The sequence below is a fragment of the Anser cygnoides genome, chromosome 5 (assembly GCF_040182565.1).
Source record: "Anser cygnoides isolate HZ-2024a breed goose chromosome 5, Taihu_goose_T2T_genome, whole genome shotgun sequence".
In the NCBI taxonomy this organism is placed as follows: Eukaryota; Metazoa; Chordata; class Aves; order Anseriformes; family Anatidae; genus Anser; species Anser cygnoides.
Window position 1 is genome coordinate 57,512,584 of NC_089877.1, and position 122,240 is coordinate 57,634,823.

Below are 122,240 nucleotides of genomic sequence, written 5' to 3' on the forward strand. Positions count from 1 at the left end.
GCAGTAATCTGTCCCCCCAGCGCAGCTACCATATGCACTCTGTGCTCGTGCTTTAATGCGATTAGAAGCCCAGGCAAGCCTGCTTTCTTGGGATGCTGTAGCTGAGCTGAAATCACAGGTGGCCACAGCAAAACAAGATCTGAAATGACACTCTCATATTTTTAGCCGAAGTATGCGCTCACAAGCGATGCAGAAAGGACAGATCTGAAGGCTGAACTGCTCCCCTCGCAAAGCAGGTACAGCAGGGCAGCGCTGCCAGGCATCACCCACTGGGGTGGCTCCTCCTGGACAGGGCTTGAACAGGGACACAGTCCTGTGATCACTGAAAATAGGTGTGCAGGTTGTAATGGACAGGCAAAATGCAGCCATTGATCCATAGTTCTCAGTACTCTGAAGAGCAGGCAGGATACAGATAAAATTTATTTTTCGTCTGGAAGAAGCGTTTGTAAAGCTAAAATACTAATAAAAATAATAATAATAATAATAATAATAATAATAACAATAACAACAATAATAATAATAATAAAAGAATGTTAAAGGCAGCACTTCAATATAATCCTGTGGGCATATTTCATCAACCAAAAGAGAAAATCTTTATTTTTACAGAAACAACACAGTCAAAAGACACGTATTTTGTGCAAAATCCTGTTTCCTTTTTGCAAAATAAAAGATACTTTACTGGAAGTTTTCAGGCAGCACCAGCACTTTATCCAAAAAGGAAACAAACAGCACATGTGCAGGAAATGCTTGCTTATTTAAATAATTTCATTTCTTTCTTCTTCCTTCTATGCCCTCCAAAGAAGGATGTGCCTGTGGCGGACTCCGAAGGCCGCAGACGTGCCCTATCGTGCGATGGAAGTAGCCAGGCTTCCTGCCTGCCAGCAGCGCCTCCTCACTGCGGGGTCTTTGGGACGAGGACAGCCTCTGTGCGAAGCAGCACCTCTGGATCTCGTGCCCAGAACCACGCTGGCTCTGCTCTCGCTCACGCTGCCCACCCGGTCTGTGGCTCCCTGCCCACCGGGACACCCGGCTCCTGCCCCGCAGAGCTCTCCCGCACTGTGCCCGGGCTGGTGCCAGCCAGGGGCTCGCTGCGGGTCCGCTCTGCCCCATCACCCAGGTCAGCAGTGGAGATGTGCAACAGCTCCAGCAGCGGGTCCCAGGGAATGCTGCTGGTGGTCAGCTGCTGGCTGTGTGTTTCCTTGCCTCGCCCAGATTTTTGCATCATCTATTAGGTGATATCAGCAATAGTTATGATAAGTTTGCCAGGCTCAACCCAATGCCTCCACCTGCCTGCAGGACAATGATATGCCCCAGAATTAAAAACTCACCAACAGGACCCAGCCCATGGTAATTAGCTCACCCACACCATGAGAAGATGGATACTTCTTTGAGCAATCACTAACGACCAAAATGAGCCCAGGTTGTCGTCTCTGAGCATCTTGTTTGCTGCATGGAAATGGTCAGCCTGTTAAATCACTGCTCTGGCAGCTCTGAACATCTATAATTCAGTTATCTTCCTTGGGAGCAGTGAAAAATCATCCAGAAGGCAGGTCTTACTCTTTTGTCTTTGCCTGTCTGCATGCACATGCCATCAGCCAGGTCTGCTGTATCCTCCTGGGCCCCACTGGCCGCAGGGGCTCAGCACCACTCAGCATCGTGCTCATTTGGTTTTCTGAATATTTTCTTCAGCTAAGAAAACACTCTTTGCTGGTCTCAGATACACACTGTGTGGCATTTGGAGTAAACACCTGCAGCTGCCTTTTTTTTTTTCTCCCTCCTCTCCTTTTCCTGGTAACATTATGTTCTCCTAGGGAGGAAAAACATTAGCTTGCTGCTTGGGATGATTCAATTACTCAGCAGTAGGTCAGAGAAAAAACAAACACTGGATGCTGCTTCTTGCATCCGCTGAGCAAAAGCCTGGCTGGAGCTCTGATGAACTGGAGTCTCAGGTAACACCTTACTGGGAAGGACCAGTAAGAGCTACTGAGCTACTGAAGTAGTTTGTACCCTTCCTTAACACCTTTTGTTGAAATAAGAGATCAATAAACATCCTGTGGCTGTGCATTAATCTTCTTCAAAACCAGCTGGACTCATTAGTCTTATTACAATGCCTAACTATTTTTCCCCACTGCTTGGAAGGACGTGTGAAGTTCAGCTAACACACACAAATCCCAAGTTTCATAAACAGTCGTGACTGCTTTTAAAGAATCGCATTCTCCTGTCACATTCTGGATAAACTAGAGGCGGCTATGGACATCTCCTGTGACGCCCTTCCTGGGGATTAAACTGTCTTCATGTGATTTCCTTCGAAGGAAGGCTGCGTGGCAGCATTTGCTACCCCAGCTTTACACTTTCCCTGGATGTTGGCACACACGAAGCATTGCAAAAGCTGGTGAGAAGTTGTTTTCACAGAAACTTTCACACCAGATGTATCTGTGCTGTCATCACACTATAATAGGAGAGGGAAAGCAAGGAACAGAAATAATGCTCAGGCAATTAGTCAGAGGAGATAAATAATGAAGTAAAAATAACACACTTCTAAGAAGCGTGGCACACATTAACACGTAGTAAGGACAGGGAGCTGAACCGTGTCAGAGAATGTGGAATTGATACAACAAAGGATTTAAGCTGCAAAACCGAAGTGACAGCTCAAGCAAGTCCTCTCAGTTATTACCTGGCCACAGAAACGCCCAGACTGCAGCCATGCCAGACTTTCTTCTTTAGCACTTCTGAGGCACCGGCTCTCAGACTCAGTGCCTGGGCATGTCAGGATTAAGAAACCCAGCGTTTCACTCAGATCTGCGAGACAGGCTCAGAAACAACCTCCTGCTTGTGTGCACCGACAGAACGAGCAGGCTGACTGCCCACCTTCCCAACCTGCAGGTACAGCTGCCCGAGTGTGGCCGCCTTTGGGTTTTGGTACCTACAGCATGAGCCAGGAAGCTAAGGGAATCTCCTCGTGTCTTAGCAGAATGACACAGCTGTCATGCTGGGGGTTACTGGAGGCTGCTTACCCTGTCTGGTCCAGCTCCTTGCTCTGAAACCCTTGGTTTCTGCTGGAGGTGCCAAGAGGGAGGTGGACTCGGCAGCACACAGCCAGTGGAGAGGCACAAGCAGGGCACTGCTCTCCTGCTGTCGGCAAGGCATCCCACTGCCACGTTCCCCTGGCTATCTCTGTCCCCCTTGGGACAGCTCCTGGGAATGGAGGATGGATCTCAGTGTCTGCAATGCAGCCAGCCCTTGGTCTTGACTGGGATGTAAGCACACAGAAGGATGTGGTCACCAAAAAGCCCTTTGCTGAGGCGTACATGCAAAGTGCACTTTGGGAATAGTCTGAACAAAATCACTCTCCCCTGAAGTTCCTTCAGAGAAGACGACTTGATTATTCTTGTAAACGTCTGGACTGCTAGAGATAACAACACCCAAAATACCAATCATTGCTGTAGCAGGTCTTCCCATGGTGTAAGGAGCCCAAGCAATGGTGAATCTGTCACAGCTCCCAGTTTTGGCAGTACCAAGCGTAATAATCTGTCCCCGTCCAGAGCTACTGCAAGGTTTCTGGCTGAGTTTTTAAGGTGCCCAAATCAGCATGTTTGCATTGGCATATTTCCAGTGTGGGACCAACAGTGCAGTCCCATAACTGACCTGTGTATGAACTTTTAGGATAAAGTTAAGCTATCTGGGAGCTCCCAGATTGCAGCCACTCCCAGTTCACTATCAGAGCTGGACGTGGGCAGGGGCCAGCCCTCCCCTCCCTTTACTATCGTGCTCTGCATGCACTGGAAAAGTGCATCGATGGGTGCATTGGCCAGAACAAGCTGCAACAGGGGGCAAGTGTGAACAAGTGACCCAAGACCCCAGAGCAATAAGACAGTCCAGGCCGATGCAACCTTAGATGCCTCTTCTAAGACAGACACAAAACACTTGTGTGTGTGTGACAAGGTGACTTTTGGACTGTTTTGCCTGATTTTCTGTGTGGATCAAATTCCCTTCACGTGAACAGAAAACTTTTCAGAAATTTCCATAGGAACTGAATCAGCTTTTTTAAATTTGTGAACAGTAGAAAATACAGAGATCATCAGAAAGATGGTATATTCTATAAAGATCCTAATTTCTACTTCCTTACTTGTAATTTAAAAAAAAAAATGGAGGAAGTGTTTTCTTAGGGAGGTAAACTTCTTGTCAGGATTTCACAAGATTCACAGTACAGAAGCGATAGTTATGTTGAAATTCAACAACTGGTGGCTTATTTCACTGCTGCTACATCTTAAATCAAGTGGGATAAGAACCCAGGCAAAGATACTGCCTGAGAACTGAGATAGCTCCTCCTCTTCAGATACCTGCAGTTTCAAAGCGTGCTCAGTGGGATTTGCAGATACGGGCTATCTAATCACGTTAGTGGACTGGTGCCTATCTGCAAGAACACCGGTTTGTGTTCTTTGCTTTGGACTGAACCTGTGTGGTAGGACTGGTTCAAGGAAGGTTACTGTATGATAACCTTGGTTTTGTTCCTTACAACTTTTCAGATAGCCGTTGTTTGGGCTGGAGTTTTATCTACTGTGTACCCAGACCAAACAACTGGACATCGAGTCTGGCTTTCAGAAACACGGCAGAAAGGAATTTAGCTCTTAGCAACAGCAAGTCGAAGGTGGAGGAAATGTTGCTTTGCCCACGCAAAAACCAAAATTTTCTTTCTCACTTGGTTTAGGAACAAGATCTGGAACTAAACAGTAACTTTTGGGTCATGAACATGGATTTTCCCAGTCCCACTTGTCCAGGTTAGCCAGTTCTTAAGTTACTCTGACTTCATTGCTGCTTGCAGAGGGACAAGGGGACAACAGGAGCCGAGGGGACGTCCCAGTGCTGTCCCAATTAGTTTTTCTCTCTCCCTCAGCCATGCTGGACCACCTAAGCCAAGCTTTCCATGAGTAGTCACTAACTGCACAGATAGAGAGGGACTTGCCACCAGGACCCATGGTAAGCAGCCTGTGCTGAGGGGTCAGATGTTTGGAGGACGTGTAGGGGTAACGTGGGGAGGACTGATCCATCTCAGATTCAGTTCCTCTTTCTACATTCACAGCAGTGCAGAGCAGGTTTGATTCATACCCATTTCAAGTCACTGCCCATTGCCCCCAGTGCTTTCTGCAACCACACAGCACAGGAAAAGCATTCGATATGAAGGTATCACTTCTCTAAAACTGTACAAGAGTACAGAACTAAATATGTGATTCTCAAAAACAAACCAGAACCAAACAAAACAAAAGCCCATGCAGAACCATGGAACCAAACCCATGCAATAGGAAGGTGGTGTGCTGTCACCAGGCTGACTCACAAACAAGTTGGCCATGAGACCTGCTCACATGGGGCCCGGAGCAGGATCCTGCACAGAGCTGCAGCCTTTCACTTCACCCGTGTAAGTGGCATTTGCACTGACAATGCCCAAACATGCAAAAGTCCAAAGCCTTGAGCAGCAAGAAATGAGGACTCTTTGGGAAGACCTGGAATATTCTTGGAGGGAAAGCTGATTTTCTGAAAGCTTGTGTTTCAGTGCATGTTCTAGCATTCCTGGATATGTGCAAAATGACAAATGCAGTATTCACAGCTCCTGCCCTGGTTGTCAATAAAAAACACATCCCTTTTATCTGATAGACATTGCCTGTTCCTTAAGCCCTCCTCGAAAGGCTGGTTGTGGTGAATTCATTGGCACACCAAAGACCTGTGATGGGGCAGAATAAGGATTACAAACCTTGCTTAAAAGAGATCTTGGTCTCAGTTGGGGATGCAGACGCTGAACATTGCAGACTGACTGAAGGAATGCAACACTGGCAGGGAAAGCTCATCTAACACTAATAAATCAGCCCCTGCAAGCCAAGCTAACAAGAATTGGAGCCTCTTGACTGCATCTCCTTGGGATTCAAAGGAAGCCATGAAGACACGGTCAGAGCAGGATGATGCAGTCTCCCACAGGGACGTCTCACAGACAGGGTGATCTGGGACGGAGCTGTGCCCACATGGTTCCACTGTGCTGTTTCCGTGTAAAGAGCAAAGAACACATGGCAGCTAGGAAACACAAGTCAGATATAAACCAGAAGATCAAACAGCAATGCCATCTGGTGTGATCAGTGCTTTTCACTCCCCATACACAAACCAGGTGCAAAAGACAGAAAGCAAAGAACTGCTACAATATATCAAAGCAGCAAGTTATGATTCAAGAAGGGAAGAGGTCATCCTCACCTCACCTCCTTTCCAATGCCTTGGAAAGGGAGAGTCACACTTGGTTTCTTCTCCTGAAGTGGCTTGAGTGCTCATCCCACCCAGCCTGGGACACTACAGGATGCTAACAGAACCCGTAACTTAAGAGAGCACCTTGTTGTCTCAAATCATCACTCTCACTCCCTTACAAGAACAGCCTGGGTAACTCTCTGGACCTCCATTCATCGCTTTAACAGGGCTGATTTTAGTGGAGCAGTGCCAAATCTGAGGGGCTCCGCCCTTCCACCAAGCAAATACTTCGCAAGCAAAACCTGAATGAGCCTCCATCTATTTGACAGATCAGGCACTTACTGTTTAATTATACAGATGAGTAACACCACTGAAAGGGTGCTTTTTCTTTGCGAGTTTGTTACAGGGGAATGAGCATGAATTAGGCTGTAAAACAAAACAACTGTGGTGTAAACAGTGTAATTGCTGTCTTCTCATCTGTGGCAATCAATGATCTGTAAGCCATTTACATGGCTGCCCCAAGCCATTTCACCATCTTGCAGTCTGGGGGCAATAAATAACATCTTTGCAAATGAGAGAGAGAGAGGAAGATGTACTCCAGTGTGGTACCCAGAGAGAGCTGCACTACATCAACGGGGATGTCAGCCATGGAGAAGACAATGTGCGTGCTCTCTAGACACAGAAAAAGGGTGGGCAGGGTGAGGCACGTTTAATAGAGGCAGGCCTTCGTTCTCAAATCCACTTGATAAAGTCACTGGAGGGGATGGCAGAGGGGTTGGAACTAGGTGATCTTTGAGGTCCCTTCAAACCCAAGCCATTCTATGATTCTGTGTTTACCAGAAGTCACAATTTGTGCCAAACTTTCACTTTTTTAGAAGCAAGTCTAATTGATTTCTACTTACATTTAGCAAAACACTCCAGCTTACAAGTATGTCAATTAGGCATGAGCTTGAAGTTAAGCTGAGGCCAATGCCTTCTACTGACTCAGGAACCACAAGGGAACTTAGGCAACTTGCAGGGTCTGGATGAATATTTTGGAAGTGGGGCTGTTTCTTGATGACAGAAAAACAGCTAATGGTATGATTCCCACTGCCCCCACTGTACCGTGTCTCTCCATGGAGCACACAACCGCCTCTTGGAAGCTGAGCCCTATATACATGTCCTATACAACAAGGATTGTGGTTTAGACCCTGATTTCATGACTTGTTGAATCAAGTGGTCTTCTGACACGTTGCTGAAAGTAGCATCCTCTCGCTCTGTCTGGGTGCAGGCATTGCTGGTGCTCAGGTGTCCCCACACCCATACTGCCACGTTGCACTTGTGTTGGGGAAGATGGTCAAAATGAAACTCAACATGCTGAGCAGAGCTGCCCCAGCAGGCCAGAAGCTGAGAAAATGGATGTTTGGTTTTTTTTTCAGTTGTTGCCCTAGGGTTAAGGAACTAGCTTGGTTCTTTCCAAGAGAATGCAGAAATTAAACGGGGCTCTGGCTGGTTTGTCCCATGTCACTCCAGGGCAACAACTCTGACCCTGAGAAGCACTGAGGCAGACCCAAGCTTTTCTCTTACCCAGCTGAATGTCTGAGCTTTTCCATGCAGATCAGTTGTCCTGTGTAGTGTAATGTTGCTGAGAAAGCCAATGCACATTTCTACCAAGGAGAAGAGCCTGTCACACCACCCACATCACAGGCAAGGGTTCAGTCATCCCTGTTCAGGTCTGAGATACCCCATCCTTCATCCTCATCTTCAGAGGAGGAAGAGCTTTAACCCCAGAGAGATGGGACTCACACCCCTTCTCACCAAAGATGTAGGCATGGCCTCCTGCAGCTCTGGCTCAAGGTGTTCTTCCTAAATGACAGCTGGAACTCAACAGAGTAGCTGTAGCCCCCAGCGAGAGGTGCCCTGCATAAGCAACCAGACCACAGGTGCAAAAATAGGAAGTAGAGAGAAAAGAAGCTCTCAGTCTGTGGTCACTGCAGTGCAGACACTTGAGGGGAAGGTATCTGGCTCCAGTACCGCAACCATGATGATGGTTGGGATGTCCCTAGAGACTGAGCTCCTGCAGCCAGAGGGCAGCTGAGGATGCCAGGCTGGACTGGGTGCTGGCAGAATGGCTCTATCCTGTAAGACTGCAAAAATAAATTCGTAAATGAGTAACAAACACAGCACATAGCAGGTTCAATTAGGGAGAGGTCTTTCACTTTCTAAGAGGACATTATTTTAAATACCTGACCTTCTGGCAGAGAGGGGGCTGATTTAGGAGTTCTGTGTACCAGAGTGCCAGAAGGAGACTGACTCCCATCATATGAAGTAGCAGAGGCTTTCATCCACCCCATGGCCCTGGTACCTTGTGAGACCTGCAGCAAAAAAAACAATGTCAACAATTATTTGAGTTTTCTCCTGGAAAGAAATATCTTGATAAATCCCCCAGAGGCCTCTGTGTGAGTGAAGAGCCCAATCTCAGCCAGATTTTATCAGGGAAAAATAAAAGACAGGAATCTCTAGGACACCTCCTCTTGCTATACAAATGGTTGTCCTTTCCAACCACATTTCCATGTGGTAATTGGAACATGTTCTGAGCAACAGCCAAGCTGATGGCACATACCCAGCTGCCCAGCCAGAGTGCTGGAGGGAAACTGTGGAAGGGGAGGTTTGCCTCATCAGTCCCCCAGTTTTGCTTTTTATCCTTCCAGACCTCTGTGAGGAAACTGAATAATTTCATCACCTTGCTTAATAAAAAAAATAAAAAAAGGAGGCAGATGAGGTGATGGGGGTGATGGGTTGGCCTGCAGTTTTATGATGTTCAGGGCTTAAGCCCATCAAGACAAAGTTCAAGAGGAGGCTTGCTCTGCAGAACAAGCCACCAACAACCAGCCACAGTCAAATGGAAAAGAGAACAGATTTCTGCTTGTGGTGCCATGGCCCAGTCATAAAACCACCTCATTCCATCTTCCCCTTGTAACGATGCCTTCTGCTCTGTGGCCACCAGTGTGGTGCCACCAAGAAGGAAGAAGCCTGGCAGGCAATTGCATTGCTCTCCTGGCACGTCTAGCACATTTTAGCAATTTATTTGACAAATGCCAGCAACCATTTTACATCTTCCTGGAAACAATAGTCAGCCACTTGTTCAGACAAAGAGCATCACCCTCTGTGATCTTTACATCAATGCCCAGTGCCTGGTTTGGCAGGGATGTCAAACTGTCCCAGGACCAGTGATGTTTTGAGCAGAATGATCACATACTGTGAATAATCATTTTCATGTCCCATGGAGAAGCTGGCAGAAATCATAACATAACCCAGAGCTTAACAGCCCAGCAAGTCTCAAAGCACTTAGCACAAACAAACAGGCTACCTCTGTTTGATGGAAGGGCATGGGAACAAAGAGGCAGATCTCCAAAGGCATTCAGGCACCTACTGGGCTCTGAAAAACTGTCACACCACCATCCAGGTGCAGAAGTGTGGCCAGATGTTGGGTCTCCTTCTTGCCTCAGTCATTTCCACAGTGTCCACACCACATTAATGCCTTCTACTAGAGGCAGTGTGATAGCACTTCCTCCCTGTGGGGTGAAAACCTTGAAAACCTTCATACACCTCCCTGCTTGTGATCACTATCAGCATTTCCTGTACCCTCTCAGAGAGGTTGCTGGCAATGCTCTGGTTCCCACAGCATCCTGTCCCTCCCATATCACCTGGCCTCTGCTGTGGTGCACAGCTGTGCTGCTTTGCACGATTCCTTGGTCCCTCAGGCTCTGCTGTTCTCTGTTTCTGATTAGAGCCCAAATTGCCTCCCTCCGTGCTGATTTGTAATTCTAAAAGTGGCCAAGATTCACAGCTTCCTCTTTGACTTTTTGGGAGTGTAATCTCATATCTGCAGCAGGGAAACCTAATAAACCTCACCAACCTCAGTGCAATGACACTGCCTTTACCCAGATGTAACTCCTAATAGCGACTGGCTGTTCACTTCATGGGTTTCGGAAACTTCAGCATACATCTCTACTTGCGCTTCCTTTTCTTCATTTGACACAAATTAATCTCTTTTCTATGTCCTGTTCTCACAAAACTGTGGATTTCAGCAAAAAAAAAAAAAAAAATTAACAGGAAACTTCTTCTCTGCTGGATTCTCTTGCTGCTTGTTCATTTTGGGTCTTTTTTATTTCTCGGGACTGGATAGAAGAAGGCAAAAAGGATTGAGGATCTCACAATCCCATTGCCAAGCTGAAAACAGAAGACCTCCACAGTCCCCCCGGCCCTGGGGTGGCAGCGAGCCCTCCCACGCTGCCTCCCAACCCCAGGGCAGGCCCAGCAGGCTCCATCTGCCCCCTCCCATTCCAAGGGCCTGACTCCTCCGGCATTTCTTCTCACCTCCCACACTACAGGCAACCTGGGCCTTTCCATGCTGTCCGCAGCTGCTCTCAGAAGAAAGGCAAGGCTCTGCTTCACCCTCCAAAATGCATGCTCCCGAGGCTTGGTGAGCAGCTCGGCTGTGGAGCTCGAGGTAACGCCACCCAGCTGAACGCCTGTGGTCCCCACACTGGCTACGCAGGGCAGGCAGAGCACGTGGAGCCCTGCTGAGCTCAACTAATGGAAAAGCTTTTGCCTTACTGTCTCCTCTGACCATCAGAAGATCAAAAAAAAAAAAAAAAAAAAAAAAAACACTCTGAGACCAACTGAGAGCACTAACTCGGAGCACAACCTTGTAAAACGGAGGTGAGGCCTCAACCCAGGAACCTGCCTCAGCGTTACTTCAGCTCCCTGAAGAAGCTGCTTTCCCCACAGTCCTGCCACCAGACCACACGTCATCTGGCCTATGTGGCCAGTGCCCCCCGCTGTCTTCACTGCTCTCTTGACCACTGCTAGATGATAGAAGCTGGCCAGCGTGACCTTGGTATGATGCTGTGCAGCTGGCTGGTCGCTCCCCAAGGCGCCGAGGCAGCCCCTTGCTGGGGAAGGCTCCTGCTGCCTCACTTGAGCAAGGGATCAGGGCAAAGAGCTCCTTTGCACTCAAACGCACAGAGGTTTGTACACAGAGCATCTCTGCAAACCTTCAGCATGAAAGCCAGCATAATGAGCTTTGCGTGGCTATCTCCAGCAGTGGCTATCTGGGAAAAATCAGCTATTTCCCGTCAGAAGGCCGAAGGCAGCTATCGCTGTCCTGCTTGTTATCAAGCTCCACCCATGAAAAGAGACTGGTGTATTTGTGTGTTCATAATGGTTCTAATTTTGATTAGGTAAAATAGAATTGATCTTCCTCCTCTTTCTGTCAGGCCCACAGGAAGCTCAGCTCAGAGCAGGAGCAGTTTTTGCTTCTTTACTTATGAGTAATGCAAGTTTGAACTCAGTTCTCAAAATGCGTGCCTCACCAGCTCGGAGCTGCTTCACTGGAGTTATTCTTAGCCCCCAAGTCACCATGATAAGAAGCTAAATTAAACTGATTTCCAACCAAAAACATATTGAAATGAAAATATTTATCATAACTGCTTCTGGAAATGAGAAAGTGTTCTTCATTTTTAGGGCAAACAACATGATGTTTCTATAAGAAACCACTTCAAGGCTGATGCATTACTGGTCTGGACCTTCTGGAGTGAAAGATGAATGCAAGGTACCCTGCAAGGGACCCTGCCTCCATTCTCCCATCTGGGAGAATATTTTCATGTTTGATGGAGAATTCACAGCCCAAGTAGGGCAGCTGCACCAGGCACATGGGATCCCAGAGGGCTATCACAGTACAAGACTCCCCATGAGCACGCTGTGTATTCAGGGAGGGAATGGAAAGAAGTCAAATGATAAATCTCATGCCCTGCATGTGAGATGTGACAAATCTGCTGTTCTAACTTGATAGTGTCTCACACAGATGTAAACATATACTGCAGGGTGAGCTTGGTGGAAAAGCAGGCTCTTTCCTGGCAGAGCTCTTGGCGCAGGTTGGAGATGTGAGCTGTGTGTTCCCCATTCATTTTCAGCTCCATTCACGGTGCTGGAAAACATTGCTCAGCACCTACACATCTCCCCAGATTTTCTTACAAATCTGTCAGATAATGCCATGCCAAAGCTTTTGGGTTTGTCTTTTAAAGACCGTTTTTCTAAAGCTCTTTGCAAGTATTTTAATAAATAAACAAAACCTAAATTTAGTATATACAACAACAACTAAAAAAAAATAAAAAAATCTATCTCCCTTTATATCTTATGATACTTATGTCCTTACAGCATCACTTTTGCTACATGAGTGTTCAGGGAGTTCACAGCAATTTTCAGCATTGGCAGGCTCTGGTCTGACCTCCTATGGGATAGACTTTGGGATACAGGTGTGAAGCCAAGAGCATCCAGCACTACTGTGGTTTATAGGGTCTTTGCTAGGCAACCATGATGCACAACAAGGACTGCTCACCCTTAAGATTTGGCAGCCTGAAATGAGACATCTTTAGTGTTTTTTCCAACACCACCAAGAAGCCTTGTTGAGCCAAAACAGGTGCTGGTGCTACTAACCCACCCAAACTGTGGGTGATTTTCAGCATGTATGATTCCTCTGAAACCTGTGTGAGATCTAAATGCAGAAACGTGATGCTGGAAATGCCTTGCCAAGCTTTCCTGCTTGGGCCAGCTTCTGCTACTGGTGAGGCACAGACCAAAGCTTCCTCAGCCTCTGCAGGTGCACATCTCCCTCCTGTTTTCACCAGCTTCAGATCCCCTCTATCCTTTTCCTCTGGACATTCCGGAGAAAGGAACTTGAAATTTTACTAAGAAGAGAAGAGGTGGGCCAGACCTTGACCAGGTAACGACCAGTGCTGCTTTGGCTTTCAGCTGCCAATAAAAGCTAGCTGCAATGAATTATCTTTCATTTGGGGTCTGGCTTTGTGGGGAGAGGACTGATTTGCCCAGCCCTGATGCAATTAACTGCACAAAGCCACGCCACAATCATGATCTTCAGTGTTTATCAAAACAGTTGGGTGAAGGGCAAAGCAATATAGTAAAATGAAAGAAGCATGTAGCAGCATAGACAGCAAATATCAGGGAAATGAGAGCTAGATAGTGACTTGAAGGCTCACCAACAAGCTAGGTATATCCTGCCCAGCCCTAAAACAATTCTTTCAAGCTTTATGACTCAGAGTTTTACCATGAAACACTCCCTTTCTAGTTTCCTCCTGCAGTCAACAGAAGCGCTTACTGCTGACCTGTGGCAATGTGCAATGAGAACTCTTCTCATGCTGGCTCAGCTGCCTGGGCCAACCCTGGGATCGGGAGGGTTAAATATGCTGCGTCCTGAGGTGAATAAAAACCCCCGGGGCTACATGCAGCTGCTCCAGGGCTGGAAGGAGGAAAGGGTTTGTTATGAAAGAGGAGGCTGGCACAGCACTAAGCAGTGTGATGGTGAAAGCTGTTGGTCCCTCTTACCTCAACCTACAGCTGGGGTAACCCCAGCTCTGAGCTTCTGCCTCAGCTCCACCATTCAGAGTTTAATCAAATTCAGCTTGGAATTAGTCTTTTCTTCAAGTAGTTTTCTGATGAGTTACATCAGTGGCTGAGTCATAAAAAGCAAACCTTTGTGCAGCAAGAGCAAGCTATGGAAACTCCCTGTCACATCAGCTTTATGACTGCCGTTTTCAGATGTTTCAGAAAAAACAGCTTCTCTATACCACAATTAGCTCAAAACCTGTCAGTGGAAGTGAATACATGTTTTGAAAATGTTAGCAAGTGATTAAATGGTACCTTAATTGCAAAGAACAGAAGCAGAACTGCATGTGGGAAGGGGGACTGGCTTGCCAGGTCCCATGATACTTAATCCCCTGGGGACACAGCAGATCTAAGTGCACTTGCAGACTGTTGCAATCTCCCCCTGTAACCTTGGAAAAAATGGAGTTTCAAGGTCGAGCACCAATCTGAAAGTCAGGTTTTAAGAGAAACTTGGCACCCAATTTACCGAGCTCTTTTCAGCCTGGGGGAGAAGATGAGAACACTTACCACAGGACCACGTATGTCCCATATGCAATGTGGGACTCTGTCCTACTTTATCTTACTTTGAAAGGAGTGAACACTTAGGCAATAAGGACATTACATGCTAATCCCAATACTTTTCTAATCCACTTGCATTTTATGGGCTTTCTGAGCCAGAGCTTGCATTGGATCTTCACAATTAATACCCCAATGGACTTTTCTCCCTTGAACTTGTCCAACCACTTTCTCAATCCATTTATTCATCAGTATCTACACCAGAGCAATGAGTTCTGTGGTTTAATGTGAGACTGTGTAAAGAAGTACTTTGATCTGTTTGTTTAAAAATGCATTATTGGAAAAAAATAATTTTAAGACCCCAGGTTCTCATTTGGGGAAAAAAAAAAATCTGTATAATTTTGTTCTCTATTCACCTTCTCCATTGCACTCTTGATACAGAAAGCTCTGCCACAGACCTTTTTAGTCATCCTTCCTAATCAGTACAAAGTCTTCTCATGTAGAAACAGTCCTATTCATTTTGCCATTCTTGTTGCCTTTCTCCGTACCCTTTCTACTTCAACTTAATTATTTTCAGCCAGAGAGTTAAGAACTGCATACGCTGCTCTGGGTGTGCAGCTTCCCAGGTGTGAGTGCAAAATGTTTCTAAAGTAGCTTATTATGTTTTCGCTTTTGAGCTTTCTTCCTGTTTGAACAATACCTAACATCTGATTTGCCATTTTCTCTCTTCTGAGCATTGAGTTGACATTTTCATAGGGTTATACGTGATGAGTCTAAGCTCTTCTTTCCGAGTGGCAATAGCTAATTTTAGACCTCACCACTGTGCACGGTTAGGATTGTTTTTTTCCTTAAGTACATGAATTGCATCTGCTATTTTACCATTCAGCCAATAAGCATTACAAGATCCTTCTGTTATTCTCTACTGTCAGTTTTAATTTTTATTATTCTCAGTAAACTGTGTATCATCAGGAAGTGCTGTCACTTCTTTACTCACTCCTCTTCCAGATCATTTATGAATACACTGAAAAGGAACCCAGCATATATATCTATAGCAGTTTATTAGTTCAACAACTGAGAGTTGTGAAAACTTTTTGCTTCTCGTGCTTTAACCAGTCATTAATCCATGAAAGTGGTTTCCTTTTATAGATTGTGTGATTGTTCCTTTCATATTTGAACCACTACTTTGACCACTACTTCAATCCTCTGTTATTCTTGTCTACCATTTTTTTCCAGGACAGTTTGAAGCATCCCTGCCTACACTTTCATAGCCCCATCCTGAAAGACTTGGCTGGTGAGTCCTCCAAAAAAATAGTCAATTTATAGAAGCACTACAGTGCCTCAGAGTAAGTGCTGATGGTAGTCAAGTGTTTATGTACTTAAAGGTGATGCAATGTACTGAGTCATATATGTCACCAGCTCTCCTGTTGAAACAGACCTCTGTGCTTGGCCTGAACGTTGAAATATACCAAAACTTTTAAGTTATTAGAGAACGTTTGTGTGTCATTATGCCATGTGATGTACATAGAAGACAAGTCATTCATGCCAAGCTCTGACAACTACCATTGCAAAAACTCTTGCTTAATGCCAATCAAAGGATTGAATATGATCAAAATGTCCAAGCAAAAAAAAAAATTCATCCAGTGAAACAACTGATGATTTGCAAGAGTCTCACTCTGATTGTTTTGTTCTCAGTTACATCCAGTTGTTTGAGCAAAGGCTCAGATGTTTACATTACAAACACACTGTGCCTTAAGCCAGCAATTTTCTGTGTTTCCAGTATAGCAACCCAAATTTTCTTTGCATTATAAGCGTAACCACAAAACAAACTGAGCAAACATGTTTTACATCCCTACAGAGCTTTGTTGACAACTTATCAAAAACTAATCTGCAGACCACACTGCCCTATGTACTTAAGCAGATGCTGCTGTTCTGTTGGAACATCTCAGGCATCCAAGGATGGGCTTTGGAAGTTGCATCTTCCCCCTTTTACACAGGGAAAAGAAGTGTAAAAGTTAGTCTCTAAATTTACTGTAGAATAGAGTTCAAGTTACCCGTGAAGACCAAGTTCTTCTTGGACTGCTTGTTTGTTGGTTATAAACAGCACAGGAATTCTGCCAAGGAATTTCCTACAGGGATAGGAAAGACAAGTTTGGAAACAATAAAGAATTTTCCTCTAAAATTATGCCTTTTTTTGTTGTTGTTTCATTGCTGCTGGGCTTGAAATTGAAACCCTTTTGCCTCAGTGGCTAGGTGGACAGCTTGGTCAGGAGAAGGCAGACACAAAATAAAAATTTCCTTGTGATCAGGATGGTAACAGGAAACAGCCTGACTGTATCTGCACACTGGATCCAACCATAGCCCCTTTTATTTACACCCAGGCATGATGTATGCATGTACAATAGCCAAATTAACAAATATTCCAAGCTATTGTTGCGTACAGATTATGGAGTCAGCCTTTGTTCTGCTGTGTGCACAAGCTTTGAAAGAGAGCCTTTGTAAAGGAAAATGGCCTGCTGTTTGTATCAGTTTCCCTCCCCAAAATGAATTCTGTATTTCTCCCAAAAACACACACTAGGCCTAAGTCTCCTTCTCACAAAGGGGCTCTGTCTATGTGCCTTTGCTTAGAACACAGATTTTATTTATCAAAACTGAGCATGAAATTCAGTACCATGTTGATACTTAACATACAGAACATGCTGCTTCCCAGAAAGCTAGGATAGTGGGAATAGTGAGGCCAGGGTTCCTTCTCCTTTAGGAACTGCCATGCCTTCCCCTGCCATGGTGCTTCCAGCCTTCCACTAGCTCAGGCAACCCAGCTAAGTCACTGCTAGCACCAAACTGTCCCTCACAACAACAACAAAAAAATCCCATGCCTTGCTCAAAACCAGAACAAAGACCTTTGAGGGAAGCAGTAAAACAGCCTTTTGCCAACATTACATTGAAGAATGGATAGTGAGACAGGCCCTGCAGATGGTGGAGGGCTACTTCCACCTATGCTGAGCAGGCTGGAAGAAAGCTCAGAGAAATAAGAGGAGTTGTACTGGGCCACACCAAACTTTCCATCCAACTAGCCCTGCATTTAGCCTCTGCAAGTAGGCAAACCAGATGCCTCACACTTGCTAGTCCTGTCTAAGTACAGCATATAATGATACCCACCCAAAATACCTCTCCAGCCTCCAGCATTTTGCCGCTTAGGGACTTCCAGAACCAAAGGTTGTATCTTAATAGTCCTCAGTCTGTTTTTCTTCTGTGAATTGGTCTTCAATGAGTTTTGACATCGACAACATCCTGCAGCAAGGCGTTTCACTGCTTAATGTTATGTTATGTGAAGAATCACCTCCAGTTGTCACCTGTCTTGAACGTCTCTTCTACTAGTTTTCTCTGAGATTCTGAACTCTTTTGCTTGAGAAGACACTAAATAACTGTATTGTGCTGTGCTGGATCCAGCCCAACATGTTGAGGCCAACCCTTTGCAAAAATCTTTTCCCAGAAACATAAAACTATTTTTGCCAAATCTGCAGCTCCAGTATTCTGGGGAGTGCAATGCAAAGAGACCAGAGCTGTGTCATTAATGTGGTAACTTGGCTATAATTGGCTGCTGTAACACACATTTTAAGGTAGATGGTCTTTCTCCCTATGGCTGCAGATTGTTCCACTGAAGGACCAACCACCTTCTGTCTCAACATGTACGAAGTACACTATGAATACAGTATGCAAAGGGAGAAAGGGAGCCACCGGTGAACCACAACAAAGACATGAGATGTAGGCTGATCCCGATATGTGATTACTGAGGAACAAGGAGGGAACCATAGGACAGGAGACCTATGGAAAAGCACCCCACCCCATGTGGTAAGAGCAGCTCTCCCAAAATGAGAGGGCAAAAAATGTGTATCACGGCCTTTCTTCATTCCTTCAGGCTACAGAAAGATTTGTAAGTAAAAGGAAAGGAGAATTTAGGACCAAAACCCTTAGTGGTCGCTGAAACTGGCTTCTGCTACTGCAGGCAACCCCCTCATCAATTGCTTTTCATACAGCAATGAAACTCCCTTTTAACTCAGCCTAGGATTTTTGGCCTTTCATCTCCTGACAGAAATATCACTTTTCTGACCATTAAAGAACCTCTTCCCATCTCCAGTGTAAATGTGTTCGTTTCTCATTAACACCCATTTGTTCTCGTGCCAGTGCAGTTCACAGGCTTGAACAGCTGGGGGGATTTTGTTCCTGCGTGGCACTGACACCTCTCCTGAAACGCTTTGAGATGATCACATCCCCTCTCAGCCCTCATTTTGTTACACTCTATCAGCCAAGGTCTTTTAATCTCATGCTGTAAAACACCACCGTCATTCCCCTTCTCAGCATTTGTTCCACTTTAAATTCCCCATTCTGGGACTTATCGAGAATTATCCACAGCATTTCAAAGGACGCTCCTAGCTGAGTTATTAGCAGCGAGAACCTGCACTCCAGCCAGCCAGACATAAAAGCAGAAGGCTTTCCTACCAGAGCAGGAAACATTTCCAAGCTCTGGCAAGCTGATAAATCTTCACGCAGCCTGGCCATGAGGTAGGGGCAGGGACACATCACCTGTACCCACAGTTTGGGTACAAACTGACAAATGGGCATCCCCCCAGCAAACAAGATACGTGGGTAAGCTGTCTGTGAATGTTCTCTCCTGAGTTTGTAACCGGTCCCTTGTCCAGGCAAGTGACAAAAAGTGGCTTTGCTGTACCTAAAGGAGCATCAGGCACCCTGCGTAAGGCAGATTTATAGGGCAGCCAGAGCGCTGAATCAGTACAAAATGGTGACCTGCTAGCCCATGCTTTGAGGAGATCAGTGTGCCTGAATACATCAGCACCAGGACTACGGTGCTTTAAAAATCCCATTAATCAGAAAACACGTTCATTAATCCCATATAATGCACTAAGCTGAGATCACATGTGTTATGTGGAAGTCGGGTGGTGAGGAGAAGGAAGTTTTAGCCTCTTCTTTAACTGCAGTTCACCTCTGTTCTGGAAGCTTTTAGCCTCTTTGATATCACGTTTGAGATGCGATCACTGTTGCTGTGGAAATAAACATGATGGCACATAAAGAAAAAAAAATGCTATCAAGTGGGGACGAGGCAATGGGAGCAAATGAGCCCTTATGAAACAAAGGGCTCTCTCATTCTCCAAGCACCACGTCTAACAAAACAAAATATCAGGCAGAGTGACTGAAAACACCTTAGAAAAATTGACTGTGCTTAGCTGCGTTATATAATGGGACATCATCAGATCGTTATCTAAATTACACAATCTGAGGCATTTCACCCATTCTGTGTTTCTAGGCTTCCTAAATGTTCTTTTTTTTAATCTTCCTCCCATTACAACCTCTGAAAATGTGTGCCTAAATCCTCGTGTATGTATGCACCGTTATTGACTTACCAACGCTAGATTGCTCCCCAGTCTCCTTACTTAATCTCCTGTGGCTCTGGGAACACTAAAACACAAAGATTATTGTGTGCTTGATATTGCAGATAATATCGTTATCTTTGAGGCTCGAAACTCTCCTGGGGCCCCTCCCTCAGGAAAATTCAACCACTGCTACCGCTTTGCAACTCCAAACCAGCAAGCACTTTTCTTCTGCGTTGTGACCTTCGCTGTAAGCATTGCAAAGGGCTGGAGCGAAGGAACAAAAAGATCCAAAAACCCTTCTGTGCAGCACATGCTCTTAACCTCGACTGCTGCTGGAAATGAGTTCTGCTTTCATCCAAGCAGGGACAAACACAAAAACAGCTCTTGTCATGAGACCTTGGGACGACAATTCCTGCAGCTGTGCAGTAATGACATTCTCGGCATGGCAGATCTCTATCTAAACCCCAGCTAATTGTTAGGAAGAGGAATGTCTGCACAAACATTCATGTCTCACATGCATTCCTGAGCTCTTCTGCAATCCTGCTTTCATATCAGAAGCCCCAAATGTTTCAGCACTTCTGAGGGGCAGGGCACTAAGTAAAATACCAGGAAGATGATGTGGATCCTAGAACAGTAGGAAGAAACAGATCAAGAGAAAGATAAAAAAAAAAATAAAAAATAAATTTTAAAAAAATCATGCAAATGTTAATGAAGATAATGCAAACACAGAGCAGTAAAGGCTATGAGCTATTGGGCAGTACTTTGCTCCACTGAAGAAACAAATTTTTAAGAGCTCAGTCCAGCAAGGGCAACAATCCCCCTGAGCCTTCCAGCTGCAGCGGCATTTCCCTTGATCCTTTCAATCCTTTTCAATCCAGCAAAAAGCTGTGGGATGGAGAAACGAGGGGAGCCCCACTGCGGGGGCACCAAGCCAGGGCTGCCCTCCCTGCCAGGACCAGGTGCGTGCCATCAGCTCTTTCACCCAAAGCAAAGGAGAAAAAAAAAAAAAAAACAGCCAGCTGGGGATTAGAAGGGAACAAGTGGCTTATGGTCATGGAGCAGCTTTGGCGTAACCAAAGGGGAACTTGGTTCATGCGGTGGACGTTGCATGTTTGGGTTATAGTTGGCAGCAATAGGACCAAATGGAAGCAGCAATACAAATAGATATACAACAGCACCTTTGCTGCTCACACCTTCTCCAAGCAGGTGATGAGGAGCCCAGGGAAAGCTCAGCTTGCTTTTCGAGGTTTCAAGGAGCAAAGCACACTGCAGGCACAGGTCCCGCATCCCCGCAGCCACGCCACATCTGCACCCCCGGACACACATGCACAGTGTGGCTTTATCCCAACAAAGGAGCATTTGTGTGCCTGCTGCTCGCCCCCGCGCTCATATCTGCTTCGGTCAAAAGGGATTGTGGTGGAAACAAGGGGCATTTCCACAGAATTTCGTTTTCTCTCCTTCTCTTGTCTTTGCTCTTCACTTCTAGGTGACGGTGAGAGGCTCCACAGCCCAGTGGTTATAATTTATCATCCGTAATCAATTTTTAGTGCCATGAACATTGTCCCCCCGTGCTCAGACAAGGAAGCATGACTGCCAAGTGTCAAGCGTGAGAGCGAGGATGAGTAAAGTGGTGACGCATGGAGGAAGGGGAACAATCTCCCTTGTCTTTTATCCACCCTGGGTACAAGGCCATGGTGAGCAGCACGTCTCCTGCATACAGCACAGAGGCTTCCCTGCTGCCTCCCATGCGGCCAACCCTGCTCATGTGCCAGGGCAGCCCTGGGTGGGACAGGGAACAGAGGCAAAGGAAAAGAAAAGCGGGCTTGAGCATGAAAGATTTGGCTTCCCTGTGCCTCTTCACACACCGAAGTAACAAAAACATGCAGAGAAGGGAAATCAGATGAAGCAAAAACAACAACAGCAGCAAAAGACGCCGAGTATTTCCTAAACAACAAATAGATCTTTCAAAATCAGGTTTATATCCTCAGAGAGAGATTGCAGGGGACGCATCCATTTTTCTTGCCACATAGATTTGTACAACAAATTATTTACCCATCTGGGTATTGCATAAGACACCGGTTAGAAACATTTCTTTTGAGTAAAAGAATAACTGAGGAGCCGTGCCGGTTAGCTGCCATCCCTGACAGACGCCGTCTTCTCCCGTCTCTCTCCTCTCTTGCTAGAAACAAAGCAGTGTTTTACGAGCAACCGGTAAAATCTCAGGTCTCATTTTCCAATTTGAAGCCTCCGAGATGCTCATCGCTGTGTTCCTACCCTGTAACTACCCTCCAGTCTCCCGTAATTGCACTCAGTGGCGTGATGCTGGGCTCTCAGCTCACAGCAGCCCCTGCAAAAACACTTTAGCAGGATTTCCACGTTAGCTCTCCCCCTCCCCTGATTTTTCCTGCTGGTTTTTCTCTCCGGACAGCCAAGCCCAGCACAGAGGCTGGGCTCATGTTGTCTGAGTGTAGACCACAGATTGCACAGGAGTCACGGGAGGGGACAGCACCCCGACCCGCAACGGCAAACAAACTTTTCCACCAAGCTCTCCCCACCTGGCTGCTAACAGGAGGCTTAGCTCCACCGTTTCGCCCCTCTACCCCTACAGCCGAACCCCTCTGTAATAAGTAACCCCCCCATCCCCTCTTTCCACCCAACCCTTGCAGAGCCCATCAGTGGCACGGACCGGGGACGCGCACCCCCTGCCCGAGGGGCCCCCTCTCCCCCCAAAAACCCCAACCCCTCCTGAGGCTGGGCTGGGCTCGGGGGGGAGGATGCTCAGAGCTCAAAAACTTCCCCACCAGGGCCGGACCCTCCTTTTCCCTTCCCTTCCCCACCGCCCCCGCCCCGCCCCGGAACGGGGCGCGGCAGGCTCGGGCGGGCAGAGCCCGGAGGCTGCGGGCTCCGCCGGAGGCTCCGCGGCCGCGGTGAGGCCGGGGGAAGGCGGGGGGGAGGCTGCGGAGGCTGCCGGGGGAGGCGGGGGGGGGGGACACGCGTGGGCGCCGCTGCGGGCTGCGGGTGCGACAGGGCGGCGGGCAGGTGGGATGCGGGATGAGGGATGCGGGATGCGGGGTATGGGATGCGGGACACCGTGGGACGGGGTGGGGGGGGGGTGGAAAGAGGGATGGGGGGGTCCGGCTGGTGGAGGGGTGGGGGGCTGCGGGTTCGCCCTGCTGGGAGCTGCCGGCCGAGCGTGGAGGGTTTTTATTTTTGCAGCCGTCTCCCGGTTTTGGATGAGCTGTCCCGAGTCCTCCCCGGTTTTCTTGCGTGCTCCTCCCGTCCCTCATCCCTCCCCCCCCCCCCCCTTTTTTTTTTGCTCGGTGGCTCCGCGGTGATGGAGGGGCTTCTGGCGACATCAGTGCCGGGGGCTGAATTCCAGGGGGGCTTGGGGCCGGGGGAGGAGGGCTCGGGTGCACCGATCCTGCCCAAGCGCCCCAAAACTGGTGGTCGTGACCCCCCCCTCCCCGCACCAGGCGTTGCCTTCCTCAGATTCCTCAGGCTGGAGAATTTCTCCGAGTAAACACCCTGCAGGCTGCGAAACGCACCCAGGCAGCCTGCAAGGAAACTTCTGGCCTAAGTCAGCGAAAGAGACAAGTTGGAGTCAGCAGAGCTGCAGGAAGGTTGCTCTTGTCCTACTGAACTTGCTCGGGATTTAGGGCGGCTGGCCAGAAATCCCATTTCTCCCCCAGCCACTTCAGCTTGGTTTTTCCGCTCGGCGGCTGCCAAAGTTGAGGTGGCGGAGGGGAGTTGCCGGCAGCTATGAGCCCTTGTAATTTTTTGTGTGTGTGCTGTTATAAGTTAATAATCCCGCTCTAGGCTGCTGGCCAAGAATTTTTGCTTCAAAAATGCAAGCAACGTACGAGACCCATTGTGTAAAAAGATCATCTGAATGTGGGACAGGAAGGGACCTGGCAGGTCAGCAAATCTGCACTCTGAACGATATTACGCCTTCTTGCACGCTGCCGTAATTCATTTGTCCCCCGTCTCCCGAGAAGGGGAAGTTTCAGAACTTGACGAACATATATTATACAATTTCTTCCAATATCCATCCTTCTCTAACTTCATATTTGCGCTCTGGTTGTTCGCTTCTTTCTCTCTTGTTCTCATTTTTCTTCATACCCATGTAGAAACAGTAGTTGCTTGCTTTGCTCTCTGCTGCGCAATGCCAAACAGGCCAGAACTTGCCGTCTGTTTTCGTAAAGCAGGCTCCAGCTCCTGCTGATCCCCAGCAGTCCTGTGCCACACGTCTGCTCGCCGGCTGCCCCATGGTTGAGCAGAGCTGTGGGGTCTGTCGGGTGCCTCTCCTGCTTTGACTCCTCACCGAGAAATAGACCCCTCACCTGGTAGGCGTTGCAATAAAACTCCTCCTCGGGCTTTTACTGTCTTGTGATGGGAGTGGGAAACTGGGTGTTTCCTCCCTAGGTGCCCACCCGACCTCTGTTCTCTGCTGTCAGAGCTGATTTTACCCTGCCCTCCCATTAATCCCACTTTTACGGCACATCCCCATGCTCTGTGCTGGCACAGTTTCCTCCCAGCTTTCTCGCTTGCTTCTTCCTGTGGAAGTGTCACGAAAGGAGATGTGGGGTGGGACGGGGTCTCCCTCACTCCCAGTAGTGACCCCACCAAACTCGGACTGATCCCTTGATCCATGTGAGTAGTTGTCCTCTCCTTTTAGATCTGTACCCTATTTATTACAAATTTTCATCCTCTGTGGCTTGCCTCCCATTTCACTGTGAGCTGTGCAGCAAGCGCCTGTTCTTCAGCGGTGCTGAAAGCTGAACTCTACCCCTTTTTGTGTACCAGATATGCCTGGTAGATTTCTCGAAGCGACCGAGTAGAAAATTGTCCTTATCAAAGCAAACTAAGTTGCATTTTGTCCCTCTTTCCCCACCATTTACTTCTATGTCTTCAATTATTTTTTTTCCTGCAGTGATTATTCCATTGACGAGGGGTTTTTAATCCCACCATTGTACCGTAACCAGCCACAAGTAGAAGATGGGAGTAACTGGGCAGTGGGTGGCAACACAATGCAGTGATAAGGCAGTGAACAATATTTGTAGAGCTGAAGCAGCTGGGGGAACTTCAGTCAAACTCCAGGCTCGTATCGGAGCTCAGATTTAACTCCCAGTCGAATATCCTTGCTCTTAGTGTTTGCAATAATGTCTATCAATAATGATTCAGAGAAAGCAGCACCCACTGAATCAACAAAGTCAACTTGTAGGATCATGCAGCGGCTCGGAACAAACCCAGCTCTGCTCAGTGCAAAATGCTGTAGCGGGTAGATGCAAACACATCATAAGGAGTTATCCCTGTTCATATCCCTGTGTTAACATTGTGTGTTGCTTTTTATCTAACTAGGTGAAAATGAGCCGAGTATTTAGCAGGAGCTCGGTACAGCCTTGCACCACGATGCCCCGCGTGCAGGAGGGAGGCTCCCCAGTAATGCTCAGCGCGTCCGTGTGAGAGTGACTAGGCGCTTCGGACCTAATACGTTATAATCCTTTCGGCGTTATCTACCAAGATTGTTCCAGTTTCTCAGCATTGCACGTGCAGCAGTGGGAGAGAAAGTACTGCAACAGAGCAGGCAAGCAGTTCCCTATTTCTTTACACTGAAAGATCTTCAGCCCCAGGCTGTCAACCAAGATGCTAAGACCGAATTGGGAGAAGGAAGAAAATTAGGTCAGATTTTGAGCTTTGGCTTTGTCCAAAGCTTTGGCTTTGTTTTGTTAGCAACAGAGGGCGGTGTCTTGCAAATAGGGCTGCTGCGAGCCTAGGTGCGGGGTCATTACGTTTGTGCCACTTCTCAGTAAGGATCTTGGTCGAGGCCGCGTATCACCTGGTTCTCTTTTCCTAGGAAAAAAATCACCAGTGAGCAACAGACGAGCCTTATAATTGCTACCAGATGTCGTCAGTGGCAGACAAGGAGCTGATTTTGTGGAACTGAATGTAGAAACAAATAGGCAGAGGGTGTGTGGAATTCATGAGCCACTGAGTCATAGCCTGCGATGTGCAGGAGTTGCTGCAGTTAAAAGTAAGTGTTTGTACAGTGTGGCAGGTGAATGTTTGCTGCAGTTTTGTCAACACAACCTTTCACATCTGCAGCAAGCTTCGAGAGAGGGTCCCTGTTAAGCAGCGTGATGATTTTTTCTATTTGATGTAACCAGCCAGTGTGATTCATGGATTCAGCTGTTTCTAGTAGTTTGATACCTGTGCTGACATTTCAAAGTGCCGGAAATACTGAAGCCACAGATCAATGAAAATCTTAAGCAAGCAATAATGTTTGCAAAAGGCTCTGAGCATTTTCAAGGTGCTCTGGAAAACCTCCTGAGCTGATAAAGGAGACCTGGCAAAGCCAGCAGGAGGACTGAGACTCAGTGGATGGAATTTTAGTCCCAGAATTGGAGTCACTCAGCTGATTCCAAAATGTTTTAAGTACCCTAAAAGTAACATCTCACTTCAGAAGGGACTTTGTTCAGGTGCTGTGTCCAATGAAAAAAATAAAGGGAGATGAATAACTGCCAAATCTTGTTGGGAGGGTGCAATGTTCAACTTGGTATGGTTATAGTAGGTGTCACAAGGTGGTGCTATTTTGCATTGACATCCCATTTCTTTTTCTTGCCATGACCATTATTTTGCCTTGGCTGAGGTGTAAGTGGTACTAATTTGGGGAAATGCTTAAAGACGGAGGGATGATTTGCTCTTTGCAGTACTGCTCCGTTAGAGCTGGTTGTGCAGGTGTCCTTGGTCAATCCTTCGTGCTAGGAGGACTTTCCCAAAAGGGGCACAAGAGAAACTCCAATCGATACATTGCATAACTGCTCGCAGCACCCCCACGGCTTCAGTGGCACTGATTTCTCCCCACATCCAACATCCAAAGCCTTCTGTCGCCTCTGCTGTCTTGAACTGATGCTGAATGCTGAAATCAAAGCAGGACGCTGCTGATGGCCACCTTGGTGCCACGTGGCTCGCCACGCTTCCAGCTGGGAGAGCTGAGTCACGTTTTAACGAGCAGGGACAGCAGGGGAATTTGGAGCGCGCTGGGATAGCTCCAGGAAAGTGTGGGAAAGGAGGCACCGTGAAACCATAAAACCTCTAAATTTAGTTCTTGTTTAAAATGGAAAACATTTACGATTTTAACTGTGTGTGAGTCCGACGCAGCAGGGGGTGAGGCGCCTGTCCTCCCAGCCCCGGGGCAGCTCGGAGGGTCGTGGGGTCTGTTCCCTGCCCAGCTCCGTGGCAGGGACATGCCCTGTTCCAGGGCACACAGCAAGCAAGTCCCCAGCCAGCAGCAGGGATGCAGGCAGGGATGCTGCAGCAGCCCCACTTCCCCTGCCCGAGGCGGTGGAAGAGGACGGCATCGTTTATCTATTTACTTTCAGCTTTGGTCACTAGGTCTGTTTGTGGTGACACAGCTATGGAATAGCTGTTACCCTCCACGATGTCAGTTAAATCGCATTATTTTTAATAAGGCAGCTATCTCTGTGCTGCTTCTGCTGTGCTGGTTTCTTCTATCTGGCAACTGTCTGCGTCTCATCATCCTGCTTTTCCGTTAAGTCATCGCGCCGCGTTTGCTGCAAGCAGCGAGCGAAGCGTTAGCGTTATCTTCTGATGGAAGCCCTGGGTGGAAACAGAAGTCCCCACAGCATGAGGTCGCTGCTTTTTGGGAACGATAGTTTTCCTCCCGCATCCCTCCCAGAACCCAAGCCATGGTGGATCAGCTCCTTTCCCACCGCCTGGCCCAGCTCAAGGTGTTTCACCCGAGTAAAAGGATGGTCCTCGCTGTGAAAGAGCTCGTGATGAGGGGCAGCAGCAGCTGCCATGCACGGGATGGGGTCACTCTGGGGTTTTGCCCCCTTTGCCCAGCACAGCTGTGAGTCCTGCCGCCGCTGCAGTGCCGGAGTGTGTAACCCTTCCTCCTGCCCCGGGAGGTGGCTGCGATCTTCTTTGTGTGCCTCTGGCTCAGGAAGGGCTGGTTCATTCCCTGAAGGAGATTAATCACTTCTGCTATTAAAAAACAAAAAAAAAATCCTTTAGAGTTGGTCAGCTTAACTTTCAAACTTCCAGCCACGTGCACGTTGCAGAAAAGCAAACATATGCCTAGCCCGAGCAAAAAAGTTTGCATGGAAAAAGCAAATGGGGGTTGCAGAATTTACCCAGCAGCGGGCTCTGCAACTTATAAAGTGTTCGTGAGTATGTCTCGTTCTTGACTTTTGTGACAAACAGTGCAAAGTTGAGCCTGCCATGAAGGTGAGCTGGGGAGCAAATATTTCTATTCCCTGCTGTGTTTTAATGACTTGTTTCCCCTCTGTTTTATATCACAGCGATGTGGCACTCAGCTCCCCGAGTAGCCTGCACCCGAAGCCTGGCCGAGCTGCTGGGCTGCTTCCTCTGCCGGCTGCTTCCCAGCCTGCTTGGCTCTGTGTGCTGTTTATGCACAGTAGTTCCAAATTTCAGAACAAGCTGTCCAATATTCGTGAGTTATTTTGTGTTTATCCAGTCCTGAGGCATCTTTCAGAAGCCTGGGGATAAATTCTGGTTTTTGTGTTTTTTTTTTTTATAATTCCCATTACTGGAAACGCACTGAAACTAAACAACCAATACCAGGCCCTAAATGTGGCCTCTGTTTAGCTGGGAGAAAGGTTGGAGAAAGGACTATCACAAAGCTGAACTGTTTTACAAGCCTATGATTCCCAAACCTCTGTTCTGATAATACTTGTAAGCAAGTGCTGGAGCGAGCCATATGTGTAGAGATGAATCACATATAAAATTATATCCCAATATTAGTTTTATATTTAGTTACAAGATAAATACAGTGATTTTTCTCTTGAAAGTCAGTGACAGCCCCGTTCTCAGCTGATGTGAAGCAGTGCAGCTCCTTGGACTATGCAAACTCAAGGGTGTGACTGAACCACTGATTTCTTTGCAAAGAAAAAAAATATCAACACTTGTTTCTGAAGTGTTTCAAGTTATTGGATGAGAAAAACTGAAAGATATGAAAATGTTAACACAAGATATCCTGCATTTATGTTAAGACTGGTTATGTTATTATGTTAAAATACATGGTGGGGCCATTTTGTCCCCAGCATGAGGATATCTCATTGTAAACCTCCGGGTGGTTGGAGCATATTAAAATCCCTTCACGTTAATTATAAGACTGTGGGTTAGAATTAGGCTGAGTTTTTAGGAGTGACAGCATTAGTTCCTCAGCCGATGCTGTAGCAAAGCAAAGGGTTAAGCCACTCAGTGTGCTGGGATTACTGTATTATAAAAGAGGGACATCGAACTTTTTCACTCAGCAGTGGAGAAAATAGTCTGAAGGCATCTTTGGAGTGGATTAGTTTTGAAATACTGCTAAGCCAGTCCTCTGTTCTCTGCAAGAATTTATTTTAAATGCCTCAGACGCTTAACTTTTTGAATTAACAATCAAGCCTGTTCTCTGGTTGCTCTTAGTAACGTTCAGAGTCGTACCAGCTCCCAGCCAAGTATCTGGGTCCAATCTTCCTAATGTGTGCGATAAGCACTTCGCCTGTGCCATTAGGAATCCTGGCTACCACCAGCCTTATCTGAACAACAGCGTTCAGGATGTTTGCTCTCAGGCTGTTCGCTCAGTAATGGTTCATCAGCAGTTGCAATGGAAAAGCTAATCTCGATAGGAGGGAGTTGGGTTTGCAGCCTGTTTGGGGAGCAGCTGGAAAAATGCTGCCTCCTTCTGCTGTCCCTGTAGCTTTCTTTGTCAGGGCTGTCCTCAAACCTTGCCGTAGCTTTTTGGCTTAGCAGTACGTGCAGCCTTCTGCATCTAACCCTTTCCTCTGTGGACTTCTTGCTTTATACCAGCTCTTATGGAAGAGCTATTCCCTGCCTGAAGACCTTCTTCCTCATGCGAGTACACCTCCTGGCACTGTGCAATGCAGGTATGCAAGATAAATAAACTGAATAGAGAGCCAGTGAGAGCACATACGTCCATTAGAGAGCCATGCGTGAGGTTGTACCCTTTGCTCTGGGTAGAACTGCTGATGCAGGGCTTTTTGGTGGGGGGGGATTTTTAAGTTTTGTGTTTTTTTTCCAGAAAATGTTGTCATCTCCTGTCCAGTGAAAGCAGAGAGTTCCTAGCTGTTCATGGTGCTTCCCTAGCTGGAAGCACCCTCCCCAAAACAGGATTTTTTTTTATAGAAACTTCCTACCAAAAGAGCTGTGGGTTTAATGCTTTAGATGTTTAAAGCAGATCTACCCCCATTAAATACAAAGTTCCAGGAAATATGCAAGTGCTAGCAGGAGCAGCGTCTTTTATTTTCATTATCCAAAGCATCCATCAGATAGAGACTACTTCAAAAGGCCTTTGTTTTTTTCTCTCCCCTAGCATCAACTTCAGTGAATGTATATAGCAGAAAGGCAGTCAGAGGTCTGTGACAAGAGGGCTGGGAAGTGTCAGAAACTTCTATAGGTAAATCTCCTCCCAGTCTCTGATGAGAGAAATTAAACAAGCAGAAGAGCCAACAGTCAGCTTTGCAGCTCCCCATGATTTGCTGAGGGTGCTGAGATGTCCTTGCTCCCAAAGGAGGAAGAAAAGCCCTGGATTTACCAGGGAAGAGCGTCTCTCCCACCCCATCTGCTCCCCACAGGTCTTCTGGACCTTCCTGCCTGCCCCATGGCACAGGGGCATTGTGCATAGGACAGACACTTCCTTTCCCTGTGGGCAGGGGGAAGATTGGGCTCTCCTCCTAAATTTGTATGTCCTCACATGGCCAGACCCCCTTACATGCACTTTCAGTGCTTTGACGTCAGTCGCTCTGGTTGCTTAACCCACAGTTCTGTTCTCAGATGAGTGAAGGACTGTTGAAGAAGTCCGGATAATTTAACCTGGCACCCTAGCTTTTCTCTGGAGACCCCATAACCACATGCTCACTCACCTGCCTTCACTGGCTCCACAGGGGCTGCAGTACCCAACGAGCAGTGGAGGTGAATATTGCACCGTGACTGCTGACTGTGTGGGCAGTTAGTGATTTCCTAGTGGATTATAAGCTCCAGCCGGGATCACCTAAAAGGAACCATCGCAGCAGACCTCCAGAAATGAGCTGCGCACCCAGCTTCCAAAAATCCTTGAAACAACTTCTGAGAAAAGCTGCTGGCACAGGAACTGGTTTGTCGCATGAGCATGGAGCAGTGAGAAGACACCGGTTGCTATAACGAGGAATAATCAACTTCTAAGGAGCAAATGAGTTATTTTAATTTCTATTTAATTGGATTCCTGGGTTTCATGGACCCATTGTGCGAGCAGAGGAGCCCTTGAAGATGCCCTCGTCTCCTTGTGACGCATAAGCTGGAAGCAGGAGCCACCATCCAAACCTGCTCATTTTTCTCATCTGTTCATGTGCTGGGAGGCCTGCAGAGAGACATTGCAGCCTTGGAGCTGTTTTTATGCTTTTTAGTCTGATTTCACTGCTTCTGCTCTTTTTTTTTTTCTTTTTTTTTTTTCTTTTTTTTTAAATGTGGGATGATGCAGCCTTTCCAAGAACACAAACATTTCTGGTGTATCTCACAGATCTTGGGTTCAGATAAAACCTGATGAGAGCTGATAGCCCTTTAAATTCCTTCCACTTGTTGCCAGAACTGGAATTTGCAACGTCAACAATCCTTTCTTTGTAGCATTTTTTTTCTCTTGATTCTCTTATTTCTCCCCAGACGTGCTCCAAGAACCAGGTCAGCAACTGATCTTCTGAGGCCTTGGGCATTATACTTCAGGAGTGCACAGCAAAGTGAAATTCGTTTGCTGATGTAAAATACACCATAAATGAAAGTTTACCTCAGATCGTAGTGCTTTCTACAATAGGATGGAGAACTGTGCGGTCATTTCCCTCAGCACTGAATTGTTATGGTGAAAATCATACCCCTCTCTACAAGGACATGGAGGTCCTAGGGCATGTCCAGAGAAAGGCTGCGAAGCTGGTGAAGGGCCTGGACCACAAGTCCTGTGAGGAGCAGCTGAGGGAACTGGGGGTTGTTTAGCCTGGAGAAGAGGAGGCTCAGGGGAGACCTTACTGCTCTTTGCAACTACCTGAAAGGAAGCTGTGGGGAGCTGGGGGTTGGCCTCTTCTCCCAAGCACCAAGTGATAAGACAAGGGGAAATGGCCTTAAGTTGCACAGTGGGAGGTTTGGTTTGGATACTAGTAGAAATTTCTTCACTGAAAGGGTTGTGAAGTGTTGGAACAGGCTGCCCAGGGAAATGGTTGAGTCACTGTCCCTGTAGGTCTTCAGAAAACGTGTAGATTGGTGCTTGGTTTGATGGTGGGCTTGGCAGTGCTAGGTTAACGGTTGGACCAGCTGATCTCAGAGGTCTGTTGCAACCTAAATGATTTTATGATTCTATCATTATAAAACTGCCTTAGTTAGAAAGCACAGGGGTAAATCCCTCTCTTAAAAGCTAGCTGAATTTGGGCCAAAGGACAAGCGGATCAGGGTATTTCTGGTGCAGCCAGAACTGGTGGAACAGTGCTCCTGTACTCAAGTGTTGAGTTTCCCCATTAAGGCAGCAAACTTCTTACTGCAGGCTCCAGCTTGTGATTTATTCAGGTTGGAGGCCTTGTGGAGCAACAAAAAACAGCATTTGAGGTCTAACGGCTGTCACGAGCCAGGTAGGAGGCCTCTGCCAACATGGGCCATGTTGAAATATTCACAATTCGATAATAGCTGACTTTGAGTTAGCACCTCCCGAGAGGACGAATGGAGCCATTTCACAGCCGTGGCGCACAAGCTAGTCTCCCTGTGAAAACCCAACCAGAAAAGCAGAAAGATGTTTTCTGTTAAAAGGAGCTTTTAAAATCCTCACAGCCTTCTTGGCCCCTAAAAAACAGGCTGGGATGAGGTGCAGGGGGACCCAGGGGTGCCCAGGATTCCCGAAATCACACCCCTGCCATGGGGACCCCTTGTTTGCTGTGGTGCCCCTCTCTGAGCTGCTGACCTAAGCGTGCAGCCCTGTCTGAGACATCGCCCTTGTTTTAAGCAATCCTGGCCCTGCCAGCATTTCAAACAGCTTAAAAACCTTGCAGTTTAAAGCCCCGGTGCTACAAGAACTTGAAGCCAAATAAAACAGTCGGGCTGAGGCAAGGTGCCGCCCCCACACTCTCCATCCCACCCTAGCCAACTTTCTTCCTCTTTTTTAGTTTTCTTGCCTTTTTTGTTCTTTTCTTTTTTGCTCCGTTTCCTTTGCCAGATCATTTCCCTGCTCTGAGTCACCCCACATCAGGGCTGCTTTGTTAAGAGCCCGGGGACTGCGGCCACTGACAGATAGATGCATGAGCCTCCCACCTTCCCATACGTACTGCCCTAGCAGTGGCCAGCACAGGGTGAATGAAGTGGGTGACAAATGACATGCAAATGCCTTCCCTGGTGGCTACAGAAAAATTATTTGCTTGCACCGTTCAGAAGACTGGTGTTTGCATATTATTAAACGCTGACATCCTGTTGAACTTCTTGTAGCATAAGATTTGCAGACAGTGACTCGTTCAGGGATTTGGACTTTATTGACTGAGGGCTGCTTGGCAGAGAAGGAGAAAATGAGCTGGATTGGGAAGTGAGCGCTCGCACGGCTATTTGGAGAGGATTCTTCTGTGCGAGGGAGACGGGAGAATAATTTGGCTTCAGCTCCAAGGTAGGGATTCATTTTTTCTGTCCTCTTGGCTTCCTGTGGAGGTGTTTAGGAAAAAAAAAAAAAAAAAAGGCAATAAAAGAAGCTTTTTGGCTCTTGTAGTATCTGTTTGCGTGACAGCTTCCCACTGCGAGGGAACTGTGAGAATCTTAGAAAGTTACTACCGCGCTTTCCATGTTGCTGGGTAACAGTTTCTGTTTCTCACGTGACCCCCCCCAAATCATCCTCATAAATTGCATCCGAAAATGCCAAACGATGCTGGCACCGCGGCTGCGGGGGTGCATGGAGGTGCTGCCCCTGCCAGAGTGAGTGCGCTGGAGCAGGCAGCCGCAGACCTGTGGTACATCCTGTTAGGGTTTCTGTGGGACCTGGACCGCAGTCAGGATGCTGTGAGGAAGCCCCATAGGAGCGGGATACAGTATTTGCAGCCCCATTAGCTAGTGGCGGTACCGTGCCGTGGTTTTTACCCAGCACAGGTGGGAGCTGACATCTTCTGTGTGTGGGATGAGTGCTGGCTAACACGTGGCAGCACTCTGACCCTAAATCTGCGGGTCCTCCAAGGGCCTGTGATACCATGCGAGGATGCTGCAGGGCTCTCATCTGCCACGGAAATCTTTTTAAATCGGTTTGGCTGATAGGGGAGACTCGCATGTTGCTTCTGGCCATGTTTTCTCGGTGGCAGCGGTCATTTCTGATGTGAGGGTCTGACTTATGCGTCAATTTCATTTAAACCTGGCTTACCGGGTTAGGGAAAATCCTTTATCAAGTGTCTTCACGCAGTGTTACCGTTGTAACTAAGAGTGTTTTTAAACCCATTTAAAGCTAAGCTAGAACAACCTTTAAATATAAATAAGGCTTTAGATCACACTGAAGATCCTAACATAAACATCCTTGAGCATCTCTCTTTAGCTTGATTTGTATGTGGTTCCTGCAGCAGCCTAATGATTTATTTACTTGTTTGTTTACTGGGGAGGAAAAAGGCACAGGTGATTATTTTTACCGGTGTAGTTAATCCTTGTTTAACCCCACCACTGCCAAAACATTCTGAATGGACAGGTTTACCACTTGTACGAGATATCACACGATATCGTACCTTAAATTTGCCCAGGAGAGAGAGGCTGCACTGACACACAGCATCCTAATGTTGGTGGGTGAGAGTGAATGAGTACAACACGCTCTTTCTATGTGCAAGAATAAGCTGTGCTGGCATAAAACATACACATTTGTACCAGTATGGACCCAGTCCTTTTTGTCTATGCTCTGAAATCCATCTCTGGGTCTTTGTTGATGGAAAAAGCCACTGCAGTTGTGGTGCCACCTCCAGCCAGTGTGTGGCTGGCCCCACTCCTGCCCGTTAACTTCTTCAGTAGGGCAGAGCAGGACTGGGTACTTATTCCAAACCCTCTTCATTATTTTTATCATAAATCACTCATTCTTGCCTCTGATACAGCTGCGGATAAAGAATGCATAGGTCTGAAGGCAGCTGAGGCCACTCTGTCTTTTTCTTGCCATAAACAGCAGGGGGTGGTTGGAGTGCCCAGCCTGGGTCTCACTGAGCTTTGCTGTGCTGGGTTGGGCAAACCTTGCCTCTGTCTGTTTGCCACCACAATGCTTAACATGAGCTCCCTCGGTTCCTACCGACAGCAGTGGGCTCACACGAGGGTCAGATTGGTGTCTAAAATGGAGTTGCCCCCCAGTTTGGGTGTGTGGGAGGGTGATCTCATTAATCTGAGTGTACCGAGCTGTTCAGACACTGCACAGGAAAACACAACAGTGGAAATGAAAGCAAGAGGAGAGGAGGAACGAACCCTTCAGGTTTTCTGAAGTGTTTTTGGAAAGCGCAAAGCCCAGGATGTTGTTTCTTTTTAGTGACTGAGCAGTCTGACATGTTGCAAAATACAAAGGCTCTGCACATTCCCAGCAGCAGAGTGAAAACTGGAAGTACCCAGAAGCAAAACCTATCATTAGCAGGCAGCCAAGCAGATCAGCCTTCCCAGTGCCAGGAACAGGCACAGAAGGGAGGGAGGGGCTGAGCAGCCCTAAAAGAGCTTTTCTTAGGGGCCGAGGGTTTGCAGCAGCAGCCTCATTGAGAGAAGTGAAGGGCTGCAAGGCAACGAGGCAGTACATGGGGTCGGGGTGGCTCAACCCTCCTCGAAGAGCAGCAGGCAGCTGCTGACCCTCCTTGTGTCCCTCAGTCCAGCAGCATGGGCACTGGGTCTGCTGCCAAAAAATCGGTGGCTTTGACCGTAATTTTTGTCCCTTTCTTTTTCATCCAGTTATACAGAGCTGCCCAAAGAAATTCCCCTTTTCACGTCTCCCAGGTCCTTGCTGTGATCCACGTCACCCTGGAGGCATGTAATAATTGAGACGGAAAGCTGTGCTGTGCAGCTCTGTGCTCTGCAACTTCAAAGGATGGAGAAAGTATTGACGTGCCCTGATTTATACCCTACAGATGTCATCTCCCTAAGAGCTGCTTTTACTCCGAGGAAAGAGGGGAACATGATGCTGCAGGGAAGCATCTGATTCAAAAAAGAAAGGAGGAGGAAAGTTTAAAAGTCTGGGTTGGATGGGTGCAGAGAGCATTGCAGCTTTGCAAACCCAATGATCCAGACAGCACCATGAACCACAGCGCTGCTGTGCCCGGGTGCAAGAGGACGAGCATTTCTCATGTCCTTATGTTTCACAAAGGAGTCTCTCTAAATTTGGCTGCTTGGGAGTATTTTTGCAGTCCTATTTCTCCAGGTGCCATTCCCCACCAGGCCTAACCATCCTTGGAGGATGAGGAGCAAGATCAGGAGGGTGTTGCATGTATCCCAGTGGCTGTTGTGAACAGTGGCTCTCCCCGCTGCAGGAAGCACAGGTTCAGCATCAGGACGTGTCCGAGGGAGCAGCACCCAGCACCTTTGCTCAGGATGTAGCTGGGGAGGGCTTGGGTGCTGCAAGCACTGTCAGACGCAGGCTGGGCGCATCGCTTCCACCACTGCATCCTCCCCTGCAGCCTCGGCAGCAGAACAAAAAGTTCCTTGTGCCCTTCTGTAGGCAGGAGGCAAGGTGTATTCGTCGTATTCAGGTCTAGCCCTTGTCTCTTTTGTTAGGGGGCTTTCCTTTCCTCAGCCAGCACAATCTAAATTGCCTCCCCGACACAGCCAAATAGATGCTCTCCATTTTAATCTCTTATCTGGCTCACTCTGCTGTGATCACCTACCGGCTAATAAGCTCCTGTGGTCAGAGATAAAAGGTGAAACCAGCAGCCCTTTAAGGATGTAGCTGAGCGGCGTCGCAACACTGTGCTTCGTGGAAAACAAGGAAAGATGCTGCATTCATAATATATCACTCATATCTCTGTTTGTAAACAGATTTATCACACCATCTGCAGAGTTGTGCTGCGGTCTCCATATTTATTTCCTTTCCATTTATATAGTACAGCTCCTATTTATTTTATTCACTTTTTGTGGTTACATACATGAGCAGTCTTTTTTTTTTTCTTCCCCACAAAAAAGAGTGCGCTCTCTGTGGGAGAGCATATTTAATCAACCAAATTTGTTCAGCTTAGTGCATACCAACACAAGCCATTACTGTTTCGACATTCACCTGCCTGGGTTTGTTTCTCATCTTTTCACATCTGTATGGAGCAGGTGGGGAGGAAAGGATAATTTAAAACAAATCCACTGGTAAACAGGATGCTCTGTCGGTATTTCCTGTCTCCTATTGCAGTGGTTTAGCTTAATTTTCAAAAATCAGCTAAGCTTAAGGTCAATAATCCTATTATAATCTCTCTGACTTCCTTTAACTGATACTATATATAAAGATGTATTTGTCCAACCGGAAGAAAAAAGCCAGCCCGCTACGTTATCTGGTTTGATAAGAAAGGTTTAGTCATATGCAAATAAAAAGGTGATTTACTGAGTGTAACAAGAAGTCACCAAAAGAGAGAGGGAGCTTGCAGTCGGCAGCCACTCCTGCAGCCCCTTGTTTCAGCAGCACCGGGCAGGAGCATGGGGCTCCTCTGTGCCCCCACGGGGGGCTTCAGGGGGCTCTTCTGTGCCCCCATGGGATTTAGGGCAGCTGTGAAACCGGCTTCTGTGCTTGGTGCTCACTTCCACTTCAGGGAGAGCAAAGGGCCTGGGCTCCAGGAGAGCCAGGAGGAGGGACAGGTCCCAGCCAGTGCATCAGGGCGGTGATGGTGCCAAAAGCGTGGGCTCAGCCCCTGGTGTCAGTGCTTGGTTTTGCGCTAATTCCCTGCACAGGAATAAAAACCTCCAGGACTTCCAGTTACCTGTGTCAGCAGGAGGCCAAGGGATCTGGGATCTGGGGGAACCCTCTGAAGGAGGGTTGTGGGCAGGATGAGCTGTGCTGCACCCCGTGCGGATTCTCCTCAGGTCCAGCCTTGGCCAGCAGACACTGGAAGAAGACCCCTGGGCTCGATGCAAAACACAGGGCAGGGTTTGACCACAACTCCTTAGGAGCACCTCTGCAGCATGGGACCATAGCTCTGCTGTGGCCAGAGGTGTGGGATGCTGCCGCAAAGCCCGGGCTGTGACCATGGGGCTGGACACTTTTGCTTCCCTCCTTCTGGGCAGGGAGGATTTCTGGTCTGTGCATTGTGCCCAGCTCAAATTCCTGAGCTCGGGTACAGAGGAGCAGCTGGGGGTGACTAACTCCAGTGAGACTTTTGCCAAGAGTAGGTTCCGAGTTGCAGGCACTGATGACAAATCTTAGAAACTCTAGCCTATACTTTGGCAGGAAGGTTTTTGTTTGTTTGTTTTTGTTTTATGGCCCTTTTTATTACTTCTTAGCTGAACAGTGTGTTCTCAGAGGGTATATTTGCAACTTCACTTTTTTCGATCATGACCATCACCAGCTGGGCACTTGGCCAAGAACTTCTTTCCCCTCTGCAAAAGGGTTTCTCCAGAGCTCTCTAGAAGTTTGTTAGGATTTTCTGTGACCATACACAGCTAACTATCACCCCTCTGACCCTTACTCAACACAGCTTTTAATGCTGTGATTTGAGTGCCCCTGCCAAAAAGTCCCACCCCTCACCTTGCCCTGGGGGAACTGTTTGAGATACCTTCAATATCCCATCCCACCACGCTTGGTATCCATCCCAAAGGCGGGTTTAGGCCCATAATATCATGCCCTCAATGCCTACTGCAAATTAGTAAGCAAACTGTTTGGCAGGAGGGCTAGAAGCCCTTGTGCTGGAGTTGGTGATGGAAGGCAAGATTTTCCTATCATCCTTTCAATCCACCAGGTGCTGGGTTTGGGAGGCCAAACAGCCACCAGGTTATTTTGATCTCCGTGCAGGCTCAGCAGCCCATCAGCAGAGATGCTGATGACATGGCAAAGGGAGGAGGTAGTGTTGATGGCTGGCTTCAGGGCACAGAGGCTAACCCCAGGTTTGTCCTCTTTCTGTGGGTTCTCTCTGGGAGCAATTGATCCTTAAAATGATTGCACTCATTGTATAACTAACGAAAATCATTGCATATCTGAAAAATGAGGACCCTGCCTCAAACATAAAGTTGGGCGTCAAGGGTTCATTTGGCTTGGCTTTGGTAGTTCTCTGTGCTGAATCAGCTCCTCACCCTCCTTGCTGCTAACGGCGTGGCTGAGACAGACCACAGGAGATGGACCTTGAAAAGATGTGCCATATCTCCTAAAAGATACGCTGCTGTTTTAATAGCCTCCTGCTGCAGTCCCTCTGCGTGCAACCTGTTGGGCTCGCACATTATCACACACAAGCACCACATTTTGCAAACATATTTGCTATTACAGCAGACAGGAAGAGATTAAGTGAGTGCTATAAAATGAACCTCTGCATCATTCAAAAGAAACAAAAGCAAAAAATAACAGGGTAATCGGATGCTGTTATGAGCAGGATATGCTCAAAATGGCTTCTACATCCCATTACAAATACTTAGAAACTGCAGTCTTTCCACTGCAGTGAGATTTTTAAGTGGTTTAATGGACATAAGGAGTTCAGAGCTGATAATGCCACTTCCAACCTTATCCTTTCACTGCATGAAAATAGGTAGTAGCTATTGACTGGTGTAAATTGGCTACTTTTAAAGCTGTATTTGCTGGCTTAGATGTGCTAAGAGTCTCTTTACAGAGTTTTCAGGGCCTGAATGTAATGTGTGTTTTTAAGGAGGGGATATATTTAGTTTCTTCAACAGAGGACTGGTTCCAGTGTGTGCCTGGCATGCTGGAGAGCTGGTCAAGGAGCAGGACCTTCTGTGGCTATGCTTAATGTCCTGAGCCCTAGGAGAAAAAACAGGGCTGCCAGAGAGTGGTGGGCAGTCTAAATAAACCTCTCACTTTGTCTTTTCTTTCCCTTTCAGGACAAGCTGTTCATGATGTCAATCAAAAAGGAAGGTGCCCACAAGAAATGGGCTGCCCTGAAGGAGAAACTCGGGCCCCAGGAGACCGACCAGTCAGAGGCCAACCTGGAAAATGCAGAGCCGGAGCTGTGCATCCGTCTCCTGCAAATGCCGTCAGTGGTGAACTACTCCGGGCTGAAGAAGCGGCTGGAGAACAGCGACGATGCTTGGATGGTCCAGTTCCTGGAGCTGTGTGGGCTGGACCTCCTCCTGGAGGCCCTGGACAGGCTGTCTGGGAGAGGGGTGGCCAGGATTTCCGACGCTTTGCTTCAGCTCACCTGCATTAACTGTGTGCGAGCGGTCATGAACTCCCACAAAGGCATTGAGTACATCGTGAGCAATGAGGGCTACGTCAGAAAACTCTTCCAAGGTGGGGAAACGTCTTCCTGCTTCACCCATCACACGCAGTGTGGAGGGGCTTTGCTGGTGCTTGTCCTCCTGTCCTGCGCCAGGCTTCTTGGCAGTTGTTGATTGCATCTGATGAGTGAAAGAGATCGTTTTCCTCTTTAAAATAAGACTGCTCTGAAGTGACATTACCATTGCCAATCAATGTCATTTAGCTGGGCTCGTTTCCACACCAATGTCCTCATAGCGCATTAAAAGGTGGGGATAAACTCTGCCTTAGCTGTACATGGGCATGAGAAGTCCACAACCCAGCTTCTCAGCAGACATTTGCTATTTTAGTCTTTGCGAAGCCCAAGAGTAGGAGAGCCATAAAAAGGGCTTGGAGACTTGTAGCTTGTAGAGAGGAGGGAGGGTGGAATGGTTTAGACTCAGAAAGCCCATTCTCCATGCTGCTTAGTCTTTTCCTTCTAGGAAGTGTCAGATAACACCACTTGCTTTCTCCTGCCATTCACTTGGCTCGTCGTTAGGTCAGAAACTCATCGGGGCATCTCCTAGGACTTGCTTATAGAGCACTTAATGATGGTGGGGCTGGGAAGATAACTTCTGTGCTGCTCCGCGGAGCTGAGATCACAGCTGCGTCTGGAAACCTTTATTAATAGCTCTTCCAAATGCATTTAATCTGAAAGCTGGCTTGCTCCCCTCTACAGTTTTAAAGTCCTCTTTCTTTCCCTCAGCCCTGTATTTTCTTAACCAATGTGAAATACAGAACTGGCATTTTTGTACTGTGCAAGGCAGGGGGACACCCTGGGCTTTTCAGCAGTCTAGCATCTTTGTGCACTAGAAAGGAAAATAAAATAATCTAATCCACTCCCTCCCAGCTCCCAGGACTCACAGAGAGAGAGTAAAGGAAGAAAGGGGAATACAAGAGGACTGGTGAGAACAATTGGTTTATTTGATATGCAGATTGGGCGCTTCTGCACTAAAGATAAGACTCATTAATTGGGGAAAATGGTTCATCTACTGTTCTAGAAAACACCCATAACTGAAAATTGGAAATAAAATGTGTGACTGCAAGTGCTGAGATCTTGGCTGCTGTTTTAGCACTTCCACTGGCACTTGGAGGAAGTGAACAGCTACAAGGAACACCAAAATGACAATAGGGTACTTGAACTAGCATTTACTGTTCCAGCTAGAGGTTACTACTACATACTGCTATTGAGATCAGACATCTGTAAATTGGGATATTTTTCTTCCCGTCTTCCATCTATTGGCTGTATTCCTTCAGTCTTTTTTCTACCACTGGCCACAAGCCACATAGCAGAAGACAGTGAGATTCAGAATACTACCGTGCTATTATAAAGCTTTTTTTGTTTTGTGTTTTGTTTTTTTTTTTTCCTCCAGCACTTGACACAACTAATGTCATGGTGAAAAAGCAAGTATTTGAGCTCCTGGCTGCACTGTGCATTTACTCATCAGATGGCCACACTTTGGCTTTGGATGCCCTGGACCATTACAAGGCAAGTCTTGAGCTGCAGCAGGAGGTACTCTGCCCTGCTCTGACCCATGCAGGCAGATCCATGTACCGCAGAAAAGGGCTGGGAATGAACGTCATTTTGCATCATTTTGGTAAGAGAGGCAGGGATTCATGAGGTGAAATCTGGAGGAATTTTGGCCTGATCCCCAGAAGACCACAGGGCTTCTCTGTGACTTCTCTCTGGGCAGATGACTTCCAACACAAAGCTCTTTTTCAGCACAAAAAAAGCACTACCAGATTAGCAATTAGATAGTGCCACATCCATCAGTTTCACTGGCCACAAGTCCAGTGAGCAAAAAGCATAACAGGATGCAGGAGGAGTTTCACAGACTTCCTTCTCTGACCTTACCCTGCTCAGTGATGGGAGTGCTGCTTTTACCTATATCTTCCTGTCTTATACTCAGCAGTGTAAGTTGAGAGAGGTTTTAAGATGCTAATTCTATTTGAGAGCCTACATTAAAGAGACGGACGTTTCTGAACTGTCTGAGCAGAAATGTTGCTTGTGTTATTAACAGAGTGTGAAGAACCAGCAGTATCGATTCAGTGTCATAATGAATGAGCTCTCCAACACGGATAATGTGCCGTACATGGTGACACTGCTGAGTGCTATCAATGCCATCATACTGGGGAAAGAAGACCTAAGAACAAGAACACAAATACGAAATGAGTTCATAGGTAAGGATATTTGTTGCGCCAAGTTTTTCCAGAAAAAAAAATAGTTGCTAAGCACAGGGCAGTTTTATGGCTTTATTTTCAGGTGATCCATAAGGTGATTAAAGAGGGCTGGGAAGGAAAACTGCAAATATTAAAGCCAGACTTTTCTTTTTTGCCTGTCTATTCTCTCTTCCCTTCAGCAACCTTTCTTTAGTCAGATTTATTTAACTTTCCTGTTCTTCCATAGCTCATAAAGTGTGCACATCTGAGCTGGTGAGCCTAAGCTCCATGTCCCTATGTGGAGAGAAAGGGACGTTGGACCACACAGTTCATCTGACTTACTTTAGACATTTGATTTAGAGTGAGATAACTGTGTCCCAGAAGTGCCTGTGTCCCTCTGTAACTCTGGCTCGCTCAGCTGCAGACGTGTGTGCTGCAGGCCTCTTCATTTGTTGAATGAACCTACCTGCTTTGACAGATCCATCTGAAGATATTTTCACTTTTTATCACTGCAGAAAGTGCTTATGAGAATAAAGTTATATAAAGTTCATAATAGATCGGCGCCAAGTAGGTCATAATGCTAATATATATGTATTTTTTGTTCTCCCAGGGCTTCAGCTGTTGGATATTTTAGACAAGCTAAGGTAAGGATCACTGCTTAAATTTTCTTTTACAAATGAGCTTTACAGTAACATAGCTATGTTAACTGTGAAGCGTACCCGGGTGGAGTGGACCACACTGGTGTGCACCCATTACATGGGAACAGAGACATTAGGCCAGTGTTAATGCTCTTCATCAACCACAGCGTCGTGGGGACTGCTGTTCCAGGTGGCATTGACAGAGGCTCTGGGTACAGATGGATCACAGCTCAGGGCTGCATTTCAGACTGAACCTGAAGTGATGCCGTGGGCTCACTGAGCAGTTGCTGTATTCAAACCCCTCTCACTGATGGTGTTTGTCGCAGAGCATCCAGCTAAAACACTTTTCTAATGTATATTTGGAAATACCTGTCTTCACAGTTTCTTAATTTTAAATTGATGTTCTGTCAGAAGCACCCAGGATAAATCCTAGAATGCTTATATATGAGTTGCAGTTATCCATGTAACTGGAATTGCTGCATCCAAATCCTTAAAAGCTAGGGAAGAGAAGACCTGTCGATACTGCCAACTAGCAAGAGTAGAGCTCCCGCACTGAGTCTCTCAGGAGTGCTGAAAAATTTGTCTTTAGGGTGTTTTGTTTGTTTGTTTGTTTTTTTAAATCAAGTTTTGAGCAGCATAGAAGGAAGTTTTTCCAACAGAAGTATCACTGGAATATTTTCAGTTTGTCTTGACTTTAAAAAATAAAAGAAGGTGGCAGCCCACTTTCAAAAAGGTAGAAATGCCACTCTGTTGTTAAAGCTCCAAGGAGAAGTCCATACAAACCATGTGCTGGGCCGGATTATGCCATGAAAAGTCCTATTCATTTCCACATGTTGTCTGGAGAAAGAGATACATCCAGTTCAAGAGAGGATACACTGGTGGCATTTGATCCTTTATCAATAAGGTAGAGTTGGGTACTTTTCAGCGTGAACTGGCTGAGTGAGAGAGCCAAAGAGATAAAAGCCGTTTAAGCAAAGATAATTATCTGAAAATCAGTGAGGAGCTCTCCAGTGAAAATGAATGCTGTAATATTGCAGAGACATAGAGGAGGAGGATCTGCTTATCCAGTGTGATACGTTTGAGGAGTTCAAGGTAGAAGATGATGAGGAATTATTAAAGATATGTGATGGGATCAACATGAATGATCACCATGAGGTCTTTTCATCTCTCTTCAATAAAGTAAGTAGGCCCTCATGTGGGTTGCACAGCCATGCAATGGCAGTGTTAACAGACTTTGCTTGGAACCAGCCTGGTTCGTAGCCTTGCTGTGATGGAAAGCTGCTCTGTCTTCCAGGTGAGCCGCTCTCCAGTCTCCATCCAGCTGCTGTCCATTCTCCAGAGCTTGCTCCACTTGGAGCCGTCTCATCACTCCAGCCTCCTGCTGTGGGAGTCCTTGGATGCAGTAGTGAACAGAGCCCTTTTGCTCGCAAATGACAGTAAGAAAGACGTACATACAGCCTAGCCTCGTAGTCAGTCTTTTTTTCCCTCATCCCACCCAGTGCCCACAGAAGTCCTTCCCTGCAAAGGAAGCAGGGACAAAACTACACCTGCTGCATAGGGTCAAGTCATAATGTGGCGCCCCAGCCATGCAGATGCCAGCGAGAGCTGGCCATGTTTAGCAGTGGGCTTGGGTGCCATCATCTTGCTGACAGTTAAGTCCTGGTGTTGCATTAAGTTTTGGGTCGTGGGAGTCAGTGGGAATCTGTTTTTGTTGTCATCCTGACACTGATGCTGGCAAGCCTTGCTGGCAGGCATGCTCAAAGCGGTGTGTATGGGCCAGAACCATGGGAAGGAAATTGCCTGGAAGTTAAAAGTGCAGTTGGGTAAAGTGACTCAAGGGAGTGGGCTTTGTAGCTCCAAGTCTGTTAACTGTGGGAGCTGAATATCATGAATAACCCATTGGGCCCCATCCCCTTCTCTGACCCTGACCCATTTCTCTAGTCCAAGGAAACACAGTGGAAGAAGTCATTGAGAGGCTGTTATCTATCAAGAAACATCCAAACAAGCAAAAGAGAGCTGAAAACCGTCTTTCTGGGAATGCGAATGGAGGCATCCGTACCGAAGTAGAACGAGAACCATGTGCAAGTGCAGTTCAGAGCCTGGTGGGATCAGCAAACCCCTCCAAGGCACCAGCATCTCCCTCAGGGCCACCTGCCAATGAAGAGAAGATCTCGTCCTGCCAGCTCTCAGCTTGCTCCGCTTTACCACAGACATCTAACCTACCACCCAACGTTGCTCCTGCCCCGCCACCTCCACCCCCACCACCTCCACCCCTGCCCTCTGGCATGGCAGCTGTGCCCCCCACGTCCCCCATGATGAATACGCCTCCAGCCCCTCCACTCCCTGGCATCCCTCCTCCTGCAATGTCCGGCATGGGGGGCATCCCTCCCCCTCCACCTCCATTGCCTGTCATAGGGGGCATCCCTCCACCACCACCCCCATTGCCCGGCATGGGGGGCATCCCTCCACCACCCCCATTGCCTGGTATGGGGGGCATCCCTCCTCCACCCCCATTGCCCATCCCTCCTCCTCCACCACCGCTGCCTGGCATGGGGGGCATCCCTCCTCCTCCACCATTGCCTGGTATGGGGGGCATCCTTCCTCCACCCCCATTGCCCGGCATGGGGGGCGTCCCTCCTCCTCCACCACCATTGCCTGGTATGGGGGGCATCCCTCCGCCACCACCCCTCCTGCCCGGCATGGCAGGAGATCACATAGAAGCCGTTGTGGCCTCCCAGTTCGGCTGCCCTCTCGGCTCGGCCAGGCCTCCCCGCAAGACGGTGAAGACGCCAACGTTGAGGATGAAGAAGCTGAACTGGCAGAAGCTGCCCTCCAACGTGGTGAGAGGTGGGTGCTTCTGGCATAGAGTCACTGCTGCTTTATGGGTGACCCAGGGGAAAACCCACTATTTCTGAGGTTGTCAGATCTGGTTGACTCTAGATACAGAACTTCCCTGATTTCCATTGCATCTGACCTTCAGAGCTTAAATAAATAAAATCAGGATGAAGCCACTAATATATAAAAACCATTCCAACTAAATCAGTAGTTTTGAATAGCTTATTTATAAATAAAATCATTTGAAATTAAAAGAAGGGGGGAGGATGAGAAGATTCCTCTAATACACCTTGGCATGCCTTAGGCTTGAATTCTCAACAGGCCCTGATCTGGGTATATAAAAGTCATAAGTAAGAGTGCAGGTCAAGATCAGTTCACAGTTCAAGAAGGACATTGAAACAGTTGGAGAGGCATGAGAAATATTGACTTGTTTCTTGATTTTTGGGTCACATTTCCCTCTCCTAGTGGATCCAAAACGGAGCATGAAATGTGAGAAACAGCAAGGACAGGTGAGGTCAGTTTTGGCCTAGACAAGCAAGCCATCTGCTGCATGGAAGTTGGCATAGGTGAAGTCTAAATAAGGCACGGTTTTGATCACAAGGGCACTTAATTGTTGAGATTATTTCAGTAAAGATTTCTACGGCCAAGTTCAGGTGATTTTTTTTTGGAAAAAATAAAAGATGTTTAAGAAAGTGCAGTGGGGGTTAATTCAAGTAGGCCTATAGCCAGCATTAACGCAAGGAGATGATAAGAGAACCAAAAATATGTCTCTCTTGTTTCATTCACCTTCTGAGGAGTTTCCCATCTAGCAACTTGGATTGCCCCAAAAGCCCGAAGCTCTCAGCTGTCTCTGTAGCCAGTCTGAATACCTTGTGGGTTTTTTTTTTTCAGAAAGTCACTCGATGTGGGCTTCAGTCAGCAGCAGCAGCGAGGAAACTATAGAGCCCAATTACACAAGCATAGAGCAGCTGTTTTGCTTTCCACAGCCGACCCCCAAGGAGAAAACGGCTGCACCAGTGAAGGCAGAACCGAAGGAGGTGAGGGGGTCACTCATTCTTTCGAGTAAAGATCACTGCAGACAGCTCACCTAATACGAGATATCTTCTTTTTCTTTAATGAAGATCACATTTTTGGACTCCAAGAAAAGTCTCAATTTGAACATATTTTTGAAGCAATTTAAATGGTAAGATATGGCCAATTTTCATGACAGTTGACAAAACTTTGAGCAGGTTTTGTGTAGTATTTGTAAGGTCCTCAAGAAATCTATTTTAGCAAATGTGTTTTTGTGGCCCATGTTACCAAAATATCTGAACATTTCCCACTTTGCCATATACTCTCTTTAAAATACTGGGTTTGGGAGTTTAGTTGAGTTTTTGCATACAACATTCCTGTAAGTTGGAAATGACATTTGTGTCTCCTTGTTACAGATAAAGTTATGGCACAGATTGTTATGGTGACTTAGGCTGTGGACCTCTGGAGGTCAAACCCTTCCTCAAAGCAGGAAGAGAAAATTAAGAGAAATTACAAATTAATTTTTTAAGGTAGTCACATACCCAGAAACCAATGTCTGAGTTGCAGGATTGACCTCTGGTCTTGAGTCATTTGACTGGGGCCAGAAACAAAATTTTGGGCATAGTAAGGATTTGAACCTGGATCTTCCAGGTCCCAATTCTGAGTAAATCACTGGGAAGTACCTTTCTTTTTGGATTACTGTGGCCCTCACTAGGGAAAGCACAGACTGCTTGTACAGGTACATGCCTCGGTAGCGCGTGATTGTGGAAGAAGGGCCTTTGGGTGACTGCTGACTCTGCTCCTCCTCCCTGCAGCTCCAACGAAGAGGTGGCTGCCATGGTCCAGAACGGGGACCGGACAAAGTTTGATGTTGAGGTCCTGAAGCAGTTGCTGAAGCTGCTGCCTGAAAAGCATGAGGTCAGAAGGGAAAAGCGATACTCATAATTCACAGAGCTGAGTGTGCAGTGGAGTCCTACAGTTTTGATTCTTTATTTCTCATTAGATAGAAAACCTGAAGGCCTTCAAAGAAGAGAAATCAAAGCTAGCAAACGCAGATCAGTTTTATCTTCTCCTCCTCCAGATTCCCAGGTAAAGATGGTCATCATGAACTTCAGCCCAATATTTTTCTGGGTTTATCTGTGGGAAGTTTCTGTATAGGAGTCTCACAGACAGATATTAATGGATATAGCTGATGGATCCCCCTTTCTACCTTAGCCATCCCTTCCCCCTTACCTTGGATGAAAGGTTGTCACTGCATCAGCACCTCTTCTCCCTCTGAAGCAGCAGAATTTGGACCAGACCCAGGGTCAGAGCTGCCCAAGGAGGCCATATAGCTTACTGAAGGGCACTTGGGAAGCCCAATACAATGCCAAGAAGGGACGACCCAGATCTCACACCATGGTCAGTCTTCCCATTGCTGATGTCAGTGTGTCAGCAGAAACTACATCCCCATGTGGTCAAGGACAGGTCCCCAGTGGAGAATGGCAGCCCTCCACCACCTTCTGCAGGCACTGGTTTGGTGTGGATGTGGTTGACAGCAGTGCTGCGGGGTCGCCAGACTTAGTGGTGATGTGGGAAGAGGGCTGCTGCATGGACCAAGACCATAGTGCCTTTAAGCTTCTAATCAATCTCCATCCCTAGCTACCAGCTGCGGATTGAATGTATGCTGATCTGTGAGGAGACCACCGTTGTGCTGGACATGATTCAGCCAAAAGCTGGAGCCATCCGGAGAGCCTGCGAAGGTAAATGACCTGGCCTCGATTCTGGCTCTTATTTAAGATGGTAAGCTGTAAAGTGAAGCTTGTCAGACCTTCTAAAGGCACTGAATTTAAACAGTGGAATTACAGCTAATTCATCGGCATTATTTGCCACATTAAGATCTCCACACAGCAGTTTTCTCTGCTTCCAGAAAAGCTTACCCCAAACTTCCCCCAGAAAGCACCGCTTCTTTATTTTTTCCCCTGACTACAAACATAACCAGAAGAGAAAGTTTATTTTGTGCTCTTAATTGCTGATGCCTAATTTTGTGAATACGTGGAGGAATTACGCAGTAGGCCTCTGCTTCCTGTGGGAGAAACCTCAGGTCCCACTCTGGGGAAAGCACTTGTCAGCGCTGTCAAGTGCCTCCTGTCCTGAAGAGCCAGTTCCTGCCAGGGTTTTCTCCAGCTGGAATTACAGCTGCCTGCTGTGATAAACTGAAGTTCCCCCTAAAAAGTTTCTTCCCTGCAGCCCACTTGTCCTTTTAAAGCTGTTCCTGCCTCAGCGCTGAGTGCTTCAGAAAGCACACCGCTGCAGCACCCTGTCACGAGGGCAAGGACAGGGACTGTACCCTTCATGCCCCGATAATCACCTCCACCATGCGAGACCAAGAACAGGGGGAGTGTGTCTGGTTTTTGCAGCTGGCAGATAGTTGCAGCCCTGTCAGAACTGGCTTCACTGCACAGCTGAATGGAGTCTGTAAGATTAAAATTACAGCCCACTTACCCTTGCCCACACCAGGTTAAATCTGGGTACTTCCACGACAGCGAGTGAGAAGAGTCCAGCTCCACATTATTTTCCATTAGGAATAAGAGACCAGATATAAAGAAAGAAAGAAGCATAAGTAAGCAAAAACTTTTATTGAGCCCAACTAGTGTGATGGGTTCTATTTAGAATCAGCTTCTCTGTGGGATGGGCCATTGGGCTGCAAACCTGAAAAATCAGATTTGGTTTGGTGGAATTTAGGATCCCGGTGGTTATCCAATTCAGAAAACATTCTGGTTTAATAGAGGTTTTTGCTTAAAAGCCCTTTATGTTTTTCAGATCTTCTGAACAGTCATCGCCTGCCGCTCTTCTGTCAACTGATTCTCAAAGTTGGAAACTTTCTGAACTACGTAAGGACTCGGTTTGGCTTGTCCTCCACCCAGGCGTTAGAATATATGGATGATCTTCATATTTAGGGCTGTAATTTGGATGGACACAAGAGTTACATCTGCCTTCTTTTTATCTTGTAGGGAAGCCACACGGGGGACGCTGATGGGTTTAAAATCAGCACTTTACTCAAACTAACAGAAACCAAAGCCAACCAAACCCGCATTACGCTGCTCCACCATATTCTGGAGGTACCACTGCCAAGTCCTGGGCAATAGGGAAAGGGGGAGACTTTTATTATGGGTGAACCATCTCTCCTACTCTAATTTGAGTTAACGTAACACGTTCTTACTCATATCCTCCTCAGCTAGCCGCAGTGTTGCAAGTTAAAAGCATTGGTTCACTTAGGCTGGTGGAAGCTGCTTGTGGGCACTGCTTGGCTCTCAGGGAACTCCTTTTGAGAACTGTTGTCCTGCTTTCCTCCAGCATCTTTCCCCACAATTGCTGGAACTTCCTTTTTTCATATTTGTGCAATCTCCATACATCATCAACTGCAAACTGCTGGTCTTGTATCCATTCATCCTTTCTGCCTTTTCATGGACTCTCCTTTTTCCACCAGGCTATGCTTGAGCTTTTCATACTCCCAAGTCCCCATGGCTTTCTTATTTCTTGTATTTCTGTTTTTTTTGTGTTTTTTTTTTTTCTTTTTTCTCTATGCTTTGCTCTGCCATGAGGCAGACCTCAAAGTCTCTCACTTCCAGTTATATATAGTTAAGCCCCTCTTTAGTTCACAGTAGCTTCAGCAAGCACAGCCATGAAAGAAATTAGGCAAATAAGATTCAAGCCCTTTTAATGCCCTCCTGGGACTGTTTGAAGTATCAGACTGCATCAAACCACAGTCCTTCCTCCTCCCACGGCCAATAGTAAGCGTCTCAGAAGAGGGTAAAAGAAATTCCCTGTAAGATAAGGCTCAGCAGCAGGTCAGCTTTGCTTTGAACCATAAGTACTTCTAAACATTCAGCTCTCTATGCTTGTATAGCCTGGGAGCAATCGCTTTGCTCTCTGAACATGCAGTCATTTTTTGAATCCTTCTCTAGTTCTGCAAGGCAAAGCAAACTGCAGAAAAGGGGTCAGCAGCAGGACCTAGCGCAGTCATCCTTCTTGAGCAGTTCTGCCCGTTTCTCTTTCCTTCCAGCTTCCTCTCCCAGCTTGTGCCGCACAGTAAATAACACTTATTTCTCTTTTCTGCTTCAGGAAGTAGAAAACAGCCACACGGACCTACTGGAACTGCCAGAAGATCTTGAATACGTTTCAAAAGCAGCAGGGTAAAATTGCATGTCACTTCCTTCAAATTAAAAACAAAAATAAATCCCATGCACATCAACAATGTACCAGAAATGAGGACACACACAGCTGGTGCAGCATATTAACAAGATGGCATCTTACTTAGTTTTAACCAAAAGATTTGGTTGATGAATGCTGAAACCCCTTTAATATATGATATTTCTACTACAGCTGGCACCACTTAGGGCTGCCATTTGCAGTGCATTGAATTAATACTGCCTCACCCAAAATCTGCACTGCACTTGCAGTAACACGAGCTTCTGAAGGCCAACTACCCAGAAGCATTTCTGAAATGCTTTTAACCAGGGAAAGTGAGCTAATGCTGAGCACTGAGGGGTGGAAATAGTCCTTTGAATGGGTGGATTTGGGGGGCATTTATCTACTCAGTACATAAAGTTGTAGGTAGACCTGGACATCTTTACATAAGTGCCGTGGAGGAAGGATGTTTTTCGTGAGCTCAGACTGTACAGAGTTCAGGGCTCAGGTTTCAGTTCAGCAAAGTGGGAAGCAGAAGGACAACCAACCCACCAGCTCAGACTTGCCCTCTCTTTTGTCAGCAATACCGGATACCATAGCGTGAATTAACATGGGGCATCTATGTGATTTCAGAATTAATCTTGATATTATACGCTCTGAGTCCAGTACCAATCTAAAGAAGTTGCTGGAGCTTCAACGAAAGGTCTCATCATCAAATGACGATGTGAAACAACAGTATGAGAAGCCTATCCAGGTTGGTAATGGAGTTCCCTTATATTTTCCACCTTACACACACAAAGCCAATGTGCTGCACTGGAGACTCCCTGAGGAGGCTCACAAGACGGTGAAAAATATTGCCACAAAACATGCTCTCAGATTCGGAAATAGGCTGTGATGCCACACAACCCACTGCTGTTTGTTTGCCACTTCCACCCCAAACCTGGATACCTTTTGGTGAGAATTCTTAAAGCCCCTGCCCTGGTGGTTCTCTCTCTGCCCTGCGACGCCTCACTGTGTCTGAGCCATGTTCCTTCTCTGAGTGGATCACCAGAGTAATCCCCTTCTCTTGGGACTAGGCTTTGCATTGAGCTTTCCATGTCTTGCTAAAGCTATCCCCATAAGCTGGCACAACACAGTCAACAGCAGCAAAGACCACGTACAGTTCCCTGTTTGTTCCCGCTCCAAAAGCTCTGCTACGGTTAAACACCAAGGCCCCAAAGCTCTGGTACAGTTCTTACGTTGACATCCTTTGGCTTTAAGTGCACTTCACTTGTTATGGTGTTTTTCTGTGAACATTAAATACATTTCAGGATAGCATTGATGCCGCCAGAAAGCTGGAAGAAGAATTTGAAACCATCGACAGGAAAAGAGAAGAGCTTGCAAATTATCTCTGTGAAGACCCAAGCAAGTTGTCCTTAGAGGACATATTTAGCACCATGAAGACCTTCAGAGATCTCTTCATTCGAGCCCTGAAGGTCAGTGACTGTGCTCACGATGCTGAGCAGCCCTCGTAGTGGTGCATGCCTCTGCTCCAACAGAGAGGGGAGGGACAGGCACAATGTCCAGGAGGGACAGTGCTGGTTATGGACCCTTTCTTTTAGCATTTGCCATGAGGTCACCTGGTGAATGTGTGCCTGATCCCTGCTCCGTTTTGTCCTCATGTAGTGCCTGGTTTTCCTGGCCTGATCCAGACCTTGGTGACATGGGATTTTGGTGCAACTTTAGCTGCAGATGCACAAAGATATTTTGGAGTCAAGTGCATAAATTTTAGAAGAATGGGCTTATGAAACATAACCCTTCTCATGCTGGTAGCTGTGTTAGGCAAATCACTGATGCCACTTCTGTGGGGACTGGGTGAAGTCCTGCACAAACCAGCAGCCTCCCTTTCACTCTCTTGGCAAGGCAGTCCTTAATCCCCATACCCATTTTATTTATTGCAGAGGATTTCTCTTCCTCCTTTGCGACCATCTGCAGATCATCTTTCTCTTCATTGGCTTTCCTAGCAGATATTTAGCCAACCTTCTCATGCCCCTGTTACCTAACTGCAGGAAAACAAGGACAGAAAGGAGCAAGCTGCAAAAGCAGAGAAGAGGAAGAAACAGCTGGAAGAAGAAGAGGGGAAGAGACAGAAGGGAGAAAATGGAAAAGTCAGTGAGTATCTGAAGGGGCTTCGTAAAACAGAGATGGGCTTGCACTCCCAAATTGACAGGAGAGCTGATAAGAGCTCTTTGCTGGTCCAGCTTTAATGACCAATAGTGGTAATTTATTTTGTGGGTTTCCAAGTGCTGGCTGACTAAAGGCTTTTAGGTGTCTTATTAGCCATAGCTAAAAATTGACTTTTCACAGTTGCAGCTGGGCAGAGAAGTTAATTTTAGATTTGCTGACTGAACAGCAGAGGAAAGAAAAATCAAATTGAAACATTTCAGTTATTTCAAATTTTTTTAGTTTCTAAACAAAATTTTTGAATCCTAAATCTAACAACAGCTATTTGACCTCCCCCACCCAAAATCCTCACATACACTTGAATAGTCTCACCCCAGTTTAGCACAGGCTGCAGACATCCCAAAAGTTTTGCAGGTAATGTAAACCTGCCTTTTTGTGGATGAAAATAACAGGCATAACTGAAAAGTACAATTGGACTGAAGCCTAAGAGGAAAGAAAAATCAAGATCATTTTCTGTCCATTCAAAAAATAAAAAGCCCCTACTAACAGGGGTAGCAAACAGGAGGTGTTTCAAGGTCTTAACAGCCATCACCAGGCACAGAGCCTGTAGCATGCAGTCTTTGGGGTAGACCCTTTGACTTCACCAGGCTGCAGCCAGTGCTGTGCCGTGCCCTGAGCTTAGGTAAGGGACAGAGCCCAAGGGTCCCCTGGGTCTTCTGAGCCCTGGAGGTTGGTCTTGGTTCTTCCTGCAGGACCCACGGCCCCATCCCAGGAGTGGAGGGTTGGGGTCAGAGAAGGGTGCAGAGCACAGGCTGCTCCCATGCCTGGCATCAGTACCTTGCTTTTGCCTGGTCGTGGTTTTCACTAGCTTCCAGCCCCAAACAACAACATCACTGTGCTTGCCTGTGTGCGTCCTTCTGCCCCCTCTCATGGCAGATTTAACACCTGTCTCTCTCTATCCCAGTTAAGAAGGGGGTGGTGAAGCAGGAGGAGGTGTGCGTCATTGATGCGTTGCTGGCCGACATAAGGAAAGGGTTCACACTGAGAAAGACGAAGAACAGACACGAGTCGGATGCACTTCCTAAAACCTTGCCCGTGGAGAGCCCAGAGGAGAACCAGGCTGGTAAGGACACAGACCTGACAGTCTCACAGTACCTGCAGCTGTTTCCATCTGCCTCTGAGCCTGAGCCAAGCACACAAGCGAGAAGCTTTCCAGCATTTGGGGCATCTTATCTAAGGAGGCTCTACAGCCAATGCTGTGGGGAAGAGGAGGAGATGGCCCAGAGCTGTTGCCAGCCAGGTCTGTCCCTGAATCAGCAGCAATTCGGGACAGCGTGGCCTTGTGCCTGCGCTGATAAACCCTCTGAGAGTCACAGCCCATGGCTCAGCCACAGCGCCATGCTGGTGGGGCACTGGTGTCACCTCCACACGGGTCCTCCCCGTGCCACCAAGACTCACTAGCACAACTTGTCACTGCCTTAGAGACTGGTGAACCCCGTCTCAGTTGACATTTGGGAGTCTAAAGCAGCCCTTAAAATAGGACTAGAAAGACCTATCTGCAGAAGAACCCAAGTCTTTGGGGTGTTTTTTAGGAGTCAGCCCATGGGTTAATGGAAGGGAGGTACTAAGGAAGCAGCTTATCCTTATCCTTGGCTGTAGGATGAACTGGTGCTGATTATGTATGGCTGCTTTAGGGGCAGTGCACCCTCTGCAGGCAGCTGTGAGCTTGTAGCCTCCCCCAGTGCCAGAAACACTTTGGCTGATCTCAGCTGCAGTTCTGCATGTGTGGCTGATCTCATGCTTTTTGTTTAAAGGGAAGGGCATTAAGGATCCACAAGCAGGAGGAATGCAGATCGATGATAAGGCCAAGCAAAACAGTGATGGTCATCCCTCAGAAAGCACCCCCACCTCGACCACGGCTCTCCCAGAGATGGGTAAAGATGTTACAGATCCCTCAGCTCCAAACCAGGCATTACCCGAAAACAACACTGGAGGAAATTTGCCACCAGGGTCCCGGACAGAAGGCCACCGGGTGGAAGTTGATGGAACCAGTCAGCCTGAGCAAGGTGCTGGGATGGCAAACCTCCAGCCAAGCACAAAGAACAGCTCCATTGCCTTCTCTCCCACTAACATAGGTGCTGGGATAAAGTTTGTGAGCAGCAGTTCAGGCGCTGCTCTGAGAGAGCAGCTCAATGGGTCTATCTCAGAGGAGCAGGACAATGAACGCCCAGGGAATGGCTTGGAGAGCTGCAGGCTGGCGCAGGAGCAGGACGCCCGGCTGAGCCAGGACGGGGTTGAGCCTGGCAGTGCTCCATCCGCTCCCTGCGACAAGGCTCACCAGGCAGAGTCAAAAGAGATGGCAAAGGAGAACGAAGACCCTGGTACAGACTCACTGTTGGACACCTCTCAAGAGAAGTCCTTCTCGGAGGAGCCAGCCACCGACTCCTCTTGTTCGGCAACACTGCCCCCAGGGCAAAGTCACACAGACAGGGAAAAACAGAGGACGTCTGGAAAACGGAGGAAGAAGAGACACAGCAAAAGCTACTCAGGTAGCCTACATGGCACTTGGGGATTAAGTTAAATTGGGGGGGAGGGGGGCTTACTAGTATATTTGTATGGGTCTGCTCCTCCCCAGTCCAAGGTCTGATGCTGTCCATAGGAGGTCCCTTGTCCCTATTTTTAACAGAGCTGTTATTTTTATTAACCTGAAAAAAGATTTAAAAAGAAAAACATGAGCATTGTTCATTCGCTTGACATTTATAAGCACTTTATAAAGGGGTAATGATGAATCAATAATTAAAAAGCCCATTACACATATGCAGTAAAGATGGCAATAAGCACATCTGTCAAGTGTGCTAAAGACAGCTACAAGGCACGGTTATGTGCAAACAAGAGCTCCATTAGACTCCAGAGCTGTGATTAAGAGCAGTTAATACTGGGTACTTAATCAGCGATCACTCCCTCTCAACTACTTACAAATGCATAAAGCCAGCAACAACAGCACTGCTGTGGTGGCTTTTTTCTCTCCTAAGCCTCCTCACAAGAGCACTTTGCCTGCAGTAACGTGAAAACCTGCCCCAGGTGTACTTCAGGTGGCTCCATGGATCCAAGTCCCTCAGACCTACAGAGCTGGAGCCACCTTTGGGTGAATACTCGAATCCCAAATTAGAGGTGCCTCATAGGGAAGACACTCGGGTCTGTCAGCCTTCAGAAAGATGCAATATGTTGTCCAAAGCCTGTTTTCTGCTAGATCTTGGGTCAAGCAGATGGGCAGGACAGTGGTCAAAGCTTCTCTTTATCAGCATTGAATGTTTTTGCTTTCAAGGAAAGTGGAGGCAAAAGAGAAGGAGAGTTTGAATACCCACTGCTGAGAAAGGCAGGGAGGGCTGGCCATCTACTGCAGAGGAACTTACCCTTTTAGTGGCAGCATGCCCTGGGGCTTTAATTATTTATGTTTGTAACATGCCACTTTCCCCTAGCTAAAAATAAGGCATGAAACAGAAGCGTTTTCCCAGCACAGTGGTTTCCAAACTTGCCTCCCAGGAGGCAGCAGGAGGAACTGCAGCAAAGGGAGCTCCCAGCCATCACCATGCTTTCATAGTGCCTGTAATGAATATTTCTAACTTAAGACATTGATCCCCCACAAAAGCCATAGGCGTCTAGAGATGGCATCCTAGGAGCCTCTCTGCTACTAGACAATGTTTTCATTTGCCTTGCTATGATCAGATGTATTTAGTGTGTCTCTTTTGTTTAAAAGCAGAGGTTGAGACTGATACTGGAGATAATAAAACAAAACTAGGTTGTGTGGTACAATGAGGTATGTAAACTCGCAAAGGCATTTTTCTGTGAACTAACCCTAGCGTTGGGACTTTACAGACCTAATCAGTATTCAGCATATCAGCTAAGCTTTTTGTCTTTGTGTCTAATCACAAATACATTTAAAATAAATTTGCTACTCTGATTTTTACTCTTCAGGGTGCTGATCTTGTGTTGAGTGGAGTCAGTGCTGATCTCCCCACAACACAGGGTCACATCCCACATGTCTGTCCTCTGTGTCAACAGCAGCCAATCCACCTTTCCCTGCAGATAATTAAAAGTCAGTATTCTAACCAAATGAATCCAGCTTCATGTGATAAACAGTCCTTGCTTTGATCCCATAATTTTCTCAAAAATAGTAAAAATGCAATTTCAGTACCTACCTTCTGCAAAGAACAACATTTGGTTTGCTTGTGGGTAGCCACTTTATACAGCACTGTGTACATACAGGCCTCTGGAAGAGAATAAAACACTTAACCCAGGGAAAAATACTCATTGGAACAGCTCCAACTCAAGCCAAGTTCAATTCCTCACGATACTGCACACGAAGTAGTGCATTGGAGCAAACAGACTGTGCATACTTCTCGTGTGCATTCATGCATCTTTCTGGGAGGAGGTAATTTGGCTTTTGTCACTAAAAAAAAGTAACACAGGTAACTTTCTAACAAAAGTACATACCAAGTTCCCTGCATCCTTCACTGATACTGTCAGCATAGTTGCCCATCATAAGAAAACTTCAGACTGAGACTTTCATTTATGAAAGTTTGCCTGTTTTTATAGCAAGTGAAAAGAAATGCCGGAAAAAGAAGCAATCAAAACATGCCCTGTACTGAAATTGCATAGTTACTCATTGTCCTTTCCATGCTGATTGAGTGTCTCTTATGAACTGAATCAATGATGCCAAATCTCACTCTCTCATTTCCTGAAAGGAATGTGTTTATTCTTCAGCATCCCCTGTGCCTGGGGGGCTGGGAGCCCTGCTCCTGCCCAGCCCAAGGCCCCAGGGGCATGGAACAGAGGAAGCTCTGCAGGATTTCCACATATGGTTACTTTTGTTTCTGCACCTGAAGCATCACTGCAAGCAAGAGAAAATGAGACATATATTGGGGTAGTTACACTCCTGACTATTCCTGCCCACTCCTCTTGGCCCCTTCTGTACTGCACCACTGGATTATATCAAGGGTAAAAGGGAAGTAGCACTGTCAGTTTAAAAGTCCTAATGAAGATTTCCAGCAAGAGCAAGAATTAGTAGCGGTGAGGCTTGGGTAAGAAACAGAGGAGGACCACTGGTTTTGCTGCACAGGGAGGGCAGCTGAAACCAGGAGTCATGTAACTCAGATTATGTATGTTTTGAACACAGGGATTCCAGCACACAGGCTTTAAAAAAATCATATTCGAAAAAAAAAAAAAATGGATATGCAGACAGCTTTGTAGTCTCCTTTGAAGATGTAGGAAAGCAATATAGAGGAAGGCATGGAAAACCAGAACTTTTAGGAAGTGACTGAGTCAGGCAACTGTTCAAATACTTCCTCAAAAGGCCAGCAGCTCCCGCAAGTGCTTGCTGCTGCAAAGGCAGTAGCGAGCAGCACCTTAAAACCTGTAATTTCCCTTTTCCCCTCCTCCCATTGTTACGTCATTTGGAAGGGTTATCAGAAACAAAATCCATTTGCTTCTCTTAGTCTCCAGCTGCAGTGTGTCCTCACCCAAATGCAACTCAAGTCTGTGCCTCTTGATATGACAGCCTCAGCAAACCTGAAGTGCTCTCCATCAAATGATGGGGAAACCCAGGAGAAGAAATTAAATATTTTTTCCTAGGGTGATCCACCTGATTTATAACCCTGCCTATCTTTGTTCAGATCACCGTTGATCTCTTGGCCCAAATACACAGTCTGTTCAGGTCACAGCACCCGTTCTTTTGGTACAGGATATTTCTCTGGCTGACTTGCTGGAACTCGAATTTGCTGTGCTGAAGTGAAGCTGCAGGAATCTTCCTTCATGTGCAGATCCAGTTGTAGTGATCAAGACTCAGTCTCCTTTTTCCCTAAATCTTCACAGCTTCTGTAACATCGGAGTAAGGGCCTACCAGGAACAGCCTGTGGCTCTATGAAGTAATACTTCAGAGCTGTAAAAGGACGGCTGTAATCAGCTATTCAGCTCTTCCTTTTCAACTATAAGTTGTTATACAGCAGTTTCTGTATTACCATCGTTATTCTTTAAATGTCAGCTTTCATACCCAAAGAGTGGTATCTCATGTTATCTCCGTATTCCTGAAAGAAATGGTTTAGCCCATTTCCCATGGAATCAAGGTACTGGTGGTCACCCTGTGTTTGCGTGTGTCCTGGTAACATCCTAAACTCATTTCCAACCACATTTGAAAAAGAATTTGAAGAAGGAACATTTTACAAAAGCTGACAGTCAGGGGACACTGTACAAAGGCCTGGACTCGGAGCTGTTTGAGTTTCCTTGTATAGAACCAAAATAGCGTAATTAAGCTAATGGTTGTTTTCCTGTGTGACATTTGCCTTCGTGTTTGTCATTAGAAATTCTTCAGTCCTTGAGTAGGACAGGTGCTTAAAAATGACAGTACACAGCTCTGTCCTTCTGACAGTCCAGACTCCCTCAAAAAACACCTCTGATCAGATGGGAGCCTGCCCACAGGTCAGGGAGCAAAGGCACAGGATACACACGTTGCTGCATCATACTCTGACAAAAAATTATGTTCGTGCCCTCTGAGTCCCCCTCCTCATGGCCAGGACCCAGCTCTGCTCCCCATTAGCACCCCTCACACAAGGTGGGAGATCCTTCATCTGCATGAAATGCCACACACAGACTTCGTTTCACAAGTTTGACAGTGGGGCCCAGGACTAAAGTACTGGACAAAATGTCCTTTGGACAAAACAAGGTGAGTCTCCAGATTTATTAGTTCAGCAATATAATGCCTAGAAGTATATCCCGTTATTCTGCTTGGAAAACACAAAACTCACGTTGTTGGACCAAACCAGTACCTAGCTTAAAAGCAGAGTTGCCCAGACCCTTGAACATCAGTCCCAGACCCTTGAACATCAGTGCCAGTTCTGGAAATATAGGAGATGTTTTTATCACATACATAAAGTTTTAGCACTACCAGTTTAAGTTATCTGAGGGACATGAAACCAGTTCCCTTAGACCACTCTCATTTTCGAGTTGCAAACAGTTTTCATCTTCCCCTCCTCCTGCAGGCGTCACGGCAAGGCAGAAGAAATAACGGAGGCCCGGACACGCGCTAACTCGTCCCCAGAGCACTGCCAGCCGCTCGGAAGCCAGGCTCTGCGTCGCTGAAACACCTCCCGCAGCCACCTCTGCCCTGACCAGACGCCATGCTCCCCCGCAAGCAGCCTTCCACCCCTTGCCCGAAGGCCCGACGAGCTGCCCCAGAGACATCGGCACCCTCAGCCCGTGCCTTACGCGACCTGTGCTGCGCCCTGGCACCCATGGGGACATGGGCCTGGTCGATGCACGGCGGTGGGGAAGGCATGGGTCTCGGCCTTCATCCCCAAAGCCAAATTCCTCTGCCTGCTCTTAGGCCAGACTCCTCTTGATGTGCCAGCTGAGTGTGGCCCAAGAAAGGACTGCAGTGTTCAGCCCTCGGAGGAATTTTTAAAATAGCAGTGCCTCGACTAAATGAAGGGTATAAATTCAGCAGTGGCTGTACCCTCACAGGGAGAAGCGTGTTACTCCCCCTTCCCATTGCCTACTGTCAATTGATATTCGATGAGATCCGATACCCAGATCAGACATATGTATTTGCACTCTCAATCATTTAAAGCAAGGAAAATCAGTTATAGGAACAAAACAAAAAATGCATTTTAGTAAATGTCCATATAAACAGTGTCTGGCTCCCAGATAGTGCTTATGTGCAATGAAATTGAAGCACGTCTGTAGCCTTGCAGTAGTCTTCTCATACAGACAGGTACGTGCATAAATTTTTGGAGAATCAGGGCCCAAGCTCCTGTTATTAAAGCAACAGAAAGAGTTTTTTCAGGGTGCTTGGTTAGATGTATTTTAAGCTTATTTAGTAAATCTCCAGGTTTTAATACCATTGTCAGCTGCTTGCACTCAGAAGCCTTTGCATTCGAGCTGCAGAACGTGTACGTTCATGTTACTTTTGCTTTGAAACTGGGAATGTGCAGTATTGTGTTTTAAAGACTCAGAGCTTTATTTCTTAAGTTTTGTAATAACATTGTATCATAGTTTTGTACATAGCTGTCAATTTAAAATTATCGATGTTTATTGAATTTATGATGTGATAGTGTGCTGAAACATGAATCAAGTGGAAGAGATTGTTACATTTAAGAACTCTGCCTTTGTATGGTAACCACTGTGTTTAGACTAATGTTCAGGCTAAAGCTTATTTTGCTTTGCTGAATAGGACTTGTAACGTCCTTGTAATACTGAACACTTTGCTGGACTAATTTAGAAGTTACGCCAAGAATTAAATCACTGGTTTATTTTAATCTAAGCATTGTTACTGAAAATCAGTTAACAAAAGCAAAGATGAATTTAGAGTAGACGCATGGGCAGACTCAGGTCAGGAAGCCCCACAGAGCAGCACAGCCCTGTTGCAGCTCAAATCTGGTTCGCGGCTGGCAGAAGCAGGCTGAGCTCCACCCTTTCCTGCAAAACTGGATAACCCACCCCAGGTTTAACTTATGTGACTGTCACATTTACAGTTTTCTCTTCCCTTCCCCCCCCTTCCAGTCTCAGAGTATGTCACCCATGTATCAATCTTTCTTGCTCTCATTAATCCAATTTATCTGCTCTCAGATAAGACCCCAGCCTACAAAAATCTGAGTATCCAAGATTTTCTCAGCACCTTTGCAACCTCCAAATTTCCAGCAGGAGCCTGCAGCCCAGGTTGGCAGTGAGCAGCCAGCCTCCTCCAGCCCCCACCTTGTTGTTTTATCAATAGTAAAAAAAAAAAAAAAAAAAATCACTTTGATATTCAGGATTTGGGAGCAAACAAGCTTTCTTGGTGTTACTTAGGGAACATTACCTGCTGCTACCCCTGGCAGGCTTATTTCTTCAGATGCTGCAGTATTCGTCCACTTCTCCATCTGGGTCTTTCAGCTACCCCCATTTCCACCCAGAGAGAAAAACTTACACAGTTTTTATTGCTCTGAATAGAAAGAGAGAGCATTCAAAAGAGGACCTTCAAAGAGAGGGCATTTGGCATTACCCTTCCACTCTCCCTAAGATTTTACAGAGAAATTGGTTATTTTGAGCCACTGCTTGTTCTTTGTTCTGTAGTCATCTGTGAAAATTATATTAAATTATCTACACAATCAGATCCCAGTAAAAACAGGTCAAAGTGCAGCATTTATAATGTATTACTGCAGAGCAGCTCTGCTACCATTACAGTGATTATTTAACAAGAACAGGGGGATGGAGTCAGAACAGGTCAAAGAAAGATGTTCAACTGGCACATGCAGTTTTGCTCCAGTTGTGACTTTTAAATACAGTTCACGATCCTGAAGATTTTCTCAGTGTTTGCAAGGCCAAATTAAATGCTGATAAAAGCAATTACTTTTTCAGCTATTTCAACAGGTCTGTGCTCATTTAAGCCAACAGTAAGTTTGGATCTCAAAAAAATAATTCTTATGGTATATTGCAGCAACTGCACAGAGTCCATTATCTAAACCAGTCTGTGAATGTTTTACCATTCTAGAAACCACAAGTTTCTAGCTGTCAAATAACTGCAGATTCCTGAAATAGGCATTGGCTACATGATGAAAATGAAGCTATGGAAGAAATCAGCAGAAGTTTTTTCCAAGTACTTCACGTCAGAATTTGGATATGTTGAAGGGGATGGAACTTCAGGGTTTGTTTGTTTTTTAATTTCAATACTGAAAATATTTCAAAATTTAGAATAAAAGAAGTCAAAGTACTTGACAAGTCTCTTCTTTTGTGGGGGTGTGAGGAGCCTGTCATTCACCAGAATTTGTCCAACCTATAAAGTTCAATGTACAAGCTTTCTGATAAAGAAAGCCAGCACTGTAGCATTCCTAGCTTACCCTATCTATATATGTGGCAGTAGTAACAACCATGACATATGAGCGAACATGTTAATCATGGGGTTATGTTCACCTAACGCATCCAAAAATGAATACAATCGTGAATCAACTCCATCATGAACCATGTTTTGTTTACTCACCCTATATTTTGTTCACTCAAGTAAGGTATGGGCAGGATATGAAAAAGAGCTTTGCAATGTTTAGAAACTTGACTACAGAGGGTTAAAAACTGGGCAGTGATAGTGGTAGGTCAACTCTAGGTCGCTTCTTATTAGTGATTATTTGTAATTACGATGTAGTGACAATCTTGCAGAATATCTTATGTCATTGCAAATCCTGCAAACGATAATGTGAGTGCAAAGAAAATGGTTTCCAACTATTTAATGTAGAGCAGGTATCAGACTTTAAATGCCTGTGGAGAATTTGATCACTACCAGTTAATCAACACATTCAGCACTGTAAGTACGACTCACTCTCATCCATGCTGAACCAGCACTTAATTCACATTAAGGACTCTCTAACGCTAGCTTTGCTGTGGCATGAACAACTTCTGCAAGAATTCAGTGTGACAACTCACACAGAGCCAGGTGTCAGGAGGAATTAGCAGGACCTCTGCTCTTTTCTAATAGAGACCTTAAGCAGACTCGGCATACATTACTCAAAGTCATGAAGAATCAGTCTGTGACAGTCAGCTCCTATCAAGTCAGTTTAGATAGACTCCCAGCCTGTCAAAGCAGGTTCTTTTCTAGCATCAACAGTCTGCTGATGACACCCACATCACTGTTAGAGTTGGTTTGCCTAGCTCTCGGCACGCAGAACCTGATTTATTTGTTCAGTACTTAAGCAGCTTCATACTACATAATCTGCAATGAGTTTAGTCATGAGTTGGCGACAAGTAATTACCAAATCCAGCAGTCAGAATAGATGGAGAATAGACAGACAGATTTTGCCCAGAGGAGAAGCTGCAAAAGCAAAAAGGGTACCAGACCTACAACATCTACTGCTGTGATCCTTTGGAACCCACAAGTCTATTTTGTAATCCAAATGAAACCTGTTATAGCACACAATTTCTAAGAGCTATTCTTTGAGGCCAAGAGACCTTTCCTACACACTTTGCCACATTTTATAACCTCTTCAAGGTTTTCATTGCTCAACTAGACAAAACCAGAGCTGATCTGATCTATAGTGGTGGTAGTGATAGCCCTTTGAATGAGAGCACTGACAAATGATGTTCAGTGTACCTCCCAAAAAAAAACATTTATAAGATCCTTGGTTTAGCAGGAAGTAGATATGAGAAACACAGTAGTTCAGAAGAAGAGAGGAGGAAGAGGAGGAGTCTAGAAACCCTTTCAGGTGGTCTATACTTTAATCCTCCTGGGTGAAACTGTGTGATAATGCTTGTAAGGATATGCCCCCAAAATATCACTACGTTCACTGTATCAGCAGTTCACAACCCACACTGAATCTCAGACGGTATGGTACCAACCATTTGTTTCTCTAGAATATCAGTGTGATTGGAGAGAGTCCAGAGAGAACAAGAGAACAGAAGGGTTTTTCTCCACCCAGTTACTGTCATTGGCTCTACTTTGCTTGCAGATGTTTAGAGGATAGAGGAGAAAGCTTGACCTCCACAAGCCAGGTTCTGTGACACATACCTGCAAAGGGCTGGGTACCTGCAGAGGTCTGGGTGCAGGCCACAATACAACAGCATCTAGATCAAATGACAGCTAACATGGTAATCTCTTCCAAACCATGACCTATCCCAAACCTAGCAAACCTCTAAAGATTAAATTTGTTATACCCTGTGAATAATACCTTCTGATATTTAAGCCTTGATTAAAGCAACTGCTGAAATTCCTTTTCATTTTGAAAAGTTCATGCCTGCTCTCCACCAAGTCCTGTTAATCCTACAATACATCTTCTCACACCTTTCCCATCCCATCCCCACCATCTACATACACCACCACACGGTTCCTTGGTTGAAGTGCCCTGTCACAGAGCACAAGGAGCAGCTCAGGGGTTTAGTAACAGTCTCACTCAGCTTTAGCCATCTACAGCCACTGCTGGCCCAGGCTCCACCTGCAGCAGACCCCAAGGCTCCTGCCTTCCTGCCAGCTGCCAAAAAGTGCAGCCATTTCCCTTAAAGAACTTTTTTGTTAACTCCATCAATAGGATCAAGCCTACAAGCATCAAGCACGTAGACTTTGCAGCCGTGGCCATGTCATTACTCAGGGCCTGAATTTCCTCTCCTGTAAAACAGTTGCAATAGCATCCCCTGAAACACTTTGAAAACAGTTGATGAAAAACACAACAAGAGAAATAATTTTAATAATAAGCAAATAGTATCAGTAACATCAAAACACGTGATGTTATTATAATAGAGTCAAAACAAAAGGAAGAGTGTAATTTTCACAGTGCTGCTGTTCCTCTAAGATCCCTCTGAATCCAGACTGCAGAAAACCTTTGAAACCCTGGGAATATAGGTGAAAGGAAGAGGATAAACATTATGACAACAAGAAATGAAATAAACATTGCTTGTTCAAGAAAGGATTTAGATCTCTGATTTCTTCAACTTCTTATTTTTATTCTTGTAAGAATTGTAAATACCAAGGATAATTTACATCTGTTGAAAAGTTAACAGTGAAGGGTACCACACAACAAACCTCTTAATGCAAGCAGGACCCTGAATCCAAACCACAGCATGAGTATCCCATTGGGAGACAGTGAACAATAACTCTGTAAGGACTTTAACTGCATGACTGAGCAATTAGCACTATCCCTATCTGGGTTATACAACCTGTGGTTCAGTTCTATTTAGCAAGAAGCACGTCTTCTTGCCCTCTAAAATATTTCACACTACAGAAATTGACTCCTGCACCATCACTCTTGGTGGTTACCTTGAATGTTTGTAAGGATACTGTTTTTAAACAACTTGAAAAAAATGTTTAAACATTTGAGAATATAACACCAAAGGGGAAATACCAGGTTTTCTGAAGCATTCAGTAGAATCCCTGCCATCAGTATAATAATGACTATTAAATATTAAATGACTTTCTACCTACATAGAGAATTGAGTCTTACTTGATAACATAGCCCTGTATCAGCCCAAAAGCAACACTAGAAGTGGGGAAAAAAAAAAAAGAAAAAAAAAAAAGAAAAAAAAAAAGAGAGAGAGAGAGAGAATACTTACATAGCCAAAGACATAAAAATGAGTTGTCTTGGGGATCTAACTTTAAATCTATATTCTACGTCATCAAAATACAACTCATCTTTCCAGACTAATAAGAAGCATACTTACTTTCTGTGCATCAGCACACAGAGGGAAACAAAAGCCTGCACTGTGACAGGCCTCAAACATCAGTAGCTTTTCCAGTAAAACAAAAGGTAGAGTAGCAAAGTAGTAAAAACAACTTCAGAGTTAATTGCAAATTAATTGATTTCAACTGGATCATCAGAGTTGAGCTGGTGCATTAAATCAATCTCCATTCCCTGCCTTGCCTAAATGGTGCCAGCCAATTAGCTTGCTTTCATGAGCAAGCCAGTCCTTGCTTGGTTGCATTGAGATACGTGTATATATTTACTAGAGGTGGATTTTTGTATTTTTCCAGAAAAAAAATCATGCAGAGATTTTTCTTAATTATACCCACAAGCTCATTTGAGCAGCATCAGTGATGTAAGTTACAGCTATCTTGAAGTTATACCAAAGCTCTTATCTTCCTAACAGCATGGAGCTCTCTACACAGTCTCAAAAGTATAAGCTTTGGATATATATTATTATAAACCTATTTATCTTTCAAAGTATATTAGCTGTTTCTTGTGTAATATTCCTATTTTATTAGGTTTTAAGAAAACAAAACTTTCCTGTACACAAGCCCTGTAGCAATTTAGAAGAGCTATCTGATTAGCCAGGGGAAAAAAAAGAAAGGAAAAAGGAGCTTCCTAATTAATAGTGTTTTACTGACTCTCAATAGCTTAATTAACATAAATAAGCATCAGAATGTTAACTTGATTATTTCTAATAAGACTTTTTATCAGCTCATTTTATTCATAATATTTCTAGCAGAAAGTAGATTATTCCTCATTAGGTTCTTTCACAGTGCCAAATCCCTTTTTTGTCCCACTAAGGTAATTACAAGCATCTGTACAAGTTCATCACAAAGACTGGGAGGTCCTAAAGGGGATACATTAAGTCATTTACATAAATTAAAGTAAGTCTACTTTGCCTTTGGGAATGTGTTCGTGCTTATCTGTGCAAAAAAAAAAAATATTTATGAAAGGCAACTAAAAATTAATTCAAGTAAATAGCATATATATTTAATATTCATTTTCTATTATATGTCTTCATCTTAGCTATTTTAACTGCTTCCATTTTATATGTAAATAAAGTTTTGATTTAAGCTTTAGCGCCTTTTAATATAAGTAATTTCTTACTAAATTATGATTAAAACATATATCAAAACATTTATGTCTTTCATTTGCATTGGATCCCCTGGCTCACAATTTTACTGAGGCTGTCATTAGATCTGGACACTGTCATCAGTACAAACAGCAAGGTTTTAAAGACAAACTATTTCAAATTAGAAGGTGCTGTAGAGGAGCACTATGGAATAATGATGCATCAGTTGTAGGTTTTAATACAGTTCCCTTAAAGAGTTTTTTTTGTGCAAGTCATTACTTAAAATTGCTGTGCCACAAGGAAAACGGTCATTCGTAAATATTAATCTGGTCCTTTGGGAACATAAACATGGTATATATACAACAAGTCTCTGATCCTGTGCTAAACACAAAAATGAAAGTATTCATCCAGTTAACTCCATGAGAACTACATGTGCTACTGATATATGTTTTATTAAAGACTCGTGCAAGGGCTGGGATGATGGGAGCCTTGGTTTCTGCCTACATGCAATCCCTGACAGCTTCTGGAACATTGATAGTTCGCTCCTCATTCCCTGTTAAACATGTGGTGTCTTAAGACAAGCTAAGAGTCACAAGCTAACTAGAGCTACTGAGTCTCAGTGTCCCAGGACACAGCTCATCCGTAAAAAATTTACCTGTTTACAAAACAAAGCTTCATTCAGTCAAGCAAATAAAACCCAGTCCTGAGCCAGCCAGGGCTGACTATCTCTGTTGACTTTGGCAGGTCCAGTTCCATGTTTAAAATTGACCACAAATCCAAATGGGGACATTTTCATGCCGTTTTGCAAGAAAGTTTGAGAGAAATTCTACAGCCTCAGGGCAAAAATAAAGATTTGTTCTAGATTAAAATTTGGTGAAAGGGCAAAGCAAGACCATCTTACTCATGCTTTTGCTTATCAGTCAGTTATTTCCCTGGGTGGTCACAAGTCCCTGAGCAGTTCAGCTCAAGTCATCCTCAGCTGCAGCTTGTTTAATTTATTAGGCTGGAGTTTCTCTTAAAATCCCCACCCTTCTTCAGCTGATATAAGACGTGGTTTCTCAGGAATGACTGACTGTGTCCCTGCTGCTTGAGAAGTCCCCTGCATACAGCATCTGCAGCTACTGCCATAGGAAGAATTCATCTACCTCCTCAAAAGAGAAATCCCACTGAATGGCTGAGCAACAGGGCAAAAAAGCAACCAGGTAGAGATTTATAATGCTGATAGCATTTGCCCTTCCTTCCTTTATATGCTACAACAAGGAGGTAGAAGGATCAAGAGATTTGCATAAGTCTTATGGCCAATAGCAGTGCCTTGCTCCTCTACTCACACAGCTGAAACCACTGGGAAATGTCACTTGTGAAGCAGATAGAAATGTTTCTGCTATTAATCTAGATGGGAAGGTGGCTGTTACTTCTGTGTTTTTCTGTGGGAGCTAACAGTAGTCAGCAGCTATGGGGAACCTTGCTAACTCATGCGCCTTCTCACTGTCTTGTAGAGCAGCAGTATGGGACCAGGGGAAACCACAGAGAACCTGCTACCAACCAAGCAGTGCCTGAATCATCGCAAATCACTGTCCAGAAGATCTGTCCAGAAGGCAAACAAATGTATTCAGGTTGACCTGGACTTAGAAGAGGAGAACCCCAGTGCAGATCTAAGACTTTCTCCAACAACCTGCCATTCTAAGAAGCCTCAGCAATGTCTAGGGAACCCATCACCATCCCAGCAAGGTATTTCCTCATCCTCCCAAGGACAGCCTGCCATGCCAGCTCTGCTACCATTGCTGCCGCCCCCTCCATCCCTTCCTCCTGGGCATAAGGTGCCTCCCCCACCCCTTCCCGTGCCTGGCATGTATGCCCCATCGCTCCCACCGCCTCCACTGTGTGGTAGTCCTGCGTGCAACCATCTCACCTGTGGATACGGAGGGCAGCCCCACCCCAAGAAGACACCGACGTTGAGGATGAAGGTGTTTCACTGGCAGAAGCTCCCCTCTGATGTGGTGAGACGTACGTGCCTGTTTGTAAAGAACCAGGCTGATCGGTCCATTTCCCCCATGTCTAAACAAAAATGCTAGTGCTGGGAGCTAGGCCTTGGCTCAGTAATTCGGGTCACACAGGAGGCCCCATTTCTTACCCTCACTCCTTTAAAAAAATAAAAATCAGTAATCACTAACAAATATGGAAAGCCAGAACATTTGCTAATAAATGGAAGAAATAATAGCTTGAGAAAAGCACCGAACTGTGGCCACTAAAATTGAACTTTTTAATTTCTCAGCCTCTTAGTCATCCCTAAGTGATGTTGTAAATGTTAAACTAATTAAGGTGTACAACATCGTTTAATGTTTTACAAAACACTCTGAAGCACATCGGGTGGAAAGATGTGTGGAAAAGCAATGCCTTGTGGTTTTTTTCTAATGATCTCCTGGCACACCATCCTGGAGTGTCTTCTCAGTTGAAGTATTTTTTTTTTTTTTTTTCCCCTCTTGCACAGCCAGAATATGTATCAGCCAAGATCTAAGGTTGAAAACCATTGTCAATAGGGCTGGGGAACACGTATGTTCAGGGCAGGATGTAGCCTCCATCTTCATTTTGTACTGACCATGTCCACGTGATTTCTATTTTATTTTTTTCCACAAAAAGTAACACTAAGATCTGTGGTTAACATGGTCTGCCAAAGGGGTGTGTATGGCCTGTTCAGCCTTCAGCAAGGAGAGTGTGAACTCAGTTCCCATTTACGCTGCAGGTTTAAAGCTCGTATCACACAAGACATCTTATAAAACTGCTCCATTGTTCTTGTCACAAAGGAAGGGGGACATCAGGGAGGTAAGAATTTGCTGCTATGATAAAATACATAAATACGCGTGCTAAAAACTGTTTGGGCCATAGTCTGCTTTCTTGGGCAGTGCTGCAAACCCAGACTCAACCCCAATGACTTCAGTGACACTGTCACAATCTCCCCTGAAGAAAAGGAGGTGAGACTCTTTGTTAAAGATTCTAGTGTTGTAGACCTGCTTGTAGTTTGAAGTACTGTGTGTTATTCAGATGGCTCCTGATGATTCTGGCAATAATGCAGGGATTGGGAATCCTTTTTCCTGCAAGGAGGAACACTTACCTAATTGGGCACTACATCCCCTGTGTGGATACCATAATTCTGCACTGTGTAGCCAATCAGCAATAGTAACAAGAATTTAGAGCAGCCCCTTGGTTTCATCTGCTACCTCCAGTTCAGAGATTCACATGTGGAGGTAATTTTCCAGATTTAATTAGCCTTCAAAACTCAGGAAGGCTGTCTCTGGGATCAGCCACCCTTCAATAATTAACATTAGTCCAGAACTAATGAGCATCATAGAATCGTCTAGGTTGGATAAGACCTTCAAGATCATCGAGTCCAACCATCAACATGACCCACCAAGTCCCATCACTGAAGTATATCCCTTAGTGCCACATTCCACACGTCTCTTGAATACCTTCAGAGTCATATTTCATTCACCTTCTGAAGTGTTTTCTTTCCACAAATCACACTGCCTTGAAAGTGCTCCTTTCTCTGTAGTTGATCTTGAAGAGTGGTTCTCTTCTAGAAAGCCATTCCATGTGGGCTGTGGTACCAAGTGGCAGCAAGGAGCTCATAGAGCCTGACTACACAAGCTTGGAGATGCTTTTCTGTGTCCCACCAACGCCACCAAAGGAGAAAAAAAGGCCAAAAAAGAATTCAAAAGAGGTACTCAGACTGCTCACTTTTTGTAGATCCTGACAAAATTCTTGGAAGTGAAAAGCTTGTTCACTCTTTATTGTTGGCAGTCTTTTATACTAAGGTATAAAGTCTGGGATATTCTGGTACCCTTTGACTAAAACTGCCTTAAAATGATACAGGAGAGGTTTAGAATTAAACGAGGTGAAGCATCTCTGCTGAGGACACTGCTTAGAAGGGGAGGACTTGGGAATTACAGTGCTAATTCTTAAAAATTGGAATATTCTAAAAACAAATCATTTCTGTTCTGTATGTCTTTGAAAATCTTAAACATTTCTCAAATAAATCAGATCTCTCAAATAGATCTTACTACATATACTTTTGTAAATTGCTCTGAGTTTGATCAGTTAAGAGCGTTGATAATATTTATTTTTCTTTAGTAATAACATGGCCCAACAAACAAACAAAAGCTCTAAAATTTTGGTTAAAATTAAAGCAGATGACTGCATTTCTCTTTTTATCTTTTGACAGATCACATTCATAGGTCCAAAGAAAAGTCTCCTTCTGAGTGTATTTCTGAAGCGATTTAAGTGGTAAGATTTGGAGATCAGTGTATTTATTTGATGTATGTTTTTCAGATATTATATAAATTTAACAGGAATATTGTATAACCTCTATCTTTCTTTAACAAGGAGTCAACATTAAAAAAAAAAAGAGAGAGAGAGAGAGAGGTGTGGTAGTCTCTTTCCAGACAACTAATACCATGTCTCAAATTGTTATTGAACCTAAAACAACATTGCTAATTCCTAAAGAGACAATATCCACAAATATCAACAAAATTACAAGGAAACATCTCTCTATATGGTGTTATTGACATTAATATCAATTCGTGGCAGGAACTCTTAGTGGAGGTTCCTGATTGGATGTTCCAAATTACTTAATTTTTAAGAGATATCTTGAAGAGTTCAGGTCCAAAATCATACATAGTTTTTATTCATTTTTTCTATAAATAGGAAATGGTTTCTGTAATTAAGCAAATGGGAATCTGCCAAGTCACAGTCCTCACAGAGGAATGAAATCAAGCAGAAGAAAGGAATCTGTATTAGTTTTTAGCAAAATATCTTTACTTTCAGATTCCATGAAACTACTGTAGGATGAAGATGGATTTTCTACTCTGTCCTTCCCCTTTTGTGCAATGGCCCGTGTTACAAGGGCTTCGAAAAGAAACTGAGGCTAGAAGTTCCTTTATGTTAAGAATAAATCATAATCAGTCTGAGGGATTTTTAAAACTTTTTCCATCGCAAACTCTGCTTTCCAATGGAGAAGAGCTGTGAATGGCCTAAGCCAGCTGATATCTCTTTTCTCTGATTCCCTGGGCAGTGGCTAAGCTCTCCTGAGAGCAGTTAGTGGCTGTGGGATCAGTGAGGTGATGGATGGGGCTGCTCCGCAGCTGGGTGCTGCCTCTGTCAGCACTGGTGGCTGCCCAGGGCTGAGCTCTCCAGAGTCCAAAGCAGAGCAGACTGGATTCACTTCAAAGACACGTTGTCTGCCAAAGTTATAGGCAAGGATTTGGGGTAAGACTCTGAGACAGTCATAAATACCTCTCAGTGGGGGGAGAGATGTCAAGTTTAGCCTTGGCTTTGCAGAAAGCAGTGAAAGAAATTCAAGAGTAGATCTCTTCTCAGTGATGCCGGACACCCACAGTTAAAGGAGAGCCCTCTGGGTTTGCTGTGTGAGGATGAACAAAGTTCAGAAAGCACATCTAATCTGTTAGGAAAATTCCTTTAGGCTTCAAAAACTCTTTCACACGTGGCATCTCTGTTTCCTACAGCTCCAATGAAGAGATTGCCGACATGATTCATAAAGGGGATAGATCCCAGTTTGATGCTGAGATACTGAAACAGCTACTTAAACTGCTGCCTGAAGGCCATGAGGTATGTAGTGAGCATGCTACCCCGATGGTGCTGGGTGTGCTTGGCACCCAGCTTGAAACACTTCCACTGGTAGAGCAGGAAGCTGTGAGCAGGTCCCGCGCTGGACACCAGAAGTATCTATGTGGATATTTTACTGTTCTACTCCCTGACAGATAAACAGCCTGAAGTCTTGCAAAGAAGAAAGATCAGAACTAGCAAATGCAGACCAGTTTTACCTCCATCTCTTGGAAGTTCCTAGGTAAGCAAAACTTTCTTTGTTTTCAGCCCGTGAGTGTGACCCTTGCTAGAATCAAGGACTCTGTCTCCTGTACTCTAGTACAGGAAATATTTCTAACAGGGATATTTCTAACGCTCAGTGTTCAGGATAAACCATCTGACTTCTAGTTGAATGGCTGGCTGGAGAAACCTTTCCTTCCCACAGGCCAAGCAGATACCTTTGGCAAACTAATATTAAATTAACCTTGGTATTAATAAGGCTGTGAGAAAAATTCTGACCGTTGCAGTTACTGTATGGCACAAAGGTGCAGACTGAATCCGGCCACCAGGCTGCTGACTCACTCCATCCGTGTTTGAGAGACTCCATTACACAAAAAGGAGGCCACAAACCTAGGGGTGAATCACAGCAGTGCCTGTGCTTTGACCACCTCCCAGATTTTCCTGAGTTCTACCAAGTCAGATGATATACATACAAAGAAACCTTTGTGCTCCTCTTGAAAATACAGCAATATACAGCAATATAAATCATAGGAATAGCCTGCATAAATCTGAACAGTTGCCTCTCCCAGAGCCTGAGATGCTTTTTTGAAACTGTCGTGGTGAAAATGTGGCTTTTATTTTTCTCAAATGTATATCTAGCTTTAAATTTACTTTAGAAAATGTATTCATGACTCTTGCACAAAATTAATCCATGGTTAGGCATAAATATCATTAAAGGGCATCACGGCAAAATAGTCAGAATTTCTATTTTGGAAGTTAAAAGGAAAAACAAAAATCCTAGCTAGTGCTGCCCAGGAACCATCAAAAATTATTGCCTCATTATGCAAGGAAATCACTGCCAGATTTCAGAGCAACATTGCTTTCTGAAAGAGGAGATGATAATTGTTTCTAGGATATCTTTGGAAATGTCTAAGTGTTTGATGTATTTATAATGCAGTTCAGTGAGAACGATCTTGTGTCAGACCATTAAAGCGAACATAACAATGATGGTACTGCACTTTGCCTAAAATGGGCGATTCTCCTGCTGAATATAAATTAATTAGGCCCATGTTTTTTGCCACCTCCCACCCCCTCAATCTCTTGTAGCTACCAGTTGCGGATTGAATGTATGCTGATTTGTGAGGAAACAAAATTTCTGCTGGAGTGTCTGTGGCCAAAAGCAAAAGCCATCAGGACAGCATGTGAAAGTAAGCGCATTGGTGATGTGTCTATGCCCAGTGCTCAGTCACAGGAAGCTCCTCTTCTATTCCTACTATTGATGCTATTTCTAATAGCATATGCTATAATCTAATCAAAATTAACCTTTTAATTGCTGAATGTGTAGTGAATATCAAAAAGGTTCTACGGATTCCTGCTTCTGGAGTTCACCCTGCAGAACTGTAGTTTGTGCTGTTCTGCCTTGCTGTGGAGCTTCTGCTGACACAAATAAACCAAACACATTGCCTCTCCTCCATCAGTGGCCCCTGTAGAGAAGGAGGAAATTTCCTATATGTCAATGCCAGATTTTGTTTGAATATAAGCCGAATTTTTGTGTGTAGCAGTGACTTTTGTCCACAACAACGAGTCCGTTCCAATTTTTCCTCCAGCCCATGCAGGTTGCATGGAGCAGGCCACAGTGACATACCACAATCTGTTCTGGCTTCCAAAACAGATGTCCGCGATGACGTTTCAGAAGCACCCTCCACACAGAATTATCCTTGGTTTTAGTTTTAACTCAGTTCTTTCTGAGTAACCCATGGATTCAAGCTTCACTGCAATAGTTTGAGAGACACTGACCTTTTGTTGAACAGTTAAACAGTAAAATTTTTGTTTGTTTGTATAGAAAACTTGGCTGTGCCCAGCTGTTTGATGTCAGTGCTATAGGTACTCTTTACTTTTACTATCAACAGCTCCCTGCAGTCTCACTCTGCCCCATTGTGTTGGGTGGGGTCAGCATTTCTTGCTAGTTTTGCCAAAAAATTGATCCTTACCCCCCAGTTTCTGATGCCCGAGTGCACAACTTCTGGTTATCACGCTCACCAATGATGATAACGAGGCAAAAAAGCTCTTTGCTTTTCTTAACCTAGAATAAATGTACTGAAAATGGGGGCCACTGACTTTCAAAAACTTAAATACTTTTTCCATATGCAGTTCTTTCTCACGTGCAGTGATGACACATCCATACTCCAAGCTTGATGGGAAAAATAGTTTTCCATATATTTGTAGAGAAGAGACCACAATAGAAACTTACTCATTCCACTTCCATTCAGTTGAATTATTTCTGTACTGGCTGATTTCTTAATCCATAAAAGTGGCTTTATATAACCTTGGATGAAAATTTTGTTACCCCACTGTTAAACCTAGGGAGAAACTTACTTCAGATAACTACAATTAATTTATTGAAAATGTCTCTCTTTATTCTTAGCACTTCTTACTAGTCAGCGACTGCCAGTTTTCTGTCAATTGATTCTTAAAGTCGGAAACTTTCTGAACTACGTAAGTAAGATGGTATTTTAATTGCTATACTTCTAAAAACAGCATAAAATACAAATGAAGCAAGGAACTTTTTTCCCTATCTTCCAGGGGCATCACACGGGAGATGCTGGAGGTTTTAAAATCAGTGCCTTGCTCAGACTAACAGAAACAAAAGCAAACAAAAGCCACGTTACTCTGCTTCACCATATTTTGGAGGTACAAGGGAACTGTCAAATTATTCCTGTGTGTTTTATTCTCTAATATTAATTCCTCAAAAGCTAAGGGACTTTAATTTCGGTACCACCCCACCGTAGACATCTGGAGGGTGAGCCTCTGTGCCTGAAATATGATGAAAACTTTGCCACCACTCTCTGGGAAAGAAGGATAAAACCCATTTGCAGCAATGTTTAGGGAGCTAACATTAGGTTTTCTTCCTCAGGTTTGCTTAGCATGTCTGCTGGCTGTTTTCTCTCTCTTCTGCCACTGCTCTCTCGTGGTGACATGCCTTCCAAATGCATCTGTCAGATGAGGTTAATTTTAGTGATACGAAGAAAAAAAATCTCAGATCAGCTTGTGCACTGTAGCAGCACATGGGATGTAAGCCTGAGCAGTTAAGAGCCTCTTTTTTATTTCTTCTTTCCTTCCCACAGTTGCCAACTATTACAGAAAAGAATAGGTGAGGCTAAACTTACCCCAGGACTTATAAGGAGGAAAATTGAAGTGTTAATTTTTCAATCCAGATATTGTTCAGCTTGAAAGACTTTCTTACTCTTTGACTAACAGTGGAAGGTAACCATCTTTCACTTCAATTTTAGGAGGTTGAAAAAAACCACGCAGACCTGCTGCAGCTTCCCAGAGATCTTGACTTTGTTTCCAAGGCTGCAGGGTAGGACATTATTGTTTGTTTTTGTCATGTACGAATTGCCAGCCTCTTTATAGCCAACAAGGATCTGAGTCATTTATGGTGGTGTAATAAGGTCACAGGACTTCTCTGCTGTGTGAGCGAGAGTTTCCCTTCTGACTCCAAACAGTTTTGAGATTTGTAAATCAATCTGCTTACAACTTTTTCTGTGGTGCTCTGTGTTATTTTTCTTTTGAATGTTCCTGTACTACCTTAGAGGTAAAACTGAGTAAATAGTGAACTTCATTTTTGAGGATCATATTAAGAATCATGGAAAAAATGCATACATTTCCTGAAACTTTTCAGTCATATTCATGTGCAAGGCCATCAGAAGCTACTTGGGTCAAGGAGGGAATGGCTAGGGCAATTTACTAGCAATCAGGAACCACAGGAGTCCCTGAGTTAAATATCAGCAAAAGTTTCCAATACATGTGGGTAGAGGGGGAAAAAAAAAGTCTGTTTATGGTGAGTCTAACACCAGCTCATTCTGTTCAGCTCAAAAGAACCATGTGGGAGATATGCCAAATTCAAAATCCAGATTTATTACACCAGGATTAACATTTTTACTCTTGTTATAAACTCATGGGAACCTTGTAGTGTTTTAATTCCCCTTGTAACTAGAAGCAGAGGTAACCTGTAAATCTGGAGGTGGATTGACATTAAGTAGCTCCTAAATAATTAAAAGTAAAAAGTATTTTAATTCAGCAATACAGAAAGCATTAATATAGGATTAGGGCTTTTTGTGTTAAGGTTTTTGCTAGTTATCTGTGCAGAATTTAAGTTGGATGTTGTTGTGAAGCATCAATTTCTTTTTGGTTTGGGCAATAATAGAGATACTTTTCTTATCTGAAACTAAATCTTACTGATGAAATAAAAATAATTGCTCTCAAGTCTAGTCAAACCCTCAAACATAAAATTGATCTGCTAATTAATACCCAGATAGCTGTTTATAGTGTAAATCCTGCAAGGCATTCTTCTAACACCGTTCACATCTGGATGCATCTTGTAACACAACATCAGGTTTTGCCTATTCAGTTATTTTTTTCTGGCAAAAGTGTCTGTTTGAAGCATAAAATGTTTGTTGGCTCTGCAGCGTAACGTTTGGCCCTCCACGTGAGTTAAACTAACTGAGGAGAGGCATAATTTTGGATTATAAATAGATGAGGGAGAAAAACAGTGAAGAGGGAAAAGAACCACTTAAGTAATGACAGTATTGGCACAAGAGATGAGTGTGTTGTCTATGAATAAGAATTGGCTGGAAACTGTGGAGGTTTTTGGACGCTAGAACAGTGAGATTCTTCCTCAGGCTTTCTCGGTAGGTAGCACAGGCAGGAGCATGGCTACTTTCTCAGATGGGGGGGTTGAGAAAACACTCAGAAAACGCTGAGAGAAAAGGGTTTATATGGAGGAGAATTACCTGCAAAAGCAGGGTCTGAACTGGGCAACTAATCCTATATTCATTTGGAGAGATGTGTTTACAATAACCTTTTAACTTACTGAAAACAAAAGATTCACCCCTTTAATTACTATCCCTTTTGTGGGCCTTTCAGGTTTCACTTCGATGCTATGCGGGCTGAGGCAAGTGCCAATTTGAAGAAACTGTTGGAAATAGAGAAGCGTTTATTTCTGTCGACGGAGGATTTAAAAATACAGCACGCAAAATCTGTTCAAGTATGTAAAGTGGGTACAATGCTTTTCCCATCCTTCTTTCCAAACACTTTCAATCTCTTCTCAAGAGAAAACACCAAAATTTGGGTGGCAAATTGGTGCAGAGGTCTGTGGGAAGGGGGTCCTAACGATGAGTGCTGTGGTAGACGAGGGGCACATTTTTTTCTCCAATTCTGCAACGTGATATTGTGATAAGGAAACAGCTGAGGACCAGGCAGCTCTGCATGTGGGCAAAAGAAAGGAAGATGCTAAAAATGAAATGTAGGATACAACTATAAATACGTATAGGACAGTAACATGTTTTGTCTCACTGTTCTTTGGGGGAAAAAAAAAGAAGTGAACAGATTTACAGAATGTTTTTTCTGCACATATTTCCAAACAACCTAGCTTTAAATATTCTCAGAACAGGCTATGTAACTAAAGCTAGAAGGAACAAGTGTTGGTGCTGTGTATCACCAAGATTGGTCATCCCAGGTTGTGCCAAATTTCCACCTGGTTGTACGACGAAAGTGGAAGCATACAGTGCATTGCCTTGGTCCAAATGAAACTGAAGGTGATGCAGACAGTTCGGTTAAGACAATATTGCACAGTGTGACCCAATCTTAATGGTCAGCTTTTCAAAACCCAATTGCTCAGTGTTAATTGGCTTGGGTGTTGGGTCTTGGGTGTTGTTTCTTAACGTGCATAAACTGTGTTGCAATATGTGTCTCAGGGCAGCATCAGTGCTTCAAAAGACCTGCAGGAGGAGTTTGCCAGCATTGAAAAGAAGAAGGAAGAACTTGCTGATTACCTTTGTGAAGACCGAAAAAAGTTGTCCTTGGAAGATGTATTTAACACAATGAAAACCTTCAGGGAGCTCTTCCTCAAGGCTTTACAGGTGGTTTTCATTTGTGACTCTTTAGAAATAGATTGAGAATTTCTTCTTCTTCTTCCTCTTCTTTCTTTATTTTTTTTAATGACAAGAATAATTTTTTTTCCTACTCCAAGCTGGGCTACCAAAACCCTGGCTCAGGAGTAAATGAAAGTAACTGCTTATTTGCTCACAGTCTACAGAAAGAAATGATCATGTGGGCAAATACAATTTTATTTTATTTTTTTATTTCTATTCTTTTGTTACAGAGAACTAAGACCTCTCAAAGATGTTAATCCCACTGTAAAATTATTAATTGGGCCTCAATGCAATAGGAGCTTGGTGGCATGTGAAAGAATGAGCAACCTCTGACATGTTTTACAGCCTTTGCCAATAGGCAGAAAGTAAATTTTCTAATAGGCAAACTCTAATTGGAAAATACTTTTACATGTAGATATTTTAATGCATTAGTTCAAAACTGCATGTTTTGTGCCCACTACAAAAGTGCAAATCTCCTTATTGGCAACTGATTTTTTTTTACAAGACCTTAGTCCTTGCACTAAGGAGTAAGAAAACAGCAACTTCACCATAAAAGTTGTGCAGACCGTTATCCAATTAGTAAACTTCCAGTTCACATTCCCTACTGCATACATCATGCCTGAAATAATGTACTTAAGACCTTTACTGGAGGTCTTCAAGAAACGTGTAGATTTAGAACTTGGTTGAGTGGTGGACTTTAGTTCTAGGTTAAAGGTTGAACTAGATAGTCTTAGAGGTCTTTTCCAACCTGAACGATTCTGTGATTCCCTAGGGTTTTCATCAAGCCAGGTGATAGTGTCTTCCAGTATCTGTATATACATATTACTGACTCCAACAGAGCCCAAGTGTGGATTTGACATTTACAATTATTGCCAGAATAGACACATCTGTGCTGAGCAATGTCAGGGCAAGAGAGAGTGAGGGGTGCTTTAGGGGAGATCATAGTTTCAGATAAATACAAAGGAGCTTCTGAGCAAGTGTCTGAAGACAAAGGATGAAAAAGGTATTCTCTATGTTCCTACTACCTTCTCCTCCTGTGAGACACCAGGCTTCAATTTTGCAAGCCATACCACTACCCAGGCCCAGAAGCAATGTGATAGTGCCACAGAGAGTCTGGAAAAAAATCCTACAGACCACACATCCTTCAGCAATATACTTAGCCCTTCAAGTTCTTAAAATATCTATGCAGGAAGTAAAGAATTAGGAGAGTCAAGAACATCATGGCTCAGGATCCGTGGAGAGCTACACTGGAAAGCTGCCAGGAAGGGTAACTCCAGAAAGTGCAGGGCTTTTCAGAAGCAGTCCCAAGTAAGAGTTACGTAGTGACCTAGTACGGCTGCAGAAGATTTAAACTACATTTTTGGATGCTGCTTTTTCACAGTCCTTTTGTCTGCACACCATGCAAACTCCCTTTCACCCTACTTTTTGTTCCGTTTCTCAGCAGCTCCTCACCTCAGAGGTACCACGACTGTTAGCCACAATTTATGCACGTTACCTCCGTTACAGAGCTGTAATGTAATCTTCTCTGCCTTTTTGCCTTGCTTTCTGCCTGTCATTGTAGTAAAGACACTGTGCTTGAAACTGCAACATCCTGAAAAGTTTAAGGTTTTCATTTTTAAATCATTTTATTGTTTTGTGATATTGATTTTTACACTGGAATCAGACAAATACAGCATTTCTTTCTATTGCCATTTGACTTAGGAGTCTTTAAGGATAAATTGTCACTTATTTTGATGTGAATGTTCTGTTTAAGCAGGTCTCTTAACACTACAAAAATACTTAATGTTATCTTTCAGTGTTCACATCAAATAAGAAATCATTCTGATAAATAGTGAGCTTTCACAGGGACAATTTGGTTTTGTTACTTTTTTTTTTTTTAAACAAAGTTCCTCTCCATTCCTGAGGGCTTGTTCTGGTTTCTTATCCCTCAAGTAACAAAAACATATCTACACAAATGAAATTTGATAATATGAATCCGCTTTCTTCCTCTCCATCTACTTAAAGAGGAAAAAAATTTTTCAGACACCACCCCTGACACAGAAAGGAGCTGGTTTTCACCCAGGGCTGAACGTTCCCCGACTTCTCAAAAAGTCAAGGGACCAGATGGCAGGAGGAAGGAGATGGAGAGAAAATAGCTTCCCAGCTCAAGATAAAAAACAGAATTGCAGATACACTGAGAACTGAGTTGTAAAATTGCGGGGAAAAAAAGAAACACTGTGATTATAGAGGATTGGGAGAAACATTTTATTTCCCTTAGCACTTGCAGCTGTTCAAAGTGGGGAGCTCCCCACAAAGAGGCTGTCTAATTTCAGGAAAAGGAGAAAAAATGTTAAACAAAATCTGCTCTAGGAAGCACTCAGATGATCATAGAGGTTATACAGACAGCGCTGTGCAGGGATAGATTCTCTGAGTGCTCCCCTAGGATAACCGAGCTGGAGCAGCTGCTCCTCAGTAGGGTGCATATGGTGCTGGAACAGGATGTGCTTTAGATAGTGTGGGGATAAACAGTTGTCATGGAGCGTCTTCTAATTCAAAGATCAAGTAAGTATCTAACATCCCACAAAGTGTAAATCCAAAATGACACCCATTTTATTTAATCTCATCCATACAGCTGCCTTCAGTAATCCAGGAGATGGAGAAAGGATTGTGAACATTCATTCCTCTGCCTTGGTGGATTTTCTTGCATTGAAGAAATTCTGTTAACAGCATGTTGGTGTCAAATTGCCCTTTTTTTCTTTTCTTTTTTTTTTTTTTTAATTTCTCTGAACAATTCAGTTTAGGCTGGCTCAACCCATAAATTTTTTTCCTAAGGTGTTTTGGTTTGCTTTCAGTACAGTGCGTGCTGCTTAGGTAGCAGGACAACATATCCCTGAATTCACCTCTTTAATTTCTTGTGGCATGTTATATAGAAAGATTCTCCCAGGGCTCGCAGATCTGCAAGCCTCTCAGCAGCCATAATATCTCCAAGACAATATGCTAAAACACAGCAGGAATTTATCAGGCAAGCACGTGGGAGGTATACAATGATGAAAGGCTTTTAGCCTCCCCATAAAACTTCACCAACTGTACCTCTTTTTTTTCAGAAGCACTCTCCATTTAGGGAAAATGTATCTTTTTCTTTCTTTGTCAAGAATGCACCATTTTAATTCTTGTTTTCTAGGCATCCAGGGAAGGTCCCCATAACCTTGAGCCTACAATGCTCCTGTATTTCTGAGAGACTAGCTCTATTGATCTTCACAAGTTTGTTTCATTTGTTTGGAAGTTTTTGTGGAACAAAGGATCCTAGGCTTTTATCTTCTATAAAAGATTTAAGAAACTTGTGCGTGTTTCTTGGGACTTCTCATGGAAATAGCGGCAGGTGATCCATAGCAATCAACCACATCTATCAGTACTATGAGACTTAGTACTATCAGTACTATTTTGTGCTGCCAAACCCCTGCAAAGTAGTCCAGACGTCTCAACAGGAACCCTATCTGTACTAATCATCAACATCTTCCTGGACATTATTAAATTTTGTAATATGACACAGCAGCACACTCCTCTTAGCATCACAGATCCCTACGACAACAAGCCCAACAACCACTGATCTACCTACAACACATTGATTGCAACCAGTCCGCAGCTAATCTAAAGCAGGCGATCTTCCAGGTGGTGATGGCAATGTTCTGATGACGATTGCAGCTCTGGAACAAGGACTCCATAAGGTTTTAAGAAAATGGCTTTTAGTCATCTTGATGTCTTGCTGCAGCAGTTAGCATAGCAGTTCAGAGCTACTCTCTCCTACGACTGTGTTTCCTACCAAAACCCAGAAACACTCCTCCACTGAGTAAAGGTCTTCCTGTACTAGAAGTAATCATTCAGATTCTTTCTTTTCCTCCACAAACCCTATCATCCCTGTACCAAAACCTCTAAGGAAACCAGAGTCCTATCTGTCTGCATAAATCCTAACAGGACTGGGATTTATGCAGCCTGGGCATGTCTGCTGCTGAACACTAGTGTAGAAATACATCTGGCAAATTTAATGGGAGCTTGAAGAGAAACTGTGAATTATTGTTTAACAGAGTTGAAAGGTTCCTGAAATTTCTGGTAGAGATCCCTGAATGCAACAATATAAAATCAAGGTTGCTACAAGATAAATACCTAGAATGCTAATTAAGTTAAACAAATGTTGTGTTTTGTGGACAAAGGGATTCATTAAGAATCCCATTTCAGTCCACAGTTGAATCAATGAAAAAATCAGTTAAAGCAATGAACTCATTTGCTGGTAACATCATCAGATAGGGAAGGGATTGACCAGGAAGCTTTGTTGTGCTATTTGCTCTCAAACCCCAGCAGCTGAGCAATGTCATTTTTAAGTGTTTATAGGACATATTTAGCATTGCTTTTCATTGCAAACTGAGTATATTAACTGGTTTTTTGTTTGTTTGTTTCCTCTAGTAAGTCGTCTTATTTAATTTTCTGTTTGTCATTTTGCCTGAATACAGGAAAATCAACAAAGGAAGGAGCAAGCTGCAAAGTCTGAGAAAAGGAAGAAACATCTTGAAGGAGAAGATGTGAAGAGGCTAAAAAGAGAGGATGGAAAGAGCAGTATATTTAACAAAAAATAATTCTGGTTTTATCAGCCACTCAAGTTAACTAGAAGTAAATGCTCTGTTTAGCTACGGATGATCTAATAGAATAAGTGGGATTTAGCCATGGTTGGTGTCCTTGTCAAGCAGATAGTGTAGTAAGACATCAATTTTCAAGTACATGTGAATGGTCAGAAAAAATCACAATAGGGATGTCAGAAAAATTATCACTCCCAATGAGGAAGTTACTACCATTTTACTTAGAGGCGAGTAATAGCCAGGTATTGCTCTGAAGAGTTGTTTGAAGGCTTTTAGGGAATATAGAGGTTGCACATTCTTGAACTTCAAGCTGTACAGTGTCACTGTGGTAGGCAAGCTCCGTCAGATATTATTGTTACCACGGCCTCTGCATTTTTCTGATTAGAGTTCTGATTCCTTAAAATGGTTATGTGTGCGCTTTAATGAGGGTCTGTGATTTGCTGAAAAATAGCAGATTGACTTAACTGCAGAAAAATATTTCCTGTGCAGAGCTGAGCTGGGTGTGAAACATTTCTGGTATTAGTATTAACGTATGTATATTTTAAAACTATATTTTGGCAAATACCTGACATTCAGTTTTCTTGAAGATTTCTGCTGATAACATTTGGTTGGATTCTTGATTCTTCAGAGTACTACTGCAAAAACGGCATTAGTAAATCTGAGTTGGGATCATGTAAATACTACCTTGGATGCTCAGCCCTTGGAAAACTCTGTTTTTCATTGTATCTCTTGTCTAAATAAATGGCCTTCTTTTAGCTCCTTTTTTCAAAATTACTCATCTTTAGAAATGTATTTTAAAATACATATAAATATATTGAAAACTCACCAAAGCAATGTTTTCCATATTGTCTTGACAAGCTGTACTGCAAATATGTTTCACCTACTTTGCATACTTGATGTAAAGCTGCAAATTCAAACAATAAACCTTTTTGCTGTAAATACAGAAAAGTAATTTAGTATATGGTAAAATAGAATTATAAAGCAACATTCAGCAGCTGTAAGGATTAAAGGCGTGCTTCAGCCCTACAAAGAGCAAGAGCACCAGACCAGAATACATACTTTCGCCACACAGTTTAGATGAAACTGATGTAATTTTGGGTCTCTTGTGAGGATGGTAGATTTATTTCTTGGGATATAAACTTAAACATGAAAAAGAGATGTTAGACTCTGATTTATTTTTTAGTACTTATTTTAGAAAGCTGTGCCTAGCACCGGTGACAATGCGAATCAGACATTTTTATAAGCTGGTTTTATTTCCCTCTTGATATGATGACACAAACCGTAGAGGATAGGGTATAACATGGCAGGGGTCTGGAGCTCATTTTCAGATTCTTCATCCTATGTATAAAGTTTGATTTTATTTATTTATTCATTTTGGATCATATATTTAGCACATGAAGTAACCACTTTCCGAAGGAGGGAATGAAGAGACAGTAAATTTGGTGAAACAAAAGGCCTGGGTCCACAAAGAATCACACACACCTTTCACTTCACAGGTATCTCCCTGGAAGTCAGGGATATACAGCACAGAGGGGCAATCCTGTGCATAAACCTTTAAGGTTTCAATCCTACAGTCTCCAAATCTCTGACCTTAACACCAGTCACACGCTCTGTTAGTGTCAGTATCTGGTTTATCCAGTTGTCTGAGGATCATTTCTCTGCAGTTGACAGCCCTGCCCCAGACAGCACACAGCAGCAAGGGCTCAGTGCAGGCATTAATCTCACTCCCCCCAGTCCAAATAGAAGATGTGAAAGCAGAAGCACACATCGCTGATGTATTATTAATAGATTACAAGCCAAGGTTTGCAGCTGCTGAAAACTGCCACAAACCAATCTGAGTCAGAAATTGTTACCAAGATTCATGATTGAGAGAACAGATCTCAGAACTACGTGTTTGCATGTATTAAAAACAGCTTTCCTGCAAATGAAATTTAAGGTAGCATTTTAAAAAATAATAAAATTGTTGACACAATCCTGCTGATTCTAAGGATTTGGACATCTAGGCTTTTTTGAAGTCCTCTGAATGTGTTTACATATGTATTTACACTGAATTTTTTTTCCATAGACTTTTTTTTTCCCCCATACTGGATTAAGTAACCCTACTGCTTTACTTTCTTCAGGTTCTGTTGTAGCAGCCTCTGTCACTGGGCATTTCCATTCTTCAGGAGAATTGTATTTGTTACATGCAAAGACCAATACTTTATATTATTTCAACAGATCATAAATTATTTGGGGTTTTTATTAACAAAAGGGAAAAAATGAGCTGCTTCTAATGCAAAGTTGGGGACGCAGTTAATGACCACAACAAACTTCCTTAGGAACAAAATGTAAAACCATGCAGAGAAAGTTGTGTGCTAAATATCTGGTGAGAACTCCTGTACACAGCTGTAATACCGTCACTGCAGCAGAAAGGGAAGTGCTATTAAAAGATGAAGAACAAGTAAATTTTGATGAACAATACTGGAGTTTTACAGCATAACCATCATCTTTACACACAGAAATCAACTGCAAAAGCAGGCCCCCTTCCCAATTTCTTAAGTTGATATATTCAGGGTCTAATACAAGAGCCATACTCTGGAAAACCTCTTATTGTCTGTATGTATACGGGACTAATCATTTGTCTGTAAGTAACAAACTGATATATGATCAAATATCATCAGCATTAATTGGTCTTGCAATAATAAAAGCAGTAAGTCTTTAAGAACGGGGGAAATAAGAAAATGTTCTGTTGCTGAAAGGTTCCTGTTGTATTGCTTGGATTTGCTGTTTTAAAATGCATGCCTTAATGGCTTCAAAATTGTGTTTTAAGGACAAGTACCACTTTCAGCGCAGAATTTACTCAGAAATGCATTGTACTCTGGTATGTAGTTGCACTTCAGTATGAATTTCATTTGTGGATATGTTCATTTGGGTAAAACAGAGATAAACAAATGTGCCTGAATCTTTGAGGCTTATTAGTTGTGTTTTTAAATCACATACTAGCAAATAAGATCCTGAGTAACTGCTTCTCCTGTGTCAATTCCAAATACATTTATGTGTTGTTTTACTGTTTATATTTTTAAGGAGATTTATTTTCAGGTACAGCTGCAAGGACAGACAATCTGGCTCTTAATCTCCTACATATCTTCTGTACAGATTCTGCAGGTGAATAAATAAGTAAAAGCCTCTCAATTGCATCTGACAATATTCCACATGAATTCAAATTGAATTCTACAAAACTGCAAAGATTAAAACCAAAAAGCTTGACCCCCACGTCCTGGAGTACAATGAGTTAGAGACAGTTCTTTTACCAGGAGCCTGGCAGACTTCAGGCCATGCTCTCACAGGCATGAAGGAGCATAACCGTAGTGCATTGTTCCTTTTATCTCTTTTATACATCCCCCTGCAGAATCTCTAATGCATTATGTTGGCTGAAGAGATGACTTAAATTGACCTTATTCCATTAAAATGTGTTTTCAAATCTTTACACAGACTTTATATGATCTTATTTCTGTGCATATGAGTTACTCAGCTGAAATAATGTGAAGAAGCCTCAAAATTTGATATTAGCTCAAGTATTTGTTGGGCAGAGAAAGATGCTAGATAATTCAGCTCTGAGAGGGCTTATCCGTGGAAGTCAGAGAATAAAATTCCTGTTCACATCTCTAGCCAGGGGAAAAGCACAGATTTGAGCAGGTGTCTGTCACATCACAGCTGAGACTCCTAACTCCTCAGCCAGCATGCGGTCATGGCCCAAATACAGTTCTGTGGGGCATTTAGCTTATACATTCACTGTTTATTGTGGGAGGGACCTGGTAGCAAAGCAGGACACCCAAGGTGAGACTCCTCACAGTCTGACACAACAAAATCAACGGGATAAACTGCATGTGCCAACCCACAGGCATGTCAATGATTACAGCATTAGGTGGCAGCTGGGCAAATTTTAAACGTGCTACCTAGGTATTAGATCTGGGCATCTAAACAGGTGGATACACGCTTTTTGAGTGTTTTGGCAAAAGTCTTTAGAAAAGAGTTACAGCATTGGGCCTTACTGGGTTACTAAAGTTGGTCTAATTCAGAGGGATTCATACTGAATCACTTTTTCCAAATCTGTCCTTAAAGTGCCCAAGGATACAGCCACGCCACAGTCTGGGTAAAGTGTTGCTGTGCCACAGTGTGGATATCCTTAGGTGCAAGACTGTAGCAAGGCTGGCCTTACTCACTGCTTCTGTTTCAAGCTTAACGAAGCTTTATATGCCGTGAAGTTTGTACATGTTTATCAGATCAGTCAGTATAATGAAAGATACAAACCCTTTTTATTTCATCATGGCCATCACAAGCAGAGTAAACGTTACCACTCCATTTTCATTTGCAGCAGCTTTTTACATACTTGGTGTCTGTTACCGCAAAACCTCTGTTCTTTTTTTCCTAGACTAAACAACTCCATCCCTTTCAGATTTTCATCCTAGGGCCCGTTTTCCAAACCTAGGTTCATGCACTTGTAGCTGTCTGCTGGATTTTCTTCAGCCAGGTCTCATTTTCCCCACAGTTCAGCTGGATCTCCAGCTGGATGGTTCAGCAGGTCTAAGGACACCTTCCTCAGTTTTACAGGCTGTTCTCCCATTTCAGCATAGTGTTTGCCTTCTTTTGCAGCCACATAACATTTCGACTCCTGTTCAGAGAAGCATCGTGGTCTCCAGTGTGATTCTTGTTGTTTCTGTCTTTGTGCCATCTGCAGATTCAGCAAGTGCACTCTCTATTGCATGCTCCAAGTCTTTCAGGAGAAGACAGAAGAAATCTTTAACCACAAGGAGAGCCTTTACAATTTGATCTGCACTTTATCCAAATAAATTCTTTACTGCTCCCAGTGTACAGTTCTTCAAGTGCATGTGCACCATTATACTATTTTTATCAGGGCGGTGAGCAAACAAATATTTGGTGAAAATGTAGTTCTGAAAAGAAACAGTATAGTTTTGATTAATTTATTCTGCAGTAAATCTTAAGTGTGTTGTTTTAGTCATTTGGGCATACATAGCTCGTATTTGTTGACCTGAAGTTAAAAGTGTTGTGTATTTAATCTAAGTAGGCAGATCTTTGAAAGTTTTTCTGTGAAACTGCAAAAATTAAGCATTTTTAGGTGGATTGGTTCTAATGGATGAGCTCCAAGGTACAGGCAGCTCCCCTGAGATCCTAATACTGATTCTTTGTCAGGACCCAGCACCAGGTAACAGGGAAACCTCGTACCTGCAGCCTTTACAAGTCCCATGTCACTCTGCACGGCCTCCCTGTTAATCTCATGCATTTCTCAATCTGCAAGTCAAACATTTGCTTTGAACTGAGCAAAACCTGCCTTGAAGATTAGATTTTTTCTCATGTCAAACACAAAAATGCATTTAAACCCATTGATTTCAGTGGATTTGAGTTTGTTTTTAAATTGATATAAGAAGAAGAATAAATCCCTTCAAGTCATCAACTGCCTCATACTTCTATGCAGAGTTAATGTTTTGAACTTTTATAAAGATTTTTTTTTCCTCCTGGTAGATTAGTTTGTAAAGTTTTCATTATTATTTTCACAAGAAACAGCTTATGGAAATGGAAGGTTTAATATTGCTAGCACTAGATAGAAAATGTAGCTGGAGTTTCTGAACATCTCAAAAATACAGTGGATATGATTACAGAAATGCTAAAGAGAATATCAAAAATTCTTCAAACTTCCTAAATCTGAAACAATGTAAAAGAAAAACAATGAATATTTTAAAATAATTTTGGCTATGAACAGCTGAGAAGCTGCCCCTTTCTTTGCACAAAAATGTGCAGAAATTTCCTCCAAACTAGTCATGGGCTGAGAGACTCAAAGAAAAGAAAAAAAGAAAAAAAAAGCTGAAAACACTGTAATCTGTTAAACAGGCTAGATTCTGTCCTTAAGCAGGGCAATTTACATATATTCACCCCAGGATAATTTTTTGGTTAAAACAAACAAACAAACAAACAAACAAACAAACAAAAAGCATAATCAACTAGCCAAACAAAAGAACAGCAATACATTCGCTCTGGAAAAAGATGTGAGTTCCTACACCAATAGATAGAAGGTATGATAAAGAGAAAAAAAAGCCATGCAACAATGGCAATGCTAATGCCATAAAAATCATTACAATAAATATAGCTCTGGGATCGTATCTGTCTTTGGAGTGTAGCTCTGTGCAGGTTCTCCTGCAGAGGAACAGTGCCAGCAATATATTTCTTGCAGCAAAGAGTATTTTTACATCCTAGATATGTTGAGCTGTGACAACTGAGTGATGATTTTTGCTGTTTACAAATCACAAAAAATCTATAAATGTAATGCCTGATAAATAATTATTCCACAATGAGAAAATAATTATTCCACAATGAGATGACTCTCTTTATTATTTAATGAATAACATGATTTTGCTATTAGGTAGCAAAAAACTTGGAAGATTTGATGGAACAGTAACGAAAGCTTTAGAGGAAACTTTGAAAGAAAATAAAAGCCTGGAGGTGAGTGCAACTGGGATAAAGCACAAAAGGGATGAGCAAACGTAGAAAGAGATCACTGGCACAGGCTTCTTTTGCCAACTGTTGAGACAGAACAAACGTAGGTAGGCATGTATTTCATTAAGATACTCAGTGTGGTACTGAATATGGGGTGAGTACAATTACAAAGGGGAATAAGGTATTAGGTAAAGAAAAGTTTAACTCACTAACAAGAACTTCTGCTGCACAGCAGGAACAGGCTGCCTGCAAATGGTTGAGGAGACAGCAGACCAGTGCAGAAGCTTCTCAGTTAGGTTCATGAGCTGCCAGTGCATGGCTGTAATGAGAAATAGAGCCAGTGCTGGCTGCTCCAGAAGGAACAAGTTTGAGCTCAGCTGGTCTGGGATGCTGGGCAGCTCTAAACTGGCTGGTACTGAGGTGAGAAGCCCAAGGAGTCTGGGGTAAAGGCTATGCTTGAGTTGTGGCCAGACATTTGGTACATATTGGGCCAAAGGGATCAAATACCTTAACAGACTTTGCGGTAATCTTCCATCTGAAAGAATGGTCGAGACAAAAGTAAAGGTTAAAATTTTATAGTGCAAAATTCTGACACCCTAGCTGGAGGCTTGTATTTCGGGCCATGTTAGACTGCACATGGTATCTGAATGTGAATATATATGCGAAATGCCAAGTAGCTGTATCTCGCATGTGAAGTGCAAATGGCAGAAAGAGGTAGCAGCATTTCGATGTGTGGAGAAGTGTGGGAGAGGAGCTGACTCTCAACATGTCTGTGAAACTTGACAAGTCCAGGAACGTCTTAGGTGAGATATTTCCAGCTGAGAGGAGAAGAGATTAGTTCCTGTGTAGAGCAGGGAACTTCACGTGGACCACGGCCTGCAATTCTAGCCACCCATGCTCAAGAAACATGAACTGAGTTCAGAACAGGTGCACGGCAGGCAGATGAGAATAGGGAATTGAGAGATGAGTGAAAAACCTTACTTTTTTCAGCCTAGCAAAACAAAGCCTGAGACTGGATGTAATTCCTTCTATAAATACATATGTGGGAAAGTGAGAGGAAGTATTTAAACTAAATGACAATGTTAGCACGGAACATATGGATATAAATTGGCCAGAAGGCTAGAAATTAGCAGACTTTTCTAACTAGAACAGCTCTGGAACAGTTATTCAATAGGAACAGCGGGGTGTTGTATCATTTAGTTGACATCAGTAGTGGGGAAAACTAGACCCAAACATCAGGAGCTCGCTTCCAGTCTTCTCTTCCATATTTATCACCTCCACTGATCAATGCCAAATACTCAGCTGGAGAACACAGAGTGTTAAATCTTCCCTCCCTCCTTTTCCCAGAGGAAATACTGCAAATGCCAGAAATGAAGTAGAGCAAATGTCTGCTCTGCTTGCCACCATGAATGCTGACGAGGTGCTGGAGTCTGGAATATGTTCTCTCCATTTCTGTGCATGCACATACATAAACTCTCACATGCATGTGTATTTGTAAATGCGTGCAGATACACAGAGCACACAGATGGGCATTTGAAATGGACTATGCCCATTGTTATATTTTTTTCCTCAGGAGTTAATTCGAGTGTTCCAGTAGTTTCTTTCCATCCTTATACTGGTAACAGAGTGTATGAGTATTTCAGTGCATTTTGACCACTGCAAATACAACATACTTGCATGATTTCATATGTATATCATAGCAACTCTTCTGAGCCACAGTGAAAAATAAGGAACATGTCACTACGCCAGGAGGCGACACTTGAAAATGCTGAATTTTTGCCACTTGTGTGCTAGTGCACGTGTGCGTGCAGGCATGTACACGCATACACATGCCTCCTGCTAACACAGTTGCATGTGTCTTAGCCTGGCCTGAGATCTGCCTCTTTCCAGGTTGTTTTTGGAGGGATACAGCCCCACACGCCTGGGGTGCATGTGTTAACGCAGATGTCAAGCCCCTCATGTTGGTGTCCCACACCAGGGAAGTGTATGCACCGATCTGTCCCCGAGACACAGCCTGGCGTGCCTCACGCTGAGCTCGTTCTCTTGCCTCACGATGAAGGCCCCAAGCTTTTTCAGGTCAGCGTGCGAGGGCATGCGTGGATGCGATCCCACCACAATGCTCTTGGGTGTCACGGGCCACCAGGGCAGGGCACGTGCCTGTCAGCGCGGTGCGTGCCTCTTCGGTGACAACACCCGCGTACATTTCAGGCGCGCGCGTGTGTCTGTCAGCACGCGGCCGGCCGTGTTCCTCGGGTCAGCACGTGTAGCCGTGCCTCATGGCCACAGCCTCGTGCGTGTCGGAGTGGCCTGTGTGTCTGCCGTTCTGCCGGTGACAGCTTTGTGTCCCGGGCCACTGAGTGTGTGTGCACACTACTCCACGTGTGCTGCTTGTTCTTTGCGTGCGTCCCACAGAGGCAGTCCCAGTGCCTCAAAGCTGTGTCCTGCGGGGTCACAGGCCCAGCGTCCGTCTGTCTGTCTCACAGTGACAAGTCCACGCTCCTCAGGCCTGTGTGCGCCTCACAGCGCCTCAAAACCCGGTGTGTGTCATTCCCCGTGTCCCTCAGAGCCATGTGCGCGTGTGTGCGAGTCACAGCCACAGTCCCACGCACACACCAGCCCCGCACACCAGCCGCGAAGCCCTGCGCGCTGCCGCGTCCCGATACCCCCACGGCACGGCCCCATGTGCCCGGGAGGTCGGCGTGTGTGGGAGGGAGGGCAGACGGCTGCGGGAGGCAGCGGAGGGCGAGAGCGCGGCGGCGGCTGCTGCGGCCGTGCCCGCCGGGGCTGGCAGGCAGCGGGCCCGCACGTCAGCGGGGCGGGCGGCGGCGGCGCCGTTAAAGGCCGGCGGCGGCAGGGGCTGTGCTCGGAGCCGGCGGCGGAGCGAGGCAGAGCGAGGAGGAGGAGGCGGCGGCGGCTCCTCCGGCCACCATGTCGGGCACCCGGGCGTCCAACGACCGCACCAGCCACCCCGGCGGCGGCGGGCTCAAGCGGGCGCGCAGCGAGCCGGGCGGTAACAAAGTGACGGTGGTGCTGGGGGCGCAGTGGGGGGACGAAGGCAAAGGCAAGGTGGTTGACCTGTTGGCCACCGAGTCGGACGTGGTCTGCCGGTGCCAGGTGGGTCCCGGGCCGGCTCTCACCCCTTTGGGGTCCCCCTCGCCCCCCGTCCCTTGCTTTTTTTTCCCCCCATATCCGTCCCTCCCGTCCTGCTCCGCGTCCCCCCGCCTTCCCCTCGCTTCCTGCCTTCTGCCCTCCCTGGGCCCCGCTGCTTTTTCTTCCTCGCCCCTTCCTTCTCGCCCCGTCTCCCTGCTCCGTCCGCCGGGGGCAGGCACCGTGCTCACCCCCCCTACCCCTCACCCCTCCCCGGCTGCGCATGGAAATGCCACAGGGGGGAAGAAAAAGCCCAGAACTATAAATAAAAACAGCTGACCCTCGGCGATAAGCGACACAAGATCCCCCGGGGGTGTCAGATGGCGGCCGCGGCTGGGGGAGGCCGGGCGGGCAGCCGGGGGTAAAAAGGCGTGTTTTGGGGGTAAAAACCTCCCTGCATGGCCTCTTGGGGTGGGCAGGTCTCTGGTCCTTGCACAGCGCCTGGAATTCTCTTCTAAAAATAGCCGCGAGAGGAGCGCGAGTGGGTAAAATGGCAAAAAGTTGTGTGAAAGTACAAGATTTTAACAGCTTGAAAGCAGGGAACGCTTCCGCTGCCTTTGCTTATGTATATTTCATTGGGTATAGTGCTAGGGTTCTTAAAACCTTAATGCACTTACTGCAAACTAAGTTAGCCACAGGAGTGATCACAAATAATTGCAGTAATTTTTAAAAGAACTGTAGTCAAACATTCATCACGAACATATTAGGCCAATAATAGCTGGCCCTGCAATGATTTCAGTAAGCCATCTGACTACATTAAGAAGTACTCACCTTACCTCAGCTCCCTTGCTATATGCCATGAAATGCATTGCTTCTGAATGCATGGTAGGTAGTGAAAAGCTGCAGATATGATAGGTAGTGAAAAGCTACAGATATCCTTGGATCTGAGGTGATAAACCCAAGGACGTTGGTGTAATTAAGCCTATTGTATAAATAAATATTGCTCTGCGAGTTAAATATTTAGAAAGCAGAGGAAGCATTTTCAATTGGAACATTAAACTCCTGTAATCTTGAATCACCTTGGGGAGAAGTTGCCCTGCAAAAGTTAGCTGATGAATATGTATTAACAGGGCTATAGCAACTTTTCCATCTTTCTTTTTTTCTCCCCTTTAAGTTGTTGTTGCTGGGAATTTCCCTTACTCATAATTGCTTTGGGGAGTTTACAAGCCCTAGCAGCGGAGAAGCACTTCACATAGGCCGCAGACATGTGTTTGCCATTACTACTGCAAGAAGTCGTATTGGCTCTTTTTAGGCTGTCTTCTGAGTGATGCCCTGAGGCTGCTTTTTCAAGACAGCTTTGCTGTCCCTCCAGAGAGCTGACTCACCAGCACAGCCCCAGGTGCAGCCACAGAAAACCAATGGAAGGACGCGGGGCTGTGTGTGCATGAGCGTGCTGCAAGGGTTGGTGTGTTAGCAGCAGACTGGATAGCTTAGGTGGCCTAATACACTGCTGGGCACACCTAGATCTGCTTGCTGTTCCATGTCCGTGAGACCAGGATGGATGGAAGGCAGGTGGATCTGGAGGACCTCTGGACTCTTTTTCAGAACAGTGTTCGCTGATACAAATGCACACGGCATGTGTATGAGAATACAATTGGGTTACTGATGCGCTGATTTAACAGAAGCATCTTCAGGATTAGAGTGTAGGGAAGAATGTACTTGAAACGCTTGAGCTTGTACTTGAACGCTTGAAAGTGGAGATTCAAGGAATTAATTACTTTGGAGTAGCAAAAATTGTACAACTTAAAAACGATCTTTTAAAGTATTTACATGGTTTTTTATACATCTGGCAATACAGAGGATGCTTTTTAAAAGGTGCTTCTTTAATAATTTAATACTTCATACTTTCAAAGACAGTCCTGCAAGTAGATAACAGTATAATTTTTGTCTTTGTTAGAACTTGGATAAAGGATCTGCATGTTTGTAAGCCTGTGAGTAGTACTAACTAGAGTTCTCTCAGTGGGGTAATGGTAGGTGTTTATCTTACAGGAGCAACCAGTTTGAGGGGAATTTATTAATCATATTATTGACATCATTTAGAAAAACAAACAACAACAACAACAAAAACCTTCAGCATTTGGGCCAGAACCTTGCTTATTTCCCATTCCTCCTGGAAACTAAGAAGAAGCTTTCTTCACGCAAGAAAACTTGTCTACTGGAATAGATTGCTTAAACAAGAAACACTGAAGGCTCCCCTTACTAGAGATTTCAGAAGAAGTTCCCTCAGGAATTGTTGATGTCTTAGAATATGGTGATTGACTAGGTTGGTTCCTGATGTCCCATTTGGTCCATTTTCTGAGACACTGATGGAAACAGTGTTCGACAGCATGTCTTAGTCCTCAGCAAAATGGAAATAGGGAAACTAGAAAACGAATAACTGAGAGGGAGATATTTATGTCTTTTAAAACATTGTCTCAAAGAGGCTAATTCTTCATCACTGTAGGGTTCTCTGTGGTCTAACATTTTAAAAAGCTTTTTTTTTTTTTTTCTTCCCCTTTTGGAATAGAATTTAAGCTCAGGGCCAAATGGGAGTTTCAAGAGCTTTCTCAAAATAGTAGTTCCCTAATATTTCTACGAGAGGAAGTATAATTTTCATTAAATATTTCTCAAGTATTTTTAGCTTGTTGATTTAATGAAGAAAATCTGTTGCAGCTGGATTGCTGCGCAGGAAATGACATGATATTTCCTGGGATACAGGAGGGAAGGCAAGCAAGCAAATGAGAACAGGGAGTCAGTCCTTCACAGGCACAAGGAAAGTTTCAAGTTGTGTTAAATAAAGAAAATTCAACATTAAACCTCTGGTATCTTTAATTTCCCTGAGTTTTTGGAATTTCATTTCAGATGAATGGAAGATTCTCAGTTTGATTGCATTGTTTCAGTTTTTCTCAGTACTTAGATTGTACACAATCCAAATGCAAAAAATTACGGTGTGTTCCATAGTTTATTTTTGATATTAGCGATACTGAAATGTTTGACTTAATCTAAATATAAAATTTTATCTCACCTGAAGAAATTGATCTCAATTCTCCTATATATTTGAAGCATCCTTTGTGTAAGGAGGATATTTCAATAACTTTAAAAGATCTGTGGATATTGTCATAGGTGATGCAGAACAGAGCTTCTTATAGGCTGGTTTCATAAAAACACCAGATATGTGGGCATGGTTTTTTTTTTTTTTTCCTAAACAAAGCACAGAAAAGGCATTTCCAAATAAATGAGTAACAGCAGGCAGTTTAAGGTTGTTAAAGAACTGAGTAGGTTTCAGGTTATTAATGGAGAACATCAAGAGCATTTTTCCTCTAAATTGCTCTTTCAGCAGGTGAAGGCATTCACAAACAGAACAATGACGCGGTTAATATTTCTTCCTTATTTTGGCCTCCTGGGGCATAGAGCTGTCACATTATGCTATGCAATGCTTTAAATCCCAGGTGTGTTTTCAGGGAAAGGGTACAGTCAAAGTTCACCTGAAAATGTTACATTTTGCTGTTGGCTTTAGAAAGAGGTTTTGTGCACTTGTGTAAAGCTTTAACTGTCAGAAAACAAGGCATGAAGAGAAAAAAATCACTTTTTTTTTTCTAGTCTTCTATTGTGTCATAAAACAAGAAGTCCTAACTGGAGTTTAAAAAATCTGCATACATACAATCATGTTAACAAGGAGAGGCTTGGCATTGCCTGAAATGTGGCTTCAGACTGCGTTTCCTTCAATGACAGCTCGCTGTCCAGACACTGTATGTCACAAGCTTCTTTGTTGTGTGGCTGCCTTCAAGATTAGAGCTTGTGGGCAGACTTTTCTGCCTGTTTTTTAATGATGTAATTTTACAGATCTGGTTGAGAGCATGACCAAGCAAACAGTTGACTGTCACAGCTGCAGAGGTGCAGCTCCAGAGGCATCACTTAAATTACATTTGTTCCAAAAAATCATACATAGGACTACTGTAATAAGGTCACAGTTACTTGAAGGCAGCTGGCTGGCCATACAGTTCTAGCTGTTTCCTTAAAGGAAGCTGAAGCCTTGTAAGGATACATTTGTAATAACAAGTTTTCACTGAACATATTTACTGCATGGGTCTGTGTGGATGTGAATGGAAGAGGAAATAGCATGTATTGTCTTAAAAAGGTATGAAACGTACTACTCATCTTTGCCAGTAATGGTAAATTACTCATAAGACGCTTTCTTTTTTTATAATAGAGGCGTGTGCCAAGAATATCTAAGGGTTCCTGCTGTAATGGACAGTAAACAACTCTGCCTTTCCTGATGAAACTTTTATGTGCAATAAATTTTTTCCACATTTGGTTGAAAAACATTGGAGGAAAATGCTCCATAAACAATTCCATAAAAGAAAATGAAGGGGAGGAAAGACAAAACAGTTTTCCAAAAGGTCAGAGTGAAAGATGCAAAAAATGCTGCTAATAAATTCTTAGGAGAGACCCTGTGATAGTCACTGTTTGCAGTGGATTTGATTTCAGTTACTGAACAGATTAGCAAAATAGCTGCAGTACAAATGCATGTCTTTCCTTTGGTTCATACTGAGAGCAGTAACTGTGAATCAGCAACGGAGACCAGTCCGAGAGTTTTAAAGGGTTTTCAAGTCATCATTTGGCACTGCTGTTCCAGTGCCGCCCAAGCTAACGCTGGATGTGTCAGACCCGTGACACTTGCAGCTTCTGGACGTCTGGAAACAATCTGCCTGATATTATCGGCATTCCCTCAAGAAAGGGCATTGAATAAAAACACCCACCAGCTTGTGAGAATGTGTTTGTAATAAGGAGGGTTGTTACTAGATTTGTTGAGCTTCTAATACCAATATGCTTTTAGTTTCACTCAACGTGCAGTCATTTCTTAAAACATTGCCTCTACCCGTCCCTGTTTGCTTTCAAGTTAAGAATTGCTTCAGTTTTAAAAAGGATCGTCTGATCTTTTGAGACAGAGAGACAAAAATTTTAGTTGTATTTTACACTGAAGAAAAGCTGAGGTGATTGAAATGGGTACAGAAAAACTTTGTTATGGTCACTTGCGGTTGATTAATATGCAGTTATTTAGACAGAAAAGGTTTAACCAAGTCAGTATACACCGAGGATGCTGAGTAGTTTTCTTGGTGTAGTGGATGCTAACAAATAATGCTGAGAAGGGCTAAAGATGTAAGAAAAGCATAAGGAAGTTTTGCAATGATATCTCAACCCCAAAATTAGAGAAAAATGTAGGAAAAGGATGTACCCAATGAATGATACAAATAACTGTAGCATATTCATAACTTTCCTTATTTCCTTTTTCTAGTGAATGTAAATAACCGTATGTACTAGAAATGGCACTTTGAGGAATGCAGAGGAATATACCATGGTCAAATGATAAAATAATGAAAAACAAACAGGCAGAAATGCCAGACAGTAAGTTTTTTTTTCAGTGGTTTAAGCGTGAGACAAGAACGTTTCCTCTATTTCTCTGTTGGCTGCGTTGCCCTCTGTCAGCAGCACACATGTTGTGACTGTCCCTATTGATCCTGGGCCGCTGGGACTGTGCAGCGGGGTTTAAACTAGGTCACTTTAGTGCGATGAGTACGTGCAGTTGCAGGGGCTTGTTGTCTACTGTTTTTCCTCTGTGTTTGTGTGTATGTGTCCTGTTGCTCTCCTTTAGGTGAGCTTTAACCCTGATATTTAGTATAATTTCTTCCTACAGAATAAAGCAGTGTGTAAAGACTTTAATGTCCTAATCATTCAGTGCTTAATGCTCATCAGTAAAAGGACTGACCTTGGAGCCATGAATGCACAGAGACAGTAGAACTGTTGTGTTTGATTTCAGTAATGTTTGTGAAGATTGATAATCCTGTCGACACGCATGCATGAATTTATTTAGACATAGTAAGTAGTCTTTTGTAGGTTTCCCTGCAAAAAAGCAAGTAGGATTTATTTTTCTATTCAACACAGAAGGGAGAGGGCTCATTAGGTGTGAGCATTGGTTTCCTTAACTAAAATAAAGAAGACCACCCTTTGAAAATGGAAATTCCCTGGTAAAATGCTTTATAAAATTTTGCTACCAAATTTTATTTTTCATTTTACTTATGCCTAATTACATGCTACACTATATCATTTTAGAACAACATGGTGACATTGCTATTTTAAACCAGCCGCTGCTCTGCGTATCAGCGAGATCATCTCAGGACCACCAGGATTATAAATACTGTATGAGAAGGTCAGGTTTAAAGTTTCTAAATCTCCATAAGAAAGCTAGCTTAATTTCCAATCCCTTCATAAAACCTGATAAATTTATTATCCTCTACAAGCATCGAAAGAAAACAGCTGAAAATTAAGATGAAATGACATCTGTTCTGTTTCATTCCTAACTCACTAGCTGTTGCTGACTTGTTTACAGATATAAGAAAAGTTATGTTCATATCCTTGGGTCGTATTACTTCCCACAGGGACATGACTACACTTCTTCAAAAAGAGAACTAAAGATGTGGAGACCTGTCTAGATTGTTCGTGATCCTTTATTTTAGGATTCTGCTGACATTACTCAGAAAGCCTTTTCCACTAGCATGTTCAATCTGTATACCTCAGATTAGTCATTTTCTTTACAACTACTGCTGGAGTTCAGTTTGTGTTTTGTTGTAGCCGTCTGTCATATTAGATTTTTTTTTTCCTGGCTTGACAAAAGTTTAAGTTCAGTTTGAAAGAAAATAACTAGAGGTTAAGAATATCTAGTTTCCCTATGGATTTGCCTGATGATCAGCATCAGGAGGTGAATACCTGCAACTCAGGCCAGCTCCTTGTCACCACTCTAGTTTTAAAAAACCCTGCTCCCCAAGTTCTTCTTGTCTAAGTGTACTTCTGATCATCCTCTAACCTAGCTCTTATCAATGTCTTTGGTTAAAAAAGAAAAGTTATGATCCTCTTCTTGGAACTGAGTTGGGGGCTCTTGGGTGGAAGTTCTACTGGAGAAGTTAGCAAGAAGAAACTTCCAGTAAAGGAAATGGTAAGCCTCTGTAGCGACCTCCCAACCTGAATGGGCAGCACTTTCAGTCATCTGTCAGAAGCTTTCACACACCCATGGTTTTGTGACATTACCTGTAAGTATAGGAGCGTTCAAAGCACTTAAATGCATTATGGAATCATTAGGGTTGGAAAAGACCTTCAAGATCATCTGGTCCAACCATGCCACCACCTCCCTGGACAACCCATTCCAGTGCCTGACTGCTCTTCCTGAGAAGAAATGTCTCCTCGTTTCCAACCTGAACCTCCCCTGGCACAACTGGAGGCCATTCCCTCTGGTCCTATCACTAGTTACCTGGGAGAAGAGGCCGACCCCCAGCTCCCCACAGCTTCCTTTCAGGCAGCTGCAGAGAGCAATGAGGTCTGCCCTGAGCCTCCTCTTCCCCAGACTAAACACCCCCAACTCCCTCAGCTGCTTCTCACAGGACTTGTGGTCCAGGCCCTTATATTTGTCTCTGTGTTGGATTTTTTTTTTAATCCGGTGATGTTCTAAACTCACAGTAGCATAAATCAAGAGAAATACCATGAGGGACCATGGATTTACACTATTAAAAGTTCATGTAAAAGCCAGTTACGCTGGTAACACTTCACCTGCATTTATTCAAGTTAATTCCAGGCAGTTGCTACTATAAATTAGAAATAGCCATCGTTTCATTAAATTGTAACAAGAAAGAGGAAACCATATATGTAATGGCGTTCCTTCTCTTTTATTCAAAATCATGGATGAAATGCTATAAACCTGAGGAAATTGCTCAGTCCAGTTAAAAAAACTGAAGCCTTTTTGCAGTTTCATACTATAATGGAGGTGTTTGGCCTGCAGATGCAGCAGTATGTCAGAAATATTTTAGTTCCATGCAGATGGAATTGGTAGAGCTGGGACACTTCTTACAGAAAGAGGTGGCCGGGAATTGTGGCATTTATTTTCAGATGCAGAGCTCCCAGACTGTTGGTTTGTAGCTGGAATTCAAACTCATAGATTAGAAACTCATAGATTAGAAGAAATTCATAGATGATAATGCCAGAAGGGATCATCCTGTAATCTTGTCCGACTACCAAGGACACAGTATTCCAGTAGCAGTTGCACCGCTGCCAAAAGGAGAAGTAATACAATCTCCCTACTCCTACTTGATATTCCCACTTACACTTGCAAGGATCGCGTTAGGCATATCAGCCCGTGTGCCGAAACTGTGTTCAGGCACCTCCACATGCTTCCTAGCGCAGAAATCCCATGTCCACTGTTCGGCATACCTGTTTGTTTCTTATTTATTTATCCTAAACGTGGTCATGACAAATTGTATGGTCGTGACAAATTCACTGCTTGCACAGTTTGGCTAAGGAGTTCAGACCCACGTACTGTTGATACACCACTAAAGCGATTTGTGTGCCAGCTGCAAGTCGTCAACAACGAGTTTCTATTTTCCCCATGATATTGATTAACGTTGTTGACTGGCAGAGAACTGATCGCTATGGGACCCATCAGAAACACAAATATTTAGTGCTCATCCTCTAGTTGTAGTTACAGACTATCGGTCGGGTTTTAAGGAATTTTTTACGGGCCGTGTTGATTTTTGTATCAATCCAGCTTGTTAATCAGTGTTCAGACATTGTGGGGAACACTGCGTGAAGGAAAGGTGCAGTAACTAGCGGAAACCAGAAGAGCATCTGGAAACACTCCTCCCACAGATGCAGAATGCGTTCTCTTGCACATTAGCTCCGTGGCAAGTGCAGGCAGAAATTAATCTGAGCATCAGGACACGTTTCCGCCTTATTCAAATGTGTATCATGAGGCTAGGTGGGAGCAAAGAGTTTCTGCTGCAGGTACTGAACAGCCTCATCACTGCTCTGAATGGAAACTGTTTACACCTGGGGATATTTCAACTTCAGAGAATACAGGAGTTGATTTAAAAATAAAAAATAAAAATAAATCAAACCAGCCTTGAAATGGCTGAGCACTACGGAAGGTGAATTTGTTTCTTAATATTTCTCGTAGGCTCTACTAAAAATAAGGTAAACTGCATGTTCTCCTGTACCAACCTGTTCATAATAATTATCAATTTCCTTAAAGGTATTATTTATACCAATAAGTGGTTGGTAAAACTGGCAAGATACAATAGATTGAGAAGCTATTACATTCATGCAGTGGTTTTGTTCACGTAGTATAGAACAGTAATCAAAGTACATCACTTTTATACAATAATACAAAATCACAAATAGGTCAGCAATAGAAAAATTGGGAAAGCATTTTTTGAATAAACTAATGTAGTGGAAAAAATCACCATATAGGATTATTCTGCTCTGAAAGTAATGCCTAGTATGTTCCTTGTTGCTTGAAAACAATGTTCCAGTTCCTTCTATTATCTTATAATCAAAGTTTATTTCCCACCTGGAATGACAGGCATTTAAGTTGCTGAATTTAAACCACTTTGCTGGTGGTCTGCTGGATTTTAGAAGAGAGGAGGTATGACTTAAAACAGCACAAGGTAGTAGAGGATCCCTTAGAGAAAATAAACTGAAATGGTACATTTTTAATGCTGTTAATAGAGCGTCAGCTTGTAGAGTTTTAAAAGTTAATAAAAACTCTGTTAAGCAATGCAGGTGCTTTCATAAAACTGAATATTAATGTTCCACTGCAGGCTATGAATGACTTCAGTATAAGTTGTTTTTTCCCTAGGCACCTGATTAAATTTAAACACCCACTAAATACGGTCAGAAATGAGCATTGTTCAGCTCTGGAACTTGAATACAGCCATGGCCGTGCAGTCAACCAGTATTCATGGGTCTGGGCAGTGCCGACAAAAGGGTTTCTGTGTGCTCTCTGGAGATAAGATTCCTAAATGACACCTGTGACTGTTGTAAGATATCTATCATGTTATCTTCAGCATGCTTAATACTTTCTAGTTCTCAAATTCCATTTCATTGCTGGTGTTTGTTGCTGTAATTGATAGCCCCGATCCAATCTCATTGTTGAAGCCTCACCAATGACTACAGCCTTTACAGAGCACCTAGTAGGTTTCTTGCATCTGGTACAGTTTTTAGTAGTTGCTAGACGTGCAGGTGGCTGCAAAACATGTTGGAGTTGCTGCAGGAAGGCTTCAGGTTAAAGGGGTACTGATGCTGTAGATGTCATCCCAGTTGCACTCAACCTCTTGAAGCTTCAGCAGCTCTCTTAATGGTTCCTTTGGGGCACAGAACTCCCCACACCATACTAGTTTAACGGGAATGCCCATGCTTCACAGATTTTGGAATTTAACACAAACCATTATTTCTGGTCATACCATGATTTCACAGTACAGATGATGCCAAAGTAGCACCGGTGATTAATCTGTCAGTTGTCGCCTTAACACTCCCGTCAATAGAGAAGGCTTTTCAGAATCACGACAGAATGCAGATATGACCTAGAAAAGTGCAAATGTTCAAAGCTGTATAAAATTCAAGTGAGACCAGTGGACAGTACTGTGATTCACAAGAGAGATTCTGTGAGCTGGTCTGGGTATTAAATGGAAGCTCATCGTGCAGAGCTGGGTGCAGTGTGCTAGGTAGATCTCTGGCCCTTCGATCGTGTAATGTTCCGATTAAGCCCGTGCAAGCTTTCAGGTTCCCCTTATATATACTTCATTAGAAAAAAAATGGCTCTCAGAACTTAGATAAAAGTAGAAAAGAAGTAGGTGTCTCTAACATCTGAGCTAATAGACTGGCAATATGTCATCAGAATATCTGTGGAACTTAATATGAGAAATATATCTAATTTACTAAGGTGACGAGGTAATAATTAGAAAGTAGCCCATCAGACCAGTTATGTTTTGGATGTTTGATCATGTCTGTTGGACTATTCGGTGCTCTGCTACCACTTTAATTGTATTAGTAGAAATGTGTTAAATTGAGCTGTAAAAATATACTCAGCAGACACTTCTTCAGGAAATGCAGATGAACGTGAGCAACAAACAAAAGCAGTTCCAGGGTTGTCAACTCTAGCTTTAGGTTAGAAAAGTGCTGCTTTGTAGGGTCTGTCACAGAATTCCTAATTTATATTTTCTGTCCAGACAGACGGAAAGTGGCTTCAAAGATTCTGGCAATTACAGGATGCAATATATATATATATATATCTGCTGACGTTTCTGTGCTTCAGCATTTTTTATATATGCCAGCTCTCACAGCTGATTGATTAAGAAGTTAAAATTAATGTCCCTTTTTAAGCATTTGCTAAAGAAAGAGACAGCATTTGTTTGGGCGTCAGTTGTTCCGGAAACATTTGAAAATCATAAACTGTCTTTCATAAACATTCTCATACCATTATATCCCAGCTTCTAAAATTTTAGTATTTTAGAAAGCGCTTTGATTATAATTTAGGAGTGGTTTTCTCTCAGATGGTGAATCCTCAAGCCATGATTTCATTTTTTAATCTTCCTGGTGATTAACAAAATCAGAATATAGTTATAGTATTAGTAGCAACAAATACTTTTGAAGGAACCAGGTTCCCCATTTTCTCAGGAAGCATGAAAATTGGTGTTTATAGCAGAGATTAAATCAGTGTTAAACCAGACTGAGTTCATTTCCATCTTGCTGCCTTCTATACACAAACAGGAAAGGAAAGCTCATTGTCTCAATAGTTACTAGCTTCTTTCTTAAGCCCCATACCTCTATAATAAAATAAGTTAGTTTTCTATCACTACAATCCATCCAATCTCTGACCTTTTAATTATCATGTAAAGGAGTCTCCTGCATGATTTATTAGCCTGCTAGTTAGCTCAATACCTTTGACTGGATTCAGGTTCCTACGGCAGGCCTATTACATCTGATAGGCAAACTAAATACTGTGGAAGGTTCTGCTTTCTTCAGGATTCTCTGGACAAGTTATAACTCTGCATTAGCAAGACACTTTAAAGTCCTTCCCAGCCAAAGGATGACCTACCCAGATATTTGCAAAAGCAAATGAAATTTGTACACTCCCTTGGCACGGTATATTTTTAAACTTTACTGTTGACCTCGCATCTTCCAAAACATGAGAATTACTTTTGTCATATCTAAAGGCACTATTTCTTTCTTAACGTTTTTCTCCATCCCTACTTTTTTAAAAGTTGTTTTTTTTTTATAACCCATATCTTTTTTCTTTTTTTTTTTAGTATTGTGTTTCAGCATATACCCACATTTTGAAAGGAATGTTAGTTGCTATTTTCCCGTACACTACATATGAGCAAATGGGCAAATGAGTAAATGAAACTTTGGACAAAAGTTGTGTGATTAATTATTATAAATGAAAGCTCTGTGAGAAAGGACAGTCATATATCATTTCCAGTCATTCAGCCAACACTCTTTATTATTTGCAAATTATCAGGAACAGTCTCAGTTCTCCTTCGAGTAGACGCCATCATTTCAGACATTTCCACATCATTCAGACTTCACAGCAAATCTACTAAGATTTGTAATTATTTTAAAAAATAGAAGGAAGTCCTGTAGCACCAGAGCAGACAAGCAGTCGGGTTTCCCAACCTTATCAGTAGAAGAAAAAACTACATCACTGTCAAAACAGCAGCAAGCATTATGTCTACTGATAAAACAGGATGTTTAATTTTAAAGTCCTTTGCTGTTTCAGTTTCGATCAAGGCATGACCTTTATTTATTCACTTCTTCCCAAATCTGTGGTGTCTTACCACCGTCTTTTAAAGCCTTATTGGTAAAAAATCTGTTTCTTGAGAAAATAACAGCTCCACTCTCAGGTGTGGTAGATGATCATCCAAATTAAGAATTGCAGCAGGCTCTATAAAGGTGTGGTGATGGTGTTTAGTGGGATGACAGGGATACTCTGTGAAGCTACAGACTACGCGTTCTCTGCTTTTTCCATCTCGAGCACCTTGAGAAGTGGCAACTGTTTTTTTTTCAGTGGGCAAGAAGAGTTGCCATTCAAAAGGAAATCCTGGGAGATGTAGGCTTAACCCCAAAGAAATGACCAGGCACAGAAAAGGGTGGGTTTGTGTGGGCATGCCAGAAATCTTTTGGCTTCATAATTCTCCTGTCTGAGCCCTTTTTACAATACTCCAGTATCTCAAGAAACTATAAGGTGGAGAAAACAGTGACCTAAGACATAAACACATAAATAAAGTGCATTTAGAGTGAAGGTATAGGATAACTAACCCTGTCTTTCTTTCTGTTGCAGGGTGGTAATAACGCAGGTCATACTGTGGTTGTTGATGGGAAAGAATATGACTTCCACCTGTTTCCTAGTGGCATCATTAATCCAAAGGCAATTTCTTTCATTGGTAAGACAAAATTGGTACTTACTTAATGAAGTAATACTTCAGGGCAGCTAGCTACAACCACAGTTTATAGTAACAAGCAAAGAAAAACATAGAATTCACTTTAGCGTCAGTTGTTTGACTTTGCATTTCACTGCTGCTTTAATATGAAGTAATTCTACATTGTCTGCTGCTAGAAAACAAGCTAAGAATCCCCCTCTTTCCATCATGTTGTCCTTTCTTATACTTTGTTATAAGCTTGGATCCTGCCCTCTACTTCTTTTTTCCTGTCATAATTTCAGAAATGTAAATGCTACTCTTTGAGAACACAGAAAACAACTAAATAGGCTAAATAAATAATATTATGTACCCCTGGCATCCACTTGTTGACTTTCCAGAAATAGGCCCCAAGATATAGGGCTCTCCTTGGAAGGTCATCATCCAGTCTTTTTTATATATATATATATAAATATATAAAAATATTTGGTTCACATTACAAACTGTTTAAGATGATGTTACATTTCACTGTAATGATATTTGATGCAAATAGCATCATTAAAAAGTTTGTTTTGCTTACTGGGCATTTACCTCCTATTTAAGTGATAGGCAAACTGAAAGCTTAGACTTATCCAAAATTATGATCCTTTCCAAAAGAAAAAATGCGTACAAAATGTGCAAGAAATGAGTAAATGAGTGTATTTCAGTGAGCCACAGATCTGTAATTTGTTTTGTTCCATTTGATAATTTCCAAATGGATGTTTGAAATAAATGAAACTTCTTTTTTTTCATACTGCTAAGTATGGCATATTATTTGGCTTTCCAATTTACTCTCTTGTCAAGTAGTAAAGAGTGTAACTAAGTTACCCTAAATTTAGGCAGAGACTGTTTGCAGATATTTCTGTTCCCGAGAAGGAAGTAGCAGCTGTTTTCAGCCCACTACATCATTAATCCTCCACATCTCATCAGTTTTGTATTGCTTGTGGATCTTAAATTGTAGCTCAATAGTAGGGAGAAGGCGTTGCTAATGCATTACAGCACTGGTTTGAGCTGGGTTTGAGATAAATACATGAATACTGAGGAAAATTTAAATACTGTCACACAGACTTGTCACTGTTATAAGGCCACAGACTTCTTTGAGCTTTCAGCAGTGAACAATGGCGACTAAATTCCTTGTTCAGAGTCCACCACAAACAACGAAAAGAATCTGCTTAAGTCAGCTGACTTTGGATCAGGCCCTGTGTTCAAACCTGAAATAAGCAAGTTCTGTTTTTTTTCTGATCTTAGCAGACGTGCAGTTGCTTACCCAAAGTAAAGATTTATCAAAAAAACCTCTCAAGATTACATAGTGAGAAATGTGAGAAACTTAGTCCTCCTTTTTAAATAAAATTTCAGACAGCAAGTATTTGCATGCCTTGCATCATAAGAATGAGTATTTTATTGCTTGCTTTAAAATAAATCTTTTGCGTTCCCAAAGGTAATGGAGTGGTTATACATTTACCAGGCCTATTTGAAGAAGCTGAAAAGAATGAGAAGAAAGGTTTGTATCAAGTAATTTAACCTTGCTTGACATTGTCAGCCAGGTTGAGGTTTTTTATTAAGCCGTGGTTTATTACCATAAATATTCAGTGTGATAACATTCTGGATTTAAAATAATGAAGAGAACGGTATTAAAAATTGTGTTATAGTCTTCAAAGAGATTTTCAAAAGTAGTCTTTTCATGGGTTTTCATAGCGATATGTGACATTTTAAACTATATCAGATAGAAAATAAAATCCTTAAGTGTGTTGCAAAGCTCTGTTTTACCTCAAAGGGTAATGATTTAACCAAGAGTTTCTTCGTCCCTGTTTCCCCAGGTGAATACAAAATCCTGCTTTGAGCAAGGGTTTGGAGCAGATGACCTTCTGAGGTCTCTTCCATTTTAAATTGATCTATGATTCTTTATGTAAATTCTCTATTTGCTAGGCACAAATGGAGTTTAAGTGTTTTATCATATAGCAAGTTAAACGAGGATCATATTTCCTTATAAACTAGATGAATCTTTTCAAGAAATGTGTGTAAGCCATAGCATTTTGGTGTTCAAGGAGAACAAATAGCTGAGTCCATACCAACATGGGAAAGCTGAAAAAAGGAAATGCAAAGCTTGTTACCAAAAATTTGAGTCATTTATGTGTTACTCGTTTTGTCTGCAGTATTCTTCAGAAACTAAATAAACTAGGAAAAAAGATAGAGGAAAAACTCAATGTAAATCTCCAAGTTGGACCAGTCAGAGCATCTGAAATCCTACTTCTTTTTTTTATATACTTTTTTTTTTTTTTTACAGGTTTAAAAGATTGGGAGAAAAGATTGATTATATCAGACAGAGCACATATAGGTAAGTGGTGATTGAAGGGTAAGGAAAGCTAAACAGCCACTTTAGAGTTATGGTGGAATCACATTATTACTCTACAAAGCAGGCATGCATTTCATCTGATACGTCTTGATTCTGTTGTGTATCTGAAATATAACAGAATTTGTACCTGTTAAAGAATGATGCTTTACATGTTTTCATAGTACTAACTTTGTTTTCACATTGTGAACATAGTCCTTGAACTATTGTTAATAACAAATTGAAAACAAAATTAGTTCTGAAATTATAGATGTCTGTGATTTAAAGAATGCTTTTCTCCTTTGATCTGTAGTTATGTGTTTGGTTTTCCATTGCAGTGTTTGACTTTCACCAGGCAGTAGATGGGCTCCAGGAAGTGCAACGTCAAGCACAAGAAGGAAAAAAGTAAGTATTTTCAGCACCTTCATATCATTAATAATAATTTGGAAAACAGAAAAGCAATATATCTATAAAGAGCCTTGCTGATTTTATTAATTCTGTGACTCTATTCTGTTCCTACATATTTTAGTGTATGAATTCTGAGGTATTACTGAGGATATAAATTCTTACTTCCATTTCCCAGTTCTCTACAACATATAAAGACATTTTCAAATTCCTAGCAAATCCTCTAATCTCATTTGCTTTAAAGTGATGCTTCCAATCCTCTTTAATACCAACTAGTGATGCTTTTTGAATTGGGTCTGAAGTGTTGGCAAGATTAGATTACACGCTAGTAATTGTTTAATGTATATTCAGTTATAGTTTGTGGAGATATTAATTTCTATTTTAATCTTACACAGTATGTAACTATTCATACTTCATTATTCTGGTTTCTGAAAGAACAAAGGTTCATGTGAACACACTATTTTTCTGCCTGTTAGTCTCCTATTAATGTTGATCCCATTGGACAATTTCAACCAATCTTAACATACAGAGGTCTCAAAATTATATATTTCTAAAATAGGCATGCAGATAGGAAAGCAGCTTCATTTTTGTCCTCATCAAGGTAAAGGCTGCAACGAGTTCACTGGGATATGCATGGTATAAATAATGATTTGGATTGAGTCTTACTCAAAAAGACTACTGGAAACAAAGCCATAGGAAACGAGTTTCATCGCTCACAAACTGGTTGTTTACAGTATAGGCAGTGCTGCAGCTGTGACAATGACATTTGTTCTCTTCCCTTCTTAGGAAGGTGACTTAGTAGTACTACAGGATAGCATAGTAACCATCATTGCTCTGTTAAAATCTGTGTATACACACACACTCTAGACTCAGCTTGTTTCAGCCAGATCCAAGGCTTAATGGTATACTGCATACCATTAATATTAGCAATATTTATGTAAATCCACTGAAGCATGAAAGTTGCTTTATACTGACTATTATAGAATGTTAGTGACTGGTTTTTTTTGTTGTTGTTGTTGTTTTTTTGTCTCAGAACTTCTGCCCAGTATATAGAGTACTGAAGAGCTTTAACAAATTAATTGGCATAAAAATATTTTTGCATATGTTAATACATGTTTGGTTGTGGGTTTTGGTTTTGTTTTTTTCAACCAGTATTGGCACAACAAAGAAGGGGATTGGACCAACATATTCTTCCAAAGCCGCACGAACAGGTCTTCGAATTTGTGACCTCCTTTCTGACTTTGATGAATTTTCTTCAAGGTACGACTATTTTCTTTTCTAAATATTATGTTAGTCGTATATTTTGGCTGGCAGATTTACTTTTAAGGAGATGTTTATAAAAATGTGTCTGAATTTTGTATATAAATTATCTAGAAGGAGAAGAAACTGGAAAGAATGTGTATGTGTGTATTTTCTATACTTCTCAGAGTTTTTTGTCATTTAAATTATAATTTTATATGTTGGGAAACGCACTGGTTGAGGTATCAAAGTTCTGTGTATTTTCTCTATATAACTGTCAATGTATGCAGTGTATAATATAACCTCACATCTTGCCAGAGGTTCTATGAACAGTAACTTAAAGACTGTTCTTCACAGATACAATTTTGAATATTTTACAGATTTAAAAACCTGGCACAACAATACAAGTCAATGTTTCCAACATTGGAAATAGATATAGAAGGACAACTGAAAAAGCTAAAGGTAAGGATATAGCACTTAATATTTGTTCAGTTTTGAGTGAAACTGTAGAAAAAATATTTTAAATTGAAATTAGAAAAAAACCCTATTTTTTTAGTTAATTATTATTGCTGATAAAATAATTAATTTAAATGACAAGTGTATATGTTAAGGAAATATATGTTGTCGTTATTGTAAAACCTTTTTAGTACGAGTAACTGTTTCATAATAGAACGTTCTGTTGTGGGAATTAAAATACATTTTGTAATTAATGTAATTATTATTCTCATACAATGTTTTACTTTTTAAACTCCAAATAACTGTGTTAAAGTAGTCAAGAGAATGCAGAGTGACACTTGCAGTTAGTGGTTTCATTCTGGCCATGACTGATCTAGGCTACCTGAAAGACTTCATACTTACTAAAGAATTGTTTGTGGAGTCTGTGTTTCAAGATCCTGGTGTTATTTATAAAAAGACATTTTTCTTATAAATTCAGAAGAGCCACTGGTAAAATGTCTTTGAATATGTAAGAAAAACATACTGAAAGAATATCTCTTAACTTCCCCAAGTTTTGTCTGGTACTTGTTCAGAGCTAATACCATACCTTTAAAGATATTTTTTATAATATTCATGGGAAGTGTTTTGTTTTGTACTGTTTTTCCTCTGGAGCTTGAATTATTTCTAAGTCCCGGTCTATTATTTGTCAGTGTGTCTAGACTATAGTCCATCAAGAAAATGAGGTAGGCATACATCATCTCTGTGAACAGAAATGGTATAGAAATCATGGCATTCCAATGCCAGAACAAACTGTGTTTTCTTATGTGACTGGTTCAATATATTGATTTGTTTTTAATAGACTATAAGCTAATCTTTGAAATTTTCAGGTAAAAAACAGTTAGTGAAGCTGATATGTTAGGGTTTTTCTCTATGTTTCATCCTTCAAAAGCGATCACAGTGTTCCTTCCAGCCATTCAGGTAGCGTTATCTGGGAAAGTTGACATTTACACTCAAATTTGCAGGGATATGCTGAAAAAATAAGACCGATGGTTCGAGATGGCGTATATTTTATGTATGAAGCTCTACATGGCTCCCCAAAGAAGATCCTTGTTGAAGGAGCCAATGCAGCACTACTTGATATTGACTTTGGTAAGTTAAATTGTAAACTCGATTTAACTCCTAAGAGTGTAGTTTTATTTTGATTTGTGCTTATATCTTCTTTGTAAACAGTAGGAAAATAGGGACACAAAATAATCTTTGATAGGATCAGATCTCCCAAAAGTAAAACACAGTAAGGCAGAGATCATATCATTAATAGGATTAAATGCTGAGGGTTTAAATATTGATTTTTACTGAAGTTTTATTCCAGTGGAGTTGAAATTTCCCTCTTAGATATTCTTGTCTTTATCACTTCTAAATGGTCGTGCACCATGCCATGCGGCTAGCCCACTGCAGCACTGCTGAGAGTAATTCCTTTGCTGTGGAGAGAGGATTAAACCAGTGCAGATAACCTGTAAGCCTAGTTTCTTCAGTTATCTCTGCTCTGCTCTCTTACCAAAAGTCTAATTAAACCACTTAAGTCTCCACAAAGGCGAAACAGAGCTGGAGAGATGCTCTGATCCAAAGTCACAGTGTAGAGGTCTTGATTAGCCTCCTAAGGTGTAGCAAATTTGCAGCAGATACACAGAGCTACTTGTGTAGGGCACTGGGAATGTCAGATTGTGACCTTTACACCAGGCTGTCTGTGGATGTTGCAGAAATACTTTCTGTGATACATAGGGCAGTGAAAAAAGCTTTATACAGCAACAGCATCCTGTAATAGATCGAGTGTCTGATGGAAGTAGTACTGAGATGCTTTTAAATTTCTCCCTTGGGGGCAGTCCTCAATGAGAGCTGCAAAGGATGAATGCAAAATAACTTGCGCATTGTAACAGATCACACATACTTGATACTTCGTGTGTAAGAAAGTAGTACATTTTCTTATTTGGCTGTGTGAAGTTCTTGATCACTAATAATATGTTAATACAAAAATGCCAGGATAAGGCAGCTATTTGACTGGAAAAAGTCATTCATTTGTGGGGTGGGGGTGTTGTCTGTGGAGCTTTAGAAATCTAAATACATATCATTCACTACAGGAGGAAGCAATTTGGGAAAGAACAGCTTAATTTGTTCTCTTTAGGCAAAACGGGGGAAAGTAGTAAGGAGTATTTACCCTCGGCTTTGGCTGCTATTTCAGTTCAGCTTTAAAGCCAAACATACAGATGAAAACTCCTTTAAAGGAAAACCTTCTCTTAAAGGCAAGTCAGTCTTAGTTTCTTTTCACTGCTGAAACAGGATTGTTTTGTTTTTCTGACAGGCACGTATCCTTTCGTGACTTCATCGAACTGCACTGTAGGTGGTGTATGCACTGGACTTGGTATTCCCCCCCAGCACGTTGGTGATGTGTATGGCGTGGTGAAGGCGTATACTACTCGGGTGGGAATTGGAGCCTTCCCAACTGAGCAGATTAATGTAGGTTTACTGTTACAAAATGTAATATATACAGTTGCCAAGAAATAAGTTCAAGGGGTAAGGGTATACTGCCAAATAAATAGGCTCTATAACAATGCTAGGCTGTTGCAATCATGAAGACAGGAGTTGCCTGATAAACTTCAGGCATTTTTCTTCAGAGGAGAGAAGCACAATCGTGGTGACATTATTTTGCAGTGACAGTTCTCTTGCAATGAATGATATGAAAACAGATATCATTGTATGTAGTCTAGTTAGGTGCATTTCAGTGGGTTTGTTGTACACTGGAGCTGTCAGCACATCTCAGGAAAGCTTAAATTACAAGATAGAATTTATGAGCTTAACAGCCTTTGTTCCATATGATGTACTGAATAATTTTGGTGTGTGTCAGCCAGTCATGCACAAATTCATCAATAAAAAGAGGGGGACAGATTTTGATTCTTTCAAACTCTCTATTATATTTTCATTATCACGAAACCAGAAAGCTCAGGATATTGATTAGAGCCATACACACAGCATTCTCCAGGTCAGTGATCTGAATTTGATTTAAGGATGTAGTCACTAAAATCCATTCTCTAATGGCTGCAAATGAATTAATGGTATCCTTTAGTTTTATAGATCATGAATGTGAAGTTTTCTTAATTTTTTTTCCATGTTGTAAAAATTGCCAACCCAAACAGAACAGTTGGCATTCCCATATTGTGGTAGAACCTAGGAGCTCTAGGCATGAACAAAGCGTCTATTATCCTAGACATTGTACAAGCATTGGTCTGTCCCAAACATGTACAGTCTTGTCCCTGAAAACAATAGATGCCAAAAGACAAGATTGAGAATATAAATGCAAGCTCATAAAAGAAAAAAATAGTTATATTAAATAAGTATCTTGGAAATAAACATCTTGTGTGTGAGAGGCTTTACTCTCCAACTAAGTCACATTCTAAGAAAACTTTTTTTACTTAATTTTTTATATTCTTTTGCTTTTCCATAAAAAAAAGCTTTGGGATTAAACAACTGTATTTTTCTTGCTATCTGTCTGTATTTGTTTATATTTTCTTTTCTTGCTGCATTTGTTTATATTTTCTTTCCTTGCTATTTTTCAGTGAAATACCATCATCATTCTTTCTGTCTTCTTGTAGGAAATTGGAGATCTTTTACAGTCCCGTGGCCACGAATGGGGAGTAACAACAGGCAGAAAGAGACGCTGTGGCTGGTTAGATCTTGTCATTTTGAAATATGCTCATATGATCAACGGATTCACTGCGTAAGCATCACAGATTTTGCGCTACATTTGGAAGTGATTATTTTGTGCTTCGCAGAATAAATATGTAGGTAACATTAATATAAGTCAGTAAAGTGTTACATTTTAAGCAATTAAATTATTCACAGCGGGCAACTGAAAATTGTCTTGATGGTACAATAATTGACAGTGGGCAAATGAAAATCGTCTTTAAGCTAATAATAATTTTATCTCCTTAGACATTTTTTTTTTCATATGGAGTGATTTCACATCATCATAAACATGATTTTTTTCATACGTGTTTTCACTTTACTTGCATCAGATGACCAGTGTAGTTTGGATCAATATAACAGTTTTTGCAAATTGTTTGCTTTTCTTGATCCAGTGCTTTCTTATTGACTTATTTAAAAACCATTGGTTTTGAGTTTTGGTTGGCTCTAGTGGATCAGATTGTAGGACCCATTGTGCATCATTCAGACACATTTACCTCTTTAAGTGAAATAGGTGGGATCACACAGTGTACAGTAGCTGGCACAGCTCAGACAGGTTCGTTTACCTAGAAAGGTGTATTCTCATAATGTATTATAAATGCTGCTTTTAATGGTCTGAGCTTTTATTTTAATTGGGACTGAGTGACTTATTTGGTTGATGAAATATATTTTCCATTATAAAATAATTTGAATTGATGTTTTAAAGGAAAAGTGGCTGTTTAAAGGAACTGGTCTAGACCATAATGCCATCAGGCTAGCTTATGTCTAATGCTGGTAACTATAGTGAGCCATTAATTTAAAGCTGATTATCAATCTGTATTTTCAGAAAAAGTTGCATTACAGTTGTGTTCATATAAGGTGTGAACTTACTCTTTGCATTCAGGCAAATTGTTTATGTATGCAGACAAGTAACTGTGGGCATTTCAATATTTTATAATCTGAGACTTAACTGGTGTTGTTTATGCTGTTAGTGCTACAATGAAACAATACGTATAATGATCTTTGTTCATTAATTTATCAGAAGGGTTTTTAAAATCCTTTTTTTTGCTTGAATTTATATTTCGCTTTTTGTTAAAACGGCTCTGGTTTATGTTGGAATATTTCTTAGGAAAATACTATATTTCCTTCCATTTCAGTTCTATACAATTACTTCACTTCCATCAACAAAACTGTTATGTCTGGTAACTCTGACACTTAAAAACGGAAGATAAAATCTTGGAAAAAAAAAGCTGAAGAACTAGCTCTATGTTGCTTCTTTCCCCAAAGTTGGTCTTGTTTACTCTTTACATTCAGCATATACTTACTGGGCACATACAGCATGGGCTATATATGCATAAACTTGGCCAAATCCTTCTCTATTCATGATCAGTCAAGGCCTGGTATATTGTTTCTAGAGGATTTGACTAGTTTTAAAATGCAGTTTTATTCTGATCAGTGACTGCTATGATGTCTTCCTGAGGTTCTATTTTTGTCTTCCAATATGCTCATTCAAAAGATGGAAAAGGTTCATTAAACTGATGACACCGATAGCTCAGACAGAGTACTGAAAGTAAGACTCAGATCTTCCCGACTGTACTGAATACAAGCATAATCTGGCATCTAAAACCAAGTGAAGTCTGTTTTAAAAGTGTAATTTAGTAAATAAGCTTGTCTTATAGTTGTTGTGAATCGGGAAGAATAACAGAATTAATTACTATTGGTGACACAAAGTGACGTGCCAATGTACACACCCAAACTGAATCCAGTAAGTAGCACTTTTACACAGTCAATTTGCATTTTAATGCACAGAACTGAAAACTCTGCACCTGTATGAGCAGCCAAGCATTTGGAAACACATCTTAGTAACTCAGTCATGTATTCATCCCAGAGGCATGAATTCAATTAACAATGTTCATATTTGTGTATTTTCTGCTACTGGGTTGCCTGAGTTGGATCTCCAAATACAGAGCTAGGGGGAAAACAAACAAACAAACAAACAAACAACAACAACAACAGGTGGAAGGGATTGATGAGGAAGATGACTAAAATATTCATCATGTGTATGACTCTAACCGATGTTTTTCTGTGCAGTTTGGCCTTAACAAAGCTGGATATTCTTGATGTCCTTGATGAGATTAAAATTGGTGTTGCTTACAAATTGGGTGGAAAAAGAATTCCATATTTTCCAGGTATGCTATTAAATATCTATGTTCATTTTTCTCTTTCCTGCCTGTTAAGTTGTATATGTTGGGAAAGACTGCTTCTTGAAGTCAGGCTTGATTTATTTTTTTTTTTAGACCTTGTTGTAGAAATTTTATTATGCACGTGTGCAAATCTGAACCAAAATCAGAACTATTCTAAACTTCAAGTAAATTATTTCCTCAAGAATACTGCTGTAGTTTACTGACAACACAGGGTACATCTTAAGGTTTTGACAAGAGGAAACTGGATTACTGGGTCCTCTTGAATCAAAGTTATCTTCCCAACTAACAGAAATTAATCTAAATTAAGAATGATTTAACTAACCAACCAGTAAAAATCCTGTGAGTTTTTGTTTGTTTGTTTTCATTTATCTATTTTTTAATGTTGTCAAAAAATCTTGTTGGTCAAGAACCATAAGTGTGCTCTGTTAAGGTGGAGTAGCTAAACTCAGCTGTGATGAAAATTCTTCTCCCACAGCTAATCAAGAGATATTACAGAAGGTGGAAGTAGAGTACGAAACAATGCCTGGGTGGAAGACTGACACAACTGGTGCACGAAAATGGGAGGACCTCCCACCCAAGGCCCAGAATTACATCCGATGTGTGGAAAACCACGTTGGAGTGCCAGGTAAATCCTTCTGCAGGCGTACACATGAGGATGCCACAATACACAGAAAAAGCTATGTCAATGCACGCAATTCATTAGTCAGGGAGTGGCCTGATTTGGGCAAGAGGTAATGGAAGTGTCTGTGGTTGGGCTGATGATGGTAAATGACACCTTGCCAAGAAGGTACAAAGGGCGATGTTTTGCAGGCTGCAGTGTTGCAAACAACTCCAAGCTGCTGCTGACAAGAATTTATGCAGAGGAAAGATGAACACATACTGTTCTTGGCAAAGTGCTGCCTTCTGACAGTGAAAACTTAGGAATCTCTGCACCATGCTTCAGTGCATAGTTAGTCTAATGTCCTCCCTTTACTAGTCTCTTCATTTTGCTTCCTGCACTGCATCACTGTTTGAACATAGACTTCTCTCTACTTTTAATTTTTGGCCCTCTTCCACACTTCTCAGTGTAAGGAGATAAATGTGTAATGGCTACATGACTGTTTAGCCCAATTCTTCCACTTGGGAAAATGAGAATCTTAGCAGGTGTTTAGCTATACATCGTATCACTCAAGATAATGAGAGTTAAACCTGCAACAAACAGGCTTGACCTTCTCTTAGGTCTTCCATCTGCAATGCTTTAATTATTTTGTGCATTTTGAATACAGTATGTATGCATCTAGTCTGGTAATGCAACAGAAGTAAAGTGATTTTTGGACGGTAAAACTTCCTGGCAGTGTATTTCAGCACAGAGTCGGCTAGTTTGTTTTGAAGCATAATAAAATGCTACCATTCATTCATTGTATTTACTCTCAGTAATTCTTCTAATAGATGGTTTTTTTCCTCCCTAGTCAAATGGGTCGGAGTTGGAAAATCAAGAGAGTCAATGATCCAGCTGTTTTAAACAAAGGAAGAACTTCAGTGATGAGAAGCACAGTTCAGTGTTCATCTGTTCGTTACTGCTGCTTCTTCAAAGGGAGACACTATGTAAAACCAACATGTTCTTCTAGGAATTGAATAGAAACAAAATACATATTCTGCATTGTACCATTTTATTTATCTTAATGTCTCAGTACATTCACTGTAAAATCTACTTGGTGGCCATCATCAAAAAAAAAGTGCATAACGAAGTAAGGAAAATACATATTTTAATTTGAGCCATGTTACTATTCGAAAGACATCCAGAGTTATTCCTTCTTGCTGAAGCTGGCATTAAACCTTTTCCAGCAGTTACTGGGTGACTTCAGAATTGTGAAGATTGCATTTATTCTTCAGGTATTAAAAAGTCTGTGTCTTTAGATTGGCAGTAATAAAAGAGACACTGTGTACTTAGAGTGTAGGATTATACAGATTTTCAATTTATAAAATACAGTAAAGTTAGGTAGGTATTTTTGACTGCACAAAGCAAAGCAAATACAATTATCTATAATTTTTATATAACTATTTTTGTAAGAGCCCACTAAAATGTATGGAGAGAAGCTAAAGTATTTTTATCACAGAGCCTGTTCTAGTAACTGAAGTGACATCTGCAGAGGGGCCAAGCTGGAGAAAGTTGACCTAATAATTCTTTCAAATACCCTGTGTACTAACAGGCAGTCCCTGTGGAGACTGTCAGATGTGCAGTCTTCATTTTATGCAGTAGGTAAGGAGGGAATGAAGATGGAAGGAAAGGTCCTCAGGGTACAAAACACATGGGGAGAGTGGAGCCAAAACAACACATTGTGTTTCCTCAGTGAACCTGAGATATTTCTTCCTGCTAATGCAGTGATTGTAATTTCCAACGTTTTACTGTAGTTATCTGTTGAGGATCTTGGGACTTGCGGCTCTGTATGGCACACTCGCTTCCACAGCTCCTGTGTTTCCAAGAATAAATCAATGCATGACTTAACGATGACTGCTGCAGTATTTACACCCCTCACACATTTTGACCTTCCTCAGCAAAATGTAATACCTAATAATAGAAGGGGATGACATATGGCAGCCAGGGTTCAGACATGTAGAAGCCGTGGAGAAGTCCCCAGAATCTTCAAGAAGGTTGGATTTCTTTGTGGAACTTCTATAATGGCTATATTGCAAGAGCTCTCAAAAAAAGACCTACCTCTTGTAGAGGAAAAAGAATATGCTAGAAGCTGAGTTATTCCATAACTGGAATTTTCAGAGTAGTTGTTTCTTTTCTATATATGTCTCAGAGAGCTATAACAATATTTTTGTATCATTCCCTGAGGCTGTGGAAAAAGGCATCACAACCAGTAATGTCATTATGTAATGTGTGAAAATAATCCCTTTTCTGTGATAGTAACTCAAAGGATACAAGACAATAACATTCTTTGCATCAGAGATGGGGGGAAACAAAAACCTATCTTGTGTAACTCATGTTCAAAAACATTTGTGTTAAGAAACAGTTGCAAAAGTACTGGCATAAGCACATAGCATGCACTTATTTTAACTCTTTACAGATGTGTTGCTGCTGGTAGGGCAGAATTTTTACACCTTCTCTCTGCAGTACAGTCTCTTCCTACCTGGTTCACCACAGACTATGGCTTCATGCCTTAATCAAATACTTAACATCTAATAAAAAGAGCCCAAAGCTGTGAATCCAGAATTCAGCCACAATTCCTTTGTTGGTCTTTGACAAGTGATTTAATTTCTATTACTGTTTTTCAATCTGTAAAATAGCAATTAGGAAAACTTCCACACCTATTTTACGCTATTTTTCAGAAGTCTGTGAGTCAAGTCCTGCAGTCCTTGCTCTAATATACGTGAAGAACCTCTACCCTTCATATTTATGAGTGCTCTTATGGAAGAGCAAAGAGATTTCTGACCTTACTTAATGTTTGCAAAGCACTTGTGAAAGGTGCTTGGTAAGTGCTAATTAGTACAAGCACTGTGAAATGTACGTCATTTAGATGAGGTAATTTAAGCATAAGGATGCTTGGAGATACAGTAATTAAATTTTGTTTTCATGTGGCTTAACTTTGTGACATTGGCCTACTGAATGGTCTAGATCTATTCCTTTTCTTGGCCTCATCTCCATGGGTGCATTTGTGTTAGGGATGGACGCTATATTTAAGCTTTTCTTGATTTATAGACTAAGTCCACAACAACTAACAAGCCACTTGGTGCACTGAATAACTGGATTAAATCTGAGGGAAGTATTTGGCATATTAAAAAGAAAAACAAACAAACTTTTTTTTTTTACCTTATTTTTCACAAGATTTCTCTGTTGTTCACCTAATGTTTCATTTTCCAGTATTTTTTTCCATTAAGTCTCCATTAGATCTACATTGCTTGTATTCGTATTCAAGGTTTCTTCAAAAACACAGTGATGTTGACAAGGGACTTGATACAGTAGACAATTATCCTGTGACTTACTCTGTTGCAGTAAAAATATCATGCATTTCATTTCATAGCATGGGTTTTTTTAAATGAAATTTTACGCCTACTGAATTTCACGTGTTGTCACTGAATTAAATGTGAATAAGTTCAGGTTTTTATTGAAAAGCTCTCTAATCTACTGAGTGACATAATGCTTGATAAGAACTTTTTAAATGTAAAGTTGCTTTCATTTTTGCCATTTCCCATTATTTTTTGAATTATTTTGTATTGTTTGGAATTTCATTTTAATAACAATCACTGTGATGAATTTGACTTCTTCTTTCTCCCCAACTAAATGCAGTAATAATGACTGAAATCGGTTGACGCATCATCCTGTTAGATATCTTGATGGAAGAATAAGGGTAAATGTCTACCAAAACAACACAATTTGTTGTAAAAATTAAAGTTTTTAAAAAGCAGCAATTACTGATTCACTCGTGCACATTAATATATTTGACATATTTGCTCACACTTACCCTTATAACATGGCCTTCTTAGTCAGGTGTGTGCTTCTTAACACGTGCAGTATAGGATTTTGAAGCTTTTGTAATTTTTAATTTGGCTTTCTATGGTCTGACAGTTTTGGCATGATGCACTTCATAAAAGGAAAGAAAAGCATTTCCATAGTAATGTGCAAACTATGCTTACATCTTTCCCTCTATGCAGATTTTTCAGATGAATTTTGGATCCACACCTGTTATTTTGTCCTGGAAGACACATTAAAATCAATTTAAAGTAACAGTGCTTGCTTTCTCTCTCTCTCTCTCTCTCTCTCTCCTTTTACTTTTACAAAATGCACTTCATACGAAAACCTGGTTCCGTATTTCATGGATTCTAGAAACTAACTAGCAGCATTACTGAAAGAATGGATATTTTCTTTCAGTCTATGAAGAAAAAAATCTCAGTATTTGGATTTTTTTTTAATTTTATTACATATTCTATAAACTTGATGAGACTCCTTTTCAGAAACTGGGCGGTGATCCATCTTTATTGATGCAGGGTCAAGGTTAGTCGTCTTCAGTTATCTCACAGGGATGAAGAATGGTTTTACAATGAAGCAAAACATTTCCTTGCTGCATCAATTAGGAAATGCACTAACGTTCTTTCTGTAACAGATGGCTCAGAATAACTCAAGTGAATTCCATCAACATTCACTGTACTAGAAAGGAATGGTAGATATCAAATGTACAATGTATAAGGGCTTCAAACAAGTCCTGTTAGGGCTTTTCAGAAGCTTTGATAGAAATGACTCTTCTCATCCATTTCAGAAGCATTTTAGGAGCCTTGAACTGCAGGTGAGTGACCTGTCCAGCCAACGAGAGCAGGCGCACAATTCACAGCAATGCCTACGAGATGTAAGAGAGCTGCGCTGCTAATTAACCGTTTCTTCATTTCCTTTGCATTGCTTATATATAAATTCACGTAGAATGATGCTTGACTGGTAGCCAACGCATCTGAAGCAGTTTGATCAAACTCCTTGTGACACTGGCATCACTCAATGCAAAAAAAAAAAAACAA

The 122,240-nt window shown here is 43.0% G+C and overlaps 4 protein-coding genes across 8 annotated transcripts; all 4 read left to right on the forward strand.

Annotated features, from left to right (window-relative positions):
• Window positions 1-22,350: 22,350 nt before the first annotated feature.
• LOC136786263 (inverted formin-2-like) lies at window positions 22,351-42,750 on the forward strand. The gene is made up of 5 exons (XM_066998423.1): window positions 22,351-22,477; window positions 39,531-39,939; window positions 41,316-41,431; window positions 41,964-42,123; window positions 42,713-42,750. The coding sequence occupies exons 2-5, from the start codon at window positions 39,543-39,545 to the stop codon at window positions 42,748-42,750; spliced, it is 711 nt and encodes a 236-aa protein (XP_066854524.1). The 5' UTR covers window positions 22,351-22,477; window positions 39,531-39,542.
• A 3,730-nt stretch (window positions 42,751-46,480) lies between these two features.
• LOC106037211 (inverted formin-2-like) lies at window positions 46,481-62,658 on the forward strand. Its single transcript, XM_066998422.1, has 14 exons — window positions 46,481-46,612; window positions 47,402-47,504; window positions 47,590-47,675; window positions 48,228-48,328; window positions 49,389-49,459; window positions 49,580-49,687; window positions 50,691-50,761; window positions 51,390-51,510; window positions 52,067-52,231; window positions 52,805-52,907; window positions 53,884-54,042; window positions 54,734-55,468; window positions 56,677-56,736; window positions 59,954-62,658. The coding sequence occupies exons 2-13, from the start codon at window positions 47,424-47,426 to the stop codon at window positions 56,733-56,735; spliced, it is 1,860 nt and encodes a 619-aa protein (XP_066854523.1). The 5' UTR covers window positions 46,481-46,612; window positions 47,402-47,423; the 3' UTR covers window position 56,736; window positions 59,954-62,658.
• A 5,556-nt stretch (window positions 62,659-68,214) lies between these two features.
• Window positions 68,215-85,401, forward strand: LOC106037283 (inverted formin-2-like). 5 transcript variants are annotated; one of them, XR_010832019.1, is made up of 14 exons: window positions 68,216-68,383; window positions 68,678-69,185; window positions 70,757-70,896; window positions 71,398-71,459; window positions 72,698-72,800; window positions 72,953-73,038; window positions 74,103-74,203; window positions 75,421-75,491; window positions 75,579-75,686; window positions 76,286-76,356; window positions 77,922-78,051; window positions 78,752-78,916; window positions 81,540-81,637; window positions 83,413-83,552. XR_010832019.1 is itself a non-coding variant. In XM_013183123.3 (13 exons), the coding sequence occupies exons 2-13, from the start codon at window positions 68,687-68,689 to the stop codon at window positions 83,533-83,535; spliced, it is 1,383 nt and encodes a 460-aa protein (XP_013038577.3). In that variant the 5' UTR covers window positions 68,215-68,383; window positions 68,678-68,686; the 3' UTR covers window positions 83,536-85,401. The 5 variants fall into 5 exon arrangements, 4 of the variants coding, with proteins under 4 accessions (XP_013038577.3, XP_047925651.2, XP_047925653.2 ...); XM_013183123.3 differs by lacking the exon at window positions 81,540-81,637 and having other exon boundaries at window positions 68,215-68,383; window positions 68,678-68,909; window positions 83,413-85,401; XM_048069694.2 differs by lacking the exon at window positions 81,540-81,637 and having other exon boundaries at window positions 83,413-85,398.
• Window positions 85,402-92,769: 7,368 nt separating this feature from the next.
• ADSS1 (adenylosuccinate synthase 1) lies at window positions 92,770-121,461 on the forward strand. The gene is made up of 13 exons (XM_013182980.3): window positions 92,770-93,138; window positions 106,310-106,412; window positions 107,863-107,925; window positions 108,709-108,759; window positions 109,092-109,158; window positions 110,311-110,418; window positions 110,778-110,859; window positions 111,855-111,981; window positions 113,189-113,343; window positions 114,477-114,601; window positions 116,638-116,735; window positions 117,226-117,375; window positions 118,199-121,461. Exons 1-13 carry the CDS (start codon window positions 92,953-92,955, stop codon window positions 118,249-118,251), a joined length of 1,368 nt encoding a protein of 455 aa, XP_013038434.2. The 5' UTR covers window positions 92,770-92,952; the 3' UTR covers window positions 118,252-121,461.
• Window positions 121,462-122,240: the final 779 nt, after the last annotated feature.

Excerpts from the sequence above, each read along its gene's own strand:
- LOC136786263 (XM_066998423.1), top strand. The coding sequence starts at position 39,543 with ATGATGTCAATCAAAAAGGAAGGTGCCCACAAGAAATGGGCTGCCCTG. Across the intron at positions 41,432-41,963 it reads ATGCCCTGGACCATTACAAG|AGTGTGAAGAACCAGCAGTA; the intron begins GCAAGTCTTGAG and ends TGTTATTAACAG. Across the intron at positions 42,124-42,712 it reads AATACGAAATGAGTTCATAG|GGCTTCAGCTGTTGGATATT; the intron begins GTAAGGATATTT and ends TTGTTCTCCCAG.
- LOC106037211 (XM_066998422.1), top strand. The coding sequence starts at position 47,424 with ATGGTCCAGAACGGGGACCGGACAAAGTTTGATGTTGAGGTCCTGAAG. Across the intron at positions 49,460-49,579 it reads TTGGAAACTTTCTGAACTAC|GGAAGCCACACGGGGGACGC; the intron begins GTAAGGACTCGG and ends TTTATCTTGTAG. Across the intron at positions 50,762-51,389 it reads TACGTTTCAAAAGCAGCAGG|AATTAATCTTGATATTATAC; the intron begins GTAAAATTGCAT and ends ATGTGATTTCAG.
- LOC106037283 (XM_048069694.2), top strand. The coding sequence starts at position 68,687 with ATGGGACCAGGGGAAACCACAGAGAACCTGCTACCAACCAAGCAGTGC. Across the intron at positions 78,052-78,751 it reads AATCTGTTCAAGTATGTAAA|GGCAGCATCAGTGCTTCAAA; the intron begins GTGGGTACAATG and ends TATGTGTCTCAG. Across the intron at positions 78,917-83,412 it reads TCTTCCTCAAGGCTTTACAG|GAAAATCAACAAAGGAAGGA; the intron begins GTGGTTTTCATT and ends GCCTGAATACAG.
- ADSS1 (XM_013182980.3), top strand. The coding sequence starts at position 92,953 with ATGTCGGGCACCCGGGCGTCCAACGACCGCACCAGCCACCCCGGCGGC. Across the intron at positions 107,926-108,708 it reads TGAAAAGAATGAGAAGAAAG|GTTTAAAAGATTGGGAGAAA; the intron begins GTTTGTATCAAG and ends TTTTTTTTACAG. Across the intron at positions 110,419-110,777 it reads TTTGATGAATTTTCTTCAAG|ATTTAAAAACCTGGCACAAC; the intron begins GTACGACTATTT and ends AATATTTTACAG.